We start from the raw sequence: 144,179 nt of genomic DNA, 5'->3' as shown, positions 1-144,179 counted from the left end.
GTCCACTTCCAAGTGATCTTTAGCAGAGAAGAAATATCTAGCCTTTTCCATTCCCAAGGCTAGAAAAGTGATTGAATAGTAAGGGAATGAGTGAATAATAAAATATTAGCCCAAAAAGCTAAAGTCTATTTGCAATATATTTAATTTAGCCAATAGGCTATTTGTGAAATCTTTCCTCTCAGAATTTAAATAGTTGACAGAAAATTTGTCAGTAAGTCAAAATTTTTTGGTTGCTAAATCGATTAAATTTAATGCATGGTTAAACTTGAGTAAGTCTTTTGTCTACTACATGTAGTATTAATATTATAATTAATACTATAATTTTTCTCTATGTAGACAAGAGTCGACCATAAGATGACCAAAGTTCTCCTATCAGTGAACTCATTGCATGCACAAAAGCATGCAACTACTAGTTATTCATTATGTCTAATGATGAGGCCACAGTAATTAATAAATATGTAATTGAACCTTGGGAATTATGCCTAGTCTCCATTCTGAATAATGTAGAAGAATTTAAACTTTTTGGAAGGGATGGGGTTATTATAAGAAATGTTGATGCCTTAAAAGACTTATTCATTGATCATTAATGTTATTTTCTCTTCACCAATAATTGAGTTCTCTGCGATTTTCAGTCTGTCACAGAACAAAACCCGTGTGAGCTACCCAGATGTAGCCCCAGTAGCCACAGAATTTAAAGGGCAGTGAATTATGCCAGGAGAGACCCAGATATCCTTCCCAAGGTGAAAGTTTGAATTTTATAGAAGGGTTTAAGGCTGTCTGCTAATTACTGGAGTCTTCCTGAAGGAAAGTGCTGCACCCTTAATCTGCCATATTGTTCACAATGCAACCCAAAATTAGTCTATTTTCTGACAGCAATGATTCACAACACCATCAGCCCTTAACAACAATCACCTTCATCAGGGTGTGCTGATATAAATAGAGCTTTTATGAACTGAGAATTTAATTGTTACTAGATGCCTATTTGTATTAGTGCTTAAGGAAGAAGTTGGATTCGATCAACATTTATATTGAAACAAAATCTTCATTATCTATGATAAGAAATTAATTTCTAGTTGCCTGTAGCTAAATTATTGGTTTAAAATTGTTTAATTGGTGAGTAGCTACACTTAATGTGTGTTGTAGTGATGACAGGTACTTGACATCAACTCCAACTAGCTTCACAGGTCTACCTATGTCTATATCCCCGACAGTGGTTAGAGGAGATAGTCACATTGGCCCTTCATAATCTATAGCTATTATCATTTCTGTTTGGGTCAATGTATCTTTGTTTAACTAATTGCACATTTGATTACTATATATAGGTAAAGTATAGATCGATTTTATTAATTTCTAAAACTAATTTTAGGCCATGAATGGCATTTTATTAACACTGGATTTTGTGTATTGTGATATGTTATCCCCATGTGGAGCATTGGGTATAATTGTTGTGGAATTTTCATTTCAGGTGCATTGGGATCTGAACTCTTGGTATAGAGCTCAATTGAGTGTGCATATGTACATGATTGGACATTTGTCATTTTGAGGTTATATTCTTTTTGGTAATTCACTTAAACTTTACATGTGCTATTATATGGCTATGTGATGTGAAATGTACTTTGGATCACTTAGGGATTTATACTCTTGGCTAAGATGCCAATTGAGTATGCTTGTTGCATATTGCCTTTGCTTGTAAAAGGGGATCTATGCAATGTTGTGGATATTGTGATTTGGTATATTAATATATTGGGATATTTCTTAGTAATGTGAGATCTTATTGAGACCCACCCTCTTGGCATGTTGGCCAATGGAGTCATGTTATTATATTGTGTGATCATCTTGGGACCTACACTCTTGGTGAAGACCAATCAAGTCTTTTGAGTTTATATTTTTACCTTCTCTAAAATGTTTAAGCCATAGAAATAGGTGCTTTGACTAGGTATGGAAAATAAAATGATAGAATCCATGAGCACGTTAGCACTTTCACAAGGCTATGATGACTTGTGAGGGTAGCTGTACGATTAAATCTATGAGCATGCCATGGGCAGTTTCTCTAGGCTACGGGTGACTTGTGAGGATAGTATGTATAATAGAATCCCCAAGCATGCCATACATGCTTTTAAAAGGCTATGGGTGACTTCTGAGGGCAGTATGCATAATAGAATCCTCGAGCACACCATAAGCAGTTTCTCAAGGCTATGTTTGAATTGTGAGGGTAGTTTCACAATTAAATCCCCAAGAATACCAAGAGTGCTATCTCAAGGCAATGGGTGACTTGTGAGGGTAGTTTCAAAATTAAATCCATGAGCATAATACCATGAGCACTTCCTCAAGGCAATGGGTGACTTGTGAGGATAGTTGACACATGTATGGGCATGTGATGACATTCCCTATGCACTATATTCAACCACCGAAGTCCTAGTAGTATGAATAATACCTCTTGGGTATTGGTTGATTGAGTGTGTTTAGATATTGCATTGTGGCCATTGCTTCATGTTGTGTTGCTCCATGTTTTCTCTTAAATAAGCCTATGATTTATTTGCACTCTATATACATTGATTGGTGTGAGTATGCTTATACCTCCTTGTATGCCTTGTGTTCTTGTTTGGGACTATGTGACTATCTCCATAAGCATAGTGAGGCAGACCTGAGAGTACCACATGATTGAGTGGTGTGACAAGGCATTGTTGGGGATTAGTGTACAAGTATTAAATCAGATTTAGTGGCACCTACATGAGTTCCTTCTGCACCTCTCTCTCTCTTTCTCTTCCAATTTTAGTAAGAGTCATGCATGTATTCATGGATATTGTAATGTAGCAAATTGATGTATATGTATGTTGTTATACTCAAGTGATTTGGCCTTGACAATCATGTTATTGGACCCTAACTGAAGAGGATGTTATGTATTCAGCCATATGTTTGAGTTAGCACAGTCTTGGGTGAACATTAACTCAACTTGAGGGCAAGTTTGCTAGATTAATGTCTTGACCAATATTTCAACACATACATTAATCAGTGCCTCCAACTGGTAATTGGCACCTTCATCCCTACTGGTATGAGAATAGGCCATTTGTGTTAGGAAAAACAATGGAATGTGGGAATAGTTTAGGGGTCCTTGATTGTAATGCACAAGCACAAAGTGAGAGTGATTTTTTGTTCATTTTTGTTCATGTTGTTAGCATTTTTGTCCTAATTTAAGTGTGTAATGATGCAATTTCTTTAGCAATTGTAATGAACCCAATTTAGGGGTCCATCGTTTATTTCTAACTTAATCTCTTATTTGTATCCTTGTATTATATTTTCTCCAATCCATGCTCTACGGTCTCCTTAATATTGTTCTTTCATCATCACTGAAGCTTGTTCTGCATCTTCAACAATGGTGAGCCATGTATTTTGATGTGCAATCAAGTCTGAATATTTATACAAATATTAATGTGTTGCCATTCCATCTCCTTGCAGTATGGTCAATTTTTGACTTAACATTCTCCATGTTCATGAGAGTCTTCCTCTTCTCAGATTGGCCATGATTATGTTGATTGAGCCAATAAAATATATCTAATTTTGAGTCTTGAGAATGTTAGCTTTCCCTCTTACACATGTTATAACACAAGGGATGGGCACAATTCGTTCCAAGAGCACCAATAAAGAAAAAATTTGAAAGAGATGGGACGAAGTTGTTCAATAACACTAGAGATGGATTTGTATGAGTTTTAAGAACAGGTTTGGGAAGAAGATGAGATTTTTAGCAAGCACAAATTTGTCAAGTCTTTTGGCAATGAATTGCTTGCCAGATCTTTACTGGTCCAAGAATATTTTCCTTTGATAGGAGGGATTTAACCATGTTTAGATGAATCCATAATATCTACCACTGATTCACCATTTAGATTCTTCACTTGACAACTTCCTTTTTTCCAAAAAATTTTAGAACTATTTAGGCATGTGACGGTTTTAGCATACTTGAAGAGATTTCAACAATGTTCTTTTCATAGTTGGTGGCATAAATGTTAACAATGGTAAAGGGGATGTTGACTTCTTAGAGTTTAAGACTGTTCAACATGTGCTCCTTAGAGTAGGCAGTGAAAAGACTTCTAGAAGTTCTTTTCCTTCAATGATATGTATGAAACTGATTTTCCATGGAACTCAAAATACAAGAGACAAGAGACGGTAGAAGGGACCATTATTAGATTTTTCTGCATGGGGCAAGGAATTAAGGTGTGATATGTTATATTGTCCCCATACTTCCAATGTTTGGCATTTATGCAAGTTGATAACTTTAGTAGCCTAAAATTATATTCAACGTTTGACAACATTGGAGATACTATTATTTGGAGAAACATTTTAGTCACATTTTATCAAAGGTAGACTCTTGGAGGCATGATATACTTTTCAAAATGCATTGATGTGAATGGCCATTTTTGAAGAATCAAACCTTAAATGCTGAACACTATAGTGGTTCGTAATAAATTAGGTCCAACAATTATTAGGGCTATTTGGATGGTTTAGAACTTGAGTATCTACATTATTCATCGATTGCATCTGAATTTCATTTTATTATATTGATTGGTGTTGATGTCTATATTATGTTCACCCACAAAGGTCTAAATGCACTCCAAAATCCCTCAAGTATTTATTTCAACATGTAGAAAGTTCCCAAATGCACCAATGTACCCAGAATTGTGACATTTTTCATCACAGGTCCCACCTATCCTCTTAAACAACTTAGAGCTTCATTGATAGTTTGATTTGACCCTACAACTACTAGATTCAATTTGAAGGCTCCAAGAAAATTGTCCTTTATGTGGTTAGCATGAAGACGAAGAAAAATTGATGCTCATCCATGCCACATTTATTATTGCATGACCCAAAGATTTACATATCATCTCGAGGCCACTGTTTCAGCTTTTTTTTCCAGGGATTTCATCATCATTGCACAAAATTTAACACACCATCAAGGGTATGGTGAATGTATAGGAGGCTCTTCTAACAGGAAACAAGAGAGATCGTAGATTTTCACATGTAGACACTGGTGTTTACAACTATTTGTGCACAAGCACAAAGTGACAATGATTTTTTTGTTCATTTTTGTTTATGTAGTTAGCATTTTTGTCCTAATTTAAGTGTGTAATGATGCAATTTCTTTAACAAAATCCCCTGCATGTTTTACTCTTAGTTCCAAGGGTTCCTTGGCAGGGCACTACATAGCTAGTACTGTTAGGATAAACCACAGACAGAAATAAAAAACTATATGCAAATATTATCAATAACAAAAAATAATAGATCACATAGAAATGAACACAAGGCACCAAGATTTAATGTGGTTCACCTAATCCCTAGGCTACATCCACCAAACAACAAGTCTGATCTTATTACAATCCAGTGATTACAACTGATTACAATTCGTAATCCCTTACAACTCAATACCTCCACAAGAAGCAATTTCACATCACAACATAATGAAAATACCTAACCCTAAACCCTTTTATACAAGTATTTTATTCATTTTAGGGTTACAACATGTTGGCCATATGTTAGCTACCATGTCGGCCATAGCCCAAATTTTTTTTTTGGGGTGATGCCCAAAACCCCACTATTTATGAAGTATGTACAATACTTTCCTAATCAATCACCATAATCTAACAATCTCCCACTTGGAGACTAATCAGGCTCCACACTAAACAACAATCTCCCACTTGGAGACTGATCTTGTACCAATACCACTACCACATGGGGCTCCCACTGGATCAAACCACCTTGGACTCTGCTGTTCTTTTATTCATGTTTAGTCTAAAAGACCAACCAAAGCTGAAGAGGAGTTTAGCTTCTCCCGTGTTACAACCTTTGTCAACATATCTGTTGGATTGTCATTGGTATGTATCTTCTCTAGCTTTAATTTTCCATCCTCAAAAATGGACCAAATGAAATGGTACCCCAACTGTATGTGTTTGGTCTTAGAATGCAAAGATGAATTCTTTGCAAGATGAATGACACTCTGACTATTGGTGAACAAATAATTATCTTTCTGAGGATGTCCCAATTTTTCCAAGAAGAACTGAAGCCATATCATCTCCTTGGCTGCCTCTGTAGCAGCAACATACTCTGCCTCTGTACTGGATAGAGCATTAATCTTCTGTAACCTAAAAACCCAGCTCATAGCTACCCCACCAACAGTAAAGACATAACCTATAGTACTCTACCTAGTATCAATATCCCCAGCCAAATTTGAGTCAACATAGCCCTGTAAATCAGTAGTAGAGCCCCCAAAGTGTAAACACTTATTGAATGTTCCTCTCAAATATCTGAGAATCCACTTAACAACATTCCAATGCTCAAATCCTAGATGACTCATATACCTGCTAACGACTCCCACTGCATGTGCAATATCTGGCCTAGTGCATACCATAGCATACATCAAGCTTCCTATAGCTAAAGCATAAACTACCTTGGACATCTTATCCTCATCTTCTTGTGTCTTGGGACACATCTCCTTAGTCAATTTCAAATGACTGGGTAAAGGTGTGCTGACAGCTTTAACATTCTCCATAGAGAAACGTTGCAACACCTTCTCAACATAATCAGCTTGAGATAGCGTCAATGTTTTGTTCTTCCTATCTCTACAAATCTTCATACCAAGGATTTGTTTTGTTGCCCCCAAATCCTTCATAGCAAATGCATGTGCTAACTGGCATTTCAACCCCTTAATATCATCCATGTTAGACCCAGCTACAAGCATATCATCAACATATAAACATAAAATAATGTAGCTATCATCATCCAACCTCTTAAAATAAACACAGTAATCTGAATGACACCTGTTATATCCATGCTCATGCATAAAACTGTCAAATTTTAGATACCATTGCCGAGGTGCTTGCTTCAAGCCATATAAACTTTTCTTCAATTTGCACACTAAGTTCTCCTTACCTTTGACCTCAAAACCCTGTGGCTGAGCCATATATATTTCTTCATCCAAGTCACCATAAAGAAAGGTTATTTTAACATCCATCTACTCTAAATGCAAATCTTTAGTAGCCACAAGACTTAAAACAGTACAAATAGAAGTCATTTTAACAATAGGAGATAATATCTCATCAAAATCAATTCCCTTTTTCTATGCAAATCTTTTTAAAGCTTACCTAGCCTTAAATCTTTTCTTACCTCCTTCCTTTTCTTTCAACCTATAAACCCATTTATTCTGTAAAGCTTTTTTACCTGCAGGCAACTTGCACAAATCCCATGTCTTATTTTTCAGCAAAGAGTCCATTTCATCTTTCATTGCAAACTCCCACTGAATCTTAGTATCCAACTGCATAGCTTCATCATAACTTTCAGGTTCACTAGCATCAGTAAGTAAAATAGAATACAAAGAGGGAGAAAACCTTTGTGGAGGTCTAATTTGCCTTGTTGACCATCTAACTTTCATTGGTGTGTGTGGTATGTGTTGCTACAGTTGTTACACATCATGAGGAATGACTCGAACATTAGCTTTTGGAGTATCATCCAGCACTACATAATCATCTTCTTTCTTCTCATGTTGCTGCAACATATCTTTGTACAACACTTTCTCATTGAATATGACATCCTGACTTCTAACAATTTTAAGATTTTCAAAATCCCAAAGCCTATAACCAAATTCATTAATGCCAAATCTAACAAAGACACATTTCTTTGATTTAGCTTCTAGCTTGGTTCTATTTTTAGAGTCTATATGAGCAAAAGCTTCACAACCGAAGATCTTGAGAAAAGAATAACTCATCTTCTTACTAGTCCATGCTTCCTCTGGAATACCACAGCCCAAAGGAGTAGAGGGACCTCTATTAATCAAATATACTACAGTATTAATAGCCTCCACCCACATGTGTAAGGGAAACCCAACATGCAACCTCATGCTCCTTGTGCACTCCATTATAGTCCTGTTCATGCATTCAACCACTCCATTTTCTTGTGGAGTCCTTGGAACAGTTTTTTTTCTACGAATACCATTAGTGGAGAAATAATCTTCAAATTCATGACTGCAATACTCACCACCATTATCAGATCTAAGACATTTTAATTTCTTACCAGTCTCAATTTCAACCAAGCATTTCCATTTCTTAAAAGTTTGAAATACATCAGCTTTTTTTCTAAGGAAATAAACCCATATTTTTCTAGTTGTGTCATCAATAAATGTAACATAATAATGAGAGCCACCAAGGGAAGATACCTGAGCTGGTCCCCATACATCTATATGCACAAGCTCTAATTTCTCCTTTTTGTTTAACATCCATCTGATCTAAATGCAAATCTTCCATAGCCACAAGACTTAAAATAGTACGAATAGAAGTCATTTTAACAACAGGAGAAAATATCTCATCAAAATCAATTCCCTTTTTCTGTGCAAATCCTTTTACAACTAGCCTGGCCTTAAATCTTTTCTTACCTCCTTCCACTTCTTTCAACCTGTAAACCCACTTATTTTGTAAAGCCTTTTTACCTGCAGGCAACTTGCACAAATCCCATGTCTTATTTTTCAGCAAAGAGCCCATTTCATCTTTCATTGCAGACTCCCACTAAATCTTAGTATCCACCTGCATAGCTTCATCATAACTTTCAGGTTCACTAGCATCAGTAAGTAAAATAGAATACAAAGAGGGAGAAAACCTTTGTGGAGTTCTAATTTGCCTCGTTGACCATCTAACATTCACTGGTGTGTGTGGTATTTGTTGTTGCAGTTGTTGCACATCATGAGGAATGGCTGGAACATCAGCTTTTGGAGTATCATCTAACACTATATAATCATCTTCTTTCTTCTCATGTTGCTGCAACAGATCTTTGTACAACACATTTTCATTGAATATGACATCCTGGCTTCTTATAATTTTATGATTTTCAAAATCCCAAAGCCTATAACGAAATTCATTAATGCCATATCCAACAAAGACACATTTCTTTGATTTAGCTTCTAGCTTGGTTCTATTTTTAGATTCTATATGAGCAAAAGCTTCACAATCGAAGGTCTTAAGAAAAGAATAACTCACCTTCTTACCAGTCCATGCTTCCTCTGGAATACCACAACCCAAAGGAGTAGAGGGACCTCTATTAATCAAATATACTATAGTATTGACAGCCTCCACCCACATGTGTAAGGGCAACCGAGCATGCAACCTCATGCTCCTTGCACGCTCCATTATAGTCCTATTCATCCGTTCAACCACTCCATTTTCTTGTGGAGACCTTGGAACAATTTTTTGTCTATGAATACCATTAGTGGAGCAATAATCTTCAAATTCATGACTGCAATACTCACCACCATTATCAGATCTAAGACATTTTAATTTCTTACCAGTCTCATTTTCAATTCTTAAAAGTTTGAAATACATTAGATTTCTATCTAAGGAAATAAATCCATAATTTTCTAGTTGCATCATCAATAAATGTAACATAATAATGAGAGCCACCAAGGGAAGATACCTAAGTGGGTTCCCATACATCTGTATGCACAAGCTCTAATTTCTCCTTTTTGTTTTCCTTCCCAGTCTTTACAAAACTCACTCGCTTTTGTTTTCCATACACACAACTTTCATAGAAATCCATATTCACACATTTTAGACTTGGTAAAACTTTCTTTGAATGAAGTACTTTCATACCTTTCTCACTCATGTGCCCAAGTCTATTGTACCACAACGTTGTATCAAAATCTACAGCAGCTATTTGTTCTCCTTGCTCAACTACAACAATTGTTCCTGAACATTCATTTTTCTCTGAAATAATCAAAGTAGAAGGAACAATATGACCTGTACAAAGATATAAGGTGCCTACTTTCACACCTTTTGCTACTACAAGGGAACCTTTTGAAACCTTCCAATTTTTATCATTAAAAGTAACTACACAACCCTCATCACCGGGTTGCCCTGCTGAAATTAAATTCCTACTTAGTTTTGGAACATGTCTTACCTCATGTAGTAGCCAATGATTCCCATTCTGCAACTTAATCTTAATTTTTCCCTTTCCAACAATTTGACAAGGTTCATTATCCCCCAAATAAACAAGTCCAAAATCCCCTTGGACATAATCAATGAAATAACCTCTATGAGGTGTAGCATGAAATGAAGCACTAGAAGCTAAAACCCATGAATCATCAACACTTTCTAAAGACAGAAGCAAATTATCCTCTTCGGATTTTTTACTTACCACATTTGCCTCCTTGTCTCCATTTGATTTATCTCCTTCATTTTTATTTCGATTCCAACAATCTTTCTTTTTGTGACCTAGTTTGCCACAGTACCAACAGTTGTTCAGTCCTCTTGATTGAGACCTCTTCCCCTTTGACTTTCCTCTTGATTTCCCATGATTTCTAGAGTTATTTCCTCTCTCAGTTGTTCTGCCCCTACTTTGTGCATTCAAAGCACTTCCTGATGTAGATCCACCTAAGGATTTTCTATGAGTTTCCTCACTTAAAATAACACTAATCACATCATCATATTTTAGGGTACTAGATATAGGAACAAAATTACTCACAGCCATTACCAAGCCATTCCAGCTTTCAGGAAAAGAACACAAAATCAAGAGAGCCCTAATTTCTTCATCAAAATTGATGCCCATAGAAGATAATTGGCTAGTAATAGTATTATACTTATTTAAATGATCTGCAACAAATCCACCTTCTGCCATTTTCATATTAAATAAACACTTCATGAGAAATAGCTTGTTTGAAGCGGAGGGCTTTTCATATAGTGTCGCTAGGGTTTTCATCAAATCTTCTATCATCTTTGCTTTTGTAATATTAAATGCCACTGATGGTGCCAGGCATAATCAAATGCTTCTGAGTGCCTTTCTATCCAAAAGATCCCATTCAACCTCTGACATAGTTCCCTGATTCTTGGCTTTTCTTTCCAACGTCTTCCATAAATCCTTTTGATATAGATAGTCTTCCATTTGCATCTTCCATAACTAGAAGTTCTACCCATTAAACCTATCAACCCTCAGCTTACCCTCATCTACCATTGCTCCCACTCAACTGTGAGACTCCCAGTAAACTATGAGACTTTCCTGCAAAGGATAACTAAAAGAAAACCTCACTCTGATACCACTTGTTAGGATAAACCATGGATAGAAATAAAAAACTATATGCAAATATAATCAATAACAAAAAATAATAGATCACACAGAAATGAACACAAGGAACCAAGATTTAATGTGGTTCACCCAATCCCTGGGCTACATCCACCAAATAGCAAGTTCGATCTTATTACAATCCAGTGATTATAACTGATTACAATCCGTAATTCCTTATAGCTCAATACCGCCGCAAGAAGCAATTTCGCATCACAACATAATGAAAATACGTAACCGTAAACCCTTTTATACAAGTATTTTTTTCATTTTACGGTTACAACATGTCGACCATATGTCGGCTACCATGTCGACCATGGCCCAAAATTTTTTTTTGGGGCGATGCCCTAAACCCCACTATTTATGAAGTATGTACAGTACTTTCCTAATCAGTCACCATAATCTAACAAGTACAACCAAAATACTTTCAAATAGAAACTATTTAGTAACTAGGATAGAAAATTCTTCTAATAGAGAAAACTACATAGAACCAAATCTAAGACACTATCATGCATAGAACTAAATGTTATGGTTGTGATCTTCTTTTCAAATCTATGCCGCATAGAACATTATACTTATGTGTATAGATGCACTTCCTATATGTGATCCAAAGCTTGTATGTTATCAAGTGTGTCCAATGATGGGGAGAGACCTTCGTGCAAGCAAAAGATCTACAATGAAACAAAAGAAAAGAAAATTTTCTTATAGTAAGAACAAGTTTGTTGTGTTGCACAGGGTACCAACAAAATAGTGTATAAATCTTTTTCTTTACCTAGCTTTCAATAAGGGTTGTTAGTGGCAAGTAATCAAAGAGATCTATAAAATACTTCCATACATTTGCATTTCCATATTTTCTCAGGCATTCATCATAAAATCCATACCTGAAATTGCAAGAAAAAAAAATAATTCTTGAACATAGTCAAAAAATTAAGATAAATTACAAATAGATTGACAAATTTTGGTCACCTTTATAATCTCCCCATTCAGATACTAATATTTTGTCTCCCATAATTTAGATATAGCCTCAAATGGAAAATAATGTACATGTCTGCTTTAAGCATGAGCATGAATGTCTTCTGACCTTAATTCCAATTCCCACTTTACTCCTTATGTCCAATCTAATCATGGCTTTCATAGACACACAAGACAGCATAGCAAAGAATCCCACTTATTGAATATTCCAGTTGCTTAGCATTAGAAAGAAAGTAACTTTTATGACCCTAATACCAGCACTCCAAATTTTTGAGGAAACATATTATCTTCTTATATTACATAGACAAAAAGATATGTGTTCCTAAAAATTACTTGTAAGTAAAAAATTATGCAATTAAAATATTGGAGTCAAACATTCAAATTCCTTGCAAATCATGAGACAAGTAGTTATTGCATTGATATCTTACACTTGGGTGATTTGACGGCTCTCATGATTCCCTCGTAATATTATAATTCTATCTCTATATTCACTTTTAACGCAACCAACAATGAAATAGTCTCAATAGAATAGTATCCATGATCTGCAGCACAAAATGAGAAACAATTTTTAAATTAAGCCTGGATTTGCCTTAGATTATCTGAATTACATATAAAATTGAAGAGATCAAATGCAATCCATCCAGAATGGATATGTTTGAGAATATTCCATGTATTATTTCTCTTCCAAAATTTTATATTCTCGTATTCATAATTTACTAAGATCAAACATATTATTTCCAAGATATTAGAGGAAAAGGCCAATTCAGAATTCTCTTAAAGAAAATGCAAAATAGTATTAGTAGTTGCAATCCAAAAAAATAAACATAATGTGCCTTGTATAGTCAAATGAAAATAACTATTTCTTGGATAAATTTAGAATCTTAATGAATTGAGAACTAAATTCCATTCAAGGACTCAAACGAACCATATTTTGAAAACAAGGGTAAATCTAAAAGTGATGCTGCTTATAACTGCAGAACCTTCTTGCCGCATTTTAAGACATAACATTGTAGGTAGAAGCTTAAATGTAAAATAAGTACATAAAAAGTTGGACAACTTTATCTTCATTTCCTATCCTGTAAGTTGATTCCACAACATGCATCACTATGTTCTTGCTCAATGTTAATCTTCTTGCTGAGAAAGATAACCACAATAATGCATTGAAGAAGTACATATATCACTTACTCTTTGTATGTAGGATATGACCAGGGAGCCTAGATATATCTATTTTTTTGCCATGGGGTAGCTTGTAATCATCTTTAAATTGAGAAGTGAATCTGCACTCAAATTATGTATTATATTAGGATATAAAACTCAATCAAATTTGCAACACAGGAAACTAAATCATGAAAGATCAAAGAACACAAGCTCTAAAAAACCTAGTAGATCAAGCTCAAACATCAATAAGGGTTAAGAAAGCTGAAATAATATATGACTTCTCATAAGAATTTTCTATGATTCTTATGAAATAAGAAATAAAATGAGATATATCTGATGTGAATGCTTCATCCAAATTAAACAAGCAATTAATGTGTGAATCTTTGAAAAAAGCATATTACAATCTCTACATGTCAAAAACCTGCTTTTGTTTTGGACCCATTCACCTGTACCCTCAAATCAACACTCATATAGACATTAATCCATAGAAAAAATTGATACATTTCCCTTTTGGTGTGGAGTGACTGGACCATTTATACATAAGCTGAGAAAGTTTACTTTTACCTATAGTAATGTTGGGTTATTTTTCAGGAAGGAATAGGCAGCATGGCACAAAACTTTTCTCACATAATCTGTGCACCAATAAGCTACGTGGCATGAAATTCTTCATACATTTCTGTACTTGAATAAGCTACGTGGCTTTAAACTCTTCTCACATTGATGCCCTGCGCGGCACAAAGACAAAGATCTTTCTTAAAAAACAAAGATTCCATCTGATTCACAAAAGCCCTTAAAACTGCCAATTTCTAGAGATGAGGGGCATGGATTTCATTGATCACAAAATAATAGTAATACTGATTGGAGAAAAAAGGATTCTAAGAGTAATGGGTTTGTTTTTTTTGCACCTCGCCATTATCCTCCTTCGAATGTTGCCTTGGCCCTTTCGTCGCAAAGATCCCTATGTTGATTTCAAATGAGCAACATTTTTTGGTTTTTTTTTTCTCTTATATCCCATTAGTGTCACAATTGTGAAATTTTCGGGTTATGATTGAAAAAAAAGCCCAAAAACACATAACATTTTCTATTGTCGCAAAGTTTCATCGAAATTCCACTCCAAATGTATTGGTGTTAGCATCGCAATTGTGACATCATCGGGCTAAAATTGAAAAAAGAAGAAGCCAAAAACACATTACATTTTCTTGCCGTCGCAAATTGGCCCCTAATGTATTAGTGGTCTTAGAGACCATCTAGGATATGGTTTCCCTTGGGGAAAATTAGAAGCAAGAGGAGACCCCAATTAGTAAGGGTGATATAGTGCCTTAGCATGATCCAATTAGCTTTGTAATGGTTTTTCTCCCAATATGTTGGGAGGCACTCTCTCACATTAATCAAAACTTGGAGTTTTTATCTTCCCTAAACCTTCCTCTAGTGGACCAGATTGGGGGTTAGAAGACCACTAGAAAAGGCCATTAGACTAAACGTTGTAGTGTAATAAATTTCTCAAGGTAGCTAGCTTACCTTGGAAGACACACAAAGATAATGAAAATGAAGTTTATCTCATAGAATATAAGAGGGCTCAACATCCCTAGGAAACATTGTGCCATCAAAAATAAAATTTTGGAGCATAAAGTGACGATTATTCTTCTACTAGAAGCTAAAATATCTTGGAATGATTTTGAATAGACAATAGCCTACATTTGACTAGGTTCTCATTTTGTGTATAGTGAGGCCAATTGTGCATCAGGAAACATTGCCACTATATGGGACCCAAAGAAGATGTTAGGTAAGATGAAATCTTTTTTTCCTTTCTTGGTTAGTGAGTTTGTTGAAAAGGACCTTAGAATTTACTTAACTTCTATGCTCCCAATAGGTGGGGTGGGAGTATTCAAGTTTGGGAGGATGCATCTTTTGTTATGGGTGGTAGTTGTTCTATTAATTAGATGTTTGATGAGGACTTCAAAACTCCTTTGTATCCTTTAGAGAAGTTGTGGCGGCTTGACAATTACTCTAATAGTATGTATGACTTAAAAAAATTCCTTAAGAAAAATGACTTAGTGTATATCTACCTGATTGGTACCCCCTTTCCTTGGTTGAATAATAGGTATGGTAATAACTTCATCTAGGTGAGGCTAGATAGCATGTTTATTTTGGTAGGTTAGGATATCCTCCCTTCTACCTTTGTATGTACAGTCCCAAAGGATATATGAGACCACTCCATGATTTTATGTAGTAGGGATAAACATAATCCTTAGGGCATGAAACCATTTAGATATGAGATCATGTGTCACTTCCACCCTAACTTTGGAGAGTGTATCAAGACTTGATGGAACTTTAAGGTGGAAGGAATTGCCATGCTTAGGATTGCTAAGAAACATGAAATCATAAGAAGAGAAGTTATCTACTAGAAAAAGATAATGTTTGGGGATACTTTTAAACAAAAAAAAGATATGAAGAATCTATAGGAATGTTAGTCTTCATTGGCTAATGGAGATGTGGAGGAGGAGGTCACTAGTGAATAAAGAAAGCAAAGGAAGAAATAGAGGGATATCACCATAAAAGTGGAGATATTTTGGAATAAATGATCATGAATTCAATGGATGACTAAGGGTGACATAAATACAACCTTTTTCCATAGATCTTCTTTAAACCATAAGAAGAGAAATACAATCACTAGAATGTTAGATGACTAGGACTAAGAACTTGTTGAGGAGGATGACATGGGTAGATAAATAATGTGATGAATGAGGGATTGCTGAAAAGAGTTGAGATAGAGGAAGTGAAGGTGATGGTTTTCTCAATGGGAGGCTATAAGATTCCAGATCTTGATGCTAGGAATTCTAGGATCTGGTTAATTATGATATCACCCATGCTACATGGGATTTCATAAGCCAATGAAGATTCATCAAAGAGATGAATTAGATAGACATTGTTTTGGTCCTAAAAATTGGTGAACCTACTAAGATTGGATATTTTAGAGCCATTATCCTTTGTAACATTGTCTATAAAATCCTATCAAAGATATTGGTTAATAGGATGAAACCTCTCCTTGGCAACTTCATTAGCTCCTACCAAAATGGATTTGTCCCAGGGAGACAAATTTTGGACATGGTCGTTACTTCCCATGAAGTGATGCATTCTATGGAAAGAAGCAAGAATCTTAGTATGGTCATGAAGCTTGACATATCCAAAGCCTATGATAAAGTGAGACAAGATTTTCTTTATGAAATCCTTGAGAGTCTATGCTTCGATGGGAGATTCATCTCAATGGTTAAAGTGATTTTTAATTATGTGTAGTTTGTTTTATTTTTGAATGGATCTCTAGAAAAAATCTTTAAGACCACTAGGGGGTGAGATAGGGAGATCTCCTATCCCTTTATCTTTTCATTATTGTGGTAGAAGTGCTTGGAAGGAACTTCTTGGCTATGGTAGATAGAAAATAGTTAAAAGGCATAAAATCACCTACAAATCTCCCCTTGGAGGTGTTACAATAGTTTGTGGATGATACATTACTACATGGGATTGCATCCATCATGGAAGCTAGACACTAGAAGAAGTTACTAGGGGACTACACTATTGTGTCTAGATAATATATCAACTACCATAAGTGAAAAATATACCTCCTTAATTCCACAAGAAGTTTTTAGGATAAAATAAATAAGGAATTGCAATGCTAAGAGGCTGACATCTCAAATACCTATTTGATATTACCCCTCATTATTAAAGATGTGTCTCCCTAGTTTTGAAACACCATTGTTGAGTGCACCTAGAGAAAGCTAGTGGGCTGGAAAGGCAAGATGTTGAGTAATGCAGGTAAGTTACAACTTCTCACTTCCTCCTTCCAAGGTATCCCTATTTAGTTTCTATCCATTTTTAAAATATATGGTAAGGTTAGATATGTGATCAAGAAAATTGAACAAAAATTCATGTGGACTAGGATAAAGGATCACTCAAGGATGAGTTAAGTTGCATCAGATTAGGTTTGTAAACCAAAATCCTAAGGAGGGATAAACTTGAGAAGAATTTATGATCTTAAAAGAGACTTAATTACTAAGATTGGTCAGAGATTGATTAACAAGAAAATCGGGTGGTTTGGCATCATGAAGGGAAAATATATGAGGGGAGGTGATTTACAAAATAATATTGGAAGCAATGTTCTTCCAACAGGTTCAAGGATTTAGAATAATATAGTTAACTATCAATTTTTTTTAGGAAGGTTATCAGATGGGTTATGGGGGATGGGAGGAGGAGAAGATTCTGGGAGGATGACTAGTTGTGCTTCATCCTAGACCAATCTTACTTTAGTCCTCTAAAGTAGGTGTGCATTGACCAAATTGGGTTGAAAGTGAGTAACTATATTGATAATAATGGGAGGTAGATTAATTTACACCAAAGATAGTTAGTTCATCCATTGAACATAAATCTATAGAAATGCATAAATAAAATTTGAGTCCCAAATTTCCCAATGGAGGATGTAGTGGTGAAGCAATATAATTCCTCAAGAGACTCTATTGTTAAATTTGTCTGCAATACCCTCATTGGCCTTGAGGGGTGCACTAGCTAGAAATATGTATGTAATCTAGGGATCATTTCAAAAATAATTTTTTCTAGTGGATGGTCTTGCTTGGTAGCATACTCACAATTGAAAAACCTAAGAATAGGGATTTCCAATTTTTTAATACATGTATCTTATGCTAGTCAAAGAAAAAAACTACCCTCTGCTATTGATAAATTTCTCGTATGCCCAAACAGTGTGTTTGGGAATCCTTCTTAGATTTGGATTAGAATGTGTATTTAATGACCCTACAAAATTTTTTGTGTCAAAGGGAGCTCCCTTCTCACCACCCTCTTATAAGGTTACTATGGGAGATGATTCCCCCATATGTTTGTTGGAACTTATGGAAGGAAAGAAACAATTAGATCTTTAGAGATAGATCACCCACCCTTATATCATTTCCCATTTGCTCTCTAACTTCTTACATGAGATTATCCCTCATTGGAAATGGTGGACCCCTTGTTACCCCCTAACTCTTTATGAGTGGGTTATCATAGATAATTAGATTATTGAGGATCTAATCTCCAAAATTGACAATTCTAAATTGGTGATGAAATAGAGAGTGAAATGGAAAAGCCCCACCCCCTATGGTTCAATCTGAACTTTGATGGTTTTGCAAAGGAATATTAGGATGCTATGGGGGGTTATTGTGAGAGACCACCAAGAAAACCTTGTTTTGGTCTATGCCTACAACTATGGAGGAAAAAAAAAAAATTATGGTGAAGCTAAGGGTCTATTTTGGGCGATCAAATTAGCCACCCTCTAGGACATTCAAAATTTAACTATGGAGGGAGATTCCTAGTTAATAACTGAAGCCTTAAATTGAAGTAGAAATTTTGGGTGGAATATCTCCCATCTTATGAAAGATAGTCATAAATTTATATAGGGACTCTAGGATGTATCCATTAGAAACATTTACTGGGAAGGCGATGGCATGGAAGATGCACTAGCTATGATTGGGCACACAACCCTTAACATGTGTACCTAGGAGAGTATTGAATGAGTTTCTAGCTTATATTGAGGAATTAAATATTAAAGATTCCAAATGATGAGGAAATAATTTATAATAGGTTTAGTTTTAGTCTTTTGGTGTGCAATTATTATTGTGAAAGATTCACCAAAAGGTGACCGTATGAGTATTAGTTGGGATGACAATATGATTGGATAGGGAAAGAGTAAAAATGATGATAAAACATCCCAAAGTTGGGATTTGGTGGGATCATGTTAGAAGAAACAACATAAGTTTTTTAAAATTCAAAATACCTATATTGGAAAGAGTGTAAGTAGAGTTTTAAATAATGTGGACAGTACTAAGGATAATATCGAGACTTCATGGATTGGGATTTTGAAGTGGTATTATTTATTTGATCCTTTGCATTTGGCTATCCATCATTTAATTTTCTTAAGCCAAAAGGTTTTGGGTGTTCTCTCTATTGTTTTTAGTCTCTATCTGGGTAGGGTCAGGGTTACGTTGGATACTTCTAAAGATTTCATTGAGGATTTGGGTGAGAGTGGAGAGATTGGAAAAACCCCTATCCATATTGAATTGAGCCCTATCAAGAATTACAAGTAGATAGTATGGATGTATTTAAGAGAAAGAGGGGTAGTGCCATTTATGTAGTGCATTGAAGGGTATGATGAGGTAGTTTTGATGCAGTTTGTGAATTCATAAAATAATAAGATGGTGGTTGTAAATAGAATCTTGTTTGAGATTAATGAAGAGGTCATTGCTAAAGTTGGTAGGTTGTCTCTTAAAGGTAGAAAATGGATGAAATGAAGGCAGAAAATGGATGAAATGAACCCATGTCATTGATGAAGTGAGCCTTAGCCAATTATTTCAACCTAGTGAGATCCTTGTGCATAATTGTGGTGGGTTTGTCAAAATGAAGCTTCTAGATCCCTAGAAGGAGGTATGTTATGCTATTATGAGGTATCTTACTCTTGAGGGTAGGTTTTAAATCTTCTATTACTACCATTTACCCATTTCAAATCATTTCTATAATTGGGATCTCATATCCTTCCCATTCTTTCTTCTACATTTTATTGAGGATAAACTTTTTAGGGTTAGGGAGAAGATAAAAAAGGGAAGCCCTATTTTGTCCTACAATGGGCCTTTACATATAAATTATATGATTTCCATGAGAACCTCTACCCCATATAGCCTATAAGTGTACAAGTGGTCCTTCCTAACTCGACTCTTCCTACCTCTACACCTCAAAACTCTATTAAAGTGATGTCCACTATTGAAAAAATTCCCAAAGTCCATTATCCTTAAAAAAATCAAAATGGAGAAAAATATCCAAATTTTAGACTTGGATATTGAAATTGAAGGTAGTAGGAGAAGGTCCATGAGGAAAAAGAGAAAGAGGGTTAAGGTGGACCCCAAACCTAAGATGGAAAGTCTCCTTATCTTAGAATCCATTTATAGTAGCAAACACATACCACCTTAGAAAAAAAATAAGAGAAAGAGATCCCAAAGGGAACTTGCGACAAAGGAGTAGGAGGAAACTATGAGTGAGGGAAAGGGTGAGGACAATAGCCACTTAAGTCCCCTCCCTTCCCATGTATTTAATACCTAGAAGAATAATTCCCTTGAAAAGCTTGTGGTTAAGAGGAGGGAGATCATCACCTCCCCACAAGGTTCCACTGGAAAATGTGATCATATCCCTTAGAAGGACACCCATTGGTCCCCATCTACTACTATTGATAATGCTGATCTAGGAGTCATTAATAGGAACATGTTGAAATTGGAAGAAATGAAATAGTTCCTAGAGTAGTAGTTTAATGAGATCACTAGGTTTTCTATGAGGGTGATACACTCGGTGACCTCCACCTTGCAAAATTACTATATGTAGACAAGGATGGCTTGACTTCTATTTTGGAGGTGGAAATCACAAACTCACTTTATGGGTTCTTATCTATTGATTGGCTCCAACTACTACTAGATGAGCTACAAGGAAAGGAGAACAACAAGGGGAATTAATACCCTCTTTTGTTTATATTTTAGTTTTTGTTTTGTTTACTATTAAAACACTCAATCCATGAGGGTTCTATTAATAGTTCTTTTATGGACTCTGATTATTATGAAATCTATATATTTTAAGTTATATACTATATTTGGTTTGTTGCATTGTAGTTGGGACATGTTAATATGGGTTTTTTTTTAATTGAAAAGGGGGGTTGGATGATTATGGAGTTGTAGATTAGTTAGCTATTTTTTAGCATCTTGTACTTTAGGGAAAGCCTCATTTTGGCTACTTCCAATTTAAAAAAAAATTAAATTTCTTGTTTAATCATAATAGGTTGATCTCTAATAAAAAATAAGTGATCTAGGATACTTCCACAATCACTTTTAAACCATTTTGGTCCATCAAATTCCTTAAGATCCATAAGTGGTAGGATTAATAATAAAGCACTCAAATGAGAACACAAGACACAAATATTTAACATGGTTCACCCAATCCCTAGGCTACGTCCACTAACAAAAGGTCCAATATTATTATCACCCAATGATTACAATGCATAATCCCTTACAACTCAATACCCATGGAAGAAGCTACAACATCACCATACATTATGAAATCCCTAATCCTAAGCCATTTTAAACAAGATTTTGCCACTTACAAATTAGGGCTAGAATAAGTCATCCAATGGAAAAATAGTAGTCAATGCCTTTTATAATATAACATCATTTTTGACTTTAGGTGTGCTACCCCTGTAAACTCCTGCGGGGGAATTGCCCCTCAACCTCACCCTCTATTGTGATAGGGAGTGCACTTGGGGCACTACCCTAGGACCTCGCAAGGGCACTACCCCTTGACCCCATTTTTGGGGTGCTGCCCCCAAATCCCCATAAAAATAGTCTAGAGGGAAACCTCATCAAATAAACCTCAAAGTATGATAAGGCTCCACATCACAAAAATCTCCCACATGGAAACTAATCAGACTCCACAACAATAACCTCCCATTTGGAGACTAGTCATAGCATTGCTAAACCTATAGCTCCCACTAGACTATCAAACCACCCTGGACTCTGTTATTCTTTTATTCTATTTAGTTTAGAAGACCAACCAAAGTTTAAGAGGAGTTCAACTTCTCTCATGTTATTTCCTTGGTAAACATATTTGTTGGATTATCATATGTATGTAGCTTCTCCAGCTTTAACTATCATAACTATATGTGTTCTATCTTTGAATGTAGAGCAGAATTCTAACTATCACAACTATATGTGTTCTGTCTTTGAATGTAGAGCAGAATTCTTTGCAAGATGAATGAAACTCTAGCTGTCTATAAAAAAGTAATTATCCCTCTATGGGTATCCCAATTATTCTATGAAGAACTTAAGCCATATCATCTCCTTGATTGCCTCTATAGTAGTAACATATTTTTCCTTTGTAGTTGATAAAAAACTAACCTTTTGCAATCAAGAAACCCAACTCACTACTACCTCACCAATAGTAAATACATAACCTTTAATACTCTGCATGGTATCAATATCTCATGCCAAACTTGATTCAACATATCCTTGTAAATAAGTAGTAGAGCCTCCAAAATTTAATCACTTACTAGATGTTCTGCTAAAATATTTGAGAATCCATTTGACTACATTACAATTCTCAATCCTTGGATGACTCATATACCTATTAACAACTCCCATTGCATGTGTAATATCTAGCCAAGTATATACCATAAAATTCATCAAGCTTCCTATAGCTAAAGCATTGGGTACATTGGACATTTTGTCCTCCTCTTCTTGTATCTTTGGACACATCTCCTTAGTCAACTTCAAATGACCAACCAAAGGTGTGTTGAAAGAATTGGCATTCCCCATAGACAAATGTTACAATAGCTTCACAATATAATCAACTCGAGATAAATTCAAATTTTTGTTCTTCCCATCTCTACAAATCTTTATACCAAGTATTTGTTTTTTTGTCCCCAAATCCTTCATAGAAAATGAATGTGATAACTATTTCTTTAATCACTTAATGTGATCCATGTTAGATCCAACTACAAGCATATCATCAACATATAAATATAAAATAATGTATCTTTCATCATCGAACCTCTTAAAATAAACACAATGATCTGAATAAGACCTACAATATCCATGCTCATGCATAAAACTATCAAATTCTAGGTACCATTTTCGAGGTGCTTGCTTCAAGCAACATAAACTTTTCTGCAATCTTCACATCTGTATGCTCAAGCTTTAATTCCTCATTTTTACTTTCTTTCTCACTCTTAACAAAACTCACTCTCTTTTGTTTTCTATACACACAACTTTCCCATAAATCAATATTGATATATTTCAAACCTAGTAAAACTTTCTTTGAATGAAGAAATTTCATACCTTTCTCACTCATGTGCCCAAGTCTATTGTACCAAAATCTACAAAATTGTTTTTTCTCACTACTCAACTGCAACAATTATTCCTAAACATCTATTTTTCCTTGAAACAATAAAAATAAAAGGAACAATATGACCTATACAAAGATATAGAGTGCCTACTTTCACACCTTTTTCTACTACAAGAGATCCTTTTGTAACCTTCCAATTTTTATCATTAAAAGTAACTACACAACCCTCATCGCTGAGTTTCCCTGCTGAAATTACATTCCTATTCAACCTTAGAGCATGTCTTACCTCATGTAGTAGCTAATGATTCCCATTTTACAGCCTAATTTTAAGTTTTCTCTTTCTAACAATCTAATAGGGTTCATTATCCCCCAAATAAACAAGCCCAAAATCCCCTTGGACATAATCAATAAAGTAAACTCTATGGGGTGTAGCATGAAATGAAGCACTAGAATCTAAAACCCATGAATCATCGAGACTTTCTAAAGAAAGAAACAAAACATCCTCTCTAGATTTTTTACTTATCACATTTTCCTACTTGTTTGCTTTTGGTTTATCTCCTTCATTGTTCTTTTGAGTCGAACAATCTTTCTTCTCACATGCTAGCTTTCCACAATACCAACAACTCTTAGTCCTCTAGATCAAGGCCTCTTTCTCTTTGAATTTCCTCTTGATTTCCTACGATTTACAAAATTATTTTCTCTCTTAGTTATTCTGCCTTTACTTTGTGCATTCAAAGCACTTCCCAACGTAGATCCACCTAGGGTTTTCCTACAAATGTCCTCACTCAGAATAACACCAATCACATCATGAAATTTTAAGGTATTAGATCTTGAAAAAAAATTACTCACAGCCATTTCCAAGCCATTCCAACTTTCCAACAAAGAACACAAAATCAAGAGAGCCCTAATTTCTTCATCAAAATTGACATTCATAGAAGATAAATGACTAGTAATAGTTTTAAACTCATTTAAATTATTTGCTATAGATCCACATTTTGACATCTTCATATTAAATAAAACCTTAATGAGAAATACCTTGTTTGAAATAGAGGGCTTTTCATACAATTTCTCAAGGGTTTGCATCAACTCTTCATTTGTCTTCACTTTTGTAATGTTAAAGGTCACTGATGGTGCCACGAATAATCAAATTTTTCCAAGTGCCTTTCTATCTAAAATCTCCTAGTTCTCATCTATCATAGTTCCTTGTTTCTCGATTTTTCCTTCCAATAGTTTCCATAAATCCTTCTGATAAAGATAGTCCTCTATTTGCATCTTCTATAACTAAAAGTACTACCCATTAAATTTCTACACACTCAATTGTGAGACCTTCTTGTACAGGATCACTAAGAAAAATGATGATAGTTTGGCCAAAAATAAAATAAAAAATAAATGATGACCATCTATCTTTGATACCACATGTTAGGATTAACCACAGACAAAAATAATAGTTAACAACAAATATAACCAATATGAAAAAATAATAAAGTACACAAATGAGAACACAAGACATAAAGATTTAATGTGGTTTACCCAATCCCTAGGCTATATCCACCAACAACAAGTCCAATATTATTATTATCTAGGGAATACAATCCATGATCCTTTACAACTCAATACTGCTACAAGAAGCTACAATATCACCATACATTATGAAGTCCCTAACCCTAAGTCATTTTATACAAGATTAGGGGGAAAACCGCAAACTAAAAACCCTTGTAAAAATAATCTAGAGAGAAAATTGCACCGAATAAAACTCCAAGTCTGATTAGGCTCTACGTCACAACAATAACATGTATGATATTCAAGTTTTATAAATTCTCAAATTCACCTTTACATGAGTTATCATTGTTGTAAATTTTTCCCAAATCATGATACGCATTAGAGTTCCAATATATTCAAATGTATAGTGAATATGGGCATTAATATCTTCCTCATGAAAGACATCATCAAGAGTTAAAAATAAATAAGTGTTAGGATTATTTGCATTAATTTATAGGGATATTTCTTAAACTGGTATCTAGGTTGCCTTTTAGAAACCTCATAAATCTAGGGTTTCTCTATGATTAGAGAGCTCAAAACAATTATTAAACACTTCTAAATAAAAATCAAAGCACTTATAAATACTTTAACTGATACCAAAGTAGGATGTTCTATAAAATACTCAAAATCTCAAAGTGTTAAATCTCCTTCTACACTCTTTCTGTAGACTCAACAAACTTAAGTGGAAAAAAATGAGATGAATTCAACCATTAAATTATTGTAGAAATTAACTATCATAAATGAATCAGTCTTCATTGCACATAAAGTTGATAAATTGATAAGACATGCTTAAACTCTTGAAAATCTCATAAACCATCACAAAAACTTTTACAAACACAGATACTATATCTAACAAATCTAATATACTCTTGAAAATCTCATAAACCATCACAAAAACTTTTACAAACACAGATACTATATCTAACAAATCTAATATACCCAGTCTAAGCTTGTACAACCTAACACTATAGTTTTTTGGCTCAATTAATTTTATGGTGAAGTGCTCTCTATAATTATAAGGTAACCAATTAGGTTAATGAGGAGCATTAAGTGTTGGACATTGATTCTCCCTTGTCTACTCTACCATTAACTACTCTTTTTCATTCCAAACATTACCATTTTCACTATTACATTCCTTCAAAAATACCATGTTTATGTTCTAATAACTACTCTACCTAGCATTATTATGTCTTCTTCCATTATAGTTATTTATTCTAACATTAGGTTCTCTTATATTATCAATAAATCTATTAAATCTATAATATCTAGATGTGTACCCTACATTATTACCCTCATAACATGTAACAAAAGATTTTCTATACATTTTCCCATTTTAATCCACTTTCAATCTACAATCTTTAGAAATGTGTTTAAAGTTATTACACTTGTAACATGTAACATCAATAGATCTAACATTATTTTTTTACAAATGTCTTCTTAAATTTAATATGTGATAGATTTCATTTTGTCTTCCATTAGTTCATTGATTCAAACTTGTTTTGTACTCATGTGATTTATGTCCATAAATCCAATAATTGAACCAATAGTTGATAAAAGGTTTAGCTTTAGTGTTACCTTTACAATATTTCTTCATGTGTCCATATTTTTTCTATGAAAAATATCTTCCCTTAAATTTTGTCATCTTTTCTTTAGGTTCTTCATACTGAATTTTTTCCTTATTATAATCTTGAATTGATTTATATTCTAGTTCTTTAAAACATTGACCCTCATGATATCTAATACTTGTCATATCTCCTTTAGGTTTCTAGTACATTAATTGCTCATCAAGATTCCACTACTTGAATATGACTTCTTAAGATGTGACTTCTTTTTACAAACTTTCCCTTGGCAACAATAGTATACTTCTCAAGTTCTTAATATCTAGTCTTTGATTCTTAATATTCAAATTTTATATTACTAAATGAAGTATTCAAACCTTTGCATTCAATCTATTTGACATTTCTCTCTTTGTGCCTTTCCTTCTTCAATTTCCTTTCTCATATGAAGTGATGTATTGTCTAATTCATGTTTAATTGACTGATTTTCCTTTTGAAGTTTACAAATTAGATCTAACCCACCATTTGATTTAGGATCCTTCAACTATTTAGCTATATTCTCTTCATCCTTGAGATAGTAATCTAGTATTTAAGTTTCTTGATGTAATATTGTTCATTTTTAAGATTTAGCTTCAATATTTCCTTTCTTAATTATCTCTATCTAATTCTTTAAGTCCTACGTTAAAGTTTCTTTTAAAACTATCTATATCCATTAGGACTCTCCTCAAGTTGTAATACTTCTTCTATGTAATTAGGCAGGAGCACATAGGTGGGCTCGTGAAGATCTAGGGCTCCTATGTTTGTTTTGGATTTTAGTGGTTCTAGTCACACCACTAGGATAATAATGGAACTAACATAGTCCTATGTTGAGGTAGGTTAAGTGTGGGAACCTCATTAGGCCCTAGTTGCTCTTAGTTGCATGATTAGATCAAATAGGGTATTCTTATGATTTGGAGGGTAGAATGGCCAGATAAGTTTTTAAAGGTCCTTTGTACATGTTTTAAGTCCATTTAAGGCTTTTGGAAAATTTTGGTAGCCTTTGGACCGAGTTTGCGGGAAAAACTAAAAAAGATACATAAAAGTTTCTCAAACTTTTTGTTGCATTCAAGAGACTTTGTGGATGGGGCTTGGTAACTATCTAAAAAAGTTAGGATTAGACTTGGGATGATTATTTAAGGCCATCCTTCACCTATTGAAGGGGTTGGAAGTTTTTTGGATTTGTGTGTATGAACTAAACAATAGGAAATATAGTTATAGTTCTTGAATTATTGAGTTTGGACTATGCTAATGGATTATATGAAGTGTGTTAAGCCATATAAGTTTTAGGTTAATTAATTTTAATTTTTTTTGTCTAATTATTTTGGAATTTTATTGATTTGTAATTGGTTTTTTTAATTATTTTGTGTTCTATCAACCTACTGTTTTGAATCAAGCAACTAGTCAAAATGGAGTCATAGAGCCTCTTGCTAGAATAGGATCTATATGCAATTTTTTGTTAGGAAAATGACTCCATGTAAATATTTTTAAATGAAGGATGGGTCTTGGAAAGTATGGATGGAGCTTATAAGGTGATGCTCTAGGAGAGCCAAAGTTGCATGTCTAGGGATCACAATGGATTGTAGATGCTAGGAGGGATTGAATGCACATATAGCTTTAATCAAGCTTGGAATAAGGTAGTGGCATGAGAGTAGAAGCCCAAAATTAAATGGGAGGTATTGGTGAAATATTTTAGGAGGTGAAAGTTAAGCTCTAGCTAGAAAGGCTTTAAAAGCCTTAAAACCTTATTTTTAGGCACATTTCTAGGTCATGCCGTAAAAAATGATTAGGAACCCAAGAAAACCAAAATCTTTGAGCTTTTTGAAAAGGGTCTCTAGATCAATGATTAGTTCACCCCCTTGTTAAAGACTTTTCTATGTTATTTATGATTTTCTTCAATAGGAGGGTTATTTGCTTGTAGCACTGTTGCAAGCATTTTTTTACAATTTTGTATCATTCTTGGAACTTGATTAGGGTTTCAATATAAAATATGGTTATAGTTATTAAAGGGGATCCTAATGCCTTCCTAGATCTGTTGGAGTGTTTGTTGAGATGTTAGGGTTGATTGTGGAGTTGGTGTGAAGAAAGCAAGAAGGGGCTAAACAAGCCTGGGAAGTAATGGGAGAGTTGTTGTTCTACCTAATTGGTGTTTACTAGTTGAATGGAAAAAGAATACATTGATAGGATCCTAGGGAGATTAGGGTAGCTAGAAAACCTATTTGGTCAAGAGAAAGACCTAAGGAGATCTTGAAAAGAAGTTGGGGTAGGAGCAAGACTAGTTGGTACACCACTACTCAATAAGGGCTCATTATCCAAATACAAAATGTACTGATTACAATACAAAAAATGATTGCTATGACATCAAAATGTCTTATTAGTCCACCATATAGCAGCTATCCAAGTCAATTAATCATCATGGCTCATAAGTCACCATTAATATATCATTATAACATCATTACATAAAATTAGTATATCACATCTCATTCTCAAATGTGACATCTAACTTACTTTATACATTTTAAAATTAATATCCTAGTTGACTTATGAAAACTATCTTCACAAAATGTGTGGAACAATATGGGAGGCTTAATATCTAAAACATATGTTGAATTGGTAAAAAAATTTAACTCCTCAGGCCAATTTTCCTAATTAGCAAAAGAAACCTTTAATAGTTGAGACATTTTCAGTAATATTACCATGATTTGTTTGGTCAAATTTCCCTACCATAAATTAATAATAAAACAAGAGGTGATTCCTTGGTGGGAATAATTATTAGATTGTTTACACATAAAGAGTCTAAATCCTATAGATTTATAATGGCTTTCATATAAGCATAATTTAGATCTAATATGTCTAGTAACTAAAGGCTTCTTTATAATAATTTATTTGCATACTATACTCTTATGTTGGTAGTCAAGAAGATGGGCATAAGTGGGAAATGTCTAGTAGGAGGCTTGGATATAAGTAGATAAGATGCAGGAGAATCCTAGTTTGCATGGCCATCCTACATGTTTATTGAGTTACTTACTACCAAGTTGCAATGTCTTGCATTGCCAAATTTTCTATGTTTGTTGAGTTCAAATATAGTTGTTGTTGAGTTATCCTATGGTTGTCAAGTTCATTTGGTTGTCAAGAATTGTTGAATTCCTTTAGTTTCTAAGTGTTATTGGGTTCCTTTGGTTGCTAAGTATTGCCAAGTTCCTTTGGTTGCCAAGTTATATCAAGTTTCCTTTAGTTTTTGAGTATTGTTGAGTTCACTGAGTTGCACCATTTGTTGGATTCTTCATTTGCCTAATTGTCTATGTGCGATTTCCTGTAGAAGCCAACCTTTGCGTTTAATTTAGTGATAGGTATGTACTATGAGCCAATCTATGGCTTATCCTAACATTTAATATGAGAGTTTATTTTGGTTGTATTGGACCTGGCCAACTCGTGGTCATGCACGTATTTAAAGAGGTATTTGGTAGAGTCTTAGGAGAGAGAGGGGAGTAAGAAGACAAGAGTAGGAGAAGCAAGCTAAAATGTAAAGTTTGATCATTAAAGTTTGAAATTACACTAAAATATTGATTGTAACCTAGAAGGCCTTACAACTGATCATGTATCTATTATTTTGATGAATATAAGAAGGAATTTGTTCATCTATCTCCCGAGTTGTTGTGATTTGGTGTTTGTTTTCCATTGTGTTTACTCTTGCAGATAGTTTGGATAGTTAGGTGTGACTTTGGCCCTAGTTGTCTCATCACTCCCTATGCTAGGTGGTATCAAAGAAGAGGTTTGTCCATGTGGAGATTGGATCTATAGAACCCTAAGTGAATTTGGGTTGTGGGGTAGCAAATCTACAAATTTGACATATAACTTGTAGAGGTTACGATCTTGTATAGGAACCTAATTGAAAAGATGTTTCCAGGTATAGAAAATGCTAGCAATATTGTGTTGGATACATTAAGACAGATTGCAACCAAATTAGATTTTGTAGAGATAGCCTAGAGAAGAGTGCATCTTGATGATCTATGAGTGATGATGATGTAGAAACACCAAACCCTGACCCAGAACTTGAAGAAGTTCAAGATGATGCAAGGCTTTTAAGAGTGTTGCCAAGGCAAAAATCAAGGCATGTTGCTGAAGTTGTTCCTTATGATGGAAAATTGGATACCAATGTTGTGCTTGATTAGATCTCTCAAATGGAGAAGTTCTTTGAGCATGAAAGCACTCCTAAGAATAGGATCCTGAAGATTGTAGTTACAAGGTTGAAAGGACATGCCTAACTATGGTGGGAGAATTCACAAACTGATAGGAAAAGGATATGGAACAAAAATATCAAGACCTTGCTGAAGATGTTGAACAAGGTAAAGAAAAAGTTTCTTCTTGCTAATTACCAAGTTAGTTTGTTTAGAAAGACTGTGAAGGAGTATGCTAAGGAATTCTATACATTGTACATTAGATCTAGACATGTGGATAATGATGTTGAAAAAAATGCAAGGTACATAAATGGATTGAGATCTAGAATTCAAGATGAGATATGTTTTGTGAAATTGGAAAGTGTGGAGGAAGCATATCAATATGACTTGAAAGTTGAGGAGATCTCCGAAAAGAAGCATTAGCAAAGAAAAAGAGGTAGAGGTCATAGATTCCAGAGAGGTAGAGGTAGATCTTATGGAGAAGGCACTTGAAAAATCTAATAGTTTTGTGCAAGATAAGGAAACAACTGAATGGAAGAATGATGATAAAGGAAAGACTAAGTAGAAAGGTGGTGATTCTTATCATTGAGGTACTATTTCTTACCAAGGAAGAGGTAATTCTTATTTTAGAGATAGATTTCGTGGTTATTGTTTCAGATGTGGTAAAGAGGGACATAGATCCTCTAAAAGTGGGAAAGGTAATATAAATGTTTTGATTCAAGGAGACACTGACGGTTCACCAAATGTACTTGAGGCTAGAGAAGATTTGATGGTGAAAAGAACATTATGTAATAAGGGAAGTGATGAGGAACTTGTTTTAAGGAGAAATCTTTTCAAGATCAGATGTAAGATGGTTGGAAAATGCTGTAAGGTGATCATTGATAGTTGAAGTTTAAAAAATTTTGCATCAAAAGAATTGGTTATAAAGTTGTGGTTGTAGAGGTTGGAGCATCCTAAACCTTGTAATGTTTCATGGGTCAAAGACGCGCATAAGATATTGGTAAGTGAACAATGTATTGTGAAATTGAAGATTGGACATTATTCTAATGAAGTTCTTTGTGATATTATGCCTATGGATTATTGTCATATTCTATTGGATAGACCTTGGAAATATCATTGGTATGCTATAGATGATGGAAGATTGGATCAATATACTCTTTGGGTGAATGGGAAGAAGAAAATATTGCTACCTTTGAATGAAAGTCTAGATGAGGTTAAATGTACTACTATGAGAATTTGCATGGTTAATGGAAAGCAATTTAAAAAGAAAATGAAAAAGAATCAAATCCATTGAGATAGAGTTGTACTGGTAGCAACTTAGTATTAGAAAATAATGCTAACCAAGTACCATTCAATAGTGACCAAGTAGCAGAAGTTAGTGTTAATCGAGTGATAGTAGAAAATAGTATTATTAATAGAGTGTTAATAGAAATTACAAAATTGTTGAATGAGTATGAGGATATTGTTGTAGAGGATATACCTAATGGTTTACAACTAGTTAGAAGTATAAGTCATTGTATGCATCTGATTCCTTGAGCTAGTTTACCAAATAAAGCACCATATTGACTGACACCTACTAAGAATGAAGAACTTAAGAGGAAAGTGCATGGAATATTGGAGAAAGGTTTGATCAGAGAAAGTTTGAGACCATGGGTTGTACTTTTCATATTAGAATCTAAGAAGAATGGAGAATGGAGAATGTGTACTGATTCCAAAGCTATTAACAAAATCAAAGTGAAATATAGGTTTCCTATTCCAAGGATGGATGACATATTGGATTGTTTGAGTGGAGCAATGTATTTTACCAAGATTGATTTGAACAGTGACTATCATTAGATTTGAATTAGAGAAGGTGATGAATGGAAGAATTCTTTTAGGATGAAAGATGGTTTGTATGAATGGTTGGTAATGCCTTTTCGTTTGACTAATGCACCTAGTACTTTCATGAGGTTGATGAATGAAGTTCTAAAAAGATTCTTGGGCAAGTTTTTGATTGTTGATTTGGACGATATTCTAATATTCAGTAGGACTAAGGAGGAACATCTTGAGCATGTTAGATAAGTATTGCAAATATTGAAAGAAGAAAAGTTGTTGATTAATCTAAAAAAGTGTTCTTTTATGCAAGAGAAGAATGCATATTTGGGATTTGTTGTTTTAGCTGATTGTTTAAAAAAGGATCCCAAGAAGTTGAAAGCAATTTTGGAGTGGCCTACATCTGAGAATGTGGGTGAGGTAAGGTCATTTGATGGTTTGGCTAGATTTTATTGGAAGTTTATAAGAAATTTTAGTTCTATTTGTAATCCTATCATAGAGACAATGAGACGAGATAAAAAAGAATTCAAGTGGACATATGGAGCTGATAATAGTTTTGAGACTTTGAAACAAAGGGTTGCTGAGTTACTCGTATTAGCATTGTCTAATTTCAATAAGGTATTCCAAGTTGAATGTGATGAAAGTGGTAGTGCAATAGGAGTTGTATTGAGTAAAAAGGTAAACCTATTGCTTTCTTTGGTGAGAAGTTGAATGATGCTAAAAGGAAGTATTCTATGTATGATCAAGAGTTTATGTTATTGTTCAAGTAGTGAAGAAGTGGAGACATTATTTAATTCCTAAAGAGTTTATGTTGTATACTTATCATAAAGCTTTATAATACTTGGGAAGTCAACATAAGCTAAACCAAATACAAATGAAGTGAGTGTAGTATTTGTAGAGTTTTACATTTGTGATTAAGCATAAAAGTGGAGTCACTAACTAAATTGTTGATGCATTATGTAGAAGATGTTCATTGTTGACTAGGATGAAGGTTGAAGTTCTTAGTTTTGATGAGATAAATGAGTTGTATGATACTAATCCTATTTTTTCTGAGATGTAGAGAGAGTGCAAAGCACCTAGTTTGACAAAACAACCAAGTAAGTTTGATTAGTATTTTGTTCAAGAAGGTATGTTTTTAAAGGATATTTAGTTGTGTATTCCTAAGAGTTCTATTAGATTGAATTTGATTAAGGAAAAGCATAGTGGTGGATTGGCTGGACATTTTGGAATTGATGACGCTAAGTTTGTTGAAAGAGAAGTATTATTGGCCTCGGATGTTCAAAAATTTGTAAAGAGTTGTGGAGTTTGTCAAGTTGCAAAAGAAGTATGTGAGAATATTGGTTTATAGACACGTATTTCTATTCCTAAGAAACTTTGGAGTGAAATCAGTATGGATTTTGTTCTTGAATTGCCTAAGATTGTGAAGGGGTATGATTCTATATTTGTTGTTGTGGATAAATTTTCTAAGATGTCTCATTTTATACCATGTAAGAAGGCATCAAATACTAAGCATATTGCTGAACTTTTCTTTTAAGTGGTTGTTAGATTGCACAGATTACCCAAAAAAATTATTTCTGTTAGAGATAATAAGTTCCTTCATGTGTCAAGATAATATTATCTTACATTCAAGATGAAAAATAGAAACATGTATTTTTCACATTATTGTTGATGATATTTCTATAAAGTAATATAGGAAATTGTGCTTTATAATCAAAAAATTATTTAAGATATGGCCTACCCCTACAATAACCTAATCATTAGATTGAGCCATTAAACATTTCTTATACATATCAAAGTAGCTAGATACTATGCTAAAAATATTGCCACATTGAGATATGCACCCGTCACAACTTAGTTTGAATATAATCCTTTACAAATATTTAGTTGAAATTTTGTAAGTCTTAGGTCCAATAATATGATTCTTATGAACAAACAACTATATTACTTAGAAATCATATTGACATACTATTGGTGATAAAAAGTAAACAAGAAAAACTAATTGAAATTATTATAAATTATGATGAACTAATGCCTTTGGCTTCTTTAGAACTATCAACCCAAGCTAGAAAATATTATTTTCATGAATTTTTTTGTAAAACATAAACAATAAGGCTACAATTCTTGTATAAATTGTAAATATAACTAACAAAATCAATAGAAAAAATGATATAAAACTTAATTATGAAGTCTTATTGTACACTCTTCAATATAATATTGCAAACATTCTTTAGATTCATGATCGTCATTAAATACAACATTAGTTTAAAAAGATATTATTTTAACCAATAAAAATAAATAAAAACGAAAAAAGAAAATTGATATATAAAATTAAGAAACCCCTTAAAAGTTAATACAGCACAAGAAAAATGAAAACTATATAGAAATATCACAAAATAGTAAACTAAATCCAAGCCTACTTTAAACCTTATAAAAAAAAAGCCCTGAAAATAAAAAGTCTCCATGACAAATATTTTAACATTTAAGCAAATTGCATGGTACAAAACTATATCATCAGCTGACTCGAGTTAATTAATGAAAGACCAATTTTTACACTCAACCGAAAATTTATATTATATTTGATACAACGTTTGTCCACGGGTATCGCAATTTTTAAATTAAAACAACAATTACCAGGCCTTAAAATTAAGTTCCCATATTTTAAATATGGATAACGTGGACTCAAATTATCTATGAAGATCGTTCATACTAAGAGTTGAAATAACTTTTCATTGTATAGATGGTTTGCGAAAGAGTGAGTACTAAAAGTATGACCGCAACTAACAAAGAGATGATATACCATGGTTTTGAGCAGTGCCTTCTCCTGAGCTCGGTAATCCACACGCTCAGTCGGCTGTTGTATTGTTGGTTGATCATGTTCAAAATTGGCTGAAAATCATCCTTGGCAGTGATTCCGAAGCATAAATCATTGAATATTTGAGCTACTTCTTCATCTGTTCCCAGATAATTCTCGATGATACCCGCTCTCTGAAACAACTCTACATCCTCTTTAGAGTCGATTAAGCTATCCATTATAAACATGTTGAGAGAAATTACTCGTTCAATTGCAGATTTTTCGTGCCTTTGACACTCTTCAAAAGCCACGAGGTTTCTGAGGAATATTTCTGTGTAATCGTCAACAGCGATTTTAGGAAGAAAAAGTTTACTGTTTCGGAAACATCTGTATTTAAAATCGAATTTTCCTTCGGTGCTAAGCTGCAATTTAATTCCAGCCTTCTTTAATTTATATGCTGAAGGTATCTTATCTGTTGGATAAGAATGGTGAGACAATCCCAACCTTACCCCTCTAAAACAAGCAACGACGTTTGGAGTAGCGAAGCAATTAGAAGTGCCGCAGCGAGTATTACATTCCCAACAATTATTATTAGGGCGCCGTGTACAATCAGGAACAGAATTTGACAAGAAATCTGCTATCACCCGTCTTGACAAATCCAATAGATGCAATGGACGACTTTCGATATGTTTCTTAATGTCCTTTTCTCCCTGTGTAATGTGAATCCAGAACGGATAACCACTAAAATATACCTCGTTGCAGCCAGACAAATGTTTGGCAAAGAAATCCCGCACTAGTGCATTGTCTTTCAACTCCAGTTTCAAGATCATTTGCAAAACACAGAAAGGAATCTGATTTTCCAGCTTCAAAATGTCAAGCATAATCTCTCGTCTTTTGATGTTATCACCTCTCTGGAAGTGGAAAATAAGGCTGGAATTTAATAAGTCCATTCGGAGAAACTCAAGAATAAAGCATGCATCTATGATCATCATCCAAACAAGAGTATCATCATCCCATTCGCTTGCCCAGTCTTCATAGCAATCTCTAATATCTTCAATCCGCTCCTTGAGCACTTTCTCCACCTTATCCATGTCCATTTGAAGCCTTTGCAAGGCTTTATTGAGGGCTTGGAGCTTGTATTTGTCCATTGCAGTCAGCTGCTGGTCTTTCTTGTGATGGTAAGGTCCAAGAAACACGACCAGAGGGTCATAAGCACCTCGTTTGGTTTTCTTTATACTTTCAGGCACCCGATATATGGACACACCAGCTGACGTTTTTAGCTTTCTGTTCTCTGAGCTTAGATCCTTATATGCATTCTTAACTTGTTCAATCCATGTTTCCGGTTCATTGTTCCACTGCAAGAGAGGTTGCCCTTCTCCGCCTCGGACTGTACAGGTTATCTTGTCTTGATGATGATTCATTTTACCCTTACCACCTAGATGGATATCAATATCACCTAGTTCGATATCAATTTTGACAGTTTCTGTATCGTTAGCTGAGGCCATAGGATAGATCCTTGATATCAAAGATGGAATTAGCTTCACCTACACATCAGAAAACGATGTGAAATACATTACATTACACGGATTGAAAAGAAGTAACGATGATAACAAATAAGTTAAGCAATAGCTTACAATGTAAATGGTGGGTTGTTTATTATTATTGTTATGAAGGTCCTAGGTTTGAATGTATTTGGGATTAATAATTAATCTTAATAGGTATATTATATTGTTTTAAAGATACATATATTGTTTTAAATTTTAATAAGAAATAAAATTTCAAAAATGTATTTCTTTTTTATATTTACCAATGTTTAAAAATAAAAATACTATTTAAAGTCAACTAAATATGGTTATGTTTTTATGTGCACGAGATCTCAATTTCATTGGAATGTGGGGCAACTCATATTGACTTTGTTAAGATATTCACCCCAAGAAGTTGTGGCAAGATTAATTGCATTCCACAAAAATAATTAGAAAGGAAGGAATGAGAAGGAAAGATTAATTGCATTCCACAACTTCTTGGGGTGAATATCTTAACAAAGTCAATATGAGTTGCCCCACATTCAAATGAAATTGAGATCTCGTGCACATGAAAAACTAAATTGGTGTCTTCTCCAAATAAATAAATGTCTTACAATATCTTCTTTTTTAGATTTTACTTTACCTTCTCCTTCCACCCAGACCCCTTCATTGAAACTATTTAAGTAACTTTTGAAAGTTATATATTTTTGCAATTCGATTTCTTCCATTCAAAATCAATTAGTACAAAAATTAAGAAATTGAATTTTCTTATTTACTAACTAGGGATATAGATCTCTAATGAATGGGCTATCATTTATACTATTCTAAAACAAAACAAAATCATTAATAACTTTTCTTTTACCTTCACATGAGGCTTCTCAAATTCATTTTATCAATGTTGTCTACTACTTCAATATTTTTCTCTAGCCACTCACTTTCATTCTTATCAAATGAACAATTAAGATTTGATTTTACCTTTCCTATTCCTACAAACTTTTCCCCACCTATAATCAACTCTTTTCATTCTCTATCAACCACATCAATATGTTGCAAACAAATGTTAGTGTTTTATTTGATGTACAAGTTTGATATGAAGAGATTGTAGGATTATATGCTTAAATGTTCCTATGTTCTTGAGTATTTCTGTGAAATGAGTATTTGATGGTATTTATAATTCTCCAAGGTTATTTGATGTTGGTTTAGAGGAATTCATTTGTACCTTTACATTGGGCGAGGAGGGATTGAGGTTCTATATATATACACACACACACACACACACACACACACACACACACACACACACACACACACACACTTCTACTAGTACTAGTTTGGAGGATATGACTAGAATATTTATTCAGTGTCTAGAATCACTTTTCCATTATTGTTTTTATGTCCAAGAGTATCTATGATGTCCTATATTTCTAAAATATTTCCTCACTCTTTTGAAATTAAATGCTATGTATACAATGATATTTTGAAAGATTATATCTATAAATAATAGATAATTATTTGATATTATGACTTAATTATATAGATATATATATATATATATATATATATATATATATATATAGACACACACACACACACTTCTACTAGTACTAGTTTGGAGGATATGACTAGAATATTTATTCAGTGTCTAGAATCACTTTTCCATTATTGTTTTTATGTCCAAGAGTACCTATGACGTCCTATATTTCTAAAATATTTCCTCACTCTTTTGAAATTAAATGCTATGTATACAATGATATTTTGAAAGATTATATCTATAAATAATATATAATTATTTGATATTATGACTTAATTTTATATATCAATATCTTTGTGGATCAATATAATTTTAGTTTGTATGCTAGGTGTTTCCTTATGCTTGCATTTGATTTTCTTATTTTGGTCATATTACTTTGGTCTAGAATTATTTTGGTATATTATTTTAAACATAGCTATTGTTCTATTGTGGTAGTTCAAAATTTGTACAGAATTAATTTTAATAGAATTTATTTTTGTAGGCCTATTGGTTATTATCTACTAAGTGTATCTATAAGGTAACTTCATTTATAACTTTGGAGGATATATTAATTCACTTGAACAATTTTATCTTCAAAAAAATATGTTTTATGATGTTTTAATGTCATCTTCATCTCCTAGAGAATATTACAAGTAATACAATTAAGTTTGGTACCTAACATGATGCCATTTATGTTTGTCCTCAATTTTGGCAAACCTAATTTAGGACCTTTTGATGAAGAAGTTTATATTTATTTTCAATCATTTCATCAAGTTGATGAAAGAAAGTTATTGTACATGTATGTATAAAACATAAGTGTGAATATTAGTTTGGATAGTGCACAGTCATAATGATATCCATAAACATATTAGTTTTGATATAGTAGTTTTAGTATGGTTAGTCCTTTGAAGATGATTTCTTAAGAAAATGACTCCAAGTCATAATTGATGAATGATCATTAATCTTGATTGATAAAAATCATGTATATCCTAAAAAATAGTCCTTGAAAGTTTTTTTTTATCTTATCGAAGAACATGCACCTTATTTAGAGTCGCATATATCTTAGTTAAGGAAAATGCACCTTACTCAATGAGTCAAGAGAAAAGGACCTTTCTTGCTAGTGATCCTAAAAATAAAATTGGAATACAATGTTTTTATACTTTAATTTGTATCTCATCATGGTTTTTATGTTCTTCAATTCTGCACATAAATATTATGTTCTAATGTGTATGGTGCTCATTTATTTACCAATCTTCTCTTAAAATTAGGTTAAGGTTAATTGACCAAGAGTTATGATAGATAAATTTATAATTGTATAGTCAAAGACTGATTTACCTTTGTCCTTATTTTGTTGTGTTCTTGAAAACCAACATCAAATTTCTTTTTTTTTGTAGGAGAAGATTACAAGTTTGAGGAAAGTATATGATAGAGAAATAATGAGCTTACAAGATGCCTATATTTTATGCCACTGACTAAAAAACTTAGAAGCGAAGGATACAATCATATTTTAACTCTCTACCTTATGGAATATATAACTCTATTATATATGACTATACTACTCCTACTACTCTTCCTAATATTGTTGATAAGATTAAATTACATGAGATCAATAAAATGAAATGAATGTAATGATAACTAGAATGTGCTATTATGATCTCTAGAAGATCATGGACTTTAAATGTTGGACAAGATGAATAACAAATAATAGGGGGTGGGAAGGAATATGTCATTCTACACTAGTTAGAACTTTTTTAACTCTTAGTAAATAATTAACATACATCCACTACTACTTAATAAATTTTGAGTGAAATAAAATTAGTTAAACATACACAATGAACACTATATTTTACAAGGAAAATCCATAGAGAATCCAACTTTGATGAAATGGTAACAAAACTATTTTGATGCCAATTAGGTACTTCTAGTACAAAAAGGTTATCTCTCTCAATAAGAGATGTTGTCAATAGGCTAACTGCCTACGTAGATATACCCTGAATAATAAAGGGTTTCTATTAATATAAATCCTCAATACCAATAGATTAAAAATTATAATAAAAAATAGTACAGTTTTAGGCCTTTATAATTTGAATTAAGAATAAATCATATCTCTGTAGTCATCTGTCTAATTCAGTCATATGGTTTCATTACATGAAAGAATTGTTGATATAATCATAAAAATACACATCATGATGCATTTGACTTGAAATCAGTTAACATATATCTACCAAAATCCTAACATAAAAATATTAACCAAAATAGATTTAAGATAGAATACACCACCTCAAGAAATATATCACTCCTTGAGCATACCAACACACTACCATGATCTTTGGAGCATGTTTATGTACCAAACTCCTACCATGAAGATATCAACCAAAATAGATTTTAGATAGTATACACCACCTCAAGAAATAGATCACTCCTTGAGCATACCAACACACTACCATGATCTTTGGAGCAAATAGACATGATGGAAATGTTAAGAAAAAATACTCAAAGAAAAATCATTAACAAGATTTACAAAGGATTGACCCAAAACATAAGATCCATGAAACCAACAATATGGTCTAAGAAACCATAAAGACATGAAATAAGATTATACTTCATTTTCATCCAAAAATCATGAATGACATATAAGGTACACACTATCAATTAGAAAGATAAACAATTCAAAATCCATCTAATACACCATAATTGCTACAAATAATTAGGTTTATAACCATTGACACACAATTGAAACATCAGGGATTGAGATAATGATGTTGACACTAATGACAACCATGTTGATATTAGTGACAAAAAAATAATAAACATCAAGCTAACACTCTAAAAGTATCCCCCTTTTCAGTGATGGTGACATTTATCAAATGTTGACAAATGTAAGACCTTCCCACTCTACAATTGTTTTTCTCAGTGGAGTTTTGTATTTTGCTTCGATGGAGTCCAAGGTGGGATTGTCTGACTTGGATATTAGCCCTCTTGATTTTTTTTAGTTTTGAACACTTAGTTAGAATAGGGTAGATTATTTGGATTCTATCATCTGCATTGATTGATATTACCCTATTCACCTACCTTGGGTCAGATCCTCCAAGAGATGATATAACCTTCTTAGGGTCCTCTACTCCCAAGGTGGATAATGACACTCTAATTTTTTACCCTCCTACTGGAAAACATTAGAATACGGTTGTTTTAGGTTCCAAGGTGAACATTGAGTTAGGGGAGGTCTCGAAGGTTATCTTAGGCATGGATGGATCAGAAATATTCCTATTGGATTCCCTAGCTAAGAGTATCACTTCGTCCATTAGTCTCTTCTTGGTGGGATAACTTTTACCATTCAACCCCTTGATTGAGATGATTAGAAAATAGTGCAACCTTTGGAAACTTAAGGGTAGTGCCATAGTGTCGATACTACTAGGAGGACTTTTTCTCTTTAAGTTTATTGTGGGGTTCTTGGATTTATAGGAAACATGGTTTGCAGTTGGCTTGTTGGAATCTAGGGTTTGACCTTGTAATTGGCCTTTTTCATATGGCCCATGTTTTGGTGTATCTTCAAGAAATTCCTCTTGAATTCTAGGATGAAAGAGTACTTATAGGGATTGGTAACTCATTTGGCCACTTTATAATCCTTGATAAGGTTACTAAATCAAAGTTTAAGCTAGTTTTTGTGTGGGATTTTGTTAATGTAGCCATTAACCAACCGTTTCCCACCTTCATCTTGTTGATCTCAGATTGGTTTTGACAAGTGACTGTCAACACACTTAATTTATTTACTTAGTTCATGCCGAAGAAGCAATATATGCCAAGAAAACCATAGACCATGCCAAGTCATAGTAAGTGTCGAGTCACTCAAGTGCCAAATAGATAGTATATGTTGAGTGACATAGGAGCCAAGTAAATAGTGGATGCCAAGTAATATAGGTGCCAATTCACAATAGAGAGATTAGTGTATGCCGAGCATTAGAGACTTCAGATGTGGATAGGCATAGTTTTGACAATTTTTTTTTGTAATGGCACTAACAACTATGCAAACCATTTTTGAGTCGACTTAAGATTGAATTATGATATTTTGGAGATAAGGATGAATCTCGTGTTGGATTTCCTATGCAATTACATGAAACCAATTTAAAAATGAGAAGGATTAAGTGGAAAAATGGATGAATCTCAGTAATAGATTCATACCTAACCCTAAGTCACTAAGTCTTATTAAGGAGGACAAAACTCTAAACTCTCTATGAGTGTGTAAGGAATTGAAGTCCAGTGAAGATAGAAGTTTGCATGTGCAAATAGAGCGTGCATGGTGGCTTAGAAGTTATGAAGTAAAAATAAATTATAGAATTAATTAGACCAGGAAAAAGGATAGAGAAAAGGATACAACAAAGAGATATCTGATTAGGAAGGATCAAGAAGACATCATTTAGAGCTGATCTATTATCTAGCAATCAAGTGCTAACCATAGGATCAATGTTGAGACATTCTAACAAGTGATTTTTGTCAAAATATCTTAATAGAGTAGTCTTAACAGGTTGTATGAAATCCTTTAATATAGTTGTTACTTAGCTGTGAATTAAAGTCCATTATCAAGGCACACTTCTAACAAGGTGTTGAAATTCTCTAACAAGGTGAGACCTAATAGTCTTTGTAAGCCTTTAACATGGTAGACCTTTCATAGGGTAGATCATGACTCATGATCAAAATATTGTAACCTTTATTGGATACACTTTATTGTTGCAGTAGTGAAGATTTGTGGGTGTCATCCCCACCCTAGTTTTATCTTTTCATTGGAGGGTTTCTCAGTAATCATATCTGGTTTTATATGTGTATGATTGCTTATGTGTTTACATGATTTAGATGTATATGCTTTACATGTTATTTTAGTTTTCTCATTGAATGCATGGGTTGGATGTGTGGTAAAACTTTTATGGGTCGAAGTTTAAACTACTAACTCACCAGGCCTCCCCCACCCCAAGAAGTTTATCTTTCGTAATTGTAATCCCAACAATTTGGTATCAGAGCCTTGTTCTTTGAAAGAGAAGCTTTGCATCTTTGAGGAAAGATCTTGAAATGAAATTCTACAAGTTGGGAAGACTATTGAGAATTAGGAGATTGAAATACATCTCATTCTACATGAACTAAATTAAGCACGAGAAGACCTAAATAATTCCTTGAAGAGAAGGAAGGAAATTGCTATTGAGGAGAATGACACACAATACAAAGAGATGGATACTACTAAGCTATTTGCAAATGGAGACTCCAATGAATTTGATGTAGAAGTTATAGATCTAATGGAAAAGAATAGAGCCCAAGCTGAGGAAAATAGAAATCTCAAGTTAGAGTAAGAATCACAAGCTATACTGATATGTGAGGTGAATAAAAAAAAGAAGAAAGCCATGGAAAACAAAGCTATGATTGAAGAAAACAAAAAATTTTTGGCCAATAGACTGGAAGAGAAATCATCAGAGCTAACCAAGATTTCCAACATGCAAATGGATACTCTAAGTCAAATGATGAAAGCCAACTATGAATTGAATGTCAAGGATGTTGAGATAACTACATTGAAGTTGCAAAATGAACAATTGCAGAGTGGCCTAAAGAGAGAAAAAGAATTTTTTGAAAATTTCAACAAACTAAATGAAGCCATCAAATATTTTGAGCAATTATTGAGATCCCCTAGATCCAATAATGATACATCTAGACTAGGATACACAAGTTCTAAAGAAGGAGAGTCATCCAAAAGTGCAGAAGAAAGGAAAAATAAAGGTAACAATTCCAAACCTAGTTGTTATAATTGTTGTAAGAAAGGACATAGTGCTAATGTGTGTAGGAGCAAGACTATGAATCAGAATGTCAAGGCTAAAAGCATTGTCCACTACCATAAGTGCAACAAACAAGGTCATTGGCACATGAACATAGAACCAAGACCATGCATATACAAAGATTTGATGGTTATTGCTACAACTATCAGAAGTATGGACATAGAGCTTTTTAATGCAAATCCGAACCCATGTGGTCATCAAATAGGAAAACAAAGGTAAGGAACAATGGAAAATCTTATAACTAGGATTATAATACAAGATATAACAATTATTTTTGTCAAGAATATGGATATGTTCCTGAGAATTGTATTAGGACACACTTCAATGGTAACTACCAAAGGTGGTTAAATCAAACCACATGTTTTAGCTATTTAAAGATTGGTCACATCAGTAGATACTGTCCCAGTAGGTCAAATGCACCAAGTTATGAATTTGATAAAGACAAAGGAAGGGGAGATGTTGAAAAAATTAGAAGTGAGATGAATAATACATAAAAAAATAAGGATGGTTTTAGCACATCAAATGGAGAAGAGATCACTTCACTCAATGGGTCAAGTGATCACACCTCATCAAACTAAGTAATCAAAAGGTATGTGGGACTAATATTTAAAAGGATATATCATACATTAGTTCCAAAGAAATATAGTACTAAAAAGACTACATTAGCATGAATAAATATGTAAGATTTTGTTCAGAATCCAAGATAAATCGTTAAGCTTTTTCATGTTGTTGTCAAGCATGAAATATTTCCCATGTGTGTTGAGTGGAATGCTAAAACATGCTGAGCTTACAAATTGGTTAGTTGATGCTGAACTCATAGTGGTTTCCAAGTGATTGAAATTTTAATGAATGCCAAGTGAGCCTGAAATTGGTTGATGCCAAGCTTATAGTTGTGTAAGTACTCAACATTTATTGCAAGGTTTTAAAAGGGTATTTTATTGATTTTAGATAATTTCATATCATTTCAAATTTGAGAAAGAGTGAAAAAAGTAGAAGATGATCTAAAAATTCATCAAAAGTATTTGTAGAAGATTTTAGTAGCAATTCTATGCCATTTCAATAGATTTCATAAGGTATTTATCAAGAGCTGAGCTATGCAGTCTAAATTTCATAAAACCTAGTTACACATTATGGTGTCTAACTTAAAGAATATAGAGGGAAAGGAAGTTTTGAATGTTCATTTGGTAAGTAATGAAGTCAAGCAACCCATTTTCAAAGCTCTTACTAATATTTCATACAAGCAAGACCCCTCTAATTCATTGTCAATGATTCGACTGAATATGATAATAGTACAAGATGTGAGAAAATGCTATAACTATAAAATTGGTAGAATTAGGGATATGGAGATTAGGGAAGCATACACAAAACTTTGTGATAATGGTGTTTTGAAGAAAGAGTTCAAAATCATTGAGAGAAAGGGATTAACATGAGGCCTAGATTTTCTAAATGTATTGAAGATAGAGTGGATTAGGATAGTGCTTAGCCAAATCCATGATGGTTTTTGTTGGCTAGAGAATAGACATATCCAAATTACTAAGAGAATAATCCATAGGGTTACTGGTTACCCAACCATAGATCAACCTAAGACACTGAGGATTGATTCGAAGGAGGTGATTGAGAAGAATACTGGAGCTGTCTGGAACAAAAGAGGCATTACAATAGATACAATCACTAATCCATTAATCAACTTTTCTATAAGGGTAATATCACACAAGTTCTATCAATCTAGTATATTAAATAGTGTGCCCTGTATAGCTGTAGATGTGTGATACAAAATCATTAAGAAAGATTATACATATGATCTAGCAGAGCTATAATTACAACAATTGATGGAGAACCTTGGAACAATCAAGAAGATAAAGAGTGCACAATGTAAATTTGGTTCCATATTAATTTTCATATTCTATTATGTGCAAAACACATTCCCCTCATTTGGCAATCTAGGATGGAAAACCAATAGATCAGTAGTAGTACATATTGGTGAGTATATTGAGTAGCTAAGAGAGAATTTTGAATCTTTGATGACAAGTTATTTTGAAGACTTCAAGAAGTCAATGAAGGAAAGATTGAGAATAATAGTATCCTAGGTTGAGAAAGACTATGATGATGTATTTTTTCTTGTGGATGCTGATTATACATTTGTACAAGTTGCTACACCAAGGGTGAGATGGTTGAGACCCTTAGGTTATGAAATCAATGTGGATGAAGCTTCTATAGCTATAACAGCTTTAATGGCAAAAGAGGTAGATAAGAAAGCAAAGGAATTTGAAAATTATGAGATGGTAAAGTCCAAAATAACCATCGAGTTAAAGACTAATTCAGATTTGAAGAAAAAGGAGAAGATAGTGAAGAATTTGAAAGGCAAGTTTGGAAACAGTACTGAAGAGGAAGAAGAAGAAGAGGAAGATGATGAAGAGGAAGAAGAAACCCAAGCAAGAACACCTCTAGCTTTTACACATGGTATGGGAGAAGACCAAGAGGAGGAGGAGACTAAAGGTGTTGAGGGAGAAGAAGTTGAGGAAGCATCTACTCCTGCCGATCCAAAGAAGAGAAAGGCTAAGGTCTAACCAGTGACTAAATCTAAGAAGGTAGCCAAGAAAAGTCATCCTAAGACAACTACACCTACCACAAGAGCTAGCACATGTGAAGCTACACAAAAGGCAAAGGAAAAAGCAAAACAAATAGAACAAGGAGGTGCAGAGAAGAAGAGACCAAGAAGGAAGTATACGACACAAGCTTAGTCTAATGAACAAAAAATAGAATCAGATGACAACAACCAATTTAAGATGTGAGTCATAATCCTCTTTCAGATCTTGACAATTTATGTGAAAATGTTAGAAATAGAGCAAACCTATTAGGATTTGATCATATTGATTTCGAAAAATTGGGTAAAGTAGAGAAAAATCAAGTGGAGGAGGCCATATATGCCATGATGGAAAAATTCAAGACAACTCCACTATAGATTGCCAACACAATGCCTAAGAGTCTAGATGACAAAGTTGAGCAAAAATGGAAGTATTGTCTAAAATTGGAGAGACAAATTAGAGAAAAATCTCTAGCCCAAGTGATGCCTGAACTAACAAAGGCACAAATTACTAATGCTATGAATAAGTATCCATTTAGGTTTGTATCTAAATACAAAGCCTTCAATATTTTACAAATCAACATTAAAGATGTTATCAAAAAGACCACTTAGATGTGGAAACTTACTTATGGGTTGACAACAGTAAAAGGAGAGGAAGAACCCATTGAAGTGAAGGATGATGAAGAAGACAATGAAAAAGATAATAGGGCTAGAGGAGGAAAAAAAATTCAAGTAGATGACAAGGCAATAGCTAAGCCAAAGAAGCCAGAAGAACAGAGTGTGCAAGGCACACAATTGCGAAGTGTTAGTCTTCCACATGTCACAAGTGAGACTACTGAGACAATAAATGTCAAGGATTTTTCTGATCTATTAGATTAGAACATCAATCCCCCTACTGAAGATGATTTGGAGAAGATCTTAGATTAGTCTATACAACATGCTAAACTTTGTGATAATCCTTTTTTGGTCATTGTGGATGAGCTACAGAACTCAATGACTAATGTTACAAGGGAAACGGTGAATCCACAAGAACCACCTTGTATCATCTCTTTATTCAGTAATGTACAATCTTTGATCCAAATTATAGAACATGAATCTAAAAAGGTTGATACGATTGCCAAGATTGATACAATAGAGAAGAGCATAGTGGAAGCACAAGTTGCTACTATAGAAATAGGTTAGATAGACTTATCTGCATCTACCTCACAAGGACAAGGTGCAAGTTAGGTCATTTTCATAGAACAAGGAAAGCTTGAAGAGAGTGAGATGACACTACAACTGAAGGAGAAAACTTCCATCCAAGCCCTAGTAACCTTACTAGTATCTAGCACTCCATCAAGTCATACTCTTTAGAGGCTGCGCAAAGATGCTACTCCATTGTAGATCTTAGTGTTGAGCCCGAGTTCATTAAAGGCTGAAGAAGTAATTCAATATGGGGATGTAAGCCTTGATGAGGAGATAATTTTATTTGAGTTTGATTATGATACCATGACAATAGAACTAATGGGTATATTATAGTAGGCCGTAGCAAGGAAAATGCTTAGGAGGGAAATAGGTAGAAGAAAGCACTAAAAGATATCAAAGACATCTTCTTAGATGCATTTAGTTTGCCAACTCCTGATGAGACCAAGCCACTAATGGAATAGTTGATAAATATAGTGGAGAAGGTGAGTAATGAAGACCTGGATACAAATGCCAAATTACTTGAATGGTCAAAAAATAAGTTTGAAAAAAAAGCGAGTGAGAAAATATCAGGTGATATAAAACTAACACAAGTTGCTTTGGCAACTAAGGTTGAGGATGTGAAGAAGGTACTTGAGAACATATTCTCATTGTACACTAAATTGTGTAATCCCTCACTCTTCACCTAGAACACCAAAAGTCACATTCTTGAGTTTAGAAAGCCAAATTTTTAGATTAGGTACAAAACTATTAATGAATCCAACTCAGAGTGAGAAGCACTTTAGGAAACTGTTTCAGAAAAAAAATTAGTTAGTTGTATTGATAGTACAAGAGGCTAACATAATTGCCAAACTAACTAGTATTTAGGCAATCCTCACCCCCCCTATATGGAAATTTTGCACAAGTAGCTAGGTTATTATGAATCCCTAATAAAGAAAGACCCCAATCTTTCTACCTTAGATGGTCTAGTCCACCTTGTTTCTAAGTTTGCAATCCAAATCAAGTCATTGGATGTAGCATGTGAGAATTGTGATGTAGCTCTCAAGATGATATTAGATGTCCATAAATCCTTTCTAGACAAATAGATAATAAGTGTATAGCCCATTGACATAAGTGTCAAATAGGGGGAGAGAAAGAAAAAAGGGGAGAATCAGATAAAAAGGGGGAGACATATTTTTGACAGAGAATAAGAAATAAGGGAGAGAATGAGAATGAAATAAGAGAATGGGGGAGAACAATTAAAGATAGAGAAACATCAAAACATAGAAGTAATAGATGAAAAAGTATTAACAAAACAATATGAAGTCAAAATGTATTAGTAGAGACACATTTACTCAGCATGAGTACCAAATTTTAATATAGAAAAGACACATCAAATCAAGGGGAGATATCAAATTTTAACGTATTTACGTGATTACAAAATTTTGAAATTTTGAAGTTTTGTATATAAGATGAGTTGAGATATGTTATGCTTGTAAGATTAAGGATAATAATGTATACTCAAGTTTTTTTGACACCCATGTCAAATGGGGAGATTGTTGATCTTAGATTGGTTTTAACAAGTGAGTGTCAATACACTTAAGTTATTTACTTAGTACATGTAGAACAAGTAACATATATTGAGAAAACCATAGACCATGCCAAGTCATGGTAAGTGTCAAGCCACTCATGTGCTAAGTCACTCAAGTGCTGAGTAGATAGTATATGCCAAGTGACACAAGAGCCGAGTAAACAGTGGATGCCAAGCAATACAAGAGCTAAGTCACAACAAAATGATTAGTGTATATTGAGCACCAAAGACTTCAGATGCTGAGTGACACAATTTTGAAATATTTGTTTGTAATGACACAAACAAATCTGTAAACCATTTTTGAGCTGACTTAAGATTGAATTATGATATTTTAGAGATAATGACGAATTTCTAGTTGGATTCCCTATGCAATTACATGCAGCCAATCAAAAAATGGTAAGAATAAGTGGCAAAATGGATGAATGTCAATTGTATATTCATACCTAACCATAAGTCACTAAGTCTTCTTAAGGAGGAAAAAACTCTAAACTCTCTATGAGTGTGTAAGGAATTGAAGGGGCAAAAAGAGAAGTTTGCATGTGCAAACAAATCATTCATGGTGGCTTAGAAGTTATGAAGTAAAGCTATATTGCAGAATCAGTTAGACCAAAATAGAAGATAGAGAAAAGGATACAACAATGAGACATTTGATTAGGAAGGATGAAGAAGACATTTTTTAGAGGTGATCTATTATCTAGCAATCAAGTGCTAACCACAAGATCAATGCTAAGACATTCTAATAGGTGATTTTAGTTAGAATCTCTTAACAAAGTAGTCTTAAAAGGCTATATGAAATCCTTTAAGAGGGTGCTTACACACTTCTAACAAGGTGTTGAAATCCTCTAACAAGGTGAGACATAATAGTTTTTGTAAGGCTTTAATAGGGCAAACTTTTCATAGGGTAGATCATGACTCATGATCAAAATATTACAACCTTTATTAGATACACTTTACTACTGTAGTAGTAAAGATTTGTGGGTGTCATCCCTACCCCAGTTTTGTCTTCTCATTGGAGGGTTTCTAGGTAATCATATCTAGTGCCATATCTGTATGATTTCTTATGTGTTTACATGATTTAGATGTATATGCTTTACATGTTATTTTAATTTACTCATTGAATTAATCAGATGGATGTGTGGTGAAAGTTTTATGGGTCCAAGTTTAAACTACTGATTCACACACCCCCCCTCCCACCCCGCCCTCTCTTAGAAGTTTAATTGTAATTCCAACACATCTCCTTCAAATTGAAGTGGGAAAAGAAGTCTCAATCTTTGTTTCTCTTTTTTCAATGGTACTTGGAATACAGTCACCTAGAACAAAACTATAATGCATCAATTTAGAAAGAAAAGGGAAAGGTGTCATCCCATGGTGTCTCTACTGTTGATGGTAAGGAGGTGCTATCTTCTTCTATTGGAGCCCTTGTGGTGGTGCAACAAGAGACAAAGGTCATTCTGATGGGTATGGAAGGCTATCCATTTTTTAAGTAGATCAATTATATCTTGTTAACCCTAAAGGATTCTACCTTGGAAGGTTTGAGGGACACTCTATTAGAGGAAGGAGAAATTCTTGACCAACCCATAGGAGTGTTTCTTGACATAAATGTGAAGGAAGGAGAAGAATTTCAAAATTGGTTATACTAGGGATGAATGGACCTATCAAACAACTCTGAAGGGGACTCAATCTTTGGCTCTCATAGCTCTTGTTTGGTTGGCATAATCGAACAATAATTCCCATGATTGTGTCTCACTGGAGGCACATAATTCTAATAGAAATGGAGGGTGAGAAGAACCACACAGGACATAGGGGAACATGAAGGTGGAAGTTGGTAGTAGAGTTAAGGTTGAAAGACCTAATGGTAGAATGACTACAACAAAGGCTACAAAGATGAAGATTATTGATGGAAGGTAGTTAAACTTAGGATTATACCAAAGGTAAAGGAATAAATGAATGCCCTTTCCTAGAATATAAGGCATCTAAATAACCCACAAAAATAGTTCATAGTTGAAAAAATTATTGTATGCAATAAAGTTGATATCCATCTCCTTTGAGAAGTTAAAATTAAGTGTGATAACTCTTCTCATATTGTGAATGGCCTTTGGTTAGGAGAAAAATTCATTATTTAGGATCTAATGGGGCTTCTAAAGCATAGCTATATTGTGGAATTCAAGTATGTTTTTTAGACAAAGTTATTTCTTTTCCACATAACTATCTGACTATTATGTTGAAGTATATTGATCTCTCTTGGCTATCCTTAATACATATGCTTTGAACTCCCAAGATGGGAAGGTTTTGGTTACAAAGGATTTGACTAATTTTTTAACCACTATTGGTAATGTGATGATTTTGTATTTGAGACTTTAATATGCCACTCTATCACTCTAAGAAGGTTGTAGGATCAATGGGATTTAATGATATTATTATACATTTGGCTAATTTCAATAATAGGAATAACCTAACTAATGTTGAGCTCATGAGCTCCATGTTCACTTGATCTAATAATAGGAAGGGCCATGGCCTTATGCAGGTCAAATTGGATAGATTTCTATACTCAGTGACTTTGGACAACTCATCCTCGTCAACCTTTCATTCTCTTTGTTGTATGACCTCAGAACACTCCCTTATTCTCCTTGATTGGAAGAACCCCTAACTATGTTTTTGAGTGGTGGCATATCCAACTAGAAGGAACAACCATGCTCACATTGGCAAAGAGATTGGAAAATGTCAAAATATAGAGGCTAATAAGAGCAGAAAATATTTCTTTGGGAATATCTACAAAACAGAGGAGGTCATTGAAGGAAATACAAAATGTTTGCAAGTGAGTATGGAAGCTAGGGAATCAATGATTAACAATAATGTTTGGGGGGGAGGGGAATGAAGGAAAAGACTACTAGGGAGGAAATTTTATGGAAGCAATGGTCTAGATTCCCCTGGATAATGAAGGGAGATATGAATACTTTCTTCTTCCACAAGTTAGATTCTTCCAATTGAAAGATGAACATTATTACAACCCTCCTAAATGGTAATAACATCTCCCTATCTAAACTTTAGGCCCAGGGAGGATGGGTAGCCTAGTTTTTCTAAGATACTTTGGCTAAACAGAATGTAAACATAGATTTAGAGGTGAGGGATCATTTCATTAGGGCCATCATAATTATGTTTAATGACACTAACAATGAGAATATTGTTCACCTTTTTATTAAGGAAGAGAAGCAGAAAGTGTTGTATATGAAGGCTTAGAAGGCTTTTGGAGTTGATGATTTCGCCCTTGCATTCTCCAATTTTTTTGGGACCTTATGAATAGTGATCTCACCAAAGATGCAAAGGAATTTATTAGAGCTGGTAAATTCTTGAGAATCCTAAAGGATATATTTATTATTCTAGTGGCTAAAATATAGGAGCCTAAGTCCCTTGAATACTTCAAACCCACCAGCATGTGTAACATAGTGTATAAGGTCTTCTCTAATATTCTCATAAATCATATAAAGGATTTCTTGCACAAGTTTATAAGCTCATCTCAAAAAGATTTTATTTTTAGGTCACCAAATGTTAGATGCTTCTATCTAAAATCATGAGAAAATTCGAGAAAATCCATTCTATGCATTAAAGAAAAAGGCCTAATATGGTTCTCAAGTTGCAAATCTCTAAAGCCAATGATCTAGTCAAGTGGGATTTCATGATTTTTGTTATGTCTAATATTTTCTTTAGTAGGTAGGTTATTGAGCTGATTCATGTAATGATTAGGTTTATCTATTTTTCTGTTATTGTTAATGGCATGCCTTGGAGCTTTTATACTTCTAGGAGAGGTCTTCATCTAGGTGATATTCTCTCTCGACGCCTCTTCATCATGGTGGTGAAGGTTCAGGGAAGAAAATTTATTGAACCAAAATGGATGATGGTACCATTCAAGGGATTAAACTCTCCATGTCCCTCTCTCTAGAAGTCATACAAAAATTCATTGATGATGCCATTCTATTTGGGCTTCACTCTACTATTGAAGCTAGGAATTGGAAGAACCTCTTGGATCATTATGATATTGTTTCTAGTCAAAATATAAACTTTGATAAAACTAAATTATTATTTTTAAATAGGGAGACATCCTTACAAACCCATGTTACTTGTATTCTAGTTTTTCAAGAAACTTCCTTACTAGATTCCTAGTTGGGGCTTTCTCTAATGGTATAGTAGGTTAGTTAACAATTTTGTAATTCTAATCTAAAAAGGCTACAGAGTAAGTTGGCAAGGTGGAAGGGGAATGTCCTTAGTACTGTGGGTAAAGTCCAACTTCTTTATACTTCATTTCATGGCATCCTTGTCTACTTCCTCTTTGTTTTGAAAATATCGTGTTCTATGGCCTTGGTTCTAGAGAACATATAGAGGAACCTCTTTTGGACTATTTTGGAAGAGAAATATATGAATAGTCTAGTTAATTGAAATACTATGTGTAAACCTAAAATCCTAGGTTGTTTAGGAGTTAGAAAAGTGGGTGGTCTCAATAAAGAACTCTTAGATAAAATTCGTTGGAGGTTGGCGAAAGTTTGGGATATTAGTAGTAGATTTTGAATTCCAAGTACTTCGTTGATTCCTTCTTCACCTTCTACTAATTGGAAAGAGACCTTCCCTATGCCTTTATAACTTGGAACAATGTGATAAGAAATTATACCTCCTTTTAATGGGTTTTGGGATGCTAGTTTTGTCAGGGTGACAAAATTAGACTCTATTAGAATAAGTGGATCAGGTGTAAGCCTCTTATCTTTATATATATATATATATATATATATTTGATATCATGCATGAATTAGATGTTAACTTTGCTTAATTAGTCTGTGGAAATATTACCCACTCCTATAATTGGAAATGCTTAAAATTAACTAGATGGAGCCTCCCTGACACCTGATATTAATCAAGGATTTATAAGAACTTATTAACCTCTTTAGAATCCCTACTACACCTTCTCAAAATAGAATCAATCAAGATAGAATCAAGTCAGGTGATTTATCTCTCTCTTCATCTTATCTACTATTGGTTGATAAAGAGGTTTCCATACTATATTGGGATAAGGTCTAGATTCAACGACTCACTCCCAAAATTAACTTATTTGGGTGGTCTACACTTTATGAGAGAATCCTATCTAATGATGATTTAAGAAGGAGATTCTTCTAATTCCCTAATAGATGTATTCTATGAAAATAAGTTGAGGAAGATATCTATCACCTCTTTGTCACCTACCATATGTGTCCTACATTTGGGCATCACTGTTAAAACAATTACACCTCTCTTGGGAGTTTTGGAATAACATACATCACTTTGTTTTTTACTTTTGATCTCATCTTCTAACCCACCTACCTAGCTTCTTTGGGAGTTGATACCCCTATATTTCTGTTATAATGTTTGGAAGGAAAGGAATAATAGAATCTTTAGGGATAGATACACATATGCACAACATATTATGATTAGGAGAACTTCATGGTTTCTACTTAGAAGAAGCCAACCATACTTCCCTCCCCTTGGGATTTTCAGGCTAAAATGTAATGCAAAATCCTTAAAGCTTCTAATTAGTTTGATAACTCAAAGCTATTTGATCATTCAAACACACATTTTCATCTCCTGTGGTGGTTAGCTCAAGCTAAATTTTTATGGTGTGACAAAAGGAGGGTTAGTTCTAGGAGGTGGGATAGTTTGAGATGGGGAGGAAAGTTTATTCTAGCCTATTCTGGTAACTTTTGCATCAACTTTTCTAATAGGAAAAAGCCTTGGCCCTTTTCTAAGGCCTCAAGTTTAGGGCCTCTCTTGGAAAATACAAGATCCTAGTAAAGGGAGGCTCTAAACTTATGATTGCAAATATCAATTACTAGCCAATTATGGATTCGGTGATGACAAGTGTGATAGCATATGTTTTTCTTTTCTTTGAAATAACTAAGGAAAATAGAGTCCAACGCATGTACTAGGAAGGAAAAAGGGTGGAAAACAAATTGGTAGGTTTGGGAATGGAGCCAAATAAATTATGGTATTGGGCACAACTAATGGCCCTCCCTATGGACATTAAAATTTTTATTAAGAATGGAGATACACCTAACCAGATGAGTGATGATGAGTCTTGAAATTTTATCTAGCTAACCTAGTGGTGCCTCTTGCATCTGGACTCTATGTGATGATATCAATAGGAGTAATATCATGTCTAGTTATTATTATATTGTCCAAATTTTGTTATGGATTTATTACCTTATATATTTTAGAAATATTTTCATCTATGTCATCAATTATGATTGTAGATGGTACTTTAATGATGACTTCAAAATTCCTCTTTATCATTATTTTGATGATTCCCAAGATCACTCCATTTATGGAAGGGTTCATTTCATTAATTGACCTTATGTGTTGGAGTGATTTTATCATATGATTTCCAATAACTTAAGTTAGAATAATAATTTTGGTGAAAGAACACTCTAGAAATACATTCTCTTTGCTGCCCCCACTAGAAAAAATATCATTTTAACAAACAATATATTTGCAAGAGATTTTTTTGGTTTTTTTTTACAATTAACCAAATGATTTTACAAAGGATAAAATTAAGGTGCTTCGATTATAGGTTGACATGTAGTGTGACATGGGTAGAATCAAGCCATGAAACATTGAAGATGAATGCCACAAAAATTCCTACACTTGGATGTCCATTACATAGGGTGGGTTCCTACATTTCATGGAGGTCATAGTAGTTTTTTACAAGATGGTGTCCATACAATTGGTGAATACCTACAAGGATTGTAAGGTTACTATATATGGTAACAAATTTGACATTAACTGAAAAATTATATTCATGGTGACTAGACTATCTTTGGAGGGAACAAAATTGAAAGGTGTTACCAAGGTTACAGATGAAACAAGTATGAAATGGTTCTTCAAGGCCGATGATGAGCCACTTTTCATGAGAGGTGGTTTCACTAGATAAATGATAATAGGGTCATGGGATGATGTCTATTGTGTGATCATAATTTATTTTAACTTGGAGGGTCATTTCAATGTGAGGTATTACTACCATTTCCCTCTACTAAGCTATTTCCACTACCATAATGATATTTACTTTTTGTTCTTAATTAATGACCTTGGAGGATCAGTTAGAGATGTTAGAAAGTGTAAAGAGGAAGGAAACAATTATAGTATCCTTCACCAAGGTCTTGTCTTTCACTTGTACAACTTTTACGAGGCTATGTGTCCACTCCACAATATTGTTGCATTATAGCCTAATAGCATACACCTATCTTGTGGCTATGTTGACCTACATTCCCAACACCCTTGATGTTTCTCAAGACCCCCCTCCTCTAGTGGCCCCAAAATTAAGGATCATCTCACTATGTCATTTTCCCAACTAATAGCTAAATTTGAGCTAGTTGTTAATTTGGCTGAGGCTAAGATGGAATTAACTAGGGGTAGGAGATGTTCTCATAAAATTTCCTCAAATCCCAATAAGAAAAATAGAGTGAAAAAAAGAGATCCTTGAAGAGGTGGATTTTGAATTTGAGTATAAATGATGTAGGGAGGAAGGGAGAAATGTAAGGAAAAAATAGAAACCTAGGAAGTTCTATTACATTAATGATGATGCGGAGGAAAATATTACTAAGTCACCTCCAAAGATGGAGGAATTTTATTTGGATAAACATATATCTCACATTTTAGCTAGTTTTAGTGTGGACAAGGTGGATCACACAAATAAGAATGAGGTTCTATGTTCTAGTGATAGCTCCTCCATGACCACCACTTCTCCTCTTAGGAAACTCAAGGAGAATTATCCTATTTCCCCCATGCCCACACCATCACTCTAGTCCTAGACACCTTCCTTCCCCCAATTTGGAAAATATTGCATTTGTGCAAGTTTAAGTTGAGATAAAGAACCTATGGGTTGAGATGGAGAATCTAAGGAAAATGGTGTTGAGGCTACACCTAAGGTGAAAAACCTTGGATTTTTTTTTGGTTAAAACCATGCATGTTGTGGCTACCACCCTCGGGCTCTTCCAGTAGAAGAAGGTAGATGTAAAAGTAGAGGAGGATGATGAAAACTTCTAGAGGCTCTACAAGTTCTTTACATAGGACTAGCTAGATTTGCTCCTGTCAAAACCAACCCCCCTAGAGGAGAAGAAGGAATGGGGGTTTGACCTCATTGTGTGGCTCTTTTTTTATATTGTTAAGTTTAGGCATTATGTGGCTGATATGAATATTTGTACTTTTAAGAAAATGGTTAATACTATTGATAGTATAGTTTCTACTATTTACTATTTTAGTACTAGTTACTATTTTAGGTGGTTAGATAATTGGATTCTAAATCATTCCATAGCATTGTATTTTTATATTTATTATGGGTGGCTAGTTTTTTTTCTCTTGATAATGATCTTGTAATTACTTTGTTCATTTGGGTCAATTGTCCATTTTTAAATTCTTTTAATATAAAAAAAAATGCATCCATAAAAATGAAAAGAGAGTTATATTTTGGAATAAATCTCTTTAAATTTCTTCACTATTGACAAAAATGACAAGGGGCTAGGAACAAAATAAACCAAAATTGCTCCCCTCATTTCTACACACTACTCCCCATGTAATGCAACTCCCCAACACTAACCTAGAAACATGTGAATTAAATAATACTAGATTAATACACACAATGAAATCCATTAGCAAGCACAAGAAAGTTTCATAGTTCCTAATTTCCCAAGAAGATACTCAAAAGTATCTTTGCAAAAAGTTTTAATGACTATGTCTACTATGTAGACCTTTGTGGATACATACTCCAACAAGACTTCTTCTACTTTAAGCTTCTCTTTGGTAAAGTGATACCTAATATCACTATGCTTTATTTTGTAATGCATTACATTATTCTATGATAAGCTAATAGAAATTGTATTATCACACATTATGAATGTTAGTTCAAGAAAATTGATTCCAATATTTTTCAAGGTTTTATTCATGGTATGGTATCTACACACAACAGAAGGATGCAACCAAATATTCTAATTTACAAAAAAAATTTACTAAAAATGATTATTTTTCCTATACAAAGAAATTAATCAATAACCAAAAAATATTACTCCTCCACAAGTACTCTTTTGTTCATACATAGATCCTTTCCAATGAAAAGCCATGTTTGTGTTTCATTTACAATCTAATCATTTTGGATAGTCAAAGCTATAAACCTCAATCCGCTTTAGATACTCAAAGATCATTTTCATAGGCATAAGAAGTGATTCTTTTAGTTTTAGATGAAATCTGGATGCCAATTCCATGCATGATATTAGCTCTAGATGTCTATAAATAAAATAGAATTCCAATGATAAATATATACTTTGTCATATCAACCTTTAGTGAATCATCTTCTTTTGTTAACCTAGAGTTTATAACAATACAATTTCTAATGGATTTTGAGTTCTCCATTGCAAAATTCTTCAAAATCTTCTTCACATTCTTGCATTGAGAAAGAAATATGAATTTGATATATTTTTTCATATGTAACCCAAGAAAGAATTTTAACACTCGAAACATATACATCTCAAACTATTTATGCATATCATTAGTGAGCTTCTTTCACATATCACCCTTTCCTCTAAAGATAATATCATCAACATACACAACTAAAATAAAGATTATGTCGGTATCAATTTTGAAGTATAGGTTTCTTTTAGCCCAACCTTTTTTGAAATCCTAATTCATCAAATATAAGTAAAAATATATGTACCATGATCAAAACACTCTATCCAATACATAACATTCTTTCTTCATTTGACAAACTGCATCTACACCGATCTCCAAGGTAAAACCTTCAATTTTTTCAATGTATACCTCTTCCTTCAACTCACCACTTAGAAAGACCAGTTTGGCATCCATTTGATAGATTGAGAAATTTCTGAAAGGAATAAATGTAAAAAACATTTTGATGTATTCCATTCATGGAATAGGTGAATAAGTATCACAAAAATAAATTCCTAACTTCTTATAAGGGTCTTTGTAGTCAATTATAGCATTTTTCCCTGCCACTCATCTATTCTCATCTAATGAATTCCCAAAAAGTTCATTTAATTCTAATCATACTCTTGTGTTTGAATAAATAAATAGGTTCCAAAGTCTATTCTCAATCTAATTTAGTTCTTTAATTTCTGCTATCCAACTTTGATCATTACTCATTTGTTCTATTGATATTAGTTTAATTTCCAAAATAAAATACTACAAATATTATTCTTTTCCCACCTTACTTCAAATGAAAGCCCCCCTTCTCTTGTCACATAATGTATTTCTTAGAATGACATCTCTATACATACCTATGTGTCTTACTAGTATAAACATGTGTCACTCTGTATTGTTCTTCTTCCTTCTTCTATGCATCTTTCCTTTCTTCTATAGCTAACACATAATAAACAAACCTCTTATATTTTGTTTGAAAATATTCAACAAACTCCACATTTTCATTCTCAACAGCCATGTTTATCCTTTTTATAACATAAATATGTATTAATTTTGGAGGACTAACTTAGAAATATGCCGTCATCAAAACTTATTACAAACTTTGTTATATTGTCTTCATCTCCTTTGATATTGTATTTATTTCCAAATATCCTTAAATTTTATACAATCAATACTCTTCCATGCCATATTTCATAATTTTTTTTAAAGTATGTTTTATTGTATAGAAGTTTATTCAAGGTGTACACAATAGTGTACACAACTTCCTTCCAATTTACCTCTTCCATCTAAGTTATTACCACTTCTTAAATTTTCTTATTCATCCTTTCAATAACACCAAATTTTGGTTGTGCTCTAGCTACAAATAATTCTCTTCTAATTATATACTTTTCATACTACCCTTCAAACTCATTATAAATAAATTCTCCATCTTTATCAAATACCAAATGTTTAATCTTCTTCTTACCTTTATTTTCTACTTTATCCAAGAAAATATTCAAGTTTTAAAATGCCTCATGTTTTTCTCTTATAAAAGAAACCCAAGTGAATCTAGAATAATCATGAATAAATAACATGAAATACCTTTCACCATGAAAACCTCTTGTTCTTATGGGAGCATATATGTTAGTATGCAGAAGATCAAGGAAAATGATAAATGAATGATCTTTTTCTTTGAATTTTTTTCTCTTGTTCTTTCCTTCTTAAAATCCTTTTCAAATAATATGATTTTGTTTTCATAGTCTTGATATAACTCTAATAGCTTGTGAAGAATTGATCCTCACCAAGTTGTCAAAATTAACATGACACGTCATTTTATGCCAAGGTCAATTGTAATCAATCTAGAATATCAAGAATCATTTGGAATCTCCTTCCAATAGATGCATGTTCCCATATTTTGTCTTAATAATTTTAATTTAATTATCTAACCTCTTTCTACTCTAACAACCATATTAACTTCTATTTTTCCTTCAAATAAAAAAACTCATGATTTAAATGCATATATAACTAACTTTTTGATATGTGTTTCCAGATTTCCCTTGACCACCTAATATTTCCTAGATTGAGGATCTTGTTACTAGAAGTTAACATATCTAGGTTGAGGTTGATGTAGAGGTGAAACTCAACTTCAAAGGTAAAATTAAAATGGTTTCAGGATATGACACAAAAATTATTCTTTTCCTACCTTGCATAATTAACTCTTTCAATTTTTATCCTCAAAATTAGTATAAAAGGAGACATATTTACATCATTTGATCATCCATTATTTATGCATGTACTAGATTCTTCATTCATTATTACTAGAAGTAATCCATGCTCAAGAATTCAAGTGAATCTAATGAGTCTCTTAAAAAGAAAGATATCAACACTTTCATGTCCACCTTTCAAGTCTCCAAGATCTTTATCATTCATCATGTCTTTCCTCTTCGAGGTCAAGGTTAAATGTTTTCATTAGAGATAGTAGAGTTATCCATCAAAGAGGAGACCCACTTTCATGTAATTAAGTTATTCAATACATCATTGAGGTGAATTACAAGTTTTCATTTCATTAGGGTTTTTCTTAGATGATTTCCTTTTGGTTTAGTGTCAAGTTAAGGCTATTGCATTAAAATATTTGATCATATATTGAACATAATTGCATCAACAGTGGTTTGATAGTGTCCATTATTTGATTTACTTCTATAATGTATTAGATTTTCTATATTTATATCTATTTTAACTAAGACTAATTCCTAAATCGGGCTTTTTTGTGAAAATCCCATCAAAATTTTGTTTCTACCTTCATCATGTGTAGGAGATCTTTAGGTTCTTCAAAAAAAAATGTAGATCTAGGATTTTAGCTTTTGTTGGAGATTTGGTTTTGTAGAACTTTTTGCAGATTGTGTCTAAGTAGACCTTATCCTCAACCAAGTCATCTAAACCTCAAAAATTAACCTCAACTTTAGAATGTTAGGATTAATGAGATAGAAATAAAAATTACATGCATATATATCTGAGATCAAAAAATTATAAAGTCCACATAAGAGAACACAAGGCATAAAGAATTAACATGGTTTACCCAATTCTTGGAGTACGTCCACCAAACAATGAGTCCAATATTTTTATTATTCAATGATTACAGCCTAATTATACAATCTATAATCCCTTACATCTCAATAGCACTGTAAGAAGCTACTATCTCATCACCCACTATGAAATCCATAACCCTAAGCCATTTTATACAATGTTTTTGCCACTTAAAAAATTAGGGCTAGAATAATCACATCACGTAGACCCTTAGAAAAATAGCAATTATGTGGGTTTTACATTAATTCTCTAATCAAACACCACAAACCAACAATATCCCTCTTTGGGACTCATCTAACCCCACAGTAGGCAACAATACCCCACTTGGAAATTAATCCTATATCAATATAGCTATTCGAAGAGGATCCCATTGGATCAAACCACCATGGAATGAATTGTTCCTTTATTCTATTTAGTCTGGAAGACCAATTGAAGTTGAACAAGAGTTTGAATTCTCTCTCATCACTACCTTTGTAAAACTATCTATTTGATTATAATTTGTAGGTATCTTGTCTAGCTTTAACTCTCTATCATCCAAAACTAAATCAATGAAATGGTACCATAAGTGTATGTGTTTTGTCTTTGAATACAGAGAAAAATCCTCGAAAAGATGAATGGAACCCTAACTATATATATAGATAATTATCCCTCTATGTTTTTCCTAATTTTTCTATGAAGAATTGAATATAATCTCCCTAGTTTCCTCTATAGAAACAACATGCTCTATAACTATAGTGGCTAAAATATTCACCTTTTGTAACTAAGAAATTTAACTCATTGATGTTCCACCAATAGTAAATACATAACCTATAGTAGTCCTCCTAGTATAAATACCCCCTCCCAAATCTGTGTCAACATAGCCTTGCAAATCAGTCAAGAGATCTGAAAATGTAAACATTTACTGAATGCTCCTCTCAAATATAAGAGAATCTATTCAATAGCAAGGTAAAAAAACAAATCTATGTCACCTTTTAGGATACCAAAACCTATTTTGGTCAAATCTCATTTCTCTATCAAAACTCTTTTTTTTTTCAAAAATAAAAAATAAGCTTTTATAGATCTTAGATTAATTATCATTATTATATAAATTTTTGAGTGTTTTGATTACTTATAATATGTTATAATTTCAAAATATTATAAGTCAATATTTCAATATTTTAGAAGATGCTCCCTCAAGAAAAGGAAAAAAAAACGTAACGGATATCAAAAAAATTTAAAATAAATATTTATATCTAAAGGAGAGAGTCATATTCATGAATATGTATTTTTTTTCAAAAAGATGTGGATTTGATAGGGAAGTTTTGATGGGAGCAAAAAATTGTTGGGTTCTAATAAGGCCAAACATGAGTACTTATAACAAAAAAATATACAAAAGAAAAAATTATTTATTTTTTTGTTCACTAGCTATACATGTCATCTACAAGATATTTTCAAATTAGAACAAAAAAAAATGATTTGAATATTCTTCTTTGATGAAAACTACACCCTATATTTTTTACAATTAAAAAAGGGACTTCAAATGAATAAATTCTTACTCAAAAAAATTATAAAAATTATAGGCATTAAATTCATCCAATTCTACACATTTCATCAATTTACATCATTTTAAAACTCTAAACACAAATACTATTTCTTTTATCCTTAAAGTTGAATAGTGGCATTCTGATATCCCTTTTCTTTATAAAAGGTGATATAGGTTTGTGCTTTTACCCTAGATTCTAATGCTCAAGCTTAGGATGGGTCATATACCTGCTAACAACTCCCACTGCATCTACAATATCTACCATAATATATACCATGGTATACATCAAGCTCCCTATAGCTAAAACATAAGATACCTTGGGCATCTTATCCTCTTCTTGTTGTATCTTTGACCATGTCTCCTCAGTCAATTTCAAATGACCAGGAAAAGGTATGTTGACAACTTTGGGATCCTCCATAGAGAAGGGGTGCATCACCATCTCAATATAATGAACCTAAATTAATATCAATTTGTTATTCTTCCTATCTCTTCAAATGTTCATAACAAGAATTTTTTTTGCTGCCCCCAAATCCTTCATATCAAATGAATGTGCCAACTATTATTTTAACCTCTTAACATCATCTATGTCAGACCCATCTACAAGCATATCATCAATATGTAAATATAAAATAAGGTAGCTATCATTATTCAACATCTAAAAATAAACATAATGATATGAATGACATCTAGTGTACATCCATGCTCATGTATAAAACTGTCAAATTTAAGTTACCATTATCGAGGTGATTGCTTCAATCCAATGAATAAACTTTTCTTCAATCTACACACTAAATTCTCCTTACCTTAGACCTCAAATCCCTGTGATCAAGCCATATATATCTCTTCATCCAAATTACCATGAAGTATTATTTTTCTTATCATCAAGATGCTCCAAATAGAAATCTTCAGTAGCCACAATACTAAAAGTACTAGAATAGAAGTCATTTTAACAAGATAAAATATATCATCAAAATCAATGCCCTTTTTTAATGTGTAAATCCTTTTATAACTAACTTGGATTTAAATATTTTCTTACACCCATCATCTTCTTTAAACTTGTAAACTCATTTATTCTGTAAAGCCCTTTTACCTACAAGTAACTTACATAAATCTCAAGTCCAATTTTTTAGTAAGGAGTCCATTTTTTGTGTCATTGAAGACTCCCACTAGATATGTATCCACCTACACAATTTTATCATAACATTCAATTTCACCATTGTCTCTCAAGAAAATAGAGTACAAAGTTAGAGAAAATTATTTTGAAGGTCTATTTAGCCATATTGACCATCTAACATTCTCCTAGGGTGTGTGGTATTTGTTATTGTGCTTGTTTTGGAGCATGATGTACTCTTGTAAAATCATCCTTTTGATTATCATCCACCACTACATAATTATTTTCTTTCTTCTCATGCTTTTGCAATAGATATTTGTACATCACTTTTTCATTGAATATGACATCTCTACGTCTTATAATTTTTTGATTTACAAAATCCCAAAGCCTATAACCAAATTCATCAATGTCATATTCAAAAAAATATGTTTGTTAGATTTAACTTCAAGCCTATTTCTATTTAAAGGTAGTCCACACATTTAAAGGTTAACCCAACATGCAACCTCATACTCCTTGCATCCTTTGTTATTGTCCTATTCAAGCCTTTAGCCACTCCATTTTCTTGTGGAGTCCTTGGAATAGTTTTTTAACTATGAATACCACTAGTGGAACACTAATCTTCAAATTTATTGCTACAATACTCGCCACCAATATTTGATCTAAAGCATTTTAATCATGTTGTAGTCTCATTTTCAACCAAGCATTTCTATTTCTTATAAGTTATAAATAAATCAAATTTATCTCTAAGGAAATAAACCCATACTTTCTTAGTTGAATCATCAATTAATGTAACATAATAATGAATGCCACCAAGGGAAGACACCTGAGCTAGTCCCCATACATATGTATGCATAAGCTCTAATTTTTTATTTTTCTTTTCCTTCCCACTCTTCACAAAACTAACTCTCTTTCATTTTCTATACATACAACTATGATAGAAATCCATTTTGACACATTTTAGACTCAATAAAGCTTTCTTTGAATGAAGTAATTTCATACCTTTTTTCACTCATGTGCCCAAGTTTGTTGTGCCATAGTGCTATATTAGAATCTACAACATTTATTTGTTCTCCCTCCTCAGCTACACCAATTATTCTTTAACATTCATTTTTGTCTAAAACAATTAAAGTAGTAGGAACAAGATGACATGTACAAAGATATAAGGTGCCTACTTTCACACTTTTTCTACTACAAGGGAACCTTTTGAAACCTTCCAATTTTCTTTATTGAAAGTAACTATACAATCCTCATCAGCCAATGGCCTTTCTAAAATTAAATTTCTACTTAGCCTAAACATATCTTACCTCTTATAGTAGCCAAAAATTCCTATTCTGTAACTTAATCTTAATTTCTCCCTTGCCAAAAATTTGATAGAGCTCATTATCCCTCAAATAAAGAAGCCCAAAATCCCCTTGGACATAATAAAGAAAATAATCTCTATGGGGAGTAGCATAAAATGAACCCCCTACATCTAAAACCTATGAATCATCAACATTTTCTAAAGAAAGAAGCGAACCATCATCATAGGATTTATTACTTACCACATTTTCCTTCTTGTTACCTTCTTGTTTGTTTTTCTCATTTCTATTTCATTTCTAATAATCTTTCTTGTTATGCCCTAGTTTCCCATAGTACCAACAATCTCTTCATCCACTTGATTGAGACATCTTACCCTTTGGTTTTCTTCTTGATTTCCTATGATTTCCAAAATTGTTTCCTCTATTATTCATTCTACTTCTACTTTGTGCATTCAAAATACTTCCTGATGTAAATCGACTTGAGCTTTTCCTATGATTTTTCTTACTCATATTAACACCAATCACATAATCAAATTTTAGGATATTAGATCCAAAAAAATATTACCTGTAGCCATTACAAAGCCATTCTAGCTTTCAGGCAAAGAACACAAAATCAAAAGAGACCTAATTTCTTCATCAAAATTAACATTTGAAGAAGATTATTGTTTGGTAGCCAAATTAAACTTGTTTAAATGATCTACAATGGATCCACCTTTTTCTAGATATTCATATTAAATAAATGCTTCATGAAAAATACCTTATTTGAAGTAGAGGGCTTTTCATGTAGCTTTGCATGGGTATGCATTTAATCTTTAGTTGTCTTTTCTTTAGTAATATTAAATGACATCGATTGCACCAAGCATAAATGAATACTTCCAAGTGTTTTTATATCCAAAATATCCCATTCCTTATCTATCATAGCAACCAGCTTCTTGGATTTTCCTTGCAATGACCACCATAAATCCTTCTAATAAAGATAGTCCTCCATTTTTATTTTTCATAACTAAAATTTCTACCCATTAAACTTCTCATCCTTCAACTCACCCTTGTCTACCGTCACTCACACTCAATTGTGACACATTCATATAGAGGATAACTAAAAACAACCAAGTCCTGATATCAATTATTAGGATTAATGAGGCACAATAATAATTACATACAAATATATCAAATATCACAAAATAATCAAGCACATAGAAGAGAACACAAGACACAAAGATTTAATGTGGTTCACCCAATCTCTAGGTTACGTCCACCAAATAGTGAGTCTAATAGTTTTACCCAGTGATTATAACTTGATTACAATCTGTAATCCTTTACTACTCCATACTATTGTAGGTAGCTACTATCTCATCAAACACTATGAAATTGATAACCTTAAGCCATTTTATACAATATTTTTTCTACTTAAAAACTTAGGGCTACAATAATTATAACATACCACCCACACAAAAAAAAAACAATAAAATAGCCCCAAACCATGTCGAGGAATTATGGTGAGTGTACAGTACTTCCCTGGTCAATCACCACAACCTAACATAAAAGTTAGCCTTGACCTGAGACTTCCATATTTTTAGGGTTAGCAGATTTACATTTCTTGATTATAGATCTCTCAATTCTAGATAGTCCATTTTCATATATAAGTTGACATCCTCTACTATTCGTTAGTTGATTTTGATTCCTTTTATCATTTCATATCACTTTCATTACACTATGATTACTTCTCTTTCAGAAATCATGTTATAGGGTGATTACACTAGGTGCAATATTGGAAGGGTGAACATTATAGGAATCACTCAAAGAAAGAACTAAATAAAAAATAAAATGAAACATCTTGAAAATCTTGAAAAAAAATTTTTTTGGAAATGTCATGATTCAAGCTCAATAAAATTCAATGTGTAAAAAAAGACACACAAATGTATGAGGAATATCAAGCTATGAAATGATCACATTGTTAAAAGAATGATAAAACTAGAACTCAAAGCCATTTTTTCATTTTAAATATTCCAAATAGTTTTTTGCCTTCTTTCCTTTCCTCCAATATTGTTAATATACAATAAGATGCTAGTTTCTTGACCAATTAGTTTCAAAAACCTTCCTAGTAAAAATCATGTGAAAGAAGTAATTTTTAAAAACTTTATATGATAAAAATCAAGTTTTTTTTTTCATTTGAAATCAAGTTTAACATATTTTTCTATTAATTTTTTAAAATAGGATTATTTATTTTCAAGAATGAGTAATGTGCTAAACCATCCACCCAATCCACAAGAAGACCCTTGACTAAATCAACTGCAAACCCTCCACTGAATCCAACACATAACCCTCCAATGCAAAATCCTTTAAACAAATAATAGGAACCTCAACGACCTCCACCAATCTAAGGACCTCTTAATGGGACCCAAAAAATGATATAGTAAGATGGAAAATTGAATTAGAAACATTGTCTAGGAGGTTCATTTTTTTTTTTGAAATTTATCCTAATGGGATTTACAAACATAGTCACTTGAGTCCATTTTGACCCATGTGGTCTTAGTTAATGGGTAGCTTAATATATGACATAATAAGAGAGAAGAGAAAATTTATTTTTATTCAAATAAATTATCATATGCAAATGTAATTTTATTATTATTATAAAAGATGATATATGTTAATTGTTTAAACAACTAGGCGAAGTGGACATGCTTAGAACTAAAATGAAGAGCTTCCTTGTTCACTAGTGCATTAAGGAGGGCATAAAAATAACTTCTAGGATAGATTTTTTATGGTAATTGATTCCCCTCACTATAAATATCACAAGGTTCCTATATATTTCTTAAGGAAATTATAGTGCAACATTATCAATGGGGAGGTCCATTATTATTTTGGTATACTAGATTCTAAGTGTAGTGATTTTAGGTTTGTCATTTGAAAGTTTGAGGGAACATCATAACCCTAATGCACCTATGGAACCCATTCGTAAGCCCTAGGATAAGAAAGATAGTTTTACTTCAATTGTTGAGGAACGTGTAGAGGTCAACACACTAGGCATCGTTAGTGAACTGACTAAGACTCTTATTCATTATCTGTTTCCTTTACTCAAGGATGAGCCTCATTAATCTACAAGAGGTTATATGGGCTATTCATGTGGATTTATGTGATCATTTATAATTATTAGAGGAGGAGGATATAATGATGATCGATAAGTACATCAATGTGATATTTGGCATTAATGCATAGGTGAATAATAAAAAACATCTTAAACTAAATTTATAATATCTCATAGGTACATGCACGAAATAAGTTTATGGAATATATTACTATGTGATATGTATTAGAAATAGATAATATTTAGAAGGGAGTGAATCAATATTCCAATGCTTTTTTTTCCCAAATTTGGATTTAAATAAGACACCATGAATGTGCATAAATAATTAAATTAGATTGAAATAAAGAACATCCCACTATGAAACTTATATGTGCACCATATTTTGTTAATAAGGGAAACACTAGATAAGGGAAAATATCGGTGGGGATGGGTACCCATTGTAATCACCCAAAAATAGTCATCTAGAATATAAGCCTTGTTTGTAGCAATTTTGCTTAAATTATTAATTAGTTATTCTTGATCAAATCCTTAAAGATATAATTATTCGATTATAACCTATGGTTTAACCACTTTATCCTAAGTATTTTATTTAATTGAAAGGACTTTCTCCCTTTCTATTAAATAAGACCCACATTTCCCACTTTATTCCTATGTGTGCATACATAAAGCATTATTCCTATTTTAAAAATAAAAGAAAATCATTATTGTCTCACATGAGGTTCACAATTTCCAAGGTGAGTGGAATCTTCATTCTCCTCCACACATGTTTTACCTCTTAAAGTCCACAGTTGATCTTTATTAGGTGAGATGTTTGTGCACATGGATCATTCAAGATGTATCATCCAACCTTGATTAATCTTGTCTTGTCTTTTGATATCAACCGTCCATCTTTCTATAAACAAGAGGGTTCTCTCCTTATTCTCATATCTTTGGTGTTCATGCTAACATTATGCTACAAGATTTCTAGGTGCTTTGGAGCCTTTGAATACTTTTAGCATTTGCATTCTCATATTGACATGCCCCTCTTAGCTTTTTCATGTTGTATCATTGCATTCTTAGTTTAGATTCTCTAATATTCTTTTTGCTTAGATCATCTAGTCTAATTAGGGGGCTATAATATTTCATGCTTGTTATCTTGCATCTTGCATCTCATCTAGTTTTAGCTTTCATTTTGCATTTCATCTCATAGTAATTCTTGGATCTATAATTCTTGCTCCCATTTTTTAATCTTCCATTCTATGGTGCATTTTGCAAGGGTTTCAATAAGCTAGGTTCATTTGAGAGCCACCATTTCACTACTTGCACATTTGCATGCCATAGATATGAAAATATAAGATGCTTCTTGAGACTCCCTCTCCCATTGGTTCTCTCACATGCAGTGGTTTATAGAAGTGTGACACATTTTTGTACACACATTCTAGCACCCACTGTGGGGCTTGAACCAAGTTTCTAGCTCCATTTTCTTGCATATTTTGAGTTTAGTAGTTTGATTTTCTTGCAATATTTTTTGTATTTATCATTTATATATTTTTTATAGTATATTGGATCTAATCAAGTGGTTTTATAGGGTTTTGATTTTTGTTTTAAGGCTAACCCTTGTGCAGATTGAATTGAAGGCCAAAATGCTCAGTTTTGAAATATTTGATCATATATATCAAACAACTCGATGTTCAGATCTAAAATTTTGTTTAAAATTTTGTCTTAGATTAGAGGTGTCCCAATTTGAAATTCAATTTTTTTGGAGCTATTTTGTGCGAGTTTTACTTTTTTCATTACTTTTAAAAGAAAAATCAGTTTTGGGTGCAAATTATCATAGTTTTCAATGAATTACATTTTTGGAAAGGTCTCTGAATTCTACTAGGGGTTACTTCTTTGGGGTTACAATATCATCGCTCCATAGGTTGACTAATCAAAACTAGTCTATTTTGGTAAAATGGGTCCCTATGGCACAAATTAAGAGTTAAAACTAAAATTATTGATGGAAAGATATTTTAATTTAATTATAGGTCTCTTATTTGAATTTGAATTTTTGATTTTGAGATACTTGAATACAAATCCAATCTTGTTGGCTAGGTCAAAAGCAAAAAAGAGACAGAGAGCATTTGGTGGTTAGCTTGCACTTTATTTGCACATAGTTCAATGTATTAAATGAGTTGTCATTTTTTATGGAATCAACTAGTTCAATGTGTTTTATTTGAATTTTCCTATTTTTTCATGATTTTGTAAACTTGATTGAAGTTTTTGAAGGCAACTTGGAGGTCAAAGGAGCAGAAAAGTGGAAAAAATTGAGAAGCAAGAAATCAAGGTGCATTGTTCCGAACCTTCTCATTTTAATTGTAAGAAGTGATCATTGCCTTCTTTTCCATTATAAAATAATTTTCATTTTCTTTTTTTCAATTTTTTTTGTGTGTCTTCCTAAATTTTGAAAAAAGGGGTTAAACTTAACCATTCACATTTGGATTTGGGGTAAAAATAAACCCCTTTGTCTTTTCATCCCCAAGGTTTTCTTATTTATGTTTTATTCTTGCATCCTGGTTAAGGAATTTTAGGGCAACATAAATAAGGAATCTTGTGTTTTATTTTTAGGGGGCTTGCATAGAAAAGTGATCACTCTAGGAGACGACCTCAACTCTAGTGTTTTGATAGAGTATAAATAGCATAGCTTGAATCTAAAGATGGGCCTCTTGGAAGTAGAATTTTGTCAATCTTGGCTAAGTCCCAAATAAATTTATACTTTTGGGATGTGATAGTGGACATTAGGTTACCATTTCCATCTAGTTGTTTGATATTATTCTCTTTCATCTACATATTTGGGCCTCATGTACTTTTGTACATTGAGGGCATCCCCTAGTTGATCTTGTACATTCTTGTAGAAACCTTAATAGGTTTTTGGTGTGTTTTATGAACTTGAAAATTTAAAACATTCCCCACTTGGAACAAAGGGAAATAAATTGATCAAATTGAGCCTTAGGAATTTTTTTCCTTTTTGCATGCTTTTAGTGTGTGTTTTTATTAATATCTTTTTAGTAAAAATCCATAAAACTACAAAACTAGAAATCAAAAAACTTTTTCCTACAACTCAAAACATTTTTCTTTTGTTGCTTACAAGGGGAAATTTCATCATTTGACTTTTCTTTGCTGTGGCTCCAATGTTTACACTTTCTTAAAATGGCTCTTGGTCTATGTCATCATATAATGACCTTCTTTTTGGCTGAAAAGTTTACCTTTGTCTCTTGACTACACTCCTTGACTTGGAAGTTTGTTCACTTGTTTTTTCTTATTTATCTAGTTGGATATTTGGTCATCTTCCCTAGATCTTGACTTGAGTCACTAGTTTTATAAGTTTCTTTGACACTTTGCTTGACAAGTCACTATTTCATTGCTAGCTTTCTTGGACAGTGATTATTCTAACTCTCTAGTTTTGACTTCAAGTTATCTTGTGTCACCTTGCTAGATTCTTCTAGTCTCTTTCATGCTTTATTTTATACATACTACTATGGGTTTAAAGTATTTTGTTTCCAAACCTCAACCACCTCTAGATGATCATATGCTTCTACATACCACTAAAATGTTTCAATACTTATATGATCAATACAAAGAACTAGAAAAGATATATGATCTTTCTCACCTTCATCTCACCAGGCACATAATAGATGTGAATTCTAAAATTGAGAAAAGGTTAGATGAAAGAATGACATCCTCACATGATTCTTTCTTAAGATCTTTACTCGCACATGGGTCATCTTTTCTCTAGGTCTACATATTCTACTAAAAGATATAAATTGTCTTCATATTCTAGATCTAAAGACCTCTATAGATAGCATAAATGTGATACCTCATTTGAGCCAATGAAAAGATTTCATGATGGACCTATTTTTGACAAAGATGAGAATGAAAAAAATAATCCTAGACATACTTTTGAGAGAACTATTACTCCTTAAGAGATTTATTTGATATGGTTCTTAAGACCTTAGTTACAAACAAGGCCATCACATTACCATACAAATCTAGACCTTATGAACCTAAGGTAAAACCTCCATGTTGGAATGACAACTGCTGCTGTGGCTTCCATAGAAACAAAAATCAGAAAACTAAAGATTGCATTGAGTTGAAACATAACATTCAAGATCTTGTTGATGATGGGACCATTGATATTGGAATCCCTAATGACTCATGTGATGAAGATTCTACTCTTGATAAAGATCATATTGATGAACCTATGTCTAGTGATGGTCTCCTTGACATCCCTACTTCTTCCAACACTCATGAACCTCCTAAAACATCAAATATTTACAACATGGATCCATAAAACAAATAACCTAATGATTTTTGCACTGACTATTCATACTGTCAAGGGCTACCTCTAAAATAAACTCTAGCTAATCTGCATTTGGCTACAAACCTTTTCAATACCATTAAGGCTAAAGATCCTCAACTTTCATATGATGATATGCTTACAATGCCCACTTCAACTGGTAATTCCTTATCTCTTTAAGATTTTATCATGCAAGCTTCACATTCTCCTTTGTCCTTAGAAGTGGTTCCATTTTAAGAGGACTCTAAAAAAAATCTAAAGCTATAAATAAAGGTCAAGATCAAGTGCCCTTTCATCTCCTTTAAGATGTCACTCCAACATATCCTATGTCTTACCCACCTGCTAAGTATGATGATGATGCCACTTACACCATTTCCATTGAGCTTACTAAGAATCATGAGAAAGTTACTATTCCTATGTTGGGTATGTGCAAGATCATGGTGAGCCAAACTATGGGCTTAAGTGGCAATGAAAAATTAGGACATCAATGTTAGTCAACTTCATGTGAAATCTTCAAATAGTTATGAATCTTACAGCAAAAAATTCTAAGAATAGAATTTGTGGTAAACTGAATGTAGTTTCTAAAATACTAGACCTTTTCTGATAAATAATTTAATTGGAAAAAAATTGTAAATTCAATGCAAATGTACAAAATATTTTAGGTAAAAATAAGAAGTAGGTTTATGTCTGACCACCTTAATCACAATCAAATGATAATATTTTTTTAAGATTTTCAATATAAGAAGTAGACTCATACCCAAATGTGGTGCATATATTTTTGTAATGTTATTCCAAGGAAATAATTAATTGTTTAAAAAAATTGAATTTTTGGCTACAACATGTTCTGGAATAAAAAACTCTTGTGTCTGACCACCATACCTCACTCAAAACTATACAAAATTTTAAAAAATTATTCTCCTCGTAGTAGGAAAAGAACAAAATGTGATATATCTTTTGGATTTTGTGAAGGTTATACCATTTAAAATTATAACATATTTTATGTAGTATGCAAATCAACACTTTATAAGTAACTGCATTAGAAAATAAGTAATAATCACTTACTAAACTCATAATTTGATAACAAATATATCAATGGAAATAAGATAATTTCCTTACTAAGCCCTTTTGATTTCATTAATTTTAGCTAAAAAGTGATGTTTTTTCATATCACCAAATTTTGGCCCATCATGATCCTTCACATACCCTGCTATCTGAACAAACTTGTCAAGATCAAAGTATCCCCTTTTGTTCTACTTCTCCGTGCTGACTTCAAAACTATGCTCGAGCCCTAAATGCTCCTATTAAAAATATTTCTCCTATTAAAGATACTCATAAGTATATTGATGGCTTTGGTCATGTTACTCACTCTAAAGATGCTAGTATCCCCACTCACTATCAATTTGCATCTCCTAAGTCTATCCTTTGTCCTTATTCATCTAAGATAAAGAATTCAAGCCCTTCTTCCATATTGGAACCCTATATTACCATATTTTCCACTCCTAGCTCATATTATACTACAAGATCAACAAATATAGTCATCCTTGAAACCTTCAAATGCACTCAACCAACTAAATTAGTCATATCAGCCTTATTCATCCACAAATTGCTAGTATTTTGGAAGAAATTTGGATGTTCAACATAAGAAAAAATACAAAAATCCATTGAAAAATAAAATCACCATGTCCTATCTAATTGACATGTGAATGCAAAAACAAAAAAAAACTTTAGAGACCACAAAGGTCCACAAATCAAAAAGTTAAATCAAAGCAAATATGGGTTCCTAAATCCATAATTGAAGAAATGCATTCTAAAGAGTTCAAAGGAAAATAAAACTCAAAAGCTATATGGATTCCCAAGTCTCCCTTGAAAGACTTGAATATTGAAAAAAAATAAAAGTTGACATTCAATCTTTTAAAGGCTTCCATTCCATCTTCTTCCAAACATCTTCCTCAAAAGCTTTCAATGTCTTCAACTCCATCTTCCTTCAAAATTACTCTACCACATCATACATCTAAACCTCAAGCTATTTCATCCATGATTCTTTTATCATTCCATCACCCTTCAAGGTGTGTGTCAATGTTGATCTTCTCCACTTTTTCTTCTACCCTTGCACAATCCTTTCAACACCCTATCTACTATCCTTCCACTTCCTATCCTTCCACTTACTATCCTCTCACCTTTTATACTTCCATCCCATTTATCTCATCCAAAACCTAAAAACTTATTTTCCATATACCCTTATTTTCTGTATCATCTTCCAACACCATATCAACATATTTGAGCATACTTTTCTATGGTCTTGGATTAGTGTAGCTTATTTTTCTAGGCAAGGTATTTTTTAGTGGCTAATATTTGTAAATTGGATAATTTTAGAATTTTTGGGTGATTAATTTGGCTAATAATTTAAAATTTGATACAAACCAAATTGCCATAGTTTTATAAAATATAGTTCTAGAATATTAAAAATTGCTCAATAATTTATTTTATTGAAAAATATAAACTCAAATATTTGTCACAATATTCATTACATGGTTAGATTTGAGTGACCTAAATATAATATATTATTGGAGAAATTATATTTAACTAACCAATAATTATCATAATTATTAGTTACTTTAGGGATATATCACCAATATTTAGTTTTCTCTATTGATTTAAAGTATGTGTTACTATCCTTATAATATTCCATGAGGTAAAAGGAAAATTTGATTTTGATTTGTAATATTCCATGCTGATTAATGAACTTCCTATTGTTATTGAGATTCGTCAATATTTTATAGAAAAAATTATAATTTGAAAATAATCGCCTATACTAATCATATTTAGAATAAAAAGTGAGAGATTTGCCAATCGAAATAATTTTGTTTTATCAAAATAATGAAAGATTCGCCAATATTTTATATCCTTTCTTCTAGATGGCTTTCTTAAAGTTTACCCTATTTCTAAGAGGAGCACTATTCATTCTATCTTAAAATCTTGAAAAATAGAAAGAAAAATAAAAAAACTGAACCTTGGTGAAAATTTGGTAATAGGCGCCTTGGTAGAAAAAGAAAAGAGATATAAATTTCTCCTATGGTGAAAACCACTTCTTGTGGTGCCTTGGATAAGTGTACCATGTTGAAAACTTGGCAAAGAAACATCATGCAAAATTCTTCCATCATCCATCTTTTCCATAATTCCTCTTTGATCCTAACAATCTTGATCTATCGTTGTGTATTAGCTATCTTATCCAGCAATTTCCCTATCATGACCTTTCATATTTCACTCATAGCTTCATATATGTCTAGATATATTCTTATTTCTCTATCTCCATCACTATCCTATCCAATTTACCCCTTTTTCTTGATCACACAAATAAAAACATGGATCTCATAGGCCTATTGATAAGTCTACTCTTTTAGACCACATGCTTTCATGTTATCTTGATTATTCTCTTCCACTACTTATCTTATATTATATCTCACTTATTGGCTTTAAATGCTTAATTATTCTATATGCTATCTCACTTATTGAATTTAATTTCTTATCCTACATGGTATCTCCTTTCTTTCCTTTCTTCGCTTATCTTGGAACATGCTTCATATGGCTATTTTTTCCTTTCGCTAGCTTGGGTACTCTTGAGGAGTCACTCCTTGAGGATCACTTTCACTTGCTTCATATACTCCTTATATATCCATCTTTCCTTATCTGCTAACTTTCTACTCCATCACACCCTATACCTTTCTTGACATTGGAACAAAATGATATGATCTTGCTTAAGAGCTAGTTAATCCTGCAAGGTTCTGAAAACCTAGGAACAAGTGCTACTTGAGAACCTTGTAACTATGTCTACGAAAATATTTCTCTACACTCTAACCTATTCATCTCATGTTTCTTTGTATTTCCTGGGTTGGAACTAACTTTCTTCTAGGTCTAGGGGACACAAATGGCTTGGCTTGTTAAGGATCCTTATGCATCAGTGTTTCTTTGGAAGCTTGCTAAATATTTTTTTCAATGTTGCTTCTTGACATCGAGTCTTTTTCAATATACATCATATACTTTAGCTATAAGCTAGGATGTTGTGATATTTCTCACTGGCAGATTCGAGTCCTAAAGAGACAGTCATGTGGGGTGAATGCACAAAGTTGGGTCACAATTTCGCGGAAGTCAAATCCGCAAAATGAAACTTCTTAGAAATAGGTACTCGATTTTAAAAAATGGGCACCCATTTTTGGTTCGGGTACCCGACCCTAAATTTAAAAAATGGGCACCCGTTATTTTTAAAAATCGGGTACCCATTTTTTATTTTCAAAAAATGGGTACCTGTTTCTCAAAAAAATAAAAATAAAATTTTTTAAGAAATGGGCACCCGTTTTTTAAAAATTGAGTACCCATTTTTTAAAAGTAAAAAACAGGTACCCATTTCTTAAAAATACAATTTTTTAAGTTTTCGGTAGATTTTACATGCCACTTTTAGATTTTCAAAACGGGTACCCATTTTTTGAAATTCAAATAACGGGTGCCCGTTTCTTACAACATGAGGTGGGATTTTTTTTTCCTTACCTTGGATATTGGTTTGGGACAGGCTTGGTGAGACCAACCCTATGCCTTGGCCTCTTAAGATTTGGCTAAGGCATTGAACTGACAAATTTATGCCTTGCCATAATTTTTAGAGGGTCTTCCCGATCAAATTTTTTTACAAAACAAAATCCCATTAGAGCTCTCACTGTCCTAATTTTAGAAATATAAATTTTATAGAGTTATGTTTTTATTTTCTCTTTTTAAATTATTTCTTAATCAAAGGTGGTACCTAAATGTAAAATAGCAACGTTCACTAAAACTTTAATAACTCTTTAATTTTATATTTTTTCTTAAATTAGTTTATATGTCATCAATTTACATTCAATTCTTTTGAAGTTAAAAAAAAAAATTGAAAAAAGTGAAATTTTGATCAAATTATGGTGTCCATACATGAGAGGTTTTAGAATTTTTTGTTATAGCCAATTAAAAATTAATAACAAAATATATATTCATTTAAAAATTCACGAAAAATATTCTCATCAATCTTTGGTGTGTCAGGTAACTCTATTTAAAAGGATTCATAAAAATTCATTCATTTGTGTCAAATTATGGTGTCCGTACACGAGCGTGGTATGGTCCTGAAATAGGCATTTTGAAAAAGTGGTTTTTAAATATCCATACCAAAAAAATAATCTATCATATGGGTATACAAATAATTTACATATTCAAAAAGAAGGTTCCAGGCACTACAATTTTTATTTCTGAAGTTTTTTATATTTAATCTCTAAATGGCTCAAATTTTGGCATCAATTGAAAAAATATTTCAAAAACAAGAAAAACACTTCCACTTTTTGGCCAAAAGTAAGACCCAACTTCTTGCACTGACCCTGTGACTTCTTCACACACACATAAACATTTGACTTGGTTGAGACATGTGGACTTTATTTTCTTTGTGCATTGTCTATGGTGATTTCTTTATTGATTGTTCTCTCTATAATAGTTATTTGAGGATGTTATGAACTAGAGAAATGGGGACATGTGGCATGTTTTCTTTATTTTTTTCCAATGGGTGTAGTTTTCTTTTATCTTAGGTTTCTTAACCATCTTTCTTGTCCTACCCAACACTTAGCATCTACATGACTATGCCCTTGATTATTTTCTACAAGTTTTTTCTTATGGCCATCTTGATATTTTGAGTCTTGATGCAAGATTAATCTTTCTACATTAAACCTATGGAATCTAATTTTACTAGTCATCCTGATCTATATGCCTTTTATGCATAGGATAGGTTCCCACATTCCAATTTGATATACATTTTGGGATGATTCTATGAACTTCTAATGTCCCTAATAAGGCTCAATGATAAAAAATAGGACCTAGCTATACAACCCTTATAATTTAACCTTTTGCATGTTAGTTTACATTTTAGGATCGAAATCAAAATCTAGGCTCATCTCGCTAGTCAAAATTGTTATTTAATTTTTTTCATCCTTCTTTTGCACTGTTGGATGACCTTTTGAGGTTTAATCTCTCAATATTTTTGAAGGAATCATCATTTATTTATCATTTATGCTCTTTTCCACTCTTCTTTCTCATTTCATTTCATCTTTACTCTTTCTTTGACCTAACTCTAATTCTTTATCTTTCTTAGTTAAAATGAGTTGCATTAGGGCATATCTCCATTGCTTGGTGGTCACTCTTTGGACTTAATCACTCATTTTCATTATGGATTTTTCTTCATCTTGGTTTGATCTATATATATCTAATTTCTACCTCTCCTCTATCTCATTTTGATTTTAGTCTTGAGGGGGCAAGAATATTCTATCATCACTACAAATTTCTTTTCTACTATGGCTATTTTTTTCTCTTAATCTATTTGCTCGCTTTGGCTACTTGGCTTGACATATCAATTATCATTTTGGCTATTTATATTGTCTATATATGTCCTAATGCTCAATTTTGTTGCTAATTGACTATTCATTTAGGATTTTCCATCTCTCTGTGCTTTTTCCTTTAGAGTCATATTTCTTTATCTAATACTTTCTTGGTTTCTTTATTCTTTGATGTAATTTGTTCCCAGATTGATTAGACATTAGTTAAAGTGGGGAAAATGTAATCACACAAAAATGACCTCATCTAGGCTATGATCCCCCTTTCTAGCATTTTTTCTTAAATTATTAATCGCTTATTGTTGATCAAATCTTCAAAAGGCTATTTATTTAACTATATCCTATGGTTTGAACACTTTACCCTAAGTCTTTTATTAAATTAGAAGAAATTTCTCTCTTTTAATTAAATAATATCCCTATTTCCCTCTTTATTCCTATTAAAATAAAATAAAATAAAATGTTTTTTTTGTCTCATATGAGGTGCACACCTTTCAATGTGGGTGGAATCTTCATTCTCCTCCACCCATATTTTTCCTCTTAAAATCCATCATTAATCTTGAATAGATGAGATGCTTGTGCACATGGATCACTCAAGATGCATTCTCCAACCTTGATTAATCATATCTTGTCTTTTAATCTTCATCCATATTTCTTTAAAAGAGAGGGAGCTCTCCTCATTCTCATAACTTTCGAGTTCATGCTGACATTATGTTGCATGAGTTCTACATGCTTTGTATCCTTTTAAGACATGGAGCATTTGCATTCTCATATTGGAATATGCATCTTAGCTTGTTCATGCTTGCATTAGTGAATTCTTAGTTTAGATTCTCTTTTATGCTTTAGCTTAGATCATCTAGTCTAATTAGGGGGTTGCAATCTTTCATGCTTGTTAGCTTGCATCTTGTTGTTGATCTCTAAGCCTATGTTGTCAATTAGTGTCCAAACACTTAGTCATTTCCAAGAAATTTATTAGGCAAGATTATGAGGTCACCATTATGATCAAGTTATCTAGTAAAGGTTGAGCATACAATTCATATATCAAGTAGGAAAATGATTGTCAAGCATTTAGTAGACACCGAGCAGATATGTGTTAGGAATAAGGTGTCTCAACCTTGGAAATTCCTATTCTTATTATTTATTTTGTAGATTTAATTTTTGCAAATAATGTAATTAAGTGTGAGTCTACATGTCTAGCTGGCATGTTGATGTGTCACTCTACTTGCATGTGTTGACATCTTGAATTGTCTGTGAGGAGATGATGGCTAAAATGGTCATGATAGATTTCTATGATGCATAAGAGCTATATCTAGAGGATTCGATGGCAATTGAAGACATGAAGACATGTGGCAATTGATCATTGAGTACTATAAACTCAAGTCTCCAACTCATGCACAATTCAAAATGAGTTCCTATTTTTTTGGAGAATGGTAAAACCCTAATATAGTTGTTATTTGGAAGTTTACCTAAAAGGGAAAGCACATGATATAAGCATTTTTTAGGGTTGTATATTGGAGAGTGAAAAAGTGTATTGTTGGTATGGTATGTTGCTACTAGATTGGTCTTCTATGTCATTTTTCTCTTGAAAGAACTTCCATTGCAAGTGTGTTGTAACCTTCTATGTTGAAGATAATACATTGTGTAGGTTTTGGAGGGGTGGGGTTGTTTTACTAAAAGGTTTTCCCCACCAGCATATCTTTGTGTTTATGTGTTTTCTTTTTCTATCTATTTTTTGTATCCATGGTTGATTGCAATATTATTTTTTGCATAATATTGAATTTGAAATTGTAAGGATTTAATAGGAATTTGTACAATACTTTCCTTAAGATATTAGTGTAGGAAGTTGTTTGTACACCTAAGTTTCCTTACAATATGCGAGCTAAGGAGTATAGTATGAGTCGAACAATATAATGAAGACAAAGCATATTGAAAAGTTATCAAGAGCCAAGAAGAAAAACATATAGAAGCCAAGTAACAACATGAAGGTTTATGCATGACTAAGTGCCAAAGCATTCAAGTGTCATGTAGTTCAATTTGGATATGTGATTTTGTAATGGCACAAACTCATATGTAAATAGTTTTTGGTCGATATTTGTATGAAATTTAATATTTCTAGAGCTAGATTAGATGTTGTTTACACATCATTATAGAAGGTAATAACCCCAAGGTGAACAATTTTACCAATTAGAAAATTGGAAATAAATGACAAAAGAAGATGAAATCTAAACCATTGATCAAGACCTAGAAACATCATACAACATCTATTTAGATGGATTCTAACCCTAGAATTTTTTGTTGTTGAAATTTTTTATCAAGATGCATAAGGAGTGAATGTGCATGTGAAGGAGTGAAAAAAAGTTTCAAAGATAGATCTAGTAGAGAGAAATCAAAGCAGTAAAGGATTGAACATAGTTATTAGATTAGGAGAATCAGATTAGAGATATAGGAAAGAGGAGGCTCAATACTAGCTTGCAAAGAAAACTGAAGATTAGGTACTGAATCAATTATTTTGTAATTGAGACATCATAAATCTCTTAATAGAGTGGTCCTAATAGACCTATGTAAACCTCTTTAAAGAGTCATTACTTCATTGTGAGTGTAAAATCCTTTAACAAGGTGAGACCTAATAGTATCTTAAGCTTTTAATAGGGAAGATCTTTCATAGGGTATATCACATCTTATGATCAAACATTATAACCTTAACATGTTAACTTTATTATTGCAAAAATGAAGATTTATGGGTTTCATCCCCACCCCAATTTTACCTTCATCTTGAAGTGTTTTTGGGTAACCAAATCATTGTCTTTTATGTTTAACTCTTATGGATGTGAAGTATATCATTTATGTTTCAATATTAAAATTTTATTTATAAATTTATGTGATGATTTGGATATGAATTAAAAGAATTAATTTTAAATTCAAAAAGTTTAAGATCCTAATTCAGATGATTGAAATCCAAATTGTGTTACAATAATCAAAGACAACAACATAAGAGTTAAGAAAAACCCTAAAGAGAAGAAGAGACATATCTATTCAACTAAATAACACTCAATACACAAAAGTTGATATAGAAGGACTATTGGACAATGGAAATACTCGAAACAATGATGAAGCAATCACAAAACTTCTAGAGAAGAATAATAACTTGGTGAAAGAAGAAAAAGGTCTCAAGACAAAACATGAAATTCAATTTGTTGCACTATGCAAAGCAATCAAACAAAAGAAGTAAGAAATAGAAGATAAGAACATGCTGAAGAAGCCAAAAGAAAAAAGATAGATGGCTAGAAGACTTGAAGAAACGTAATTTGAAGTTTAGAAGCTTGCAAATAATCAGCTTGATATGATAAATAAATTAATAATTACAAATTAGGAAGAAAATAGAAAAGATTTTGAGATCACAAATCCAAGACTACAAAATAAGAAATTGAAAAATGAGTTGAGGCATGAAAAGGAACTCGTGGAGAGGCTAAACAAATGAAATGGAGAAATTAAGAACTTTGAAGACATGATGAAGTCACCCAAAGTGAAAGACATGTCTAGATTTGGATACAAAAAATAATCTTCATCTACTTAAGAAGGAGAATCATCCAAAAGTGGAGAACAAAGGAATGCAAAATCAAAAGGAAAGCCTACATGTCATTACTGTGGAAAACTTGGACACACAAAAAATATATGTAGAAGAGAAAATGGTAAGAAAATTCATAAACCTAAAGCAAGTGGTAATTATTTTAAATCCAATAAAATGAGATATCAAGCACATGAATGTAGATCAAAGAACAATGATTCAACTAGAAAGGTATCTAGATTCCAAGGTCACTGCTACAATTGTCAAAAGTATGGACATAGAGATTATGAGTGTAGACTTAAGAAGAAATCACACCAATCACCTGAGAAACAAACTCATTTAGTAAGGAAAGGTAATTCCTATAATTAGGATTAGAATGCATGGTATAGTTGTCATTATTGTGGAGAATATGGACACATTCTAGAGAATTTCATTAAGATACATTTAAGAGGAAATTACAAGAAATGAATAAATGGATAGATAGTATGTTCCAATTGTCTCAAAGTTGGGTACATCAATAAGAAATACAAAACCAAAACACTAGCATCAACACCAAGAAATGGAAAAGAAAAACCAAAAGGAAAGATGACATGAATAGAGATAATAAGAGCTGGAAGACACTATGATCACCTGATTTGATGGATCTACTAATCACAACACATCTTACAAAAGAAAGAAGGTATGTAGGAATTGTATACTTAAAGCTATATTTTACAGCAGTTCCTATCATAAAAGTGATGAAAAGCTATATCTTTGTAAATAGAGATGCATTAAGAATTGTTGGAAATAGGAAATTAGAAAGTATCAAGCATTAGTGGTATAGTCTATGTTGACTGAGCCTTGCAATATAGACTGAGTCATCAAGAATGATTACATACTAACCAAGTGAATTGGTTATGGCCAAGTGTGTAACCTTGACTGAACTAAAGTAAAGTCCAAGATAGCTATCCTACGCTATCTTAATATGAAGAAATTAATTGCAAACCTAAAATGAAACATCAAAGGTATATATGAAATTTTATCATTCATTTTTACTCATCAAGCAATTAGAGAGCTCACAAGAAAATTTAAAGGTGATAGAAGGGATTTTCAATGAGAAGAGAAAATAATATCTTATGAACATATATATCCTCTTTCCCTAAGACCTCAAATTTCTTTTAATATCATTCTTGATCTTGCACCTTATCACAGTCACTAATTTTTCGAGCCATGTCAACTATCTCTATCAGGATGTCTCCAATATTTCCAATGAATCTATTATTATCCAAGTTATATTTATTATTTTCTTATTCTATCTCTTTATTCATATAATCTAGAGTAATTAGTATTCCACTCACAAAGAAATCTAGTTGTTGTACACCACTAATGAATTGACTTGTGTCATCATCACTAGTAGCCTTTTTAATTAGCTTATTAATGCTTATTCTAGTTGGTATCTTCCTGTGCTTTTAATTATTAAGGCTAGGATCATTCAATAATTCTATTAATGTCTTATTTGATTCAATTCCCACTTCATCATACAAACTAGAAATTAGCTTGACTAGTCACGTCTTAGTCCTTGGATTTGTTCTAATAATATCCAATACCTCACATCATCATACATGATTAGTGTCAAATTTTAGTACATATTATATTCTCTCATCTTCTTATCCTCTTGAAAATCCCTCAATATTTTTTTTCTAACTTATTGAATAAATGATCATAGATGCTACCCTTGATCTCTATCAAGTTCCTCTTAAAATTCAACAAATAAAAGATAAGTTAACTCTTAATCATACCTTGTTGTTCTTCATAATATCTCCAATAGAATTTATTAATTCAATCCATATTGTCATCATGTTCAATTAAATATGTAATGGTCTTCAAATATGGCTTCCATTTCTTCTTCTTAGCTTCAATGTCAATGTCAGGTTCCTTGGGTGTCTAAATAGTTGTAGGTTTTTCATGTGACTTATCCTCTTCTTCCATTTTCTTCCCCTTATGTGCCTTCTTTCTATATACAACCTTAGGATTTTTGGAAATAGAGCCTAGGGACTTTAAGTTCTATCTAGGTTCCTTCTTAGGCTCACTTTTTACTTAAAGTTCTAACATTATTGATGGTGGAGTCCTTACGAATCTCCCTAGTGTACTATTAGGTTTGGGAATAACATCTATTATGGTAACCTCAAAATCTTAAGTGCTAGATTTCTTTTCAATAGAGCCTTTTACATACTCACTTCTATTACCTTCAAGCTTAGATTTTATGGGAAAAATTATTTGCTTCTTTATTTCCACATATTCCTCTTTCGTCATACATTCCTTTTTAACAATGTTTTCAACTATATTTTCTAGTTTCTTCTTCCTTGTTTGCTAGTATAGTTGTTCTCTAACTTGACATGATTCTTCCTTTTATGTGCCTCATCTCTCACAATGTTTATCAATGTATGATGCAAAAATCACTTCTACATATCCCTTAAGTGTCTTGTTGTCTACTTCATAGACCACTAAGTAAATGAATTTTTATCCTGGATCTATTGCTTCCTTACATGCATTATCTATCCCTACCATGAAATATACTATCTTTGCATATTTCTCAAAAACTAATCTTGGCTGAGTAAGACATATTTTCCATAATAAGTTGAATTATGATTTTGATATAATGATTTAACTATGTAATGACCTTTATAATGTCTTTCAAATTTTATTCAAAGTAGATGTGGTTCAACCAAGGAGTAAACTCTATAGTTTAAAGTGTGTTCAAGATGGAGTAGTACCGGGATGGGTAACCTCCTTGAAAGTCTAGGTTCTTCACCTCTATGAGAATCACCTAGATCTAATGAGTATTAAGTGTTCCATTCATTCTCATGAGATATGGATTCAAGTGAACCACTACTCATGAACCATGGGTCAATGAGTTTTCCTAAAAAACTACATAGTTAAATCTAGATAGAAGTATTACAGATTGAATTGCTATATAAAATATCTCCTACTTATCAACTAGTGAGATTAAGGGGATTTCTAATCAATGATTCATAAGGGATTAAAATTAAAAAGGATTTTCAATAGGAGTAGTTTTAGCCATTGAGGAATTTTTTAAGTGCACTTGAGATGGAATAATACTGGAATGGGTGACCCCCTAGGAAGTATCGATGCTTTAGCTCTATGAAAAACCCCTAGATCTAATTAGTTTTAAGTTTTATATAAATTCTTATGAGATATGGTTTAACATGAACCACTACTCATGAACCATGGGATAATGTGTTTGACTCAAAAAATACACATTTAAATCTTGATAGCAGTACCACAACTAATCTTGGTATTCTATTTCTTTGATTTATCTCTTCTTAGAATACTATAAACATTGTAAAAAGTTATGTTATTGTGTCACTTATGTGTTGTATGTTTTAATGCTCAATGATTAATTACAAGATGCATTTATCATATGTACATGTATGTGTATGAATATTAGGAAACTTGTACATTATGTGAAAGAGAATGTGCAATATCAATGACCCAAATTTGAAGGATTGGTCCTTGTGATATTCAACTCTCCTTACATTATCAAACAATTCCTGCCTTAAGATATCACATATATCAAATAATTCATTCTTAATTACCATCTTATAGGTTGTTTTTACTACTCCTTGTTGACATATCAGAAAAGTTTTTTATTAGTGACATGCATTTATTCAGAGTGTAAATGGCTACTAAGCTTATTGTACAGTTAAGAGTGTTTGCGAGGCATTTCAATGTTCAGTGAGTTCTATAGTTTCTACTAAGTCCTTTGGAAAAATTCTAGTGTTTTCCAAGAAACTTTAGTGAATGTGAAGATCATCAGTGTAAACTGTGCATCTCAGTGTATGACGAGTTTACTAGTGCAAACTAAGTTTTGTAGTGATTACCAACTTTGCAGTTCTTGTGATGTGAGTCCAATGTTAACCAAGCTACCTAGTGTTAACCAAGTGACTCAATTTATATCGAGCTTGATGGAATATTAATTACCAAGCTATGCAATGGTAATCAAGTGATTCATTATATATGATGAGTTTCATAGTATCTACTATCTACTGAATCACTAATATAGACTAAGTTCTAGACTACTTCAAAGTGATTGGTATGGAATGAGCTTTTATGTCTACAAAGTGCATGATGATGCCAAGCTATGATAGTGGATGTCGAGTATCAAAACCTCACCAAGTTAGTATTTAGAGCCTGGGTTTCTACACTTTTGTTGACTTTATAATATTTTGTATAAACTTGTATTGTGATTGACTTTGTCATTATGTAATTGGATTGGTATATATAATACATTATATCACATCCAAAGAGATATAGAGAAGTAATGTAATTATCAAAAAAGTAGAGAAGAGTGAATTACAAAGGCTGCAATAGTATAAGGAGTAGAAAAGATTCATCTATCATAGTTCAGGTGATTTGTACACTCAAAGAAATCTCATTTAGCGAACCAAGTTGCAAATCAAAGATCAATCACTATTTCATCCTATCAGGGTGATTAGTTAAATTCTTTAACAAGGTAGACTTAATAGTCTTGTATAAATCTCTTTATTGAGTGCATACTTTATTGTATGTTTGTAAATCCTTTCACAAGGTGGACCTAGTAGTCCCCATTTATCCTAATAGGGTAGATCATTAAAAGTGATCAATGTAAGCCTTAATAGGAAAACTTTATACTGTAGTGCTAAAGCTTGTGGGTATCATCCCCACCCCAGTTTTTCTTTCTATTTGGAAGGTTTCTGGGTCACCAAATCTTTGTGTCAAGTGTTATAAATCCTTTCATGTTTTCAGTTTCTCATGCATGTAATTAGATTAGATTATATGTGAAGAATTATTTGCTAATCAAGTTAAAGTTGTTGAAGCTTTATTGGTAGTTGATTCACCCCTCCCCTCTTAGTAACTTCGCATAATCTAAAAAATTTCCAACAATTGGTATCAGAGCATTGTGGTTCTCAGGAGAAAATTTAATATCTTGAGCAAAATATCAAGGCCATTTAGATATTTAGACTTGACCAGGCTATTGACAATGAGAAGCTAGATTTAGAATTGGCCATTGCCCAACTCAAGAAAGCAAAGGAGCAACTATCTCAATCCCTGAAAAGAAGGAAAGATATTGCAATTCAAATGAATGATCATCTCTACATTGAAAAAGGAATTGAAGACCCTCATTCAAACAATTTAGATGAAGCCAATAAAGTAATCAAAGAACTCCTAGAAAAGAATGGTTCACAACAAGAATAAACAAGAAAACTAAGAAGAGAGCAAGAAATTCAGTTAGTGAGACTATGTGAAGTCATGGAAGAGAAAAACAAGATAAGAGAAGAGATAGAAGGAAAGAACAATGAAATCCAGCACCTATCTCTCCAATAAACATACTTCATTGATTAGCTTACTAATATAAGTGAGGAAATCATGAACCTGAGATTAGAAAATGAAATATTGCAGAATGATCTGAATTCTGAAAGGAAAACTAATGAAAAAATGATGAAATCCCAAGTAGATGTGAATGAGAAAAATCTTTGTAGACAAAAAGGAAAAGAAGGAATTGGATATATAGAAGAAGGAGAATCATCCAAGCAAGGAGCTCAAAAGAATCAAAGACCTACTTGCAATCACTATGGTAAGTTAGGTCATACTTCAAATAGATGTTGGAGTAATGGAAAAGAATTATTCAATGGACAGTGCTACAATTGTAATTAGCATGGTTATAGAAAAAATGAATGCAAAGAGAAACCAATATTTGAAGGCAAATTTCACAAATTCAAGAAACATGGACACAAGTCATTAGAATACAAAACCAAGATGTTGAATCTATAAAGCAAATTGTGAAAGCAATATTTGGTTGGGACTATAACACCTAGTGCAGATGTCATTACTATGGTGAATATGGATACATTGGAATGAATTGTTTAAAGCATCATTTGAGGAAAAGAGATTGTACTAAAAGATGTTTTGTTTGTGTAGAACTTGGTCATCTTGACAAGAACTATATGAATACTAGTAGAATTGAAGATAAAAAGAAAGCAAGAGTAGATAACATTAGAAAACAAATGAGATAGCAATGGGTTCCAAAGTCTACTTAGAATTCAAGTCCAAGCAATGATGAACAAGTCACTTAAGAATTGGGTGACTCCACCATTTCTACATGATCTCTCAAAAGGGCACTAGAATTGTGGTACTAAATGACACATCAGATATCAATTCCAATCTGTAGAACAAAAGATCCATATGTCTATTCAAGATAGAAAAGGATCACCAAGAAAAAGGTACAAATTTCTACCAAGTTACCTTCTCTACTAAGGTTGGGTCATAGACTCTACTGACCAAGGTTAGGAGTAACTAAAATTTATATGGCTACTAAGCATGGCCAGGAGTAATAAAGATGCATATGGTTACCAAGTCACAAAGAATTCATCGAGTGTTCAATGCAAAGAAGTGGATGATAGGCTATCAATTGATCTACCATTCCTATTGAAACATTAATGGTGAAATTTTGACAATAGGAATGGAATCAAAGTCATTTCTATTGTGAAAATTATGAGAGCTATTGTGAAGTACAATCTTCAGAGTATCAAAGTAATTTGAGAGAATTGTCAGTGAAACATTTTGAATTCCCTCAAACCCTACTAAGTGAAGATGGCATCTAGTAGTAACAAGGAAAAGTGAGGTTTAGACATGTTAGTTTGTGGAGAATGGAAGGCTCTAGATTTCAAGCTCACCACAGCAATTTCAAAAATCCTAGACTCGAGTGAAGAGTCGTTGCAAATTCCTCCAAAGCTACTTTTGATCAATTATATTCACACTCATTTCAAATGTGTTATTCAAGAGATAGGGACAATGGAAATGGATGATGCCCTAGGTAAACTTTGTGTGAATGGAGTTTTGAAACCAAAGCACCAACACTTGGAAACCAAAGGGTTAACTCATATTCCTCACATGTCCCATGAATTTCAAGTAAAGTGGATTAGGTTTATCCTTATTCAAATGCATAATGGATAGTTGTAGTTGGAACAACCAATATTGATCACTAAGAAGATGATTCATCGAATCACTAGTCTCCCAATGCTAGCTAAAGCCAAAATGACAAAAACCCTCAATTGGGCAAAACCAGAAAAGAAAACTCTAGTAGAATGGGATGGCAGAGGAATGAAAATTAGCAGTGTTTTTAATATGGAATTGAAGTTTGGTATTCATATTATTGTGCATAAGATATATAGCTCTAGTAGATTGAATAGTGTGTCATGTGAAGCTATGGACTTGGTATACAAGGTGGTAAGGAACAATTTATCTTTTGACCTTGCTAAGATATTGTTGAAACAATTCAACAAGAATATGGAAAGCATTAGGACATCAAAGAATAACCCATGTAAGTTTGGTTCCTTGTGAACTTGTCTATTCTTTTATGTTCAAAAATTCTTCCCTTCGAAAGGCACTATTGTTTGGAGAAAAGATGCATCGGTGCTTTACTAGATCAATGAATATATTGTTGAGATGGGTGAGAATTACAATAGTATCATGGACAATTATTTTGATGCATTCAAGGAGAAAATGAACAATAGATACTAAATCCCCAAGAAACTTGTTGAAGATTAAAAGGATGATGTATGTTTCATGGTGGATAGTGATAAAGTATGCATTCAGGCAGTTAAGCCTAGAAGAGCATGGGTGAAACCTTTTTGATATGAGGTTAATATTGATGAAACTAAAGATATCATTGAGGTATTTGTTAATGAGCTAGTTGATCCTAAGGATACATAACTTGGAACATATGATGAAGCAAAAGTTAAGATAGAGCCAGAAACAAAACTCCCTTAGGCAGTAAACAAAGGAAAGAAGAACAATTACTAAACTGAAAATAAGTTATACCCTTTTGTTAACTAAGGGAAAAGGTGAAGATGAAGAAGCAAAGGATGAGGAAGAAAAGGATGAAGAAGAATCTAAGAAAGAAGAACCATTGAGGAAGAAGAACAAGGTAATCATCATCAAACCTCAAAAGCTAGCCATTATAGTATTTACAAGGAGATCTTCTACGAAGAAAGCTGACAAGGAAGGAGGAGACATTATATTTAGAAAATCTCCACCCACCTTCCAAGATAGGCTAAAAAAACTTTAGTACAGAGTAGGTATAACAAACTTCAAAGTATTAAACTATGAAATTAGGACTGAGGAAGAATAAAAGCATATAGAAGATCTGGTGATGGACAAAATGGGTAAGTGGAAATACTCACCAGACCAGATTAGGCTAAGATGCCACTTTGCCATGCAAACTACCAGAGACACATATGGAAAAATCTTGAGGCAGCTTATACCAAGCATAATAGATGTTGAGATAAAAGAGTCACTGAAGAAAATTTAACTCTAAAATTTAATACTTCCTTAATTTTGATGAAAGAAATTGAACATGTTGTAAAGAATGCAATAAATACTTGAAAAAATATCTATGATTGTCATAAACCAATTGATTTCCCTATTAATGTAAATGATGATGATGATGAAAAAGAAGAGAAAGATGAAGAAGAAAATATTGAAGAAGCAACTCATTTTGATAATGAAGAAGATGAAGAGGATCAAGGAAAAGAGGCTACCAAGGAAGCAAAACAAGATGATGAGGAGACTGATCTAGTTAAGATAGTTGTAGCAATCATTTCCTCACTTCCTCACTCTTTAAGAAAACTAGTGACAACATCAAGCATGGAGATAGCCCTAGCAAGTTTGATTGTGACTACCAGTGTGGAAACAAATGCCCAATCATTGTTTACCCCCACTCAGCTCAACACATCACTAACTAAAGAGACCTCCACTTCATCTACTGAGCTACAAGCTCTCACTTCTTCTACTGAGTTGGCTACTTCAGTTTTGAGCACATCAATTTTGGTATCTTGAGGTTTTTCTACAAATATTCCTTCAGTAAGTGTAGTATTAGTTTTCATAGCTAGTTCTAGTATGTCTACAATTGTTTCTATTCTAGTTTCACTAGCATTAAGTACAAAGATAGTTGAGCCCAAGGTTCAACCGAGCACAAAATTATTTGGTAAAGGAAAAGAAATGGAGGAAGAAATTAATCTAGATGAGGAAATTGTAATCCCAAATTAGGAAATTTCTAAGCTCACTCTAGACCAAATGCAGCCATTTGGTGAACTCCTTCAAAAAAAGGCTAAATAGAAAAGACTTAGAGAGTAGAGAGATAAGGAATTTAAAATAAGTGAAGATGCAAAGAATATTTTTGTAGAGGCCATAGGTATTGAGGTTAATTCTTCACATCCAATTTTTTATCATCTAGTAGAGGTAGTTAAAAGGTTCAATGAAGATACTAATGGGCAAGATAAATTGTTACAGAAGGTAGAAAAGAAATTTGGGAATAAAGTATTGGAGCACATTGCTGAACACATTGTTTAGCAAATTGCAATCTATCAAGTAGAACTTTATAGAATTTTGGGTTCTTTAGAATCATCTTGTACAAATGTATCATCACTTTTTGGTGAGCTCTGTGATGTTTCTAATTTTACCAAGGAAATAAGAAAAATTGTTAAAGATAGATGAAGACCTTAAGGCTAGTGTTCAGTAGCTACAACTTGACCCTAGTTTAAATTATGCACACTTCAGGAAGATTTTTGTTAGATATGCAAGAAAAAAAATTTAGACAAGAAGAATGGATCAGGTCTACATTGGTAAACATACAACATATAATTCTTTCCAACATGGATGCACTACAGAAACACATTGTACATTCTAAAACTCTCATCCATGACAATAACTTCTCCATTGTAGATCGCACAATAGAGTTGTCTACATATGTATAGATTGCACTTCATAAGAGTAAGGTCTTACAAGAAGATTGGGACAAGACCTTGGAAATTATGCTCAAGTTACATTTAGACATTGTCTCATTTTGGCATTAATATGTAAACATATAAAATAAATCTTTGGCATTATTGTTAAAAAGGGGGAGATGATATGTGAATGATGAGTTATGGGGAGAAGATTGGAGAAGATTGAAGCTATGATCATATATGACAAAGAATATTGGAGAAAGGGGGAGAGTATTGAAAGAATTGAAGATTATGTATATTTTAGGTATAGTATACTAGTATATATGCATGGGGGAGCATCACCATGTATAGAAGCATATCTTTTACAAAACCAATTTTGAAAAATCTCAAAAATAGTATACTCTACCGAGCTTCAATCACAAGATGATGAATAAATGTATTTAGGAAACTTTTTGAATTTAGTTTTGGTTGATAAGTGTTTTTGTCACTAATGCCAAAGGGGGAGATTTTTGACATATTAGTCAAGTTTTTTATTAGTGACATATACTTATTCAGCTTGTAAATGGCTATTGAGATTATTGCATACTTAACAATGTTTGCCAAGCATTTCATTGCTTACTGAGTTCTGCAATTGCTATCGAGTCCTTTGGAGAAATTCTAGTGTTTATAGAGAAGCTTTAGTGAATGTGAAGATTAGCAGTGCAAACTATGCATCTCGATGTATGCCAAGTTTACTAGTGTAGATCAAGCTATCTAGTAGTTACTAAGTTCGTAGTTCTTGTAATGTGAGTCTCGTGTTAACCAAGCTACTTGGTGTTAACAAAGTGACTCAGTTTATACCGAACTCAAGGTAATAGTGATTAGTGAGCTATGCAATGGTAATCAAGTGAGTGCATGATGATACTAAGCTATGATAGTGGATGCTGAGTATTAGAACCTCATCAAGTTAATCTTTAGAGCCCGAGTTTCTACACATTGGCCATCTTTGTAATATTTTGTGTAAATTTGTATTGTGGCTAACTTTTTAATTATGTAATTGGATTGGTATATATGTAATGCATTATATCACAGCCAAAGAGATATAGAGAACTAATGTAATTATTAGAAAAGGAGAGAAGAGAAAATTACAAAGGCTATAATAGTATAAGGAGCAGCAAAGATTCATCTATCACAGAAGATGATTTGTACACTCAGAGAAATCTCATTTAGCAAACCAAGTTGTAGATAAGAGATCAGCCACTGTTTCATCCTAATAGGTGGATTAGTTAAATCCTTTAACAAGGTAGACTTAATAGTCTTGTATAAATCTCTTTACTGAGTGCATACTTTATCATATGTTTGTAAATACTTTCACAAGGTGGACCTTGTAGTCCTCATTGCTCCTAATAAGGCAGATAATCAAAAGTGATTAATGTAAACCTTAACTGGCCAACTTTATACTACAGTACTAAAGCTTGTGGGTATCATCCCCACCCAACTTTTACTTTTTATTTTGAAGGTTTCTAGGTCACAAAATCTTTGTGTCAAGTGTTATGAATTATTTCACGTTTTTAGTTACTCATGCATGCAATTAGATCAAATTATATGCGATGAATTATTTGCTAATAAAGTTAAAGTTGTTGAAGTTTTATTGGTTACTAATTCACCCCTCCCCTCTCAGTAACTTAGCATAGTCTAAAATATTTCTAATAGTTTTTACCACTCCTATTGAAATAATATTATTCCTAGTGCTATATCAAAGAATCTTAGTCACAATTATTACATCAATTTTCCTAATATCTAAGAGTGTCATGTAACTCTTATCCCATTTAGTTCCTCTTTTCTTTCCAACTTCTTTCTTCACCAATTTGGTTGGTATCGGTATAGTGACAGTATTATCAAGTTGATTCACAAGGTGAATTAAATCTTTTATAATAATGGTGCATTTACAACCTAGCAAAAACATTTGATTATTATTTCTACTCAAATCAATTTCAATCCATTTTGGCTCTGCAAATTCCTCACAATCAACTTATAATAAAATGTTTAGGTTTTGCAAGTCTACATACTCAAGTTTCAATGTTTTATTACAATTTTAGATTTGTTAGAAATTATACGCTATATTTTTATTACCTATTGATTCTAACTTAATATTCATGTAAGCCTTGATGTATTATACATGTATGACTCCTTCTGAAATTTGCAAAAATGCACTAATAGGGTTGTCCTCCAAAGTTATAAATGAGTGTTTTTTGAGCTAGTATCTAAGTCTCTCTTTAACTTTATACAATGGAGGCTTATCTATGACTTTCTAACCTTAAATATAATTACAACTAATAGCTTATAAAATCTTCACAATAGTGAAAATACCTTGTCATGATTTTTCTAAAGAATCAATTGATATCTCTGCAAACATTTCCAAATCATTTTTCTACTTCACTATAGGATCTTTGAGCTCTTAAATTGCTTGAATGGTCATGAGTAACATACATTCTTTCCTTAAATCATTTTTCAAACATTTTTGCATTAAATGCACCCTTTTCAAGTACAAAACGCTTATGAAAGTCATAAAATCTATCAAAAACTTACAAAAATCTTCTAATTCATCAAATTAACATGTATAAATTGAGATATCATAACTTAAATTAACATTTCATACTTTACCTTTCCAATTTTATGGTCTAATAAATTTATTGGTTATGTTCCCCCCACCCACCCTCATTCCTTTGGTAGCTTTTTAGGTTGAAGCAAAAGGTTTAGTGCTGGGCACTCCACCTACCTTGTTCTCTATCCATTCTTTTTCTTTTTCTTTCTATACTTTTGTGTTTGTAACACTTCTTTCTCTCACAAATTTCTTGTCTATGGTTTTAAATTGTGATATGCTAGCACTTTTAATTCTTATTGCACCTTAGTTGTTTCCTCTAACATTAGGTGTTCTCATTATGTTCACAAATCCATTAAATCTATGGAATCTATATTTATGACCCAAATTATTACAAATATAGCATGTGATAACTAAATTTCCATACTTTAGTACAAATATATTAACTTGCAATTTGTAATTGTTAGTGAAATAGGATCTATAACTTGTAATAGCACTTGTGGATATTTTGTGTGTTTTCTAAGTTACTATATGAATGAGTATATATGTGAAATAAAGAGACATGTCTCTTTATCATATTAACTTAAATTAGTTATAGTTATCACACAAGTAATATACCCTGAATATATTATAATGATTATATAATATATATATATATATATATATATATATATCACTCTTAATATAAGTTAATTATTTCATATATAATATTTGACATATATTATATATCTCATATATATAATATAATATATCTGATAGAATTATAACATTAATAGTCCCTCTTAATGAAGAAGGATAAAACACATAGATATTACAGCATAGGTAATATTTCAAAAATAATACATAAAGGAAATATTTGATCAGAAGATTTCTAGAATATGATATCATGTAAGTATTGGCCTATCAACATATGATATTCACTAGTTTTACTATTTGATATCATATTTGGTAACATGAGCATTGGCCTATCAGAATATCAATCAAATGATATTCACCAAATACTCTAAGTAATGGCCTATCAAAACATCAACTAAATGATATCCACAAAGAACTCAATGTGGTAATGGCCTATCAGAATATCAAGGCAAGATATTCAATAAGTCCCTAAAGTATATCTATAAAAACAATTTGTAGATAATCAAATTAATGATATCAAATGCCTAGTTGTTGATTTATAAGATAAAGCCTTTACATGAAACAATTTCACAAAAAATGAATCATGCTACAAGTTATTGTAAGGACGTCACTTTACAAAAACTTCTCCTAATACAAGTGATAATCATTTAGAAGTCATCACTTCTTCATGATGTACACAGGGGGTAAGCTCGTACACATATGACAAGAAAAGTTAACTTGAAGTCACCACAGATATGTCATGTGGTGTTATAACATCCATCATGAAACATATGAGAGAATAAGGTTTTCACCTCAAACTTATCTCTCATAAATAAGAATGTATTACAAAGGATTGCACTCATGACCTTTGATATCAACTTTTATTCTCCCTCTCTTTGTCCAAGGTTTCTTTTCAATGAAACATCTCCCCTCTAAAGTAGGTCCAGGTGGGAATAGAACATTTTTTATTATCCTTGCCACAATGTAAAATTCCCACTTTTTTATCCTTTGAATAATTTTGCATCTCATCATATATGATAGACTTAATCTCTGACATTGTTGGTAATAGATGACCAAAACATACCACGAGTTATATGAATCACAATCCCCTTGACTTCTATAATTTATTTATCACTAGAGTATCCATCTCAACATGGTTTACTCCCTCTAAATTGATAAGATTGAGATCACTGAAGATTGACTAAATCATCTCCTCTATCTACTCCCTCTCTTTCAAGGTTGCCTATAATGAAATGCTAGGCTCCCTCTAAATCTCAATCTCCCTCTTTTTCTTGCAAGAATGCTCTCAAAAGAAAAGATCAAGGCACATAGGTCTTATAGTACACATTGACATAAATAAGAGATAGACTAATATGAAACTCAATATAAGATCTTTCCAATAAGACAAGGATGATTATTAAAAACATTATACTTTGAAAATGATCCCTATCAGTTCAATATAATTGATCATTTTTACAATTATAAATCTCCATTATAATATTATTATTATTTATCTTATCCTAATCAACATACTATAATGTGTTTATAAGAAAATAAACATTATTATAATATATTCACACATACTTATTCTAGAGCCCACCTCTCATAAAAATTATACTAACAAATGCAAAGAATGTAGTGTTAGTTAATTTATTTAACACAATATGATACATACCTTTATCTTGTCTTCCATTTAATTTGGCGAGGTCATTCCAACATGACCCACTTTATGCCATGGGGGAAGTCCATTTCATCTGTATATGTACTTGATTCTTCCTTCCTTAAGTTAGGTGGGTCCCTCTAAACTTAGTGATAAGTTGTTGCTAATATTTTTCCTTTATTGTTTATATTTTAATCAATGTATATACTTGTCTAATATAAGCTTGGCTTCTTATTTTCACTAACTAGTTTGACTATCACCCATTATTCAATGTTTGTAGCTTTAATTTGAAGCCTTTGATGATGATTAATGATATAAACCTTTACTTTTGATATACTCTTCTATATACCTCATCTACTATTCCCAAAAGCTTTATTATGCTTACCTTATGTCCTCCTCCCTTCCTCATTTGATGGATTTATAAGTGGCTCTTCCATTAATAAATGGTGAATTTTTGCTTTTAAATGTTATCCTTTCTCCTTACTAAAGTTGGTAGATCCCATTTAGTATCCACATACCATGCTTTGATGCTCCATTTGGTCCTTATTTCCATCATAGACTCCAATATCTATGTGGTGATTTTAGCACACATAAGCAATTGTCATATACTATGAAATCCCCTGTGTACTTTTCATGTCGATGTATTGTTGATGATCTGACCGATGAAGGTCTCTGTTTGTATTTACTTCATCTTTCCCTTGTCAAATTGTTAAATCTTTCATTCATGATACCAATAGGACATTGATCTTCTTTGGATGAACTTGCATTTTTACATAGAGATCATCGAGAATGGTAGTGAAAGACTCTTGCATCTTGACATAATCCTTGTCAAACATTGCCTTGCACCATTCCCAACAAGTAGTTTGACTTCCATAATGTCTCCTTACTAGCCACTCTCGCTTAGTTGTAATATTGACCTATTTTAGGGTTTTAGGATGAAAATAGTAAATGAAATTAGTACCTATTCAAACAAGGGTGATGCCTGAGGTACTAGCTACTTCTATATCAGAAGTGAAGTTAAGTTCAAAAGAACACCAGAATAGGTCCTATGCTCATGATTTCCATTTGATAACCATAACTAAAGAAGACGAGGAAGTCAAAGCCTCACTTGCATTTGTATTCAAATTTCCATCATAGTTGGAAGCAAATTTGCATTGAAAGAATTGAATTTGGGACACCATTGGCAAGTTTAACTATTTAGACTAGAATTGTACTTACACATGCCCATGTCTTTTGAGATTAATAATAGGGTGTTTAAAAAGGTGTTCAATGTGGTGCTCTAGTTTGCATCCATACTGTACATTGGATATAGAGTTCTTTTATTGTGGAAGAAGTAATTGATTGCAATAGTGGTTCTTCCAAGGTTTCATGTTCCTTATGTGACTTCTTAGCATGATAAAGATCATCATTTCCATTCTCAATGTGACTTGATCACATATCAGTATTTAACATTTTTGTTATCTTTGAAGTATATTATGAGACTATATTCAATATAGAATCACCATCACAATATTCTTCTATTCAACATATAGATATCAAAAGATCCCTAAGATTGAATGTGCTTTGATAACATGTTAGTGAAATAGGATCTATAACTTGTAATAGCACTTGTGGATATTTTATGTGTTTTCCAAGTTACTATATGAATGAATATATATGTGAAATAAAGAGGCATGTCTCTTTATATATGTTAATTATTTCACATATAATATTTGACATATATTATATATCTCATATATATAATATAATTTACCCAATAGAATTATAACATTAACAGTAATCTCTGGAAATGGGTCTGAAATTTTCTGCATTTGTATTTATAGCATATGAATGCATTATTTATAACATTAATCATTCCCAAAGGTCTTCTTGTTAGAGTAAATAATTAATTATTTATTCTATTACTTAGGTAAATGCATGTAGTTAATAGTTGTAGTGATGAGTTGTTGACAACATGGGAGTTTGTTCCCTTCTGGCATGTTCCACCTTTTTTTGGAAGTGTGCTTAGTTGTCAACCTTATCTTCTACCACTTTCCAGCTTGTTCTACAAGCTTCCTTGAGGCCTTTATATTTTGTCTCTCTCATTGTAAATTCATTCATTCACATAGAAATTCATTTTTCCTATTGTGAAATATTTTCTCTTGCATTGTTTGCTTTAAGCTCTTACTCCTTCAGTTTCTCTTCAGCAAGCTATTTGCATGTAGGTGATCTTGGTGCACTACAAAGTTGGATTTCATCAACTCCTACATGGTATTAGAGCCTCCTTACAGCTTCTTTCTTGAAGGATTTTTGAAGCTGCAATTCGGAGACACGAACCCTAGTTTATTTGTGCATTTTTCTTCCCTCTGGGGGAAGAGTATTTCTTCAAAGCATTTGGGCCCAAATAGATGTTTCCATTGGATCGAAAAGGCTCTTTATAGTTAGGATTCATATAAAATTTTTAAATTTTGGTGAAAAAGCTCTAGGGGGCACAATTGTTTTTCTTACAGGCCATGTTGTACAGTTGTATGAACGATTTAGTAGAATTTAAAAAATAATAATAATAATTTGGCCATAGTCAGGTGGCCACCACCATGCCACCGTAGTCAACTATGTGGCTATAGAACCTCTATGGTCTAGCCACCGCCTACCCTTCACTCCTTCCAGCGTTGCCGCTAGCATCTCCATCTTGTTCGCGCCACCTCTACTAGGTTGCACCTCCTGCACATCGCCTCTGCTCCACCTGCCTTTGTCAATGTATATGGACACAGTCTTTGGTATAGTTAGTAGTGCTCATCATTACCACTTGGCATAGTGTGGGGGTGACACATGGTAGCGGTGCCATGGTGGCACTTTGCCACGTGGACCCTACCACATCACTTGTCATGTTACCCACCTACCACGTGGAATCCATGTGGCTTTTTTTTTTTGAGATAGTTGAAAAGCTACCAAATTTAAGCTAGTATTTATCTGATGTTAGCATGACATCATCCTACATCAACACCCTACTAGGCTCTTGAGGGTCATTTTGACCTACTTGTAGTTTTTTGGCCATAACTTGAGCATACAGAGGTATTTTTCTGATCTTAAAGAAGTGTCAAAAAGCTAGTACTGAGACAGAGACATTGGTGTAGGTATTTTTAGGTTTTCATATAGTTAGTTACTCATTTTTGTAGTTGAAGTCCAAAGTTATATTTTTGACTTCGACATGCATATCTTTTGCATCCCATGTCCATTTTTTGAAAACATTATATTTTTGGAAAGCTAGTTTTTTCATCTTTTAAGAAATGTCGTTATTTCCTTTAGATTCTACCCCATGCTCTTTCTATCATTTTTTGGCATTTTTTGCTCTATGGTGAATATCATGGGTGTTCCAAGTTTGAGGATTATTTTCATGGCATGGATTCTTTTTTTTTTGGTTGTACTATCTTTTGTATAAGATTTTCTCTTTTTATAATCATTGTAGACATCATTTGTAAGAACTTTTTTGTATACACATTGAGATAAAGTGCCACTCTTGCATTTCGGGTTCATGAACATTGTTTCAAGATAGTTTTACTTGGGCTATTTTTATAAAGTACCATAGGGGGATAGTTGTTTGCTATTTTCAGGCTTCTTCCTTTTGCTTTCCCATGCAACATGGGTGTGACCATGTCTTTATTGGTGTTTGTACCTCTTCCCCTCTCTTGTCATTCTTGGTTATGTCTATAGAGGTTTTTTCTCCACCTTCTCAGTTACCTGTCATCTCACCCCATCTGCATTAAGGGGGGTTTATGCTATTTTTCTAATGCATCCTTGGTTTGATGGTTTGATAGTGTGAGCTATGTATTCAGTGGTTGATCCTATATACGAGGTGATTGCAGTGGTTGGCTACCTATGCATTTCCTTCGTAGGTTCCTTGGATACTGGATTCAGGTGCTTCTCACCATATGACATCTTCTCAAGGTGTCTTCTCTACTCTTGAGGCTTCTCCTATTCCTCATATTCTCATGGGGAATAACATTGCCCTACCAGTCTGCGGGAAAGGTTCAATTCACATCCAGGATGGTATATCCAATGATGTATTATATGTTCCATCTTTGTCTACCAACCTTCTCTTGATTTCTCATATTACACAGAGTGGATCAGGGAAGACAGTTGAGTTCACTACTGATTCAGTCTTCATTCGAAATAATGTAACAAGAGTTCTTATTGCTACAAGGGCAATTGATACTTCCACTCATCTCTACACCTTCCCACACTTTGGTCCACCATCTCCATTATTGGAGCGTGGCTCTTCTCTTTCATAGGAGCATTATGTGGTGCAGTCTGGATACTTGAACCTTTGTATTGTTCTTGAGATCTTTATTTTGACTGCCACACCACATCCAATTGAGTATTTTTCTCCTTAGTAAGATTCTTCTTCTGCTCTACCTAATTCTCCAACTTCATTCATCGAGCCTCTAGGTGCTCTTATTGTGGATACTACAGTGGACATTCATGACAGTGTCATCACACCTACCTTGGGGATTCCATTTCAAGATCCTCATCCTTTTTCTTTTGGGCATCAACTAGGCCTTCCAGTTTCTCCTCTCATTCAAGGGTTTCCTTGTTATGTGCCTTTGTTCCTTTCACATTGGAGTTTCATTGGTTCAATCATTTCTATAGGAGCTCCATCATTCTGGGGGGGCTTTGGTGTCTATTCTCATGGGGGGACTGGTTGTACTTATGGTTTTGAGAAAGTCTCTTGAGCCATTCCCAGTCATTGTCCTTTGGGGGTCTTGTTAAGACCTCCTTCATGTTTTTTCCAACATTTTTTACCTCTTTTTGGGGGAGGGTTTTTCCCATGAGGTTTTCCCTCTTTCCCCATTTTCAGAGGTTGTATTTCTTTGCATTGTACATGGGTACCTAACATAGCCTTTTTGCTGAGACCCATTCTACATTTCATCTTAGTTTTGCAAGCTTAAGTCATTCCCCTAAGTTGCACTTAAGGGGGCCCGTTAGAGTAAATAAATAAATAAATTATTATTATTTATTCAATTTCTTAAGCTTACTTAGGTTAATGCATGTAGTTAATAGTTGTGGTGATGAGTTTTTGACAACATGGGAGTTTGTTCCCTTCTAGCATGTTCCACCTTTTTGTGGAAGTGTGCTTAGTTGTCAACCTTATCTTCTACCACTTTCCAGCTTGTTCTACAAGCTTCCTTAAGGCCTTTATATTTAGTCTCTCTCTCTCATTGTAAATTCATCCATTCACATAGCAATTTCATTTTTCCTATTGTGAAATATTTTCTCTTGCAGTTTTTTCTTGAACCTCTTGTTCTTTTGGTTTCTCTTCAGAAAGCTATTTGCATGCAGGTGATCTTGGTGCACTATAGAGTTGGATTTCATCAACTCCTACACTTCTTACTTTCATGTTATTTCTCTCATTTGTTATTACACTAGATCTTAGGCTTCTTGCATTCATGTAATTTGTGTTCATAAAGAAAGAAATTGAAATAATATTTAGTAAAGAGTTTTGTATCCATGTCACCTTTGTAATCATTCTTCACGTGTTCATACATTTTTCATGCATAACATCAATCTTTGGAAGATTTTATTTATTCTCTAGATTTTTCAATATGGTCTCTAGGTTATGTTATATAATTTTATTAATTGGGTTTCTTTTCATTTTCATTTTCAACTATTAAATCTAAATCTTTAGGAGATTATCATTAAACATATTAAATACATATCATATCTCCTTTAGGTTTTCGTGCCACTAATTAATCAATTTATCTATATTTGAATATAATATATCAAGATACAGCTTATTCTAAATGACTTCTCCTTTCAAAATTATTTTTTATTTCTCATATTACTTTCTTCACCTTTGAATCGTCAAGTTCCTATCATACCTTTGTAAGTTGAGTGTTCAATTAGGTAACTTTATCTTTTACATCTTCCTCTATTATTCTCTCATCATCCTTCATATTTTCCATCTTCAAATGATGTGACTTCATGTTCATTCTTAAGAAACATATTTTCCTTCTTCAATCTAATAACCAAATCCAAGCCTTGATCTAATGAAATAGTTCTTTTCTTTTGTTTCTTGCAGTTTTAATATGAACTTTCAACCTCTTGAGGTGATTGTGTACATCTTTTAGCTTGTTCTTTAATATTTCCATTTTATCACTAGCCTAATCTAGCTCCTTAAGATATGCTTCATAGTTCCTTTGCAAATATAATAAATCCAAAGTGATCTCACATAGTTTGTTAGAATTCTTCTATATAACTGAGTTGTGATACCAATTGTTAAAAAGAAGGAATAATGAGAGTAGGTTGAATGAATATTACAACACTTTTTGTCCAACTTTGAATTCCAGCAATAAATCATCAACATGCATAAATAAAAAAGATAAATATAAGTAAATAACATCCTACAAAGAGACTCATAACACCATATACGTTTAAGTAGGAAATCCCTAGCAGTGGGAAAACCATGGTGGGAAGGGTACCCACTAAATGATAAACTAATGAAAACTACCTTGTAAAGATTCTTGACCCAATTAGGAGTCTATTGCATCACATATAGTACAAGAATTTTTTAAAAGTCTTAGCCCTGTTAGAAGTTGTAATAGAAAATGATCTTATAACTCTTTTAATAGTATACAACTTATAAAAGCTATAAAAAGACTTAATTTGACTATATTGATATCTTGAATATTTGATTAGTAATTGTGTCCCTCACATATGATCATGCACATATAACCTCTACTTTTCTCTAACCATCAAATAATACTTTATCTAACATAAGAGAATTTCACATAAAATAACTATAACATAGCATATTTATGTGTAACTTTGCATATCAAGAATTTCTTTGTATGTACCCTTTTTGTTAACTCAATGTTTAGTCAACTTACTAATTTAGGTAGAATGTTTGCAAAAGTTGTTTGCATTATATGCAAAGTTAGGGTACACATCTTGGCTTTTGTTCCTACATTTCTATGTTTTTGAACTTTGAATGTGCATGTCTCATGAAGATGGGTCAAAATCTGACTCTAGTCCTTCTATGCACCCAAATCTACAACTGGTGTTAACTTCCTCTTTAGGGGCCTAGTGGGAGGTGGAGAAGGTTTCAATTACAAGAGGAGTCAAATTTCAAAAAATGACCCCACTAGAGATTCTATGTAGGATGATTTGGCATTCTTGGGAACTATTTCTAAATTGTAAATAGTGTGAAGGAAAATGAGACTCCTATCAAGGAAGGAGATTAGAAGGGTATCTTGGTTGGTAAATACACTACTGACCCCCCTTTCGATGATCATAAGGTTTGTCTTGTAGTGGATGGGCTAACAATATTACTCCTTGATAGTATTATGGATATCATCTCATCATCCATGCACATTTTCTTAGTGGGAAGGTTTATAACTGTCAAGCCATAGATTGATATGGTCCAGAAATGGGTTCCTAATAAATGGAGATTGAAGGGTAGTGTTAGTGTAGTGGCTATGACAAACAATCTTTTTATGTTCAATATCATGACTAAAGTTGAATTGGCTACGATCCTTTCATGTACTTGGCACTATAGGAAGCACTACTTGGTAATAGTTAAATGACACCATTGGTTTGACCCAACTTCATAGCTAAGTTGACTTGCCCTTGTTTGCATTAGACTGCCTAGTGTACTACTAGATTTCTTAGATGAGAAAATATTTTGGTGGATCAGAAACTCTTTTATATTTTTTGTCTCGATAGATGCTATTACCATTCAAAAATCAAGATTGGTGTATTCTTGTTTTTGAGTTAATGATGTGGTTAGCAAAAATCTTCCTACTTTTGTGACTCTAAACACCAAATGGGGAAGGAGACAATAACCAGTGGTATATGAGAATGCTAAGCTATACTACAAAAGGTGTTTTAAGTTTGGTCATATCGTAGTAGATTGTAAAGATTAACTAAATAAGGACAATGAGAAGATGGGATCTCCTAGGATTGTCACATTGTAGATTCATAGAAGGGGGAATCTTCTTCTTTACCATCCCAAGGAGAGGAAAGTGGTAAATGTGAGGAGGTTTAGATAACTACACTCTAAGGAGGGAAAAAATAATGTTTCTCCTGTATGATTAGGATATAGATTAGGGAAGGTCTCATTATCAATTCTAGTATATAAGAGGAAAGTGAGATTGGAGTAAAACTCCAACTAGAAGAAAAAGGTCATAACGTGGATGACTACCACCTTTTATAAGGGATTAATGATCTACCAAGGACACTTAATAATGATGTGTGGAATAATGATGCTAAGAAATAAACCATTTTGGAAGAAGGTGAAATCTAGAACACTAGAAAAAAGTTAGGCAAGACTGAGGTAGGAGCCTAATAGGTCAACAACTCATCCAAAAAATGGGTTGACTACTTGTAGCTCCCAAAGATTATTTTAACCATGGACATATTTTCTCCACAACTTAAGGAGTTGATAAAATTCCTCATTTTTGATATTTTCTCTACACCCATGTCATAGCAAGAGAAGGATGTGAGAGAATTATAGGTTTAGAAGAAAATATCTAAAGGAGGAAAAATAGTGGACATAGGAGTGGAGGTGAATCTAGGAAGGCAACCCAGCAAGAGCACCAGAACTAAGAAAATGACAAGGGATATTTAAAAGGATAAGTAATCAACCTCATATGGGGATAGTAAAGGTAAGAAATGAAATCCCTATCATGGACCATGAGGGGGTTGAATGGATCTAAAAAATATTTTTTTCTAAAGCAAGCTATATATTCTTTAATAATTGATCTTCTCTAATTTAGGAAGTTAAAATGTATTACATATCTATTTTGAAAGTTATTGATCTAAATTATTGCTAGGAGCCATTTCTAGCTATAGTGAAGGGGATGGGGCTTTGGGACGGGTGGTCACACTATGAAACTTGAACATTTTATTTGGGAGATACCTATTACAAGGTAGAAACGTTGTTGTCATTGAAAATGTTTCTAAAAAGGTTAGCAAGTTTATTTTGATGTATATACTCTAAATATAAGGACTAAGAAGTGGGATACTCAGAGGCCCTAACCACCTTTATGGATAGTAAGACAGAGAAAATTATTGTATGGATGGGAGACTTTGATTCTCCTCTCTTCCCCTCTAAGAAGTTCACATAAAGTATGTAGGACCTCGAAGGATTTATTATTCAAAACTACCTCATTTTTGTGGACACATAGGGGTCCCCTTCACCTTGTTGAATAATAGGAAAGGTTAGGATCTTATACAAGAGAACTGGATACACTTCTTTTCTCTGCAAATAAATAGTACTTGATCTCATTTAGTTTAACTTTCCTCCCCATAATGCTTTCTAATCATGTTCCACTATTGGTTAACTAGTTCAACAAAGGTTTTAGTGGACCTAAACCATTAATTTATGAAATCATGCCACAATCACATCCAAGTTTTAGGTGTGTGGAGGAATGATGGAATATCAAGACTGGGCATACTTCTATGTTTTGACTTGCTACCAAATTGGATAATGTTAGGAGAAATGCCACCAGCTGAGAAACATATTCATTTTGGAATATCTTTAAGAAGAGGGAAGAAATTGAACCAAAATTGGAGAAACTTCAAAAGACCATGGTTGAGGTAGACCTATTTGTGGAAACATCCAAGAAAGAATAAATTTACAAGATTTAATGGAAGGATATCACTTCAAAGGAGGGAAAATACTAGAAGCAAAGATCAATAGTTTATTATTCATATAGGGAGGCAAAAATACCACTTTTTACCATAGATCTTCTTCCATAAACAAAAACAAAAATACTATCAAATCCTTCCAGGATGACAACAACAATACTCTACAAGTTCAAGAGGATATGGAAAGATGGCTAGTTACATATTTTACTTCTTATAGGGGGATAAATAGGAATGTGGACACAAACAAAAGGGATGAGTTCCTATAGAATCTCCCTACTATGTTGCGTGAAGAGGATAATGATCTCATAATTGGTCAAGTAATTGAAGATGAAGTAAAAAATGTTTTCTTTAGTATGAAATCCTATAAAGCCTTGGGACTAGATGAGTTTCCCCAAACATTCTATTAGAACATATGCGATATTGTCAAGTTGGATATGACTAGGGATAGTAGAGACTTCTTTAGAACTAGTAAGATGCTTGGGAGACTCAATAAATTTTTTATTTTTCTTGTCCCTAATATTCAAGATCCTAAAGGCTTTTAGATTCTAGACCTATTAGACTATGTAACACAATCTATATAATGTTCTCTAAGAGCTTTTTTTAATAGAATCAAACCCTTACTAGAGAGTTTTATTTTGACCCCCTAGAAGTGGTTTGTCCTAGGTAGGTAGATTTTGGATGCTATTGTGACCAAGGTATATTTTAGTGGCTAATATATGCAAATTGGCTAATTCTAGATTGTTTTGGCTAGTAATTTGGTTAATAACTTAAGATTTGATACAACCTAAATCACCATAGTTTTATAAAATTTAGTTCGTGAATATTTAAAATCACTCAATACTTTATTTTATTAAAAAAATTTAATTCAATTATTCGCCACAATATTCCTTACATGATTAGATTTGAGTACCACCTATATATAATATATTATTGGAGAAATTAAATTGAATTGATGGATAATTATCATAATTAATAGTTACATTAGGAATATATCACTAATATATAGTTTTCACTAATTATTTAAAGCATATTTAATGATCCTTATAATATTCCATGAGGTAAACAAAAATGTTCAATTTTGATTTTTATATTCCATTGTGATTGATGAACTTCCTAGTATTATTGAGATTTGTCAATATTTTAAACAAAAAAACATGATTCAAAAATAATCACCAATATTAATCACATTTAGAAAAAAAACTTTGAGAAATTTTCTAATGTAGAAATAATTTTGTTCTTTTCAAAATAATGAAAGATTCACCAATATTTTATATTCTTTTTTGGAGTTGACTTTCTTAAAGTTTACCCTGGTTGTGACTACTCATGATGTTATACATTCTTTAGACAAAAATAGAATTTGTGGCATGTCTCTCAAACTAGTTATCTTGAAAGCCTATGATAAGGTGGACTGGAAATTCATGTACATGGTTTTGAGAAAAATTGGATTTAATCACAAAGTGTTGGAGTTGATAAAAGCTCATGGTGGAGACGATTAGCTATGATGTCATCATTAATGGTACTTTTTGGGGGTATTTTAGGGCAAGGAGGGGTCTTAGGAAAGGTTACCCTCTCCCCCCTATACATTTCTCATGGTTGTTGAGGTCTTGGGAAGATAATTATCTAAGCTAGAAGATTTGGGAACCATCATTGGTGTTAAAGTTGCCACTACCATTCCCCTAGAGCTTATCCAACAATTTTTTGATCTGACACCTTCTTATTTGGATATGCTTCTATTGTGGAAGCTACTATATGGAATAACTTTTTGGATGATTATGCTAAGAGTTTTGGGAAACATATAAACTTCAAAAAAAGTAAGATTTATTTCTTTAATACTCATCAGAATCTCCAACAATGGATAGAAAAAAATTTAGGCTATCATTTAGCTAGTCTTTAAAATAATTACCTTGATCTTCTACTAACAATCAAGAAGGTAAGTAACAAATTCTTAAACTCAATCATGGAAATAATTCAAAAAAAACATATAATCTTGAAGGGAAAGCTTTTAAGTAGTATGAGGAAGCTTCAATTACTCTCTGCCTCTCTTTAGGGGGTACTAGTTTACTTTATATCTCTTTTTAAAATCATTAATATAATGGTGGAGAAATTAGAGAAACTTCAAAGATTTTTTTTATGGATAGGGATTGAAGAAAGGAATAAACCCAATTTGGTGAAATGGGAAATTGTTTGTAAACCCAAGGCTAAAGGAAGATTATGGGTAAGAAGGATAATGGATCTAAAAAAATCTCTCATTTCTAACATTGGTGGGAGGTTAACTGAAAATAGGTTTGACTTGAATAATATTATGAAGGCCAATACCTAGGCAATATTGTGTATGTTTACTATCTTCTAGAGACTAGTTGGCCACAAGGTTCTAAGATTTGAAACAATTTAATTAAATATAGTAAATTATTGAAGAAGCCATTGAGGTGGGTAGTGGGAAGTGGGAATAATATATTATGTTTTGGGATGATAAGTGGATAGGAGGAAAACTCGTCTCCCACAAAAAATTCTATCAGCTAAAGAAAATGTCAAAACAAAAAATAGGAGATGAAGTCAATCATTATCTATCAATACAAAGGAAATGGAAGAACATTTTGGATGGCATCCTAGGAAATTTGAAATCTTTAGAAGTTGAATTAAAAGAACTTCTAGAGTTATACTGAATCACCTTAAGACCTGAAGAGGATAGCTTTATTTGGGACTTGAAAAGGACCTTAGATGGGTACTTTTCGGTGAAGTCAGCCTATAACATGTTATTTAATCATGAAAACACCCGACCATTTTTGGAAAAAGTGTGGAATAGTCCATTAATACCCAAAATAAAATAAAAAATTGGTGGGTTGATTTTCATGGAAAGATGCTAACTATTGATAGCCCGAGAAAATGATGATTTCAAATCCCTAATAGATGCTACTTATGTAAATAAATGAAGAGAGTATACATAATATCTTTGTCAATTGTCTATTTTCTAGGAGGATATGACACCATAGTTTAAAGAATTTCTAGGTTGAGTGGATCTTTCAGTTTTATATGCAATAGTTCATCTTGAACTGGGAATGCCGCTATATGCATACCCTTCTTTGACTCTTGTGGAACATGGTTCCTCCCCACATTTTTTGGGTGATCTAGAAGGAGAAGGACAACTAAATCTTTAGGGAGGAGGAGAAGAATGGGGAGATTACTAGGGACAACATTATCGGATTATTGAGGGAGAATGTGGAGACTAGTAAGTGGAAAATTCCATAAGAACCTCCAGGACTAGCTAAGATGAAGGTGGCTATCTAGTGCCACCTTTCAGAGGTAGTTAATAAGTTTCATAATCCAAAAAGAATAAAATGTTCTAAATGGAAACTGTCAAGCTACCTTAAAGTGAAGCTAAATTTTGATAGTGTGGAAAGAAATGGGACTATTACAGGAGGGGGTGTTATTAGGGATTCTACTGGTAGATAGATGTTTGTCTATGCCAAGAACCTAGAAAATATGTCAAAAAACATGGATGAAGTGATGGACCCTTTTTGGGATCTCAAGTTGGTGGCTAATATCGGATAGATACATGTCAGCATTGAAGGAGATTCCTTGCTGGTGGTGGAGTTAATTAAAGATAATTTTACTCTAGGATGGGCACTAAGAGGAATCTTGGAGGAGCTTCAGAACCTTCTCACTAAGTTGGCTAGTTATGACCTACAATACACTTATAGGGAGGGGAACTCAATGGAACATGCTATCACTACCATGGGTGTTCATGTCAATGGTTTATAATCCTGAAGGAAAATTAAAGGAATTCTAACTGAGCTTCATACTCAAATTGAGAGGGAAAATCCATGTATTCAAGGTGCATGATGAGTAAGTTCAAATCAATATATTTCTACTGACTTTGGAGGGTGGAAAATTTATTGGGGTAGGACATGAACACAAGTTGGACTTCAAATAAAAAAGTGAGAAATGACTATAATTTTATTGGTAATAGTGTTCATCAGAAAGAGTTTGATGGGGTAATTATGAAGAGAAGTGAATTTATGCCAATAGAGATATTGTGAGATTATGTTAGATTTAACCAAAAAATAATATTTATTACTTAATAATAAAATATTCTAATTTCCTTTGGAAGTACAATACTAGGTGGCTTAGGTAGCTATTTGGGAAAGGTAAGGAAAAAGATACACATGTGGCTCTTGAGTATAGAAGGGAGGGGATTTTTAAAGATGGATCTTGTAATTTTTATCACAAGTAGGCTTCAAATTCTACTATGAATAAATTTGTACTCATAGTTTCTGTAAGGTTGTTAAGAAAAATTCAAGTGTTTTCTAAACTTAGGAATCTAGAGGTTTCTAAGAATTTTGAGCAGGGTTCAGAAATGGAGGGAGGCTAAAATGGTTCATATTGAGCCCTTGAGAATTGTGGATTATGCTAGGAAACCTAACTTTAAGAGAAGGTTGGTTGATTCCTTTCATAGAGGTCATGAATGGGTATGACAAAAATAATTAATCTAAATTTGTTAATTTCTGGGTGGGCATGAAAGTTACTATCAATGGAATTTATTTCCATGTTAATAAAAAAATCATCTGCATGGTGATTGGTCACTCTATGGGTGGACATATAATAGCAAAAAGTTACTAAGGTCATAGGTCAGATGAGTATGAACTAGTTTTGTAAGAAGAATGAAAAAACTATGAGATTGTGTGGTGGATTTAGTAGAGAACCTCACACCCCCCCCCTCTCTCTCCCCCCCCCCAAAAAAAAAAAAAAAAAAAAACCCCTTCATAGGAATTAGGTATGCTTTTTTCTAATGAAATGGCTAACTCTTGAGGGTAGATTTAGAGTTTTCTGTTTTTATCACTTCCATTACTTAATCACTTTAGGTATCATGATGAAATTTCTATTCCTTTATTTATATTGCATGATCTTGAGGCCATTATTTCAGATAATAGGGATAGGAAAAAGAAGGAAAAGAGTTACATCATCCTACATCAAAACCTAATCCTTTGTATCTACAATTTTCACCTTTCCCTTTCCCCTCCCCATTCTATTATTAATAATCAAGGCCTGCCTTTTCCACTTGGAAATGATGGGGGTTTTCTCTACAACTCCACTCCAAAACCCTCTCTATCATCTACACCATCAAGAAACCCTAAAAAGAAATAGAACTAGAAAAAACCAAAAGTTGAAATGAGTGAGGAAAATCATTTAGTTGATTTTAAAGAAGAAAGAATAAATAATTAATAATTAATTATTTACTCTAATAGAAGGAGGTCTAGGAGACTTTCCTAAAATATTGTTAGGATGAAGCAAAAATATGTTAGGGACTTGGAACATAATGATGAAACAAAATCCAAACCTATTAAGAGGGAAGAGGAAAAATTGAAGAAGATAATGCAAAAAGGTGAAGAGATAGAAGATATAGGGACTGAAGAAACTAGCTCAGTCTCAAAGGATCTTAGGACTAGAAAAAATAAATAAGAAAGCTAGTTAAGAAACAACCCATTTTTCAGCTAGCTTTACCATAAGAATGGTTGAATTTAACTCTATAGAGGCCCACTTCTCACATAAATAGAAAGGTGACTCACCAATGGTAGTAACCTGTCCTATTCATGGAAACAAGAACATTAAGGAAATGGTTTCTAACAACCCCATGTCTGTGTAGGTCAAATATTTGGAGAATAAGGGAAATTGTGCTAGTTTCTAGGAGCTAACATGCAATATCAAAGACATTAAGTAGGAAATAGTGGCCCTTAAGGGTTAACCTTGATGCCCTAGACAATAGTTTCACTACACTATCCAAGTTCTTGCTCAAGTTCACACATGTGTTTCATTGTTACCTTGTATCTACTACAATAGTAGAATAGAGAGAACAACTTGGGAATAGAGGTCTCTGTCAAGCTCTATGGCTTCTTGGAGATGACTAGACCAAGGTCTTACTAGCTAAGAAATGAAAGGTCAAGGACAATGTTTAGGCATATATTATTCATTTTTATGCTCTTAAAACTATTATGTTAGTCCTATTCAACTTGTACATTAACTCTTAATCTCAGGCCAGAAGGCCTTGGAGATAGCTTAATTTTGGTAAAAGTACAAAGTCGTGTCACCTTTTAGGCTGACTTATTAGAAATAACTAATTTGATTATTTCTCTCTAAAGTTAATTTTGTTCAAATATATGATTTAAATAAATTCATTCTAGCTAAGTTATATATGATCTCACACTTTTCCAATAGGAAATATCTATTAAATGTATATTTCATACTAGTTTGTGTCCAATTACTAAAGAAAAAGTTTATTTTAGAGCTCAAAGTTAAGAATATTCTTATATAGAGTTTATATTATTTTACTTAGATATAGTATATTGCAATTAAAAAAGACTACAGATACATATTTTAACACTCAAGAAGATTTTGATTTTGAAAAATAAAATAATAGTAAATCTTATCCAAAAAAAATAAAAATCATATGATGTTCTAGAGGATAGAGTCCTCTTCCAAAATGTATTATTTTTCTTTTGGTTAGGATAGATTTATTTTGAAGAATGTGGTGGGAGATGAAAACTATCAATTTCAAGTGAGTTAAAAATTGAATTTTTATAAAAGAGAAAATATAGGTCAAAAATTTTTTTTTATGTTCGATTGATCTAGCTATATATGTCATCTATAACATAATTTTAGGTCAAAGGGAAAAAGGGTTATTTTCATATAGTTTTGTGGTGGGAACTAGACCCCTCATTTTCAACATTTTCCAACAACTGAAAAATCATCCATAAAAAATAGGAAATCATATAAATTCTTATTCCAAATAATCAATAAAAATAATAATCCTAAACTTTGTCTGTTTCTACACATTTCACTAGTTTACTTCATTTTCAAATTCTAAATAATAATACCAATTTTATGTCATTTAAGTTGAATAGTTATACTTTAGTTAGTCATTTCCTTTACAAAAGGGTGACATAGGATTGTGCTTTTACCCTTTTAAGGTTTGAGTATTGTAGTAGGAATGCTAGTAGATATTTTGTTATCTTTTTTATGTGGTTCATCATTATACATTTTATTAATATCTATATCAATTATGGGTGGTGTATGTGTCTTAGTGGTGATCTTAGCTATTGCACTAGATGTTTTTGTGGTTATTATCTATGATAGGGTTACTCATTAGGTTATTTTAGTTTTTGATGGGCATGGAAAAATAGGTTATATATAAGTTTGGGTTGTTCATATTTTGTTAATAGTAATTCCATGGTGATGTACCAAGGGTGAACCCCCTTGTTTTGGTTACTATTAATATAAAAAATGCTACTTTGTTCCCTTGGGAATCAATGAATATCGTAGATGATAACATAGTTCTATTAGATTCTATTGATAGGATTACTACAAATCACACTTTACATGAGTGGAATAAAGTAGGTGAATTTATGGTCAACTAGGGCCTTAGTCATGAGGAATGGACTATAATTGATCTGTTAAGAATCTCCAAGGGATTAAAATTAATTCCTACTCATGGTAGGAATAACACCTAAAGCTTTAGGCTAGATAGGATTTTTTACAATTTTTTTTGGATTCATATAATTCTACTTGGAATAATTATTATAACTCATAGGAGATGAATAATCAAAAGGATAGCTCTCTCAACTAGAATTTAATAATAAAAAGATAAATCACTACTTAAGTGACATAGGTTTAAGTGGTAGGAAAGGAAATAAAGTGCCTAAAATATTTGAGAAAGGAAAGTTTAATGATTGCTTCTTCTATCATTATCTACTAGTGATGATTAATAAAAGGATGGACAAAATGGTTACTATGAAATGATCTCTAACTATATGGAAAAATTAAATTGTGGAAATACAATAAAATAAATTTATAAAATAAATAATTATGACAAGAATAAGATTTATGAGGGCTCTAACTGAAAGCATAATCACATAAGAATTAAGATAAAAAGTGGTATTTTTGGCATGCTACGTAATCCTCCTATTAAAACTAAACATTATGTCTTATACATCTTGTATAGAAATGCACTTTTAGTTGTTCGAGTCATTTAATTCATAGTTCAAAATGTGTTAGAAAAATTGGTGGTCCACTAAAGAAATTTGAGCCTAGTAATTTGAAATAAATTAATAGTAGTGGTGATATCTAGGAGCTTTTTAAGAAGGTAAGTTTGACACCCTATTTGCAGGCTACAAAGAACTTCAACAAAAAAATCTCCATGATTTTTTTTTTAAAATCTTGGCATGACAACCACAAGGCTATTGAGAGCATCAAATTTGTAATCACTCCTATTATTGTAGAAGCTATTGGGTTAGATTGTTTAGGGGAAGAATCTAAATGAAAGAGCATGAGAAACTACGAAAATACTAGAGGCGGTTCTTCAAAAATGAAGAAAAGGAAATGGTTGTTCCTTCTTCCCTTCCCTGTATGGTTTGGATGTTTTTTATGTTATATGATTTTTTTACTATTGAGGGAATCATTTGTGTCATTATCCTTTATTAAACCACCTTCTAAACAAGGAAAATATTAATGTCTCATTTTTCTTACTTTCCTCCTTGTGTAATTCTAGTGAAATGGTTAATGAACATCCTCACATCAAGAGTTGGTGTAGTTTATTTACCAGCAGGTCTACAACCACTCTTGTACTAATTGTCATTTCTCAACCAACATTAGATACCCTAAAAAAAGCCTAGCTCTATTTGTATTGATAGTTTATCTATGAACCTTTACATGAGAGATTCCTTCCCAATGCAAAAATATCTAGATTAGAAAAGGTCAAACCCAACCTATAGTTCCCTGGAGGAAAATCTCCTTGTCATTACTCCTCAAAGGAAAATGGGCAATGTTGGAATTTTCTTAATAAATATTGATTTGAACAACTATGAAGATGATTTGGGGTGTGAAGAAATTTAAAATGTCCCAAAAACTAAAGATAAGAAATCAAATGAAATTTTTGGGGAAAGAAGGTCCTCTAGAATAAAAAACAAAAGAGAAAAAGAAATAAAAAGCTAGGAAGAAGAAGTGGTTCTAGAAACTAATCAAGATAATGAACCTATGGTTTATGAAGACATGGATAATAGTGACTATGAAGTTTACACTCAAAATGAGTAATTAATGAAGGACATAGATGATGATGACTTAGTGGACACTGGAGGTAATTATTGAAGGACATAGATGATGAAAACTTAGTGGACATTAGGGGTAATCTTGGGGAAATTTAGGAAATGTACAATCTAGAATGCTCGTCCCTTGAATATGAAGAAGGGTGTACATATAAGAACATTTTCATGTGCCAAGAGGAAGCCCAAATTATTGACAACAATATTAAAGGGTGTTTTGATGGCCTCCAAAATAGAATTGCAACACTTGAGGAATCAATCTCTCATATAATGTGATATTGCTATTACAATCTAACTATGTAGTTCTTGAGCCAAACTCATTGACCCTTATTTCATGAGTAGTAATTCACATGAATCCATCTCTTATGACAATAAATTGACCATTTACCACTCATTGGATCTAGGTGATTCTCATATAGGTGAACAAGTAGGTATTCCGAGAGCCCACCCATCCATATACTACTCCATCTAAAGAGTTCTTAACTATGTAGTCATTGATATCAAAAAATTCAATGATATGACCATCACTCACCTTTCATCTGGTTTTAAGATTGGTAGTCACCCTAGCTTGTTGGATACCCTTCTGAAAGGTTGATCCCGACATACTTTCTTGATTATTAAGAAAATTAGCCATCAATGGAAAATATTTTAAGTATTTTCTTCTCATGATACTATTCTAGTTCCTTTTTTCACCATAAACCCTACAAATTTTCTTGGCCATGAGAGCAACATTCATGTTTTCTACTGATAATTTAAGCCCTAAATGCCCACTCTTTTTGGGTCTACAAACTAGGTCCCAGGCCATTAGCCCAAGTCTTATCTTTTCTTCCACACTAGACTAAAAATATTATTTGGAATTCTTGTGATAGTTTCTTGGTACTTTCTCAGAATATTGAACAAGCAGAAGGCATACATAGGAAGAATTTGAAGTGTTGACTTAATCAAATGCAATTTTTTAGCTTGGCTAAGAAGACAACCTTTCCACCCTATCACTTTTCTTTGAAATCTATCAATCAGGGAAGACCAAAAAGAATTTGGAGGTTTAAAACCAAGGGATAGGCCAAGGTAGGACATGGGAAAAGTCCCTATCTAGCATTCTAGGATTCTAGCTATTCTTTATTGCCTAGCAATATGAGTATTAATGAAGAAAACATAACTCTTTTCCCAGTTGATAAGTTATCCCAAGGTTGAAGTGTAGGACTGGAGAATTTTTTTACACTCTTTAGCCTCCTTAATCGAAGCCTCTCCCATAATAATTGTATCATAAAGAGACTACTAATGAGAGCACACCATATCATCAACTTTAATACTAGTTATTATAGTAATGATGATGATAATACTTTAGATTTTAATATGATAGATATTAGTAGGAGAAAGAAGTTAATATCATTTTTTTTTTATAGAGATTGGTGTAAGTTAGCCTATACTACTTCTAGTGCTATGTGGTTTTTCATTATTTTGTTGTTGATTGGTTAGTGGGCTTCAAGGTGTAATGGCTTGTTGCAATGCTCTTCCTTTCCTATAATGTGAGCACTCTAATGTGACTCCTTGTGAAGGTTCATGGTCCTCTCCTTACCATCTTAATAAAAACTAATCACTAAAGTCATTAAGGAGTACGAGATTACTATTTGTATATCCTTTTATTCAAAATGTAGAAATAAAAACTACAAATCAAGGTTCACCATAGAGAATAATAAAAATGCACTACTTGTAGTAACTATTAAAAACACAAGTATATAAATATTGATTGTGAGTTGATAGAATCTTGATCTTTCTAATTCTAAAATTTATCATAACAATAAATTGTAAATTGTAGAAAATAAAAATAAAAGTATTGAAAAGACAAATAAAACTAAACATTTTAAATTTAGACAAAGAATAAATATACAGTATTTATAATAAAAGAAGCTCCAATTATAAACTAATGATAACATTAAGTCAAAATAATAATTTAACAAAAATAATATTAAAAGAATTCAAAACAATATTTTTTTTAATTGATAAGAGGCTGAAGCCAAGATTAATTATTATTATTATTTATTAAATGAGAGTGGATTCAAACCCAAGACCTCTTCAATAAGAGGCTTACAATTTACCATTGTGTTATAAGCTCTTGCCTAAATTCAAAACAATATTATTTAAATATTCTCATTTAATATACATTTCTGTGAAAAATAAGAATAAAATACTTATAATTTTAAAGATTTTTTTGACAATTTTTTATTATAAATTTCATATATAATATGAATGTATAAAATTACAACAAAGCATCTATAAATACTTAAAATTATAATTTACCGAATATAGACCATCAAATTCCAGCTTTGATCAAAATAAAATCTTTCAATACTAACGATGTACGTTAATTGGAAAAAGGGGTAGACCAGAGCAATATAAACTCAGAGATAGATATGGGGATGCTTAAAGCCAACAAAGTTATATACCTCATCAATCAATTTACTATGTCATAACAGTCACGAATTTTCATGATACATGTCCAAATTACAACAAATGCTTAAAGACAAGGAAGTTACATAATTCATGAATCAATTAACGACAATCATGAAAAATTTGGTTCACTATATTAAAAAATTTACTATAAATTTTAATCTATTCTGTATTAGGAAAGGCAAACAATAAACCACAATTAAATACAGAGAAGTGTATATTGTCATTCACTGAGAAAGAAATTGTGGTGTACCTGGTTAAGACAGAGTAAACAAGGGAGCTCCAATTTGAACCCTTGGCAATCACACGTACTCAAAAGTTGTAAGCTTCCACCGCTCAACTTATCTCTGCAGTTTTCCTCAAACTACAAAAGCTGCGCTTTCCAAAGCTTCTATAAATGCTGCCATACAATTTTCTACGTTTGCAGTTGAATAATTAGAGCGTGACGATGATGTTTTATATGCCACTCCCACGCGTTTTGTATGTTTTACGCACGAACAATTAAGAATTATGCTTAGCAATTGAATAATTATTATTATTATGCGTCTTTTTCAGAAATCACATTCAGGGCAGCTCATAATTTTGACGCCACTCCCACGAGACTTGCATGTCCAATTAAGAAATCGCATAGAACCAATTAATAATAAGAGCCGGCGAGTGTCACATGCAGTGGAGTTGATATTTTAGATGCCACTCCCACGAGTTTTGTATGTTTTACAAAGAATGTACGAGACTTCAAAATACTGCAGACCCTGATTTTTTATTGAGAGAGTTCTAGCAATGGAAAAGTGTAAGATCTAGATTTACTCCAGCGAGCTCGGAGTACTTCCACACCGTTTAAAAGATTTATTTGAACCTCAACTCTCATTATTGTTTTACATTGATGATGACCGATTTACATAGCCCGTCTATTTGAATGTTTGTTCGATGTCCATTCCTTTAATAATATGTTATACAATTGTAATCAATGCAATGATGATGTAACGCCTATAGTCAGCCAAAAAATCTTGACAATACGGTACTGAATTCTAGAGTTGGTAAATGAAAACTATCAAGCAATTTTTAAGTGAACATTTAAATCAAATTTATTTAGAAGACATTGTCGTTTATGTTGTTCCAAAAAATTAAGAAAATGAAATGGAAAAATAAAATAGATTAAAGTGTTAAAATTGTTGAGGGAAAGTCAGAAATGCATCTGTAGGGTAAATTATCACATTCTTTATATTTAGAGGGAGCAATTGTGAATTCCATAGATACTCCTATCATTAACACAATTTTTTAGTACACAATTCATAACAAGACTATTTCTCTATGACAATAAATATATGCAGCGACTATCCTTAAATTTTCAATGCCTTTAAAAAAATTAGGAACTTTTTGATGAAGAATAAAATTAAGTCTAAAGATAAGATTTTATTGCCAAATTTATCCAACAATCTCCACCTTAATAATTGACTTGATACCTTCTTATGCATATTTGCAATCTCTTCTCCAAACTAAAAAAAAAATTCACCTCAACTTTTCTTATTGTAATGATTTAGTAGATATATTTGGCCACTTAACTATTATTTATTTAGGAAATACATTTGTCCACTTTTCTATTATATACACTTTCTCCAGAGTTACATTATCAATAACCAATTAAAGTAGCATTCAATTTCAATATGCATGGTCCTATTATGATAAGTTGATGCTTAGTTAGATATATAGCACTTTGACTATCAAAAAATGTAATCACTTTCTCTTGCACTTTTCCAAACTCATCCAAAACTCTCTTCAACTAGATTGCCTCTATACATACATGTGAGGAATACACTTGCTCCAGTTTAGTTGTTGATTGATCAATTGTATCTTAAGTCTTTGACATCCAACAATTGTTCTGTGTACAAGGGTAAACACATAAACTAGATCTCATTAATTTTTCCAAATCACCTACTAAATCAGGAACAATGGAACCACATAATGGATAAAAATGATAATCATATATGATCCAAAATAAACTTATTCCTCTAAGATGTTGAACCACACATTTCTCTATTGTGTGTTATTTTTACTAGGATTAAACTATGTACCCATTAACAACCCTAAATGTGTGTCAAATATTCATTCTTGTACGTACCATCAGACACACTAAAGTTCCTACCATGAGAAGGACAATAACACAAGATTTTTGTCAAAAAGTCAAGGTTTAAAAAAATCATGTTGAGAATAAAAACGCAATACAAATAATTTTGAATCAAAATTTTTACGCTCATTGCCAAGGAGATATAACACTTGAAATACTTGCAAAAAACAAACTTGATGACTTATGAAAAAATACAAAGATCTTGTACAACTAATACTAGTCATCTAGGGACAATTTAGAGATCTCTACTAGTACACTCACTATCATCTCGAAGAAAGACGAAGCTCTAAATAGACTTAAGAAGCATCTTCTGAACAATAATCAATAAAAAACTTTCTTATAATATATATATTTCAAACTCAAAACTTTGATAAATAATACTCTATGTATGAATGTATTTATTTTAAGCTTAGACTTTTTATAAATGGATCCATTAATTCATTTCTTCACATAATGTGCTTCTTTCACACAACCACATCCTTCTAGCCTTGAATTATTTCTCTAATATAATATAGATTGTAAAAGAAAATAATAAAAGTTAGGCATGACCAAGATAAAACATTATTACATAATATGTATGAAGTCTCCCACTCTAGGAGAGAAACAAGACCTAATTGTATCATATCACATTGTACTATGATAGACCTAATTATTTGCACATTTTTAAAGTCATTTCTAAAATTTAATGTATGGATAGGTAATGCAACTTGTAAAGTAGTCAAGCAATGAACATATATACACACCAAGGTGAGACACAAATTAGAATCCTAACATAATTTGTGAGGTGTGTCTAGACCAAAATAATGATCCTAGGTAAGGTAGAACATCTCAAAATATAGATAAATAATATAAATGGGTACATTTAGTATAGATTATGAAAGCTCACTTGTGAAACCAAAATATCACCAAAACAAATATTATATGACCAAGCACTATCTTAATCGTCATTCAACAATATGGTATAAAAAAAACATTAGACAATACCAAAGGTGTTCTTAAATCATGTCAACCAAACTTAGTTGCCTTAGAAAACACCAAAGATGCAAGAGTAATAAATTTAGTTTCAACTGCTACCTGATTGATATCACAAGTAGTAGTAATGAAATCAACCATAATTTTGAGCATGGTAGTTTCAAATCATTAATAATAGTAACATAATTATTCCATTTGAAAAATTCTTCATAAAATAATTTCTTAGTCATATGAATATATTTCATCGAGATATTAATACTACATGGGAGATGTTAGAGATTAATGGCATCACAAATAATCAAAGACCCTCGATTTCCTTAAGCAGAAAGTACCGGTCGGAACTGGTGGTCTTTATTTCAATGCATTGGTTATCGAAAACACTGGATTCTATCTATACACATATTACTGAACTATGCCTCCAACATCCTACCAACTAGATTTTGTACATCCATTGACTTTCATTAGAGTTGGCAAGTTTCCCTTCGCGCGCCTTGTCCGGGTACTGTCCAAGTTACCTATGGAAATAAAACTATCATATAAGCAATGGTAGTCATCAAAATTATGAAAAAAATTAAACTAAAATTTCCAAATATAATTCGTAAGAGAAATTAATGTACTTTGTGTGTGTCTCTTTATTAAGCCAAAATTGTATATAGAGTAAAACAATACCAAGGGATTTAGAAATATTAATACCATTTAAATACAAATTCTACCAGATTTTATAATAAACCCTAATACCTTGTCATGATTAAAAATTTTCTAGAACACAAATGGAATATATGTGGCATGTGGCATATTTTCTAAAACACAAACATCTACTAAGAGCTTCTACCAAAGACTCTTTTATCCAAATTATTGTGAATAATTCAAAGTATGTCGAGACTAAGGGAAACAAAGAAAACCAAACAATATGTTTTTTTATTAATATTATATCATTGAAAACATGTATGACAACAATGAAAACCAACCTACTCATGATTACTCTATTACAACAAGTTTGACATCAATGACAATTAACATGCCAAACTTCCAACAATATCATCATTAGTAATTAATGGAAACATTTGTGCACTATAAGAAAAAATATATCTCTAATATCAAGCACAAAGGGAAAGATGTCAACTTCTAGAAAACCATAATATATTGCTCTTCTTTAAAATTTTAAACATGGGTGGTTAGTGTGTTATTTGTTGGTTGGTGGGTGGATCCTCATTTGATGGTAATTTTATCACTTTGTTAACTCTATGGACAAGTCACCCAATTTTATTTACATTTAATTTAAAAAATAACCTGCATCAATCATGAAATATAATTAAAAGATCTGAGTCTTCCCTTGGAAAGATGTCTCAATTCTATGCATCCTTGTACCACATTAATCCCTATAGCTTAGAAGACTTGAAATACCAAGAGCAACTTAGTCTCTAACTAGGATGGAGAAAAAATATATCCAATTATTCCTCACTCTCAAATAATTCTTTATCACATAATTAGAGAAAATAATCAAAACTAATGGATGGTGCAAAGTCCTTTTAAAATCATTCATATATCTTTCTTAATAATCTCACCCAAATATTTTGAATTTCTTCTTACTCTCTACTAATTTTGATCTTCTTGAATGAATCACTATTTTCTTCATCTTTCCCTTTGTGTAATTTTATAACATGTCTAATAATTTTCCTCTTGTAACATATCAAACCAACTTGTGATCTTCCTTTATTTCAAGATTTTTAACCATTATTTGTGAATACTCCTATTTATCCTCCATTCCCTAGCTTTGCGTCCATACATATTGTAATTACACATATATACATTGAAGGTTCTATAATTTTTGTTTGCAAAAACTTATGTTTTATCCAACATCTAGAGTTGGTTGTCATTTGTCTACACTTATTGAAAAAGTAAAATCTTATATTATTTTATTCATTATTGTCTAACTTATAAACTCACTATCCTTATGACTATAATTATTATATTGAAAATATTTTGCAACAAGATTTTATAAACACCGATTTTCATAAACATATGTGAATCGTTTTAACTCTTTCAATTTTGGGCATGATCACATTTCTTCTCAATTCTTCCCAGCATAAAGTTATCCCGATAGCCACTTATTTATTTCTCCTTATGCATTTACCGTCCTTCTATCAACTCTTACCTCCTTGAACTTTTCAATTTATTCTTTTGTATCGTTTAATTCACTCTTCATATCTTCTACCACTTTTTTTCAATCCTACACATTTTCTTGTATATGTTTCTATTAATTCTAATACTAAATTCACTATTTATTTTTCGACTACTCAAATTATTTTATCTTCATTCATATTTTATCAACTCATATATATATATATATATATATATATAGAATCAACTCTATTCTTGTAGTTTTTACTTTATTCCTTTTCTTAGTAGACATAAATATTTCCTCTTCATTTGAGACAACATCACCTTCGTTGTTCATTATCATATCATTTGAATTATTCTTTATAAGAATATCTAGAAAATAAGCAATTTTATTTCACTTAAAATATTTTAGCTCAAACTTACCTTTATATGCATTGATTACTCTAATTATTCCTTTTTATAGCTTTTTTGTCAATATCATACATGTTTTATTCATATTCATCTTTTGATCCAAGTGATGATTTTAGTGTTTCTTATTTTCTCTTCTTGATTCATCCATCTTAGAAGGCTCAAATGAAAATGGTGAATTGTAAAGTTTATTCAAGGTGTAGGAATCAAAATCAATACTTTCTTAAATTTCATATTTTCTGATCTTGTAGGATTTATACATGGCTGTCAATATTTTTCTTACCATTTTCTTTTGTTATACGATTCCACTAGCATCCTTACAAAAATTAATAATCATATTCAACTTATAATATAATCTTTAATGAGCTCATCATCACCTATCTTCAAATTTCATATTTTCAAACTTGCACCTTTGATTATTTCACTCACTTCTTTTTTGGACTTTCTTGATGTAAATTAAGTATTTATTTTTTCCCAACTATTATTTTGATTCCTTAATCTAATGGCCCATTTGAGTACCTTATGAGTTAGATAATTAGCAATATAAATGATATCTATAAAATTATTTTCTTTGATTGTTCTCTCTTATAGAGTTAGTGGTCCTTCTAGAGGTAGAATATCGAAGATAGTTAATTAATTTGTATTTCAATAAATAGATCATATAAAGAATCATATAAATAGAGAAAAATAAGATGTAGTGCTGGCTATTTAATTGGTAACCAACCTATCGAATAAAGAAGAATGGGCTAATGTACATTACTACTATTTTATTATTGTCCTAACATTCCCCCTCTTAATGCATAATCTCTACTAATGAATTCTTTCAAAAAAACCTCAAATTTTTCCTTTCTAAGAGGATTAGTGAGTATGTCAAAAACCTGTGAAGTGGGGGGACAAAGATAAAAATAAATGTGATGTTGGATTCCTTGTTCTTGAATATAATGAGATTCAACATTGATATGTTTTGTGCAGTCATAAAAAATAGGATCCTTAACAAGTTTCAATACATATTGATTGTTTCAAAGAAAATTTATTTTCTTATCCTTTGAAATATCTATATCTACTAGGATGAAACATAACTAAATAATCTCACATAAAAATGATCATGTAACATAGTATTCAATCTCTTTGGAAAGAGAAGTGTCAATTTCCTTCTTTCTTGTGCATGAAACAGAGAAAAATAAAAGATAAAAGATATAATCTATTGTTGATTTCAGTCATCTAGAAATTCAAAATAGCCTCAGGAGTCAACATATCCCTACAAAATAAATTTGTCATTATTCTTATATTCAAGACCATAGTTAAGAGTGCCTCAAACATATTAAAAAACATACTTGGTTTCCACCCAATGACATTGGTTTGGTTATTGTATAAACCTAGATAGATAGCTCACAAAAAATAATAAATATGATCATTTATACATGTTAAGTAAATGAAAATCCCAAGAAGGTATCATTATACATTCACATAGATATGTGAGTGAATCCTAGACGAAAGAGAATTTTAACTATTTTCCTATTGGAGTAGACATAGGTATATAGTCAGTTATATATAACATTTTGGGAGTGTCTTCACTTGTTTTATCTGAGAGATAAATATATGATGTCACCATATCATAAAATCTAAGCCACTTACAATAAAGTAGCATCTCCAAATTAGTCAAATCAAAATATTTCTCTAGATTGTGCTTGACAGTAATACTGATATTATATGAGCTTCTTGTAATGTTAAAATCATCCACATACAAAACAAGTATGACAATTTCTATTTAAATTTTTTGATATAAAAATTAGGATTAGAAGGATGTGAAAAAAACCATGTTGCAAGAGATGACCATTTATTTTAAGGTACTAAGCATGAGGTAATTTTTTAATCCTATATAAACACTTTATTAGATGACATAATTAGGGGGAATTATGTTTTATCAATAAAGCATTCAAGTTACCATGTAGACTAATTCTATAAGAACACCATTCAAGAAAGAACTCTTGAAACATATTTGGTGAAGCCATAACCCTTTTTTGTATGGCTAGAGCTCATATAAGTTATAAATGTTATTCATTTTTAGTAGGGAAAAATGTCTATTCATAATCAAATCCCTCTTTTTGAACATATCCCTTTGTTTCCTTACACTTTTTGATAAATCTATCTACCTTGTGCTTAATTTTAAAGATCCATTTCCAGCCTACGGGTTTCCTTTTTGTGTATAGATGCACAAGATCCCATGTGTAATTTTTCATTATAGATTTGTGCTTAACATCCATGGTATGCTTCCAACATGGCTGACAAAATCCTAACATGTTCTATAAGGTTTATCACTTTCCTCAATCAATATCATTGGTGAAATACATTTCATTCATTGTTTTACTTTGTATCCTCATCCCCATAGAATTTTACGCACCACTCATGAACCCAATGAAAAAAACCAAACATATTACAAATTTTAGTGATGTATTTTTTTTTCAAAATTTAAACACTATCAAGGTAACATTGAAAATACAATATAGATTCTATTCCTAAAGGGTTCTTTCACATTGAGTCATGTTAAGAATTTTATATTAATTAAATTAAACCTCACATACAATGTTCACAATCATAAAGAAATAAGATATACATAATTTTATAAGAACATGCATAAATACAATTGATTCAATGAAATACATCTAATAAATGATATCCACTGCACATGCCACAAGGTATGATATAATAGATACAAGTACCTAAAAATAAAAGATACAAGAAAACATATATACAACAAATGAATAAAAGTCTCCAAGGAAAGAGTAAGAATGGTAATTGTACAATTGCATCAATAAACATTTGACATCTACAAAGCTAAGGGGAACATAAATGGTAATAAATCACTACATCCCAACAATGTGATCACCTAGTGAGCATCCCACTCTCACTGTGCAGATAAGAAAATGAATGTCTACATATAGATAATAAAACCAAAAACAATTCTAAGCAATGAATCTCGAAGCCAAATCTAGCTCAAGGGTATAGAAACTACCGATCAAGTAAAAATAAACAAAGTTGAGAAGACACTCAACCAATTTCATCATGATATACCAAAGTGAACAACAAATACCAAGTGTAAATTAAGTATCAAAACCAAGATATACAATATTGAAAGAATAACCATTTACAAACCAAGTTCCACATGTCACAATTACAATAAGCAAAAAATCACCAACTACCATCATGAAAGTAAATCACCAATTAATAAATACAACAATTAATACACCACTAGAGGAAAATACCAAAAATCTATGGAGGAGACTCATGCTACATACTATGGAGTATCATCGCATGATCAAACTACTTGAGTTACCTTGGACTAGTCTCTCATTATACCTTGGACCCTCAAGTGTTGAGTTACACTAGTCTAGTCACTCTGGACCCAAGACCCTCAATGTGACACATGCAAAACTAGAACACCCTCTCATGAAAATGAGAAAAAATAGTCATCACCTCTTACTAGGTATCATCTCATTCCCATTTTTAGCCTATATAAGCACTTAAAATATAGGTGAGGAAACATCTATGTGTTTCCCAAATATTAATTACTATATTGTCACTTATTGCATAACTTGCAATAGGTTACTTTGGTACTGAGCACTTTGGGTATTGGACCCCTATTTGTAAGCCACATCCATAGACATGCACCTAGACAACCTCCCCTAAATTATAAACAATAATTGTGTCTGATTTCACAAAATAATAGTAATTAAACTCGGTTGCCTGACAAGAAACCCAAGAATTGAAAAGTTCTCAAAACCCAAGCAGAAATTAATGAATAAATCCAATAAGGAAACAATGTTTCATCTAGTTGAATAAACAATGTAAAAGAAAACCGAAAGCCTCTGGTCAACATCCTAACTTGGCCAACTAATAGTTTACATGAAACCCATCACAAAATGAAAATGAAAAATCTCAAAAATAGATATCACAAGCCCTCAAATAACACATATATAAATACAAGGTTTAAACCACATAATAAATTTATTTGTTTTTAATAGTCTAATTTGACTATTAAATTATGCTCATTCATAAATATTCCAAAAATAATATGTTTATTATATCATTCATTAAATTATTTATATTTACAAATTCTCAATTATATATTCATTAAATTTACAATTAATTTAAATTACAATCCTCAAATAAATTCTTAATTGAATTATATACAACTCAAAATTAATAAATTAATAAATTAGAACTGTAGTTAAGTAAAAATTAAATATACTCTTAATTATACATTTGTTTAAAAGAAATACAATTTAATTAATATAAACCATGAATAGGAAATAACCTCTATGTGAACTTATTCAAATTTTAAACAAACTTTAATGAAATATTAAGAATAGAAAATTAATAAAAACTAATAATAAAATTACCTCTTTATTAAAAGAAAATAAAACAAAACCCCTTTCATATGGGGAAAGGGTTATATGGCCTCCACTTCCCTTTCTCTTTTTAAAACATTGTTATATAAATGTTAAATTAGATAGGAAGGAGGTGGGGTCTCATTTAGCACCCTTCATTCCCATGTTTCTAGTAGAGCCTAGGATTGGAGAAGCTCAAAAACTAGCAGTAAGGGAATATATTGAGGATTATATGGTCGTTTGTGAGAAAAGCATGTTGGGATGAAGATGTTTATGATTGTAGATGTTAATTTTAGTTTGTGGGAGCAGCTATACCTTAGGTACAAGTGTGGAAGAACAACCAATAACCATCGTATAGGAGCTTTACAAAAATCATGCAATCAGTCAGATAATAATGCCAATGTAATGCTAATCTATATTTAGTTTTATTATAAACTTCTAGCAATTATCAAGCAATTGCTAGTTGGACAAGTAAATATAATATAGTGTGAGGTAATTGTAGCACATTAATGTAAGCATGTCGACAACTGCAATAACAGGTGTAATATATGTATTTGTTTAGCTGCTTGATATTCTTTAGATAAGTGAAAGAGATTTACATGATTGATTAATCAGAAATGTGGTATGTATTATATTTGAATGTGGATTCTCTAACTACATATATGTGGCTATAACTTTTGAGCAGAGGTGACTCTAATTGGAGTTTAAAAAGAAAATGTAGGTTTTCGTGATATTTTTTATGATAGTACCATTTGAATTTCTTTGCAAGTCAAACTCATTGTTTTATTCCATCTCCATCATGACTAATATAACTAGGATTACCATGATTAATTTGATAGGATATGCCTTTTCTTCACTAAGTCCTTCCATCGATGTCAATAGTGTGAAAATAGTGTATTATGCTTAATGATTGGGAAAATAGAATTTGATTATGATTGTCTATGATCTTCCTTATTTTATTGGAAGGTATTAAACCTATATAATGTGGAAAATTCATAGGCTAGTTCATTTCAGAAATGTATAGAGAAAACTATAGATTTGGTTGTGTTTGTGTTAGGTTATTCAAAAGTTTTTTATCAACCTCCTTTATAGACGGATCAACACCCCATCGATGAGGTAGATTAAATTGCATGGAAAGGGATATATTTTTCGTGAAATATGTAAGGAGAGTCACAAAGAGATTTTCACTATGACTGCATTTTTTGGTATAGAGAGGGGGAATGTATATTGCAGATTTTCTAACAATGTTGTAATGATTTCAAATTGAATTTTGATCATTAAAATTTCTTTGTACTACATGGTTTTGGGATTTTGAAAATCATGTCGAGTTCTCTCCATTCACATAAAGTGAGCAAAAACTTCGCACTTCAAATACTAGTGGATTTTGATAAAGGTATCATTGAGTTTCCCTCACCAATTGTTTCAAATAAGGGTGGGGAGAAAATGTTGTAGGATGCATTGAAATAGATTTATGCATACATTTGAATTCTATTTAGATATAAGCAAACTATGGCACTATCTATACAAGGACCAAAATGCACTTTAATTAATTAATTTTAAAATTATGTATAATAGTTTTATGAATTTTAATTGATAAAAATATAAAAACAAATTGATTATGCAAGTGCATCTTGGCCTCTCCATATTTTTCTTGTGGACTGACATTTTGAAGCTTTGAAAATGGAACTTATTCTTTTGATTGTATTCCTTGTGTTTCTACAGTTAGAAAAGTACTCATTAAATATATCATCATCAAAGATATCACTGAGTTATTCTATTCTATTTTTTTAAATAAGGTATTTCCCTTTAATTTATCATTAGTGCATCTTCTATTCAATATTTTCCAAATTCATTACTAGATTAAAAATAATTTTTTCATAAAAGGAAAATTTACTCCTGTTTACTATGTAATTATGTAAAATTTAAATTGTTCAGATTTATCTTTGAGATTGTTTATAATTTTCTATAAATAAGATTCTATTATTTGTCTAACTTCAGGGTGGATCAATTCCATTCTATTACATATTTATTCCCTTTAAGGTTAAATGTATGGTCAAGGCATGTTCTAAATTTTCCTCCAAATTTGTCAATACAAATAATAGATTTACATCTATTCAGATTAAATGTGTTGATAGGCATCTTCTAATATTTTCCCCAAATTGGTCACTAAATATTGTAAAGTATTGTTTGTTCTACCAATTATCAAATATAAGAAATAAAAATGAAAATAATTTCTTTTATTTTAAAGAATTTTAAAACCTAGAACTTGCATTTTTTCTCATAACCAATTAGAAATTTATTTTCCTAAGGCTTTGTTAAATTTTTCTAACTTTGTGACTCATTGATTCCATTCTATTTCACTTAAATATATCATGAATACATCTTCTTAAATTCCCCCAACTCTACTTTTCTCTATTTTAAATGATGAACATAATTTTTTATTTGAGTGGCACAAACAATAATAAATCTTTTACTTTCCAACCAATTGAATCTCGGGTAAAACATATAATATAAGATACCTTTCTCTATTTTAAATGATGAACATATTTTTTTATCTGAGTGACACAAACAATACTTAGTCTTTTACTTTCCAACCAATTGGATCTCAAGTCAAACATATGATATAAGGTGTTGGTGGATAGTAAATCAATCTAATATATTAATGTCTATTTGTCCCAACAAAATGAGAATTTTATTGTAAACCCCATGAATTAAAAGGAACAAACCAATGATAATACAATTATAAAGATAATGAACTAAAAACAATCACATATAACTTACAAATCATATAACCATTACATTCCTATCATACAAACACTAATACATTTGCACCCATTTTTCTACCAAAATTTTCAACCAAAGCTATGAATCTTCCTTATTTTTAGTTTTCATAACTACATTGGTCGTAAAAAAATAAATTTCTCAATTTGGTCAAAATTTCGACCAACATCATTTACCCAAGTTAAAGATATCCAAACTATTCCCAAGTTGGTCAAATTTTGACCAACTTGGATCATAATATAATTTTGACTATACTAAATTAATTAGGTGCATCTCTATTATGGACTATACATAAATTCGCACGTGGATGTCCAAGACAAGAAATTTCAAATAGGATCAACATGTTTTTTTACTAAACATTGGTGAGGGAGCACATGGGATATTGTTTGGGCGTTCACATAGTTCAGCAAACATTTTTACTAAACTTTGGTGAGGGAGCATGTGGGATATGATTTGGGTGCCACACTGAGCTTTAGTTTTCTTGGGCTCGCTACATTTTTGCCAGAGTTACATTTTGCAGTCATCTTATCACTAATTTTGGTAGGAAATTAATCTTGGTTGAACTCTTTGAATGGTCATTACTATTGATACATCATAAACCTTGAGTATAGGGTTTGATAATTTCTTAGACTTCTCATTCATTTTTTGTTCCTTTTCTTAGTCATCTTATCAATAATTGTGGTTGGAATTTAAACCTGATTCACCTCTATGAAGATTATTTACTACTATTAGATAATACTACCTTGGGTATAGAGTAAAAAGTAGGGAGAAAGTAGCTTTGGGGCACCAAAAGTGATTCACATCCAATTCGATCATAAGATGTTAGGCCTCTATTATCGTTGCTACTTTTGTTCAGGAAAATTAAATGATTTTGTGGGATAGGGTTTGGGTAACAAGTTTTCTTAGTTTTGCAAGATCAGATTTGTGGGATGAATAATTGCTTAGTCTAACATTAATCATGTTTGATTCTTTTCTTGCAGGTGGCCATGAATCATCATATTTCTCTAGATGTGGTGGAGAATGCAAGAAAAGCAACGAGAGGCTTCTTTGAACTTCTTGTTGAAGATAAATTGAAATAGGGTCGAGAGGAAGGAAAAAGAGACCAGATTGCTAGTTAAATTATTTCAACTAATTTCTAGGTTTTTACATTAAATCATTGTTTATGGAAAATGTAAAATTTTGCAACTAATTTATTTTTATGTAGTGGATTGTGGATCATATTCTCATTAGGACTTCAAAAGATCTTTCCTACATATTTCAACTTCTAATGCTTACATATTTTGGATGCACTACCATATTTCCTACATATTACCACCATACATCAGAGAAATCGGGCTTGCATACAATACAACACTTCAAATATGTTTTCTCACTTCAAGGTCCAAAGGTTCTTTCATATTCATCTCTTAGCACTTCTCATGCTTTATTGAATTCCTGCATATTGAATTTTAGATACTCTGTTGCACATATCAAACTTTAGATACTCCTTTGTACATATTGAACTCATCATACTTTTCCACTCCATATAACAGGCTCTTCATACCTCCACACTTTTTATGCTTTACCAATTAGCATTTATGGACTGCTCATGCTTCACTACACCAAATTTTACATTAATGCACACAAAATGTTGACATTAATGATAACACTTAACAACTTCTAGGAGAGACACTATTGGAGAAGAGTATGGGAGCATTTACCCCTGCCTTGAAGCCATATCTTTGCAATGACCACCTAGCTAGTTTGTTAGACATGGCATGGATGCCTATGCTACCCACTACACAATAACAACAACATGGCCCTATGAATATCAACTAGGCCCTTGAGATTTATGGCTTTGTCAAATATATGTATCATCGTCACTTGTTGTTGCATTAATTATAGTCATGTCAATAGTGATGGGTCTAGGGAAGGCTCCTTGGGTCAATAGTCACTTAATGAGATTTGAAATTGTGATCTTATTCAAGAACACAAGTCCTCTCAAGTCTCATGTCATAAAATGTAGGACATATAAGTACTCTGAAAATTATAGTAGATAACAAACAAAAAAAAGATTGTCCCATTTTATTTCTATGACATAAGCTACCTAATAATTACTCTTAAAGTATGGTCCCACAGTCATGATTTTTCTTGCACAATAAGCCATAGAAGAACATAAATACAAAAAAAATGATAGAAGGTAACCACTATCACAAAAATCTACAACATAAACAAAAATATGATGTAGCAATTAAAAACTTGTTGAGAGCATAAGATTAATCACTATTGCTTATCATATCCCTGTGGAATAGATGATATCTCTTTTGTGTATTTTCCTTATTAACATTCACATGTCGATTAGAGGAGACATAGTGAACTTTTGAGGATGGATTCAAGCACTATTGTTTGAGTTGATCATCAATATTGCTTCCAAAGGACTTAGGACTTGTGGATGAATGAGGCAAATATGATTGGTTCAAATGGAAAGGTGAACATGAAGAGTTCAAGTATGTGTATCTTTTTTTATCTTGGGGTAGGGTAAGAGGAACATGTAATGAGTTGAGAATGGAAATAGGAGATAGAGGAACATAAGGTCCCAATATGGATGGAAGACTTGAAGGTTTTAACTTAGATGGATAAGAACTAACAATAGATTTAGAAGATGCAAATGGATAATGAATAGGGATATCAGTATCCTTAGAGTGAGCAACATGACCTAGGCCATCAATAGATTTATGAGTAACTGTTATAGGAGTAATACTTTTGACAGGAGTATTTAAAGCTTGAGCATAGTTTGGAAGTGAATGTAGTGAGGTAGAATAAGAGAGTGGGGGAACACTTTTCTCTTCAAAAGGAATTTTAGGTAACATAGGAAAAGAATCCTTCTCTTGGTCTTTTATAATCTCCTTAAGGATGGTGGAAGGAATATCTTGATCTTGCTTAGTAGAGGTGCATGAGATGGGAGATGGAGGACTATGTGGCTCTTGAGATGGAGGCACAAGATCTTGGAAGACTTGAAAGGGGATGAACAAATATTTGTCTTGATCAACACTTGTTTCTTCATCATTTAAGTAGTCCTCTTGACATGAAACCAAATCCAAGGATAAGGGAGTGTTTGAATCTATATTCAAATATATATCTCAAGGCTTCATAATAGGCTATTGAAGAGACAATGGAGGGATAGTTGGAGTGGGGATAATAGGAGGAGCAACACATGGAGGTTTTGGATCTTTGCTTTGTGTGGTATGGGAGAGGTTTGCATCTAAGTCAAGATTAGCTTGAGTTTCCTGTAAAGGTAGTCCTTGAGGGTACACATAGTCAACTGGGGGAGTAGTGAGTTCTTTTGGTGAATATGGGTTGGAAAGATTGGACAATTTAGACTATGGATGTATGTTGGAGGAAGTAGAAGTTGTGTTTGAACCATTACTAGACATGGTTTCATGAGGTCGATCCTTCTTGAGAGTAGAACCTTTAGTATTTGAGAGCTTGATTTTTGAATTATGCCACTGTCAAAGAGATCTTGGATCTTATTTTTCAGCTCCTTACAATGGGAAGTTTTATGTAAATTATGTCTATGATAGGCACAATAGTTACTCATAAAGGAAACTCTCGCCAAAGCGACCTTAGGTAATACAATGAGTTTCTCTTCAAGAAGTTCTTCAAAGGTTAATTCATAAGATTTTCCCAAACGTGTGAAAGCATGCTTTGGTTTAGGTTCCCAAGGTTTTTCTTCAAAGATATTCCTAGATTTCTTGGGCGTTTGTGAAGTGTTCTCAGATGTCTTGGATTCAAGATCACAAGAATGCAATTTTTGCTTGTCATAGGAGGAAGGGAAATTTTCTCTCAAGGAGAATTTGTTTGATGATGTTTCATCTTCCTCCTTCAGTCTTTGAAGTTGAGCATTCATTGATTGGATTTGTTGCTTTATGTTTGCAATAAGTAGCTTTTCTTCCTCACTAGAAATATTGGATTTAGCACATTTTTTGTTAGCCATTTTGATGTACTATGTTTCAAGTAGTGACAACCAAGTTTTAGAACATAAGTCAAGTTTCCATAGTCATAGACAATGACAAAAAGTAAAAGGTTAGACTAGGACCACGCTAGAATGTAATCTCAAAAAAGAAAGATAAGAGTGCAGTATACTAAAGTATGAATAGTCTGATTTGAAGGCTAGAATAGCCAAAGATTATGACTATCATCACATAGATTACAACAAGCACTAAAGGACAAGAGCAAGATAACTGAGAGAAAAGACTAGTTAAAGTATGCATCGCAAGTCATTAGCTAAGTAGGATGCCACTGTTTGGGACTATTTGCAGACAAAGAGCGATAAAAGGACGTAGAAAAAGACAATGTGCAGGCCGCAAATAGCTAAAACAAACCCAAATTGGTAATGTTGACATAAGATTTCGTGCGAAAAACCTTTATAGGCCACACAAAAAAGTGTAGGAAATGATCAATTTTAACAATTTTTTGGCAGTGTTTCAGCAGAGTTTCACGTTAGAATCTACAATGGTCGCACGAGATAGGATCTCAGATTTGGCAAGAAAATAGAATAGTAAGTCCCTAAAGTTAATCATCGTGCGACTGCAGTGAAAAGTTGAATTGTTTTGATAGTTTCAGTTTAACAAGAAAAATATTTTGACAAAATTTTGATCGTTTCAGTAACTAGGCAGATAAACAAGCACATAGAACATCAAGCAGGTGATTTCAAGCACGTCTGAAAATAATGAGCAAGGGCAAAAGTAACCTTGCGCATGAACAATAAAGTGACTTAGTTTGTGATAATCCCTAGGAGAGCTATTTGTGTATGTTTTCAAAGAGTTTTGCAATCATTGCTCAGATTCTTAGAAAGTGAAAAGTTTGGCCTCTCTAAGGTTTTTAGTAATGTTTTGACTCTACAACTTTTATGACTCACTGGGGTGACCTCCAATCCTGGCACACTGAGGTTTCAACATAGTCTGAGAACTTAATCTTCAAGAGCTGCTGGGGAGATCTGATAATCCACAATGAACCACAACTGTGGAGATTGCTTCCATAAGGAAATTTATATAGCAATTGTCACTACCATGTCAAAAATGGCTATTACTACTTGAGGTTCGATCCACGTAGTTTTCCCTATAGAGGGATTGTCTACTATAGTTAACCCTCTCTAAAGGTAACCGACTCACAATAGTGTACCATAAGGGGACTTAGCTTCCAGATCCAAGGTTTTGATACCTTTACACTTTTAGCCCAATCAAAGCAAGCAAATTAATCTGACATGCTAATCTAAGATTATCTCTTAAAGATCTATGATGTCAACTTCCATTGATCTATCAACCTCTCCAAGGAAAGCATGCCTCAATCAGCAAGTTGAAGACTCATTTATTTGCAAGATGCTCAAAGTATCCTCCCCACCTACAAGGAATACATCATAGAGAGGAGTTTCCCTAAGAACCCACTCTCTCAAGATCCACAAACAGTGTTCATGAGGCCTAATTACTATGTGTGTACAGATGTTAATTTTTGAAAGCAAATATATCCAAAAGTAGTCAAAGAGCACAAGGTGGTACACTTAACACTTTAACTAATGTGAGGTGAGTCCAAAGATGTGGAACATTTAACCCCTCACACAAGCCAAAATGAGTCCACAACTAAGAAACTAGTGAGTTCTAGAAAGCACAAAAGGGTTGCCTTGTGGAGCATTTAATGCTTCTTTCCTGTAGACCCCTCCCCTTTAACATGGTGCTGATCTTGCAACCACAAGGTGAAAAGAAGGGCTGACAGATTTAGCGAGTCTAATAACCTAAAATAGCTATCTAAATCTATCACTAGTACCTAACCCTGCTAAATGAATACTAACGAAGATCACACCCTAGTATCAAATTATGCATGTGTTGTAAAATGAAAACATGGAAGGAAAAACACAAAAGCTTGAAATGAGAGATGTTTTTTAAGATCCAAATGAAGTGTTATCAGCTGAGGAAGGTTACCTGATGATCCTCACAATGCACTTAGTAGATTTTACCTAATTTTTAACAATTCGTGTGCTGTTTTCGAAGCTAGCAAAAGCGAGATGCATTTTTATTTTTAGTTTTTGCTTTCTTTTGTCATATTTGGATGGTCTTTCTTTCTTCCTTGCAATAAAAATTATTGATTAAAATTCCAAGAGTTGCATCATGAGTTAATAATTTTTTTATGAAAACACATAAAAAAATTATTAAAAATAGAATTAGTATCCAAAAAATATGAAATTTTTACTATAGTCTAAAAACATTCTCCTAAACATTCAATAAAATGTTTGGATTGAAATTCTTTGATTTATGTCAAGAATTAATTTTTTTCTAAAAATACATTAAAAAATTATAAAAAATAATTTTTTGTTCAAAAAAACTTGAAATTTTTACTATGATCTCTTAAACTCTTTCCAAATCCATAATATAATTTTCAAATTAAAATTCAATGATTTGGGTTATGAAATATATTTTTTATGAAAATACATTAAAAATTTACTAAAACTTCACTTTTGATCAAACAAATCCAAAAAATTTTCTGTGAGCTAAGAACTGCATTCCAAATATGCAATAAAATTTTTAGATTGAAATAATGAACCATTTGAAGGATATGATCAAATCTTTCAAGAAGCCCAAAATTTTTTTGCCTGCAACTCGGCTTGCACAAGGGTTAGCCTTTAAAGCTAAAATAAGAACCTAAAAAAAACACTTGATTAGAACCATTAAGTTGCTGCAAAAAAAAAAAAAAAAAAGTCAGAAAAATAGACTGAAGATAAAATGCAAGAAAAGAAGATGGAGCTAGAAACTTGGTTCATGCCCCATGGCGGGCCCCAGAAATGTATATGTGAAAATGCTGCCTATGCTAACACACACACTTCAACATGGTCCTTATTTGTGGATCCATCCCAGAATGAATATTGTATTGTCCATCCAAAAATCATCCAACAAACCGACCTGTTTCCTTCTATCTAAAGGGATTTTGCCTGTTTAATATCTTCAGAATCAAGGTGCAAGCAACCAGACCCTCTAAGAATGAAGGATTTAAGAAATAAAATTAATCTAGAATGAGAAATGCATTCTAATCTAGGAACAATTGAAACAAAACTAGATTAACTTATGCATAATTAAGCTAACTGGATTTAAACTAAGAATGCAAGATGTGAGCATAAATGTGAGCAAATGTGAGCAAATGTGAGTATGAATTTCAATAGAAATTTGATGCAAATTATAATTCATCCTCTTCCAAATGAAGAGATGAGGATCTCTTAAATAGACTTTCCTGGAATCCATCAACGGTTGATATTGATTTTAATCAACGGTCAGGATTGAAGATGAAGTTCAGTCATAAAGGCAGATTCTCAAATTAGAGGGAGTTTACTGATTTAATTTGAATAGAATAAGGAGTTAACAGATTTAATTTGAGTAGAATAAGGAGTTAACTGATTTAATTCCTTTTTTATCAATAGTGAACTGAAATTTTCCTTTTTTGAACTGAAGAGAAATTTTGGTGAGATATTTAATTTAATAAAATGAGATATGCTCTCATAATTACCTTATCTATTTAATTAAATAATTCTATTTAATTAATTAGGAATGGCTTCCCATTTAATTAAATAACTTTGTTTAATTAATTGGAAGTAAGTTTCCATTTAATTAAATAATTTTGTTTAATTAATTAAAATAGGCACATTTATTAAATTAAATAAATTTAATTCCATAGTACATTAGCCTTAGGATATAATTTAATTTAATTAAAGTATAAATACTTAGTAATTAAATTAAATATTAATCAAGTAGGTTTAACGAGACTAATATAAGTACGTACTATACGAATTAAATAAGAAATATGATGAATGCAAATTAGGGTCTTTTGCATCTGACAATTAAGTCAAGTAGCGAATAGCAGAATGAGAATTGCCTATTAGAATAGGACTTAGAATTGATTAGAAATAGACCAAAATTGGTATCATGACAATGAGACAATTTTGGGGTATTACAGAATCCACTAAAAGCTTGGTCTCCTGGATAAAAAGGATATTTGGGAAATGTTCAACCACCAACTAATGAATAACTATTTTTCTGGCGATTCTATTCAACCCCCTCACATTCCATGAGAGCATAATCATTGAGTAGAGTAGGGAAGGGGTTAAAGTACAAAGTTGTGTCATCCTTCAGGATGACTTTTTAGAATGACTAAATTTATGTATTTCTATCTAAAAATCAATTTTCTTTAAACATAAAATCTTTATAAATTGATTCTAGCTAAGTTATATATAGGCTCACACTTTTTCAATTAGAAATGTCTATTAAATGCATGTTTTATAGTAGTTTGTATCCAATTACTAAAAAAAAAAGATTATTTTAGAAACTTGACATTTCAATAACTTTTGAATTTTTTTATGATATTTTTTTAATAACATATAAATACCATTTTATAGAGCTCAAAGTTAAGAATCTTCTCATATAGAGCTTATAGTGTTTTAACTAGATATAGTATATTGTAATTATAAAAATCTACAAGTGCATATTTTAACACTTGAGAAGATGTCAATTTTGACAAAAGAAAAAATATTAAATCATGTCAAAAAATTCAAAAATTATATGACGTTCTAGAGGAGAGAGTCCTCTTTAAGAATGTATAATTTTTCTTTTGGTTGGAATAGATTTATTTTGAAAAATGTGGTGGGAGATGAAAACTATCGGTTTCAAGTGAATTTAAATTTGAATCATTATAAAAGAGAAACTATAGGACTAAAGCCAATTTTTATTTTTTATTATTCTAGCTATATATGTTGTCTATAACATAATCTGAGATGAAAGGGAAATAAGTTTAATTCCATTTATATTTGTGGTGGGAACTATACCCCTATTTTTTAGCATTTTTCAACAACTATAAAGTCATCTTTGAAAAAAAGGAAAATATATCAATTCTTATTCCAAATAATTATTAAAAATTATAATCCTAAACTTCATTCATTTCTGCACATTTTATTAGTTTACTTCATTTTTAAATTCTAAATAATAATACCAATTTTATGTCATTGAAGGTAAACAATTATACTTTTGTTAGCCTTTTCCTATGTAAAGGGTGACACGGGTTTGTGAATTACCCAAAAATGTTCATCAATGGTTTTTATGGCACCAAACTCTACTAGTAAATCTCCTATAAGTTTTTTTTTTTCGCAATCCTACTTTTGCCCAACTCTTGAGGGAGTAGCAAAAGAGACAACGGTCTTTGCATTAGGCCCAAAGCAAGAGAAGATCTCTTTCCTTTATAAGAGGAAAACAAATCTTTGATTAAATCTTTCATAAAAAATCCTTTTCCTATGGAGTAGGAGAAACCACAAGGGCACCCAACTTAGGGCCAATAGAGGTCTCTCGCTTTTGCTAGACTACAACATCCTATTCGCCACTAATAATAGAACTCCTTCCCTTTGAGCTAGTAACCTCATGCTGATCCTCTATAGGAGTTCCTTCTTCTATGACCATATTTTTTAGCACCTTGAATCAATTAAACCCTATGTCCACTTGTCGATCTAGATGAGATCACTTCTAACCACTCCCCTTAGCTTGGTTTCCAATAGGGGTAAAACCATCCTTATCAAGATTGGTAGTATTTGATGGCCCTTGCCCTTAAATTGATGTGTTCATTTGAGCTTTCCCCTTACCAATACTATTAGTTTGAACTTTTCATTTTCTAGTACTAACAATTTGATCATTCCCCTTACCATCATTAGCCATCCCTTGACATGAGAACCTGCCAGGGGTACTATTTTCTTTAGAGGCTTGAGGGCATTAGTGTTGTAAATGAGTATACATATGAAAAATTTAGTGTAAGAATTTGATATAGCTTTGATACCATGTAAGAATTTTTCTAAGGGCAAGATTCACCCAAGATTGTAGAACTCGAACACAAGCACAATTGTAGACCAAAAAGGAGTATGATCAATATATTAGAGTATGTCCTCATACATTACTCTGTATTGTATGTGATAATTGTACACACTAGGAGAGCCTGTATATAAAGGCCTCTCAAGAAGAACCTAGAATGCCTCTAGAAAGAACTAGGAGATAAGATAAGCATGAAAACTAAGCACACATTTTATCCATCATTCTAGATGAAAGGATAAGAAAGAAAAGATGTAGTTGTAGACACCATGTGCATAAAAGAGGTGTGAACTCCTATGTTGTCAACATGACAACTAACAAGAGTGCACATACTCCTAGGTGAATAAATAAATAAGTATTAAAATAATGCATTAACTTAAGTAAACTTAACTAAGTGTAAATAGTGAATAATTATTTACACCAACACCCCTCCTTAAGTAAAACTTAGGGGAATGCCCTTAAGTTCACAAAAACTAGGATGAAATGCATAATGGGTGTTGGCTACTAGGCCATTTCAAGTACCCATGTACATAATGAAATGCAGTCTCTCATAAAGTGGAGAAAGAGAGAAAACCTTATGGGAAAAACCCTCCCCCAAAAAGAGAGATGAAAACAACATGCATGGATGGATGGAGTAATCAAGACCCCCCCATTATGACATACATGAAGTATATACAAAGGAGAAATGGGAGAAGGATAAAACCCCCTAATAGCAAAAAGTCCCCTTGTAAAAGAGAAGAAGGAGACAAGGTGGTCTCCCCCCTCCTAAAGGTAGTGTGCCGATCAGTGAGAAATGCTCCAGTGTAGAAGTTGATCGATGACTGCTAAATGATGTCCCTCCCCTTTGGAAGAAAAAATGAAAAAGGTACTGGTGAGGCACTTCCCCTATGTGGAGAAAGAATCTCGATGATGAAAGGTATCTCAGAAACTAGTTCAAGTGTCTCTATGTCGATGAAAATGGTGACTCCCTCCAAAACTATTGAGAAGAAGTGCAGATCTAGCAAGGATTATTGTAGAACCTATTTCAAAGAACCATTTGTATCCTCAAATGACTAAGAGACCTTTGACAAGTGCTATACATAAGTATTCACAATCACGTCAACATATAAAGATTGATCATGTAGAGAATGGACATGAGGGTCAGAGTGAGCCCTCATAAACACTATAGAAGGATCATCCTCATCAAAGAGAAGTGGTATATCATCAAAGAAGTCTCCCAAATCTACTATGTGTGACTTCCTGAACAAACCTAAAATGTTATTCAAGAAGTCATCACCTAATGCTAGAACTGGAAGACCAAGCGTACCTTGTTGTGCTGAAGTACATGAATATATCACTATGGCAACAAATAAAAAATTCACCTCAAAGGAAAGATGAATATCATTTAGAATGTCTCCCACATCTTCAATGTGAGACTCCATAAATAGGCCTACAATGGTGGGAAGGAAGTCGTTGCATGAAGGTAAAGTAGGAATACATAAAGGGTCCTATTGCACTATATCTAATGCATCTGTGGCTGAAATAGGATCAATAGGAGCAACAAGAGCATCTAGAGGTGTGATCATATCTAGAGTTGGAGAAACCATAGCTAGAGTTACTAGATGTAGAATGCCCTCTAGAGATGGAGGAACACACTAATCTCCATATGCTTCCCAAATAGACATCCAAATATCATATGGAAAACTTGCCATTCTAAGAGGAGCAAAAGATTCCTTACTCATACTATTATATAGAAAGTGACGAAGGTGTACAAGAGGTGTCTAATTAAAATGTGGTGGTAATGAATAGAGATAAGGAAGCAATTCTTGATGGTCTCTTAGATGATCAAGTATCAAAGCACTCCATTTGTGATAGTTCCTTGTTGTCAACTATGGTCTAATACCAGACTAACATATCTGACAAGACTCCATGAGATCAATCAATAAACGTCCCAAAATGTAAAAGAAATCAAAGAACCCCCCTAATGTATGATTTAGGCACTTGGTAGCCACTTGCCAATTTAGGGCCTCTTTATGAAAGTGGTATTTATGTCCATAGAACCTATAATATGGTTATGGATCTAGAAAGTAGACAAAACAAAATGCACTTTCAAAAAAAACAAAACCTGATTTGGAGTCCAAATGAGCCCATACTAAGAATTTTAAGTGGCAAAAATTGGGATTTAAGAGTTATGGAAAAATTCAAGAATATAGATCTCAAACCACCTACACCAATGTGTAGATCATGAAATTCTACTCCAAAAAAAAATAAAATTACTCACAGAAAGGAGTATGTATGAGGGAGATATTACTGTTTGAAAATTGCTATTGCTATTATTTTTTCTAAATAGCCACCGTCACATCTCCAAAAATCAAATGGCTCTAGATTTTGCCTCAGATGTCTAATTTGGATGAAACAAAATCTGATTTGGGATTTTTTTGACCTTTTAAATGTGATGTAAATATCTGATTTGTACCAGCAAGCACTAATCTTCACCTGCAAAAAATCTTTCCTATGGCCTGATGGCCAAAAAAATTCTAGAAAATAATGCAAATCTAAAAAAATAGCAAAGATGCAAATGAAAAATATACAAATTTGGAAATTAAATGTATAGATCTAAAATGATCATACCAATTCTAAGAATTACTCCTTTGGGTGTTTGTTTGCAAAAAAGATGGCCTCAATTTTGACTATTCATAGGGTAGAAAAAATTATAGTCAAAGTTCACCAAATTGACATTTTGGATGTAATAGC

At 32.4% G+C, this 144,179-nt stretch overlaps 1 protein-coding gene across 4 annotated transcripts; it reads right to left on the bottom strand.

Annotated features, from left to right (window-relative positions):
* Positions 1 to 34,792: 34,792 nt before the first annotated feature.
* LOC149533279 (putative UPF0481 protein At3g02645) lies at positions 34,793 to 119,247 on the bottom strand. Of its 4 annotated transcripts, XM_089805152.1 has the most exons (3): positions 119,042 to 119,228; positions 40,353 to 40,427; positions 34,793 to 36,583 (listed from the first exon to the last, which is right to left on the bottom strand). In XM_089805152.1, the coding sequence occupies exon 3, from the start codon at positions 36,542 to 36,544 to the stop codon at positions 34,955 to 34,957; it is 1,590 nt and encodes a 529-aa protein (XP_089661278.1). In that variant the 5' UTR covers positions 36,545 to 36,583; positions 40,353 to 40,427; positions 119,042 to 119,228; the 3' UTR covers positions 34,793 to 34,954. The 4 variants fall into 4 exon arrangements, 2 of the variants coding, with proteins under 2 accessions (XP_089661278.1, XP_089661277.1); XM_089805151.1 differs by lacking the exon at positions 40,353 to 40,427; XR_016357197.1 differs by lacking the exons at positions 34,793 to 36,583; positions 40,353 to 40,427 and adding an exon at positions 58,748 to 59,107 and having other exon boundaries at positions 119,042 to 119,247.
* Between the last annotated feature and the right edge of the window lie 24,932 nt (positions 119,248 to 144,179).

Source organism: Cupressus sempervirens, chromosome 10, assembly GCF_028749045.1.
Source record: "Cupressus sempervirens isolate cs-2001-9-10 chromosome 10, ASM2874904v1, whole genome shotgun sequence".
Classification (NCBI taxonomy): Eukaryota; Viridiplantae; Streptophyta; class Pinopsida; order Cupressales; family Cupressaceae; genus Cupressus; species Cupressus sempervirens.
This window is presented reverse-complemented; position numbering and strand designations above follow the sequence as displayed.

Excerpts from the sequence above, each read along its gene's own strand:
- LOC149533279 (XM_089805152.1), bottom strand. The coding sequence starts at position 36,544 with ATGGCCTCAGCTAACGATACAGAAACTGTCAAAATTGATATCGAACTA.